The following is a 117,413-nucleotide window of genomic DNA, read 5'->3' as shown; positions in this document are numbered from 1 at the left end:
TAGAAAACAGTAAAACTCTTGCTTGGAGTGGATATCAGTGGGAGCTAAGCTGATATTGTATTTTGGTCTTGTTAACTACTTAACTTGTTCATGCGTGCTTCATGTTGCTATTTTTTGTATTTAACGATGTAAAAATGAAAAGTAAAATAAAAAATCAGGAAATGATTAGTTTCCGTATGTCATAGTGATATGAATGCTCAACTAATATATATAGTTAAACAATCAAGAGAAACGTCAACTTTGAACAAGAACAAGCAAAGATCTGAAATAAGAACAAGTAACAAGGATATTTCTTTGTGGATGAACACTCCTAAACACTCACCAAGAATATTAATATCACTCAAACAACTCTTATAATTAAGTAGATTAAACACTAAGTTAATTAACACTCCTGAAAGTTAGCTTAATGGCCAAAAGTAATTGAAAGCACAATTAAATTCGATAACAACGTTTTAGTCTTAATCATTCATGCTCTTGTATGGTATCATGACATACTATTTATATTTTTCATGACAAGAATTAACTTCTACGAATAGTAATTTAGGAAAGTTTTCCCCCTTAATTCTAGCCTAGAATCTAGCAAGAACTTAAGGAAACGAAAGCTTAAGGAAAGATGGCAAATCAGTCAAGTACTTAGTTCTTTCCTTAAGCCAGATTATCACTTGTAGTCGTGACATATGCTCTGCTCGGAGGACAAGTTAATTCTTGTCATGAATAATATAATAGTCATGTCATGCTACCATACAAGAGCATGAATGATTAAGACGAAAACCATGTTATTGAATTTAATTGTGCTTTCAATTACTTTCGGCCATTAAGCTAATTTTCAAGAGTTTTAATTATACCTAATTCCAGGAATGGGTTGAGTGAGATTAATATTCTTGATGGTGAGTGTTCATGAGTGTTCATTCATCAAGAAATATCCCTTGATACTTGTTCCTATTTTCGGATTCTTCATTGTGTTTGTTCACGTTGGTGGTTTCTCTTGAGTGTTTAGCTATCCTAGTTAAGAATTCATATCAAGTGGTATCAGATTTTCCAGAAGGGTGAGGATAGAAGGGATTCTACTCTTCAGAGATCTAAGTTAATTTGGTACTTTTATTCTCAAAGTTTCAATCTTTACGTGTGGATAACTGGTGTTAGGGTTCTTTTGTGCTTCTTAGTGTGACGTGTTGTTGGTGTTTGATATGAATGCTCACACTCAAAGGAAATGTCCAACTTAGAACACAACAATGGAAATCCGAAACTAAGGCCAATAATAAGGATATTTTTATTATTGAATGATCACTCCTGAAACACTCAAAAGAATCTTAAACACACTCAAAACCACTCATGGAATTAGGTTGTTTAAACACTAATAAGATTAACACTCCTGAAAATCTGATTAGTGGTCTAGTTTGATTGAAAACACAAGTAAATCAATAATAAAGTTTTTGTCTAAATCATTCATGCTCTTGTAAGGTAGCATTACATGTGTAGATATAATATCATGACAAGAAACAACTTGTCCTCCGAGCATTCATAGCCACAGTTACAAAGTTGTATTCTAGGAAAGTATTCTCCCTTAATTTTAGCCTAGAATTTAGCAAGAACTTAAGGAAACAAAAACTTAAGGAAAGATGACAAATCTTTCCTTAAATACAAAAAGACCCTCGACCAAGCTAGCTATGCCTTGCACGCCACTTCTTCACAAAGGTAAGACAACTTTGCTAAAGTACAATCATGACCATAAGACTCTTAATTAACCGAAATCAACAAGGTATTTTGGGATTTATTGAAGCTAAACAAACCAACTAAATTAACTAATATTTTAATTAATAATGACACTAAGTTAAAATTCTAAGTAGCTTATTCCTCGAGCCAAGTAATACATGACACAAATGCATTCTTGTAAGTCATCAAAATGAATCCCATGTGTTCCATAAGAAGTGAAATTGGGTCATGTTTACTTGATGCATTTGGATCCACAACATTCTCCCCTTCTTCAAAAGAATTTGCCCTCAGATTCTCATCATCATAGTATGGAGATAAAGCACCAACAGTGAAAGTAGTACTTACCCCTCCATGATCACTAGGTAAGTCTATCTTGTAAGCTCCATCACCAATCACTCCAATAACCTCAAATGGACTATCAGCTCTAGGCATAAACTTATTCTTCCTTTTGCTTGGAACCTCTCCTTCCTCAAGTGAATCTGTTGTAGCCTAAACATCAACGGCTATAAATGTGACACATCGCTTCATCATAGTCCTACAAGTGGCACTCTCCTGCTGCTGTAAAGTATATGGACCAAAAACTTGTATGGACTAAAGTACATTTTTTAGAAAAAAAGAAAGGTGTACTAGCCCTTCTTATGGCCCAATTTGTACTTAGGCTCATTAAACACTACAAACACCTTTTTGTAAAGGGTGATGTGTACTCTCCAATCAGTGATCGCCAAGTGTCATAGCATTATTGCTTAGCCAATCAGATGCTCCCAAATTAGGGTGACATCAAGGTACAACAATCATTTCAGGCACTATAAATAGTCCTTGAAATTAGGGGAAAGAGACGTTTTTCAGAGCATAGTACTGTTATTCTGCTATAAATTCTCTCTCTCTACTTACTCTCTCTAAAAGTTCCTTTTCTACTCCTGATACCTGACTTAAGCTTCGGAGGGGGAAATACCACCCGAACCTTCAGGGTGGGTCCCTTTTTCCAGGTTAGAAGGTAGAGCTCATGATCGGGTTTTGAGTCCAGACATTGTTGCACAAGTCTCCTATTGTTGAACCTACTGTTGGGGATAGTAGTATTTATTTACGAGTCAAGCACTACGTAACATTTAGCGCCGTCTGTGGGGAGATGCAACAATGATTGATTGCCACTCATCCAATGTTGCTAGCAATAGAAGTTTTGAGATCCAAGTGGAAGATACGGTGGGCGTGAAAGGCCACCTAAAGGAAGACATAGGCCATCTGCTGCTGTTCGTCTCTTTGGACGATGCAGGGAACCTGTCATTCAAGAAAATCCTAATCGTCCAGTGACGGCTTCCCATCTGGAAACTGTCTTGAATGACATCCAGACTAGGATGACCGTTGTCATGGAGGAGCAAATCAAAAATAGCATGCTGTTTTTCCAGGTCAACCCCGACCAGGCCGCTGTAGTGCCGCCTAGGGGGCAGTCTCAAGAAGGCCGTCCAGGGACAAGCCGGCCTCCTCAGCAGGAAATTTCCAAGCGACTGTCGAAAGGGAAGCAGCCAGCAGTCAGTGAACCAAGAAGAAAGATGGACTGGAAGTCGGTGGTCCGTCCAGGAGATAATATTAATTCCTCATAGTGGTCATAAGATGGAGAAGGATGCGAGGGAGTATCTGAAGGCTAAGAAGGCATCTGCTCTTCAGCGTTCAGCCTTAGGGTTTACTTCTTACATGAAGGATCCTCCATTAAGACTCCCGTCAAGAACTTAAGGAAGAAGTCAAAGACCTTCGGTTGTTCAGCCAAGGCAAGAAAAAACGGTTTTACAACCTATGGTGTATAGGCGTCAAGCCCTAGCTAACACCTCCTCTAATCCAGTGTTAAAAGAATATCGTCGGGAGCACATACCCACTGAGGGACATGCTGGGAGACTCAAGATTAACTGGCCGATCCCATTCTCGGCCAGGATCATGGAGTCTATCCAATTCCCAAAGGTTAAGCTACCGACAATAGAACCTTTTGACGGCACCATGGATCCAGATGATCATCTTTCAGCATACAAGCATCAAATGTATGTTTAAGCGGTTGATGATGCTACCTGGTGCAAGAATTACCAGCCACTCTGAAAGGAGTAGCTCAATAGTGGTTCAATAATCTTCCCCCTAACTCAGTGAATAATTTCACTGAGCTTAGTATCTTGTTTACTAGCCACTTTGTAGCGAACCGATTGGAACAGAAGACCAGCATGCATTTGCGTAAGATCATCCAAGGACCCAAAGAAGCCCTAAGAATTTTTGTGAAGAAATTCAACCTAGAAGCATTGCAGATCCAGGATCTGAATGGAGGGTGGCCTTTGACGCCTTCATCAGGGGTCTAAGGCCAGGGAGCTTTAAGTTTGATTTGGTGAAGAAGAAGATTTACACTCTGACCGAAGCCCTTCGGGAGGCAGAGGCATTCATCTATGCTACAGAAGTTTGTGCGGAAACAATTCGGGAGGCAGAGGCAAAAAAGATCGAAGAAACAATTCAGCCAAAGAAGAGCATCCGCAAGAAAGCTGAAACTTGGGCGGTGACTTCGATGACAACCTCATCTTAAGAGAAGCAAAAGAGCTGAACCAGCAACATCGGCTGAGCCGATAGAATTCAACAAAGATCAATACTCCATTCTTATGGAGATAAAAGATAAGTATGAAATGAAGGCGCCAGCTAAGATGAAGACTCCCTACAGAAATCGGGATAAAAGCAAGTATTGCCATTTCCATAAGGATTGTGGCCACGAAACAAACGAATGCAAGCATCTAAAAAGAGCTTTGGAAGACTTGGCTCGCAAGGGTAAGATGAATTCAAGAAGGTTAGAGTGGCACCTTTCGTCTGCAAGATACGAGTGGCTAGGCGGCCATTGAAGGAGGGAGACCTTGTCCTGAGGAAAATGGAAGCGGTCGGTCGGGCCAAAGAAATGGGTAAGCTCACACCAAACAGGGAAGGGCTTTACAAGAGAGTCCAAGAAGGTTAGAGTGGCACCTTTCGTCTGCAAGATATGGACGGCCGTTCTGTTCCTCGGACATGGAACTTAGACACTTCGAAAAAATACTACATCTGATGTAATCGGAAAGTGTAATTCCCTGCTAACTAAGTGCCATAGCACATTAATGAAAAAGTAGAAATGTATACATGTATCTTGGCTCCCAGCCAAGCAAAATTCATATAATACAAATCTACTTCAATACTATGACTGTCTCTTTACTTGTTATGCCTTGCTTTTTAATTAAGGGCACACACCATCGGCCAAGCCGGTATTCAAAAAAGAATAGCAAAACAAAAACACCTTCTATTAAGAGATCGGCCAACATGTCATCCTTTAAGGATTACACATGACGAAGGCCACCAATTGATAAACTTATAAAGTTAACATGAATCTCCTAAACGAAAGCGGATGGAATTAAGAAACTTTAGTAAAATGGTCTTACCATCCAAAGGCCGCTCACTGTGATAACTACCTTAGTAAAGGAATAAGTTATTGCAAGCTTTAACAAGGATGGACGGATTGCCACAATCCTAGATTATACTTTGCATAGTATACCACCATCAAGGATGGTCATTCTCCTTCTTAGAACAAAGAAAATTACTAAAATTTCTTCGTCCAAGAAGGGAGGATACATGTTAAATATACTAATGCAAGTAGCAAAACATCCTTTTACAGAAAAAAGCCTTGGTGCAAACTTTGAGTAAAGTTTTGATGAACTCTCGCATTTCAGGCCGAACGATTTTCAAACTTGGTATTATTATTCTTATGATTGGATTAGATCGTCCATGATGAGAATGTCGGCATCTTCGTCCAAAATAATTTGCTTATAATTGGATTAGATCGTCCATGATGAGAATGTCGGCATCTTCGGCCAAAACAATTTGCTTATAATTGGGAAAGTCATTTGGGTTGAATTATTAGACTATGAGCAAAATGGAAATAAGAGACAATAAGTGAAAAAGGAGATTATTTTATAAAAGTTCAAAGAAGATTTACAAACTAGGCTAAAAAAAAATGCCACGCTAAGTACAAAAAGCCTGCGGCCAAGATCGAAAGGAAAAATAAAAACTAAGCATCTGGCTCGGGAGGATTGTTGGTATTATCCGCTTGAGCTTCTGGATCGGTCTCCTCCTCTCCATCGCCGTCCGAGGATTCTTCAAAAACTGGGAGCTCTTCTCCGGCCATGGAAGCTTTGTGAAGGCTTTCTTGAAATCCCAGACGACGCTCATATCTGGGAACGTCCTCGGATTCGGCAAGCATTTCAAAAGCCCTCACAACCCAAGTCTTAGAGGTATCTATCACCTCATTTAAAGCCTCCTTGGCCGCCTCGAAAGCATCAACGACCTCTTTCTTAAGAAAACAATTCTCTCTCTGAAGCTCAAGGGACGTCAAAAGGGCCGTGTTTCTTTCGTATGTGAGAGTCCGCTCAAGGGCAACCTTCTCGTCCAGAAGCTCCGACAGACGAACCAGGTATCTTTTGTTGGCCGACTCCATCTCGACCGAACGTTTCTCCCAAGCCTCCCTCGATTGGCGATGCAGTACTTCCTGCTCGGCCATAGAAAATTGAGCCTGGTCCGCGACTTTGGTGGCATCCCGGACGATCTGCTTGTTTTCTTTCTTGAGCAATCTTGCCCAGTCCTCGGTTATTATGCTGCGAGCAAAGAGCTGAAAAAGGGAAGATTAAAGTATGTCAGGACGATCACAAAAGTAGGCACATTTGCGTATAAAAAGAAAACGACAGGGAAATGAAGACTGTACCTCAGCAGCCAGTTGAGACATGTAGCCTACATGTCCAGATGAAGCCCCTCTTAAGCCTTTGATGTAAGGCTCAGGGAAGCATTTGATTAGCTCCTGTTTGAGCTTCTCACGATCGGTCGAAGTCAACCTCACAAAGGCCGCCGAGGAGTCATTGTCCGATAATATAGGAGAACATTCAGGAGCTACTTCAGCTGCCCTTTGCCTTTATCTGAAAGAGGAGACTTGTCAGTATTTTTGACGGGTATAACTACTGCCAGTTTGTTGGACGGACTCATCGGACGCCCGCCAACGCGCAAGGTCCTAACAACGTTAGAGTAATAAGACTCACCAGAAGATCGAGAGGCCGATCTGTAAGCCTGGAGCATGTGTGCAACAAGTCCCACTACGGGCCCGGAAAAGGCTGAGCCGTCCTTAGCGGCCCTTAGCCGCGTCCGACTGAGAAATGTTCTGTTCGGCCCCCTCAACTTCGTCCAAATCAGCAACCGCGTCCGGTTGTTCCGTAATAATAGGGGGTGCCAAACCCATTGGACCGATATATGGAACCATGGCCTTCTCTTCGGCTGAGGAGGGAACTTCCTCCGTTGAAGGAGTAATCTCGAATTTAGGCACAGAAGGCCGGTAGGTTTTCTTTTTCTTGGCCGTGAATCCTTTAGATTTTTTGGGAGGAGGGGCATCCCCCATTGTGGCCGGTCTTTTCTTTGAAGCCGCCTTCTCCGCCAACGCCTTGGACGACGGAGCATTTTTTCTGAAAAAAGTCGAGTTAAATATAAAAGCGTCAAGATAAAAAGTAATCATTATAATAGCAAAATCCTAACTTGGACAGGGCTTGCCCAAAGAAGGAGGTCGACAAGACCCAACTAAATTGGTCCTTGGACAAGGTCCTGCCAGAGAAGGAGACCGTCATCACAAATTCTCTAGCTGGGTGGGAGTTCGTCCAAGAAAGTGAAAAGAGAAAACGGCGTTGTGGACGACACTTCACCTAGGAAGGTTGGCCGCCTTCCTCTTTTAAGCAGGGGGTATCCAGGTGTGTAACTCGTCAATAAGATACCATGTCGATCCCCTGGACAAGCCTCATGGGTCAAAGAAGATCAGCCTGATGCTTCTTGGACGCCTTTCGTTCTGAAGAAGGGTTCGTCCGAAAAAAAAAGAAAAAAATATTTTCTTACCAAGGTGTCCGTCCTCTTTTCAGAGCTGGACTTGCTGTATTCTTTCCACAGCGTGCTAGTGAATTTAGACATACTTATGTCTCCTAGCTAAGACTTTTTCAGGACGGCTTTGGCTGCAGATGAAAAAGAAAAAATGCAGTAAGGTTAAGATACAATTGTAAGACGAAGCTATTTATTAGCAAAATCTGAGCATGTACCTCTGTTCTCAGCCTGCCGCAAGCCTGCAACAACCAGAAGGTTTTCATTATAAAACATCTCCATAAAGGGAATCTAGTTGGACGGACCCTTGCAGGACGAATTATTAGGGGTAGAGTACTCCGCAATTCGGAAGTACTCCATCATTTCCTCGACGGAATCATCTTCAAGCTCCAGAAATGAAGCCGCTCGACCAATATTAGTAGGGGCTCGGCTGAAATAGCGGCAACGTCTGGCAACTGCTTCAGAGGGAGCTTGGACGAATAAAAACTCGACCTTCCAAGCATGCATCTTAGATGTTTTATCCCAAGACGTCAGGAAGCCATGACACTTGCAGACGCTGAAACAAGCTACATTTATTGTTCTGGGGACTTTAGATACGTAATGTATCTGGGTAAAGGTAGCCAAAGAGGGATCAACTCCCTTTAACTCACGGACGGCCAAGAAAGTCAGAATATTCTGCCATGAGTTAGGAGCAAGCTGCTTGTGGCCAATGTTGTAATGGTGAAGTAGGCGGCTTATGAATGGGTGTAAGGGAAATCGCAACCCTGCGTCCAAGGCCAGGCAATAAATGCCAAAGTGGCCAGCCGACGCACTTACTATGGTATCCTCCCTACCTGGTAGTACGAAGGAGAACCCCATCATTGGTATTGCGGGGGAGAAATTTCTAAGGTCCGTACCTACTCGTCCAAGCTAACTATTGTCGGCCAGGATAAATCTAGGGTCTAATAGGGGACCTAAACGCCGTATAATTTCAGAAGACGTGGTGGACGACTCCTCTGAGTCATATGATGGTTTTGAGGAGACTTCCACTTCATTAGACTCGTCCATCGCCGCAACTTGTCCGGATGGGCTGGCCTCGGAGGTCCTTTTGGGGATCCTTTCTTCCTGGACGATCTCAGGAGAGGGAGTTCGGTTGGCTGGCCGAGCACTTTGAATCTCACGTTCCCCTTCTTCAGGGACTCGGCCTGTTGATGCGTCCATTTTTGAGCTAGAGGTCGGGAGATTCACCCGTTGTCTAATACGAGTTATTTGCTTGATGCGCGCCAGATTACCCTACACAAGTAAAGACTGGGTCGTCTGACTTTGCCGTCCATGTCCATAAAAATAAAATGCATGGTCGGCCATAATAGGCCCAACGTACTCTAGAATGTGCCGAGGAAGAAAGACTTTCTGTTCTAGGGTCAAGACTAACCCTTAAGCGGTCGGGAATATTCGATGAAGAAGACGAATGCATTTTTTCTTAAAAAAATGTGAAAGAGAAGTGCAAAATAAGAATTAAACAGAGGAAAGGGATACCTGTTGAATTACTCGGACGGATGGAGAGAACGAACTAAACTTAACCTTGGACGAATTGAGGAAACTTAGTAAGATCTTGGACGAATGCTCTTTCTCTCTCTAAAAGTTTAGTAAAAATGGGGGAGAGTCTCTCTCTCTAGAAATTCTCTCAAGGATGTAAAAGTGATTTCAGAAACGACAAAGGAGCATATTTATAGAGAGGTGAATTGACCTCCCCCTCCGGTTATATGACCGTTGCATGCCAAAAATTCCGTAAGGATTGACCTGTTGAGACCGGCAAAATGGCGCCCATTTCATCTTGAAAAAGAATGGGCAGTTCCCGTCGGTTAAAAGAGAATTCCAACCGTCTTGGCGCCTGTACGATAAAAATCCTCTTTTAAGGGGCAAATGTTGTAGCCTAAAAATCAACGGCTACAAATGTGACACGTGGCTTCATCACAACCCTACAAGTGGCACTCTACTGCTATTGTAAAGTACATGGACCAAAAGCTTGTATGGACTAAAGTACATTTCTCTGAAATAAAGAAAGGTGTACTTGCCCTTCTTATGGCCCAATTTGTACTTAGGCCCAGTAAACACTACAAACACCTTTTTGTAAAGGGTGATGTGTACTCTCCAATCAATGATCGCCACGTGTCATAGCATTATTGCTTAGCCAATCAGATGCTCCCAAATTAGGGTGACATCAAGGTACATGAGTCATTTCAGGCACTATAAATAGTCCTTGAAATCAGGGGAAACAGAAGTTTTTCGGAGCATAGTACTGTTATTCTGCCATAAATTCTCTCTCTCTACTTACTCTCTCTAAAAGTTCCTTTTCTACTCCTGATACCTAACTTAAGCTTCGGTGGGGAAAATATCACCCAAACCTCCAGGGTGGGTCCTTTTTTGCAGGTTAGAAGGTAGAGCTGAGGATCGGGTTTTGAGTCCAGGCATTGTTGCACAAGTCTCCGATTGTTGAACATACTATTGGGGATAATAGTATTTATTTACGCGTCAAGCACTACGTAACAGGACCCACACCAATTCAGCTTCCTTGAATCTATGTTGGTACCTATGATTGTTAGCTCTCTTCTTGTATTGTGCATTTATCTTCTCAATTTGAGCTTTCAGTTGTGCACAAGTTTTTTTAAAAGCTTCCAACCTCTTCTTTGAATCTGCATAAATCTCATTTTTTAGGAGGAGAAACAAGAACAATAGGAAGGAAGGGATTAACACCATAAACTACCTCAAATCGAGAACGTAAGGTAGTGGATGAATGAGAACGATTATAAACAAACTCTGCATGTGCAAGTTTAACATCTCAATCCTTTTGATTCTTACTCACAAGGCCTCGCAACAATGGACCAAGGGTGCGATTTGTAACTTCCGTTTGGCCATTAGTTTGAGGATGATGACTAGTGCTGAATAGAAGCTTTGTTCCCACCATTTTTTTTACAAACACCTCCAAAAGTGGCTAAGGAACTTCGAGTCCCTATTCGAGACAATGCTCCTGGAATACCATGGAGCCTAATTATCTCCTTGAAGTACGAATCAACAACATGAGAAGCATCATCCGTCTTGTGCATGGGAATAAAATGAGCCATATTCAAAACTCTGTCCACCACCACCATAATAATCCAACAATTAAGTCCATGCTCACACTATCCCAAGGAAGATCCGGAAGAGGTAAGGGGTATTGTAATACCCCGTATTTTTAGGCATTTATTGAGATTATTTAAAACAATTTTAAATCTTCAAAACTCATTTTAAACTATTTTAAAATCACATTGGAGGGAATCATTTGGAGGGAAATATAGTTTGAATTTTAAAGGTTATTTTAGTAATTTTAACAATAGTTGCTCTTGTCATTATCTTATTTATTTATTTAGTTATCTAAACAAATATTTGATAAATAATTTTATAAAATCCAAAATTCATTTTTGGGTTTTTTTGAGTTTTTATAAGTGTTGTTTTGAAAAACCGATTCTTTTAAATAAAATCGAAAACTTTAAATATTTAAAAGATTTTGTTAAATCTTATAAAATCATATTTTTATGTGATTTATATTGAGATTGAAAGTATGGGATTTTAATTGATTTGGGAAGATTTAACAATCTCTTTAAAATCAAACAAAATTGATTTTTGGAAAGAATTTTTACAAATAAAGGGAAGAGTTCTTTTTTAAATAAAAAAAGAAAAAGAAAAAAAAAATTCTGCATTCCACAGCTGCTGCCGGCAGCTTGTAATGTTGCAAAATTTTTTATTTTTATTTTTTTAAAATTCTTTTGCCCTAATTTTAATAATTTAGGAAAGTTTTGACTCTTTTCTACCCCAGTTTACACTATAAATACCCCTCTAACCCTTCACTTTCTCTTCACCAAAAAAATATTGAGAGTTCTTCATAAAGTTTTTCCTAAAGTGAGTGGTCTCTTTGAGTAGTTTTAGTTTTTCACCGAGGAGTTTTAGCGGAGGTTTTGTAAGTACTCTATTTTTTTTAAATTGTTTTAATTCCTAGTTTTTGATCTTTTTGATTTTATAAAAACATGTTTTAATTGTTTGAGCATGAATCATGTTATAATTAGTTAGTTTAGCATAATTTTTTTTAGAGTTCATATATTGTTCATCGTTTTGATTAGAACTAGTTTATAATTAATAGGAGGATTTCGTTCGTGAACATTCCCTTACTAGTTGATTTTCTTGTTTCGTGAATTATCAAGGTACGTTTATGGCTTGATCTTTAATTATTATGTATACATTAGTTATGTGTGTTTGAGTATAAATTATATGAATTGGTATATGCAATTGGTTTAATCAAATCTTCTTATCATTTAGGCTAGATTAAATTAAAGCTTGTCTTTTCTCTTGCTTTGTTGACTCGTAGATATGCTAAACCAACCAAATATTGTTTTGTTTGTTTTAGAAAAGTAAATAAAAAATTCAGTTTGCATGTATAATTCATTTTTTTTATGAAGGAATCCACTTTTGCAAATCAGTGGCTTTAAGTAACTCAAAAATATTAGCATGGGTTTTAGTTTTAAAAGTTTTAATTTTTTTTAATTCCCTATAATTAAGTTTGTTTATCATAATTCTTTATTTGAATTAAAGGAAAGGTTACCCCTATGTTATTCTTATTACAATTACCACTTGGCTTTGTTCAAGAAGGGTTCTTCCAAGTCCACTAGTTGGCATCAAGGTTACTCCAACGTCTTTGTATTCATAAAGGGATACTAACTTGGGGGGGGGGTGCATACTTAGGATCTACGGATCAGGGAAAGGGGTTTAAGTTAAGTTCTTATATTATAATTTTCCACTTTTAATGGAATTATTAAAGAAGATATATTCTTTGGTGTTAACGTAAATTTAATAATGGATTGATCTTATCTTTTGTTATCAGTAGAATCGTGAAATAAAGCATGTTTATGAAAGTATGTGAATTATATATTTACAAGTTTACAAGTCTTGCACGTAATTGTACTCAGTATTTCAACTGACTCGTATTTCCTATTTGTTTTGACTTTGCCCTACTTTCCTTATGGGGACTAGTTTGCATGTCTATTGATGATTCATGATGCATGGGAGGAACCTTTTGGGATCATTAGAACTAGATCACTATTTTAGTAGTCTTTAGACTTTTCGTATTAGTATTGTGGTTTTTGGATAATAATATTATTTTTTTATAAATAAAGTTAGAAGTTTCCGCTGCATATTTTGTGTATTAAGTTATAGTATTGCTAAAATATATTTATATTTGGTGGTAATACCCTTATGTTTCTCCAAGTATTTCACAAAAGTATAAGTTTTTAAAGTGGAGAAATTTGGGGGTGTTACAGGTATAAAGCTCTTTATGGAAAGTGCTTTTAGAATATTGGCAAGTTTCACACTTTCTCACCACCATATGAACATCCTTTACCTTGCTAGGCCAATAAAAATGCTCACTCAAAGTATCAAGTGTTTTTTGAATTACAAGTGACCTGCAATGCCTCCACTATGCACTTCACGCACCAAAAGCTCTCTTACTCCATACTTTATAACACACAACTTGTTTCCTTCAAAAAGGAACCCTTCTTGAACCACAAACAAACCTGTACGAGCAGCAAACATGGAACTAAGCTCATCATGAACTTTGTGAAGCTCCTTAATATGTTCGAATCCCATCACCCTTGCATCCACCATAGCCAACAAGTAAGATATTCTTGAAAGTGCATCTGCCACCACATTATTCTTACCTTCTTTGTACTTGGATGAGAAAGTGAAGGATTGGAGAAATTCAACCCATTTTGCGTGCCTATGATTGAGTTTTTGTTGCCCATGAATGTGTTTGAGCACCTCATGATCCGAATGTAGAATGAAAGGTTTAGGCCTCAAATAATGTGACCAATGGTCCAAAGCTCGAACAATAGCATAATACTCTCGGTCATAGTTGGAGTAGTTCAACTTAGCTCCATTAAGCTTCTCACTAAAATAGGAAATAAGCCTCTTCTCTTGAATTAGAACAACACAAATTCCCAAACCACTTGCATCACACTCCACTTCAAAGAGCTTGTTGAAATCCGGCAAAGCAAGTATATGAGTACTACACAAATTCTCTTTCACTTCTTCAAACGTCTTTTAATATGCTAAAGGAGACCACTTAAACTCTCCTTTCTTCAACAAAGCAGTGATAGGATCCATTATAGAAGAGAAGTTTCGAATGAATCTTCTATAGAATGAAGACAAACCATGGAAGCTTCGACATTCATGTGCATTAGTAGGGGCCAACCATGAAGATATTGCTTGTACTTTAGAAGGTTCAACATGTACTCCGTCCTTTGAGAGAATATAGCCAAGAAATGCAATGCTTGAAATAAGGAACTCATACTTCTTCATTTTTCCATACAACTTTTGTTCCATAAGATTCTCAAACAAACTTCTTAAGTGCATCAAATGATTATCAACATTTTTGCTATAAATAAGAATATCACCCAAATAAACAACAAACTTATTTAAAAAGGAACGAAGTACCTCATTCATAAGTCTCATGAAAGAGATAGGGGGGTTGCATAAGCCAAATGGTATCACCATCCAGTCATAAAGACCTTGCTTAGTCTTAAATGCTATTTTCCACTCATCCCCTCCTCTAATTCTCTATTGATGATAACCACTTCTAAGATCAATTTTGAGAAAATCGAAGCTCCATTGAGCTCATCAAGCATGTCCTCAGATCTAGGCATGGGAAACCTATCCTTCATAGTTATGTTATTCCCGACCCTACTATCAATGCACATCCTCCATGTTCCATCTTTCTTAGGCACAAGCAAAGCTGGAACCGCACAAGGACTCATGCTTTCTCTAACATATCCCTTCTCAATCAACTCTTGAATTTGTCGTCGTAACTTCTTTGAAGCACTTGGATCACACCTATAAGTTGGTTTGTTAGGCAAAGGCGATGCCGTAACTAAGTCAATCGCATGCTCAATTCCCCTCAAAGGTGGCAGCCCTTGTGGAAGCTCTTTCTGAAATACATCTCCAAATTCCTACACCAGTGCATCAAGTTTCGAATTATTTTTCTTCTTCTAACAAGTAATAGCATGTCTCACAAACAAGGCATAACACATGCCCTCTTCTTCAACCTCTTTTTCGAATTCTTTACATGAAAGCAACACATTAGACTTCTTTTCTTCCTTCTTGTGAACCACAACACTAGGAGGCAAAGGGTGCAACCTAATCCTCCTTTAACCAACTAAAACAGAAAACACGTTTGAATCTCCTTAATGAATCACTTTCCTGTCAAGTTGCCATGCTCACCCTAGGAAAACATGACAAGCACTTATAGGAAGTACATCACACCATATCTCGTCCTTGTAGGACAAAGAAAGTAGCGCACTACTACAAATATGTGCAAAAGTATCACTTATGAGAGACCTCAATGAAATAAGTGATTGTTCAGCAAAAAAACCCTAATTTCCTCGAAAGGTGGTCTGTTATAACATGATAAAGGAGACCTGTTCTTTGAAAAGGTGGTTTTTTTTAACCTTATCAAAAGTTTCCAATATTAAAGAAATCACTTATTCCTATTAACTGATGATTTTAATTTTATATCTTTTTTCTACAACCATATTAAAAAGAGATAAGTTTCTTACTGTAGCTTAGAAAAAGTAAGTTGATGATTTTGCCCCTTTAAATTCCTGAAATTGCCTACTTGCTCTTCCTTCTTTCTTCCACGTTTTCCTCCCTTCTTTAGCCTGTGCAACAGTGCAAGGGCTCGTCTCTCCATTCCTCTTTATCTCCCTTATTTTTTCCATTACTATGGGGTCTTTTTCCTCTCTCCTTTAAATTCCTGAAATTGCCTACTTGCTCTTCCTTCTTTCTTCCACGTTTTCCTCCCTTCTTTAGCCTGTGCAACAGTGCAAGGGCTCGTCTCTCCAGATTTTCCTCTTTATCTCCCTTATTTTTTCCATTACTATGGGGTCTTTTTCCTCTCTCCTTTTCGATTCCTTTCTAATAATTCTTCATCGACTCTCTCTCGTGATTTTGATTCTTCTCCCGTTATTTTATTTTTTTTGACATTTTTTCCTTTTGTTTTGTTAGGGAGATTATTGATGGTTTAATTAATTGCCGATAGTACTAAATTATCGAAGGAAAAGGATATTACTACTCGAGATTATGCGGTTTTTGATGAAGGGAGTGATGATATTAACCCTAATTTTTCTAGATTTGCACATGTTGAGTTCCCTCTTGGTATGTACATTTGTATTTCTAAATTTTAGTAAAAAATTGAATTTCGTATGGCTGTTTTCTTTCGAGTGAAATTGAATAGAAGTTCACAAACCAAACCCACCTTTGGTCCAATCTCTCTTTCTTTCTTTAGGTATTCTTTTCATTTTTAGGTTAAGTAATTTTTAGTAAAACATTTGTGATCATATTAAGTGTGAAAAGATATTAGAGTTGGGTTTTATTTGAATAAATTAAAGGAAAATGATGAGAGCTTAAGCTTAAAACAAGCATCGAAATTCTATCATGTGTTTAGCTTGCATTGTCGTTTGTTTCTATCTTTTTGTCTTCTTCATTCAATCTTCCATCTTCACTGGTTAGAATTTTTTTGTTTATTTTTGTCTAATTTGGCTTTTTTAAGTTAAAGTGGGTTTTTGTTTTGATGAATCATAGTTTTTATTTGATTGATTTTGGTTCAGGTAGTGGAAAGCTAGATCTTTCAACTAAATTGGAAGAGAAAGCAAGCAGTTGTTATTCTAGGGCTTTCGACCTCACCCTAAACTCTAAACTGATATTTCCTATATTCAAACTTCTACTCCCATAAATCACTTACACTCTTCTGAGTGCTTTCTCTCTTTTTTTGCAAGAATGGGGTTCAATTTACAATCATATGGTATGAAGTCCGTGCTAAAAGAAGGGTACAACCATCTTTCTGACCTGGAAGAAGCCGTGATTAAAAATCAAAGAGCTTGCTGACATGACCCAAACTTCTCTTGGTCCGAATGGTATCTTTTTCTCTCTCTGATTTCTGGGTTTTGTTCTTTGACATCTCTTTTCAACGGGGTTGTTCATTTTTGGACCCTCATTTTGTATTTATTGATGTTGTTTTTGTTGATTTAGTTTAAAGTAAGGTATTTTCTGCTTTTATTAGTGCGTTTTTTCATGCTTTTTATTTTGGTTTTTTGTTTATGAGTTTCCATCGTCGAGTTGTGTTAGTGTAAGGTTTTTTAGGTTTCAAGATTTTAGGAATGGGGTTTACTTTTAATGGATTGAAATGAACTTGCTACTTGGAATGAATGAGATTGAAAAGCAAAAATAGGAAAAGGGGTAACGAGATCTTGATTATAGGGTTAGTTGATTATAGGCTCTCTATTATTGCAATGGTTAGTTGCATATTATCGTATTAAACAAGAGACGAGATGCTTTAGAGGCATGGGGTCATTGCAAAACTGAGGCTATATATCTGCTCGGGCGGAGCTTCGTTAGAGGCATTGGGGTTATGTTGTTACTATTATAATGTGGAAAGGTTTTGATTACTAATTTGCTTTGACTATATTCCTGACTATATCTAAATTAAAATTTAATAGATAGATATCCATAGAGCCAACACCAAAAAAACATATTAAAAAAAAGGAATAAGGGGTAATGAGAACTTGGTTGTAAGGTTAGTTGATTATAGGATCTCAATTATTGCAATGATTAGGCTTCATATCAGCATATCGAACATGAGACGGGGATGCTTTAGAGGCATTGGGGTTATTGAAAAACTGAGGTTGTATATCTGGTAGGGCGGAGCTTCGTTAGAGGCATCGGGGTTATGTTGTTACTGTTACAATGTGGTAAGATTTTGATTGTTAATTTGCTCTGACTATATTCCTTACTATATCATAATTGAGATTTAATAGATAGATATATCCATAGAGCTAACACTAAAAAAAAATATTAAAAGCACTAATATATACCAACCCGACCATATACATGAACCAAGTCGATCAAGGAGAAATGCATTCATATAATTTGAGCCCAGACTCATATTAGACTTCCCATATGACTAACATCATTAAGCTTACCAATATTCTATTCTAGGGTACTAACAAGTTTAGAGGAATGGGCAAAACAATTAAGGAAACAAGCCAACGTTCGAAAAACACTAGAATTGACTCTACAAATCTCTTAATTGAAAATTATGAGTATTATATTAAAGATACTGATGTGAGACAAATAATTCCATATGTGAGAAGGCACAAATCAGCACAATAAAGGATAACATTTAAGTGATTAGTGAATAGAAACTTGCAAATTTGAGTTGTTTCATTTGGTTATTCGTTTAGGTGCAACATATGGATGGTATCTTTTTTCTTTTCTTTATTAGTGAATAGAAACTTGCAAATTGTACTTTCATTTACGTTTTAAAAAGTCAAAGGTTGATGTATTTGGTGTTACAGGGGAATAATTCTTGAGATTTTGAACAACTAGCCTGAAAAGAATATTCAAGTTATAATGGTTACCGATGGTGAGCATATCATTTGGACTAGGAGACCTTGGCTCTCAGGTATTTGAGCATGTTTTTTTTTTAAAAAAAAATTCTAAGTGTGAGAGATTCAAAGAACAAGAAAGTGGAAAACAAAGGAACTTTTCGTCTTAATTGACCTTTCTTTCTTTGGTTGAATTCAATATTAATATGATGGATTTAATTGAGATGTTTAGGGAATGGGTATACATATTGGAAAACTGTCTTTGAACATAGCAGTTGGTGGAGTTCGTCCTTCAGTAGTAAGCATTTGGATTCTTCGCTCTTTATTAATTTCTGTCAAATCGATCGACTTTGTTTGATTTAGATCTATAATTGGCTGATTCCGTTGGTTTGATAGTGTTTTTAATTGTTTTAGAGGTATTGAAGCCGAGGGTTCAACCCCAAAAAGTTGAGAAGACTTTTAATTGGTTGATCTATAATCGGCCTTCAGTACCGCTAATCCTAATTCCTAGTAACTGGGTATCAATTTCTTCTCTAAACTTTTATTGGTTTTTTTTTTTTTTTTGGTGAAGTTCAAAGTGTTTTTCTTTGGTGATTTTGTTTTTGTGCTGAATTAGGGTGTTGATTTTTTATTGTGTTTTCCTAAATTTGTTGAAGATTTTGTTTCCTAAATTTTTTTATAGTCAGTAACCTTAAATCCTATGTTCTTGTTACTTGGTGAATTCAAGCTTAGTGACCTTGAATTTTATGTTCTTGTTACTTTGTTTTTATGACCGAAATCTCGCATGATTTATGATCACCATAACTCTTCCTCAACTCCAACTAAATCTCTCATGATTTATGATCACCATAACTTGTCCTCAACTCCAACTATCATTGCTATTATCGTCCCTTTGTTCTCACCTTTTTATGATGTAAATTCTACAAAGTTGAATCAATTTGAGTTTAATTTCTTGTGAAATCAAGGTATCGTATTTGTTGGTGCTATTTCGCTACACAACTAGAATTTTTCGTGCCTTTTAGTGCTTCCATTTAGGTAGATCCATAGATGTCTTTGGCATTTAGGTAGAATCCTTCGGTTGTTAAACATGGACTTTTCTTCTGCTTAAAGAAGCAACACACATAATCATGGCTCTATCCCTCTAACTACATTTTTTATTATGGCTATCTAATCTTTCTTAAGGCTAACCCTCTTAATCAAACTGTGGCAGGATGAGCATGTTTCAATGAAAAGATCTTCAGTAGTAAGATTTCTGAGGCCTCCAGTTCATTCTACTATATTTTGGTTTAGCTTTAGCCAACTCATTGTCCTTGTAACAACCCTGAATTTTCACTTTCTTTAGAAAACATATTAAAATACAAAGCATGGACAATTCAAGAGTTGTTATGCCGTGGTTATTAAACATATAATAGCAGCAAGGCGAAAGGTACTACTACTAATACATAAATTAATTATTAACTACTACAACTAAAAGAAAATGTAATTAATTAATACACTCCTATAACAAACCATAAGTCTAAACTATTGCAGCATAAGTCTTAACTTTAATAAATCTACATCTAGGTGATGTCACCGCTCTCACCTCAATATAAGCTAGTCACCATCAAACCCTGCACATTGAAGACATATAATATCAGCCAAAAGGCTGAGCAAGATTTCATACCAATAACAACTTTGAACTATCCAATATGTAGGTGGAATACATATATAAGATTTCACATGAATCATTTCACTTGTACAACATTCAACTTGAATATAATAGATAACCTTTAATAATTCAGATCCACTTTACTTTCTTTCCAAACCATTCTGTAAAGCTTTCAAATATAACTCCTTTGAAATATATGAGCATGAAGTAATAAAAATCCAATGAGCTAGCTAGGCTCACTAGATATGGTAAACACCAAAGTCCCTAGTATGCATACCCCTAACTCGATAACGTATCAAGAAGGAGGACGAATGGCAAGAGTATTGATCAATATACTCCCAACTACTAAAATAAACTGTTGAGACACTATTAACTCAACATACTCCCATACTCGAGGAATACCGTTTACTGGCAACCCCACAATTTATACAAACTTAATAACCATGAGGAACTTCGTCCTTTTAATAATCTCAAACTTGTCTCACGAGGAACTTCCTCCTTTTAACAAACTCAAACTTGTCTCACGAGGAACTTCCTCCTTTTAATAATATCTTAAATAATCTCATAAATTATTTTGATATAAACATCGTGAAAAAAATTAAAAGCTCCATAAATAGCATCGTAAAAACGATTCCAAACTCAATATAAATCACAAATCAATATAATACTTTCTGTAATAATAATTTGTACAAGCTTAGTATGCAATCTTACCCGATTAGCAAACCACTGTCAACCAATCTCAATTACAAGTCAAAAGGGTTGTTCTACGAACCTGCGATCTACAATATCATATAATATGGTATAAATCACTTTACTATACTTTACATAGTTTACACATAAACGACATAACCTAGTTAATGAGCCTTGACTGCCTTTAAAAACAACTCACTTTAAATTTAATCCAAAAAGAATACATCAAAGTCAACAAAAGTCAAATTGGTCAACAAAAGTCAAACTGGTCAACAAAAGTCAAACTGTAAATACTACTAACTACATGAAAATAACATTCAATATATTTAATTCCAGTAGAAACTGCCTAGGATGTCTTGACCTAGTGGTTAAGATTGAGGTGCTGTAAATGATAGGTCACAGGTTCAAATCCCCCTTCCCTTTTTTGTACTTTGTACCGCCTTTGTGGCTCATATGGATAAAAAAAATTCAGCAGAAACTTAAAATAGAGATAACTTTCTCCTATGCAGTACAAATGAAATGTTTCTTGAGCCTATCCTGGGTGAAATTTCAATATGAACAACGTTTAAGAAATAGTATTTTGGCTAAAAACGCCCATAAACTGACGAAAAACACAAATATCGAAAGACCTGTAATTCCTACGAGTTATAGTTCTTGTTGATAAACTTATTATTAATAAGCAAAATTCCTTTCAATCAAGCTACACCCAACACTCATAAAAAAACCCCCAATTCAATTTAACTCAAGAACCCTAAACTAACAAAACTCCAATTTGAAATTAAGCCAAAACTGAAATTAAAACATGACAAGGAATCTTACTTTATTAGGGGATGTAATTAGAGCAAAATTATCCGACTTTCTCGACCCAAAACGCAAGCCCAAGAACACAATTTTTCTTCTTAAAAAACAAATCCACAAATCGAGAGATGATGATCGAGGTTGATTTAATGATGGTTGGTGTATGATGATGATTGATGGATTTTTTGTAGATTTAATTTGATGGAGCCATGGAGGCAAGAAATTGGAGAAGAAAATGAAAGAAGGAAGGAGTACCGAGGAAAAGAAACAAAATCGTGGGTTGTGAGTTTCAAGTTCTAATTTTTTTTTCTTTTTTCCTTTTTTTTGTTTTCTTTCTTTTGCTTTCTTTCTTTTATATTTCTAATTTTATTTCTCCCCATAATACTAATATGATAGGTTTGGGGTTCTAACTTAATCTAGTAAACTTAGGATTTTGTTTTGACCACTTCTAAGACAAAGTCATATGAAAAACAAAAATATATACTTGATAAAAATATATTTTAAATTATTTTAAACTAAAATAATATAAATAATTACTAAACAGTATAAAAATACGGGATGTTACAGTCCTGGCTGCTACCTTTTCATCCTCAAAAGACATCACTTTGTTTCACCTAGATGACCAGATTAATCAATTACCACCTGTTGTAAGGTTGATTCTCTTCAATTCTCACGGCCAAGGTCAGGCAGGCTATGCCAAGTAGTTGTAGGTTCTTCCTACTTCTAAACATTCTCTTACTCAGAAATCAATCAAGGAGACGCACACTAAGAAACATGCTTTCATTCTGGAGATCCTTTTTCCCGGACAACTATCCGTTCAAAGAATAGATTGCAGTCAATGAACCATAAAAAGTCATGCAAGCCAAAGAGACAAATCAGACAACAAGAAGATAATTTTTTTATAGCAACAACTATAAGTGACTTACTATAGCCAACTAATATGAGGCACAAGTGTAAGGATAATTTTTTTTTATAGCTAAGTAACATGAAAATATTTTTTTTGTAGCTAAGTAACACAAAGATAAATTTTTTTATAGCAACAACTATATGTGAGTGCATCATGTGAAATGCTGCGAATTTATTAGCTTGTAGTCATTATCTGTGAATTTATTAGCTTGTAGTCATTATCTGTGAATTTATTAGCTTGTAGTCATTATCTGTGAATTTATTAGCTTGTAGTCATATCTGAATGTATCTGAATTTATTACCCCATATGTGAAGATCATGTGAATTGGTTCCATGATCTAGTTTTCAAAGCTCATGCTCTGAATGTGCATATCCTTGTGAAGTATGAAAAATTCCTTCTTTTTAGTTTAAATTTATCGTTCTCCTCTTTATTTATGTCAGGTTTCTTCTCTATGTCTTGTATCTACTCCATTATTCTAGAATAAACTCACTTAGTTTGCTTCTAAATCTCCCTCCTTAGTCGTGGAATGATCTAGGTGTTTTCTTTACTCAATTTTGTCTCGAGGATATGAGTAAGCTATGGTATAAGAGTTGGCATAATTGGCTGGCACTTCTAAAGCCTACTTCTAGGGCTATATTGCAGTGTCTGTTTTCTACTATTAGTCATTATTTTTTGAGCCTTCGCTATCGTCTTTCCTAAATAATCATATGTGATATATTTAATCTACTAAAGACTAAATTAGGGTACGGAAATTAACTGAAATAAAGGATAATACTTAGTTGATTTCCGATAAAGAATTTCATCCCCACGCATATCAAACTAAGGGTTGGATAGGCTTTTATGTGAATTCTGTAAAGAATTTAATCAATAAGAATAACATAAAAGGTTCGAATTGTTTGATTAGCATAAAGGCAAAGCCACCAACTAAATAAGATAAAACTGGATAGTGCTTAGGTGAATCACGAAAGGCAACGCCACCAGAAAACAAACCACGGGTCTTGATGCGTAAAGTCTAAGCCACCAACAATCAAAGGTTTTTGTGTTTGCACACTTAAGTTTTAACAAAACTCAAATAATTCACTCTCATTAATCTGTATTGTTAATGATCGAAAATAGCCTTTAGATAGGCATTACAAAAACCTAATTATACTAGGACTAGAAACATAAAAGATAACTAATAATCAAAATAGATAAACTAACTAACCAAAACTCCTAACTAGCTTAAAATAAGTAAAACCTATTCTAATTAGGATAGTAAAATTCTGTAAGCAAAAGACTACTACTACTACTAGAATTTCAACGAACCTATAATTCTAATCCAATTACGAATCCTAATCCAACTACCATTTGGACTACTAATCCAACTAGAATTAGGATTACAACTTATACTCCTAATACAACTAGGAGTTGCAATCCTACTAGAACTAGGATTTCACAAATCCTATCCCTTTTTGAACCCCATTTATGCTGTGCACATGTGAGTTGGCCCATTTTCAGTCATATCAAATTTATCATGGTATCAGAGCCCAAGGTTATTGGGCCTTTCATATTTGGCATTTGTCATGCAACCGAATAAGTCCCTATATTGGATTGCCTTACCAGTATGCTATAATTCTAAGGACTCTCACATGTAAGGGGTAGTGTTAAACCCCATGTATGTTGTGCACATGTGAGTAATCCCACATTGGAAAAAGAGGAGAGTAAGTACCACAATAGAAGCTAGAGGAGCTAATCCTACTATTGCCAATTGGTTTTAGTATGGACCCTCCTTCGGGCTTGTATTTGGAACGAACTCTCCTCCTCCATATTGGGTTGCCCAGGCCCATTTTCAGTCATATCAAATTTATCAAGACTAGACGGATCACAACACAATGATCTTAATAGAACTAGAAATTACGAAGAGTCATAATGGAACTTGAACTCCATGAAAACCTTCAAGAAGCTTCTAAAATCACCATGACTCTTCCATCCATGAGTATCCAAGAACAAGGATCCACATTGTCTCATGCATCAATATGTTGTTGCAATTCTTATCTTATCAACCTAATATGTAATTTTCTCGTCATATACATTTGAACAACTCAAGAATTGGAAAAGGATCTTTTATTTTAAAGAAGTGATCTCTTCTATGAAATTAAGAAACCACCCGCAATAAGTGGTTATTTCTCGTGAGAGACCTACAATATGAAGACCACCTCTCATGTGGTCTCTAAATGAGATTTTAGCGGTCTCTTTAGGCTTTTTTGTAGTAGTGTGTCTATTTCATTTTAGGTGGGTCAAACTTTAAAATCTTTGACCAAATATTATCACTAATATATACAAGAAAAAATATTCATGTAGGATCTTGTTAGATTTGTTTCAATATATAGTCTCATAATATCAAAGTTTTATATTTTTTATTAATAAGGTATTGAAAAAATCAAAGATCAAAGGTCCGTCTTAGAGACCGTGTACAAAAGAAACAAGCACTATATTATGGGACGGAGGGAGTATTAATTATATTGGTATAGTTCTAATGACCTTAAATAGTACTCCCTCCATCCCATAATATAATGCTCACTTTCCTTTTAGGATATCCCAAAATGTTGTGCCTGATTTGTTATTTATTAATTTATTTGGAATGAATTATCATTCATTTCTACATAAACTTCTCAAAATACCCTACATTTCTTTAAAATATGTGCCTTTATTTATTGTTTTACACCATTCCAATGAACATTTATTGCTTTTTTATTTTGATTTAAATGAAAAAAAATTAAAGAGTTAGTTCCAAGACAAAAGTACCAAGAAAGCACTTACTCTTGCCATTTTCTTTAATTCTCGTGAAAATGAGAAGTAAGCACCATATTATGGGATCGAAAGGAGTATTATACTACTAAGACTAAAAGCATCTTTGAACTGATGGTAGGTAGGCATAGTTGATAAGCTGAAGAAGCGGGCCAAGAAAGTGTTGGAGAAAATAAACCAGAGGACCCTATTTGCACCATCAACCATTGTAGCGGTATAAACTTGTTCTTATTATAAATTCAAAAGGTTGAATATTAAATCACCTCAAAGTTGAAATTCTCGCTAAGCAAGATTAAAGTATTCCTGCTTGACATGTTGTAGGGTAATTGAGGAAAGTATGCGATACAAATATAATATGATCTAACTAGTCTTATATGCACGCGATGCGTGGATGAATATGAAAACTTGTTATTATATTATATACTTCATTCGTACTATAGTCATGATTAAACTTAAAATGTGAAGGATTAATAGTTAGATGAATTTAGATATATTAATTCTAGTGGAAAAAACCTTATATGTCACTTAATATCTGGTGCGTTTTTTGTAAAATCTCATCTCAAAAGCAACAAAAAAAAAGCGAAGGAAATTTGGCAAACAAAATCTGATGCGGTCCTCAAAAACCCGCATCACATTTAAAAAACTGATACGTTTTTTCAAAATCTGATACGGTTCCTAAGACCGCATCAGATTTTTTTTTCTAAAATAAAAAATGAAACTCCAGCTCAATTCACATGACCCAGCGCTCCTTTTCCTTATCACCCAAGCCTATTATGTTTCCCTTATAATCCCAAACCCTAAAAACCTCATCCTTCTCCTCTCTCTCTCATGCATCTCTCCACTTACATAGTCTAACAACCCTCTCTCTCTCCCATGCTCCGCGCCTCTCAACTCTCTAACCCTAACACCACTCTCTAACCCTAACACCTCTCTCTCTCTCCCATGCTTAGCGCCTCTCCATTCTCTAACGCTAACACCACTTTCTAACCCTAAAACGCCTCTCTCTCTCTCATCATGGCGCCTACCCCCCTCTCCTTTCCCCCTCTCATCAACTCCCTCATCAAAAATTCGTCAACACCGTCGGTTTCATCATCAACTCCCATCAAAAATTCGTCCGTTCGATCGTCTCCGTCGCTCCTCACTCGTCTCCATCGCTCGCCGCTCGTCTGTACTTTGCTTGTCAAAAATTCGTCAATTTGTCACCACTGTCGCTCGTCAACACCATCGTTTTCATCATCAACAACTCATCAAAAATTCGACATCAATAATTTCTAGATCTGGGTTTTTTTTTTTTTGTTTTTTATTTTCATTTTTGTAATTAGCTTAGTTTTAATTTTATAATTTCATTTCTGGATTTCTATTTTCATTGTTATTTTCACCGTCGTTTTTATTTTCATTGTCATTGCTGAGTTTAAATCTACACTGTCGTTCCATCAATTTTTTTAGTTTTATTTTATAATTTCATTTTTTTTTTGTATTTTATTCCTAGATTATGTTTTTATTGATGATAGTTTATTTGGTAAATAACTTGTATAATGTATTTGTTCATATTATTGTATAATGAATTCCTGGGTTGGATAATGTTTTGGTTACTTGCTATATTTTGTGTTTAAAATACATACAATCACCTGATTCTGCATACAAAGCACTGTTTGCTTTGTATGCAGTATTTTTTTTAATAGTCAAAGGTGACTTTCTGATGCGGTCATGTTAAGAGCCGCATCAGATTAATCTGATGCGGTTCTTAACCGCATCAGATTTTTTTGTTAGCAGCTACAGGTCCCTCTGATCCGGACCAAAATCACATCTGTAAGCTCGATTTTGACCGCATCATATGGACTTTTTTCCACTAGTGTACCCCTGAGTTTTCACGGAATGCACCAGGTACTCTCGTTGTTCGAAAAATGCACCAGATGCCATTATGATTTGCATAAAATGCACCAAATACCCTTAATAACTAACATTGTTAAGATTCCGTTAGCTTTTAGGGTTAATTAACCCCTTTAATCCTAATTAAACCCTAATTACTCCTAATTAACTAACTAAACCCTAACTTCTAACCCAACCCTAACATTAACCCCCTTAACTTCAAACCCTTACCTAACCTTAACCCCCTAACGTCAAACCCTAATCCCACCACCACATCCCCTCCCCTGGCCCCACCACCACCACCCCCACCACACCCCACCCACATGACCTCCCCTCCCTTTGCCCCACCCTCGCAGCAATCCACCACCCCACCCACACAACTCCCCTCCCTCGTCAATTCCCCCACCCCACCCCTCGCAGCAGCCCCCCACCCCCATTGATTTCCATCAAATCCCCCCCATCCTTGTTGATTCCAGTCGAATTCCCCCCACCCTCGTCAATTTCCATCGAATTCCCCCAACCCCTGTCGATTTTCGTCGAATCCCCCACCCGCGTCGATTTCAACCAACCGACCCCACCGCTGCGTGGGGAATAGGGGTGGGGGAGGTGGGGGCTGCTGCGGGGGGTGGGGGAAGAGGGGGGTGGTGGGGGAGGGGGGCTACTACGGGGGGTTGGGAAGGAAGGTTGGGTGCTGGGGTGGGGGAGGCGAGATGAGGTGGTGGGGGAGGGTTAGAAGGGTTAATCTTAAGGTTAGGGTAGGGTTAGAGTTAAGGATTAGGGTTTAGGTTAGAGTTAAGGGTTATGGTTTAGGGTTAGGGGTTAATAATGGCAAAATGGTAAATAAAGCTAATGAAAGCTTAACGCCGTTAGTCATTAAGGGTATTTGGGGCATTTTATGCAAATCACAAGGGCATCTGGTGGATTTTTGGAACAACGAGGGAACCTGGTGAAAAAACCGTAAAATCTAACAGAGGTGTGAGTGAATTTTAACAATAATTTTTTTGTGAATGAATTTTGAACATAAAGAATATTCCTAATGAGTTGGTTTGACTGAATTATTGAGTATTAATGGTAGTGAGTGTTTCAGACATTTTAGGGGGGCGTCATGTATACCATCTTCTCTTTTCTTTTTGTTTTTTAAAACAAAGTCAACATATTTTTGTCCTTTTAATTTTTTGATTGAAATATTTGATGCATATACCATTTTTAACTTGTTTAGAATTGCAAGTAGAAATGAGAAAGGGTTTAATTGTTTTCTTTTGTAATTTTTTTCATTCCAATAGATCATTAAGGGTAATTTAGTATTTCTAGAGGGGGACACCATCTTCCTCCTCCTTCTCTTATATAATAGAGATTCATTGAACAAGTAGTTGCAATTGACCTGTTATGTGGTATACTTGTTATGTAGATTGTTGGTTTTGTAGTAGGACTAGTCCCTGCAATGCGAAGATTAATGATTGGTGAAGGTGCACTTGTTCATGTGATACAAGACGCTGCATTGTTGATTGGGTATGCAAATGTTTGACCTTTCTAGTTCTCCCATATATGTATCATCTGATCCCGTTTCTCATTAATTATTATAAAAAATAAGGTACATTAAGGGGTGACAATGATGCGAGTCGAGTTCGAGTTTGAGCTAGCTCAACTCGACTCGTTAGCATTTCGAGTCGAGTTTGAGTTGAGTCGAGCTCACTCGAGTCGAGTTTTGACAGAGTTTTGACTGAGGATCGACCGAGTCGACCTTTGACCGAGTCGACCTTTTTTTTGACCGAGTAGATTTTGAGTAACTTGCAAGTGTCTCATGTTACAAGCAACAAAAGGTAGAAAAATGTTGAATTTAGGTATTTTGTAATTAGTAGTTGGGTATTCGAGTTTCTCACGTGTTCTCGAGCCGAGTATCGAGTTGCTTAACTCGACTCACCAACACCTCGATTCGAGCTCGAGTTCGATTTGAGCTCACTCGAGTCGAGCTTTGACCGAGTCGATCTTGAGTAGTTCGCGAGTTGTCTTATCTCATTTCCATTCATCATGGTATATCCATATTAAACTAATTGCTTACCTGATCATAGTGATGGGTCCATTCCCTCTGTAACACTTGTCATAGGAGGAAATCTCCTCAAAGGTAGATTTATGGGTCATGTCGATTTTTTATCAGTTAGCCGGATAAATCTCAAAAGTGATTTCATGGTGTTTACTCCATGAAAGATTACAAAGGTCAGAGATTTAGAAGCCACTTGTTTTTGGTGTTATTGTTGCTCGATATGTAGCACTACCTATGATAGGCACTGCTATTGTAAAAGGGGCCATACATATTTCCCTTACTCCTCAACATCCATTGTATCAATCTGTACTTTTGCTTCAATACGTAGTTCTACCAGCAATGAATATCTGTAAGGGTACTCAACCAAGATCTTCCTTATCTTGAAGCCCTTTCTTAACCTGATCTTGTTTTTCGCCTTTCAGAATCTCTACTCATGACTTTTGTTTTCCTATCATATCTTTCTTCACATACACTTCTACTCGTTAAGATTTATAACTTTAGAGAGCGGAAAGTTATTGTTCTCATGAGTACAAGAAGAGAACACTTGAACTAAAAGTTTACTTATGCCTTTGTGTTGTCATTGTGTATCATCCCGATAATTCTCCCATTTCGGAAATACCTTTATAATATAAAACTGGAGAATTACCCAAGTATTATCGCCCGTGTGATAACGTATCGGCTTATTCAGAATTTTGCAGCGGAAAATATATAACTAACCTTAACCTTTTATTATAAATAAGTAAATAAATAAACAAGTATTTAAAAATCAACAATCTAAATGAGTCTTATCCAAACCAACTTAATAATGTATATTCCTACTAATGCAGTAAAATAAAATAAACTAGTTACACATTGTCTCCATTCCAGATTTCCAATAATGCACATCTGCGAACCTGTAATGTCAATGCTATACTGAATCTGCTCACCAAAATAGATCATCACAGGATCAATAAGGCAAAGCCATGATCACACACACAAACAAAGCATGTAATCAGCAAAGCTGAGTAGTGCATACTAAAATATAAGCATTCCTAACATGATACTAAAAAAATAACATGCATGGATAAATAATAATATAATCACATAACATTCTGGAGATAACTTTTACTGAACTAACTCTCTAAACATCTTTTTATTACTCAAATGGAATAGTTACTGGACCGAGATGTCCTACCACCAATGCCTTCACTAAGAAGACGAAATACGGGCGCGACTCCATATTCTAGAATGACCTGCGATATCGAGGAACCTTTGAAAATAAAAGAAGGATGGTAATTAATCCATCTCCTATAAAAAGCCATGAGCTATCACCATGTACTCCAACTCCCATTGTCCAACTCTAGACGTGCACCAGTCTAAAGTCTACAACTGTTCTCGTTACACTTTACATTAATTACCAATTATCACTTGTTATGACACATATACAAGCAAATACAGAAATAACAACCAAATAATCACAACTGAACTTTTTTTATCTAAGGATTTAATAAGTGATCACAACTTACAACCCAAGATTATTTTCTTTAATCCCAATCCATCTTATTTGTTGAACCTAGCCAACAATCCAACTTATCTTTACAAAAGCATAATTTATCAACTTACCAAATAAGGCCCACAGTCCTCATAAAGTACTGAAAATAATATATAAGGGAACATATGAATAACATGATTCAAACCCTATAACAAATATTAATTCCTCATGTGAATTAATAAATAAAATTCCCTTCTACGTGCTTGCATCAATTGTTCCGATCCATACAAACGTGAAAATCTTTATTCATAATAAATCTCAAAAGCACATGCTTGCACACAGGCATAAAACATGTAACAATGAATAATACCAGAAATCACATATGAACTTAATAAGTTCCTATACATGATATTAAAATTCTTTCTCCTTAAATCATGATACTAATCACATAGCACACAGGTATGTACGTACCTTGTGTAAACTAGTCGGTAGGCCACGCTTAACCTTTAAAAAGTCTCCTACAGAATATTCTCCCTAGAAATCAATATAAACTAAAATCAATACTCTTAAATAAAAATACAACAACTCTAAAATATTTAAAATCCCCTTTAAACATCTTCAAAAGTTGATTTTGCTATCAAAACTTTCATTACTTTTAATTCCTAGCATAGTACTACCATACTAGTAATTAAAACTCTTCAAACTTCACTAATAAATTCTTTCTGAAATTCCAGCAACTTTAAAAATCATAAAACCTTCTTTAAACATATGTAAACATGTTTAAAATCATAATCTAAATCAATCTCATAGTATATAACATGCTATTATGGTTTTCTAGTAATTAAAACTCTAAAAATCAATGCTTTAATGATTAAAACTTCAATCTAACCATAATAAACAAATCTGAATTTTTATTCTTATAATATATAATATATATGAATCAGGATTATTTATTAAAATATTAAATTAAAACCTATAATCATGATTAACATTAAAATAAAGCATAGTCTTTAATGAAATCTTGAGGAATAAGAAAAGAAAACAACCAACAAGAAGAAGAATAAAGGAGTTGTCGGAAATAGAAGACCATGGCAGCAGCAGCGGCGCATGACTCTCTAAGGCTTTGTTACTTTTCTTGTTTAAGAAGAAACATTACTTAAAGGATTTGAGAGAGAGAATTCGAAAATCAGTGAGGAGAGAGAAGGAATGTGCTGGCCGAAAACTTAGAGAGAGAGGAGAGAGAAAATATTCTTTGTGTGGGGTAAAACAATTGGATATTTGACATCTTTATGCTCGCATGATAACTATTGTTATAGGAAAACTCAATCAAATCTAATTGGTCCTCCCACATACCTTGAAAGTCAATCGCACATGTTCTCAACATGTCCTCCATAGTTTGGTTAGTCATCTCAGTCTGACCATCAGTTGCAGGGTGGAAGGCGGTACTCATTTTCAATGTTGTCCCAAGATTTAATTGCAACTTTTTTCAAAATTTCGAAAGAAACATAAAGTCACGGTTAGAAATGATATCCTTTGGAACTCCATGTAGTCTCACCACATGCTTAATGTAAGTTTTAGCGAGCTGTTTCCTTTTCCATGTCTCCTTAATAGGTATGAAGACAGCGAATTTGGTCAATCTATCCACAATAATCCAAACAGTGTCATTTCCATTCCTTGTCCTAGGTAAGGCAGTCACAAAGTCCATGGAAATAAAATCCCACTTCCATCCAGGAACCTCTAAAGGTTGAACCTTCCCCATAGGTCTCTTATGGTCTATCTTCACCTTCTGACAGGTTAGGCACTTAGACACATACTCAGCTACCTCTCGCTTCATATTTGGCCACCAATAGATAACCTTAAGGTCCTTATACAATTTATTACCTCTAGAGTGCATAGAATATGGAGTATTATGCCCCTCATCCATCAGGCGTCTCTTAAGGTCATTACACTTTTGTGGTACACATCACCTCCCTTTAAACCTTAGACTCCCATCATCATAAATCTTAAAGTCAGCTTCCTTACCTTGTTTTATTTTCTCCTTGGTCTTATCTAGGTGCTCATACCCAACTTGACCCTCTAGGATCTCATCGAAAACTGACAAACCCAAATATAGAGTACTAAGTCTTGCCTCACTCTCCCCAGGATTTAAAACTTCTAAGCTCAGCCTTTGCATATCTCTACAAAACTCCTCAAGGACTATCAAGGCACTCAAACTATGACTCGATTTTCTACTCAAGGCATCAACAACCAAATTGGCTTTTCCTTCATGATACTGGATGTCTAGGTCCTAATCCTTAATCAACTCTAGCCATCTTCTTTGCCTCATATTTAGGTCTTTTTGGGTGAAAATGTACTTCAAGCTCTTATGGTCTGTGAATATCTTACAAGTTGCTCCATAAAGGTAATGTCTCCAAATTTTCAATATGAACACTATGACAGCTAACCCTAGGTCAGGGGTAGGGTAATTAGCCTCATAAGATTTCAATTGACGTGATGCATACGCAATTACCTTCCCATTCGGCTGTAGCACACATCCTAGACCATTTTTCGAAGCATCACTGTACACCTCAAATCCCTCATTCCCATCAGGCAGCGCTAAAATAGGTGCAGAGGTTAAACGATCCTTCAAATCTGAAAGGCTTTTTCACACTTTTCACTCCACTCAAATTTGGACTCCTTGGTCATCAAGTTGGTCGTAGGTCTTGCTATCTTCGAGAAATCTCTCACAAATCTTCTATAATAACCAACTAGACGTAAGAAACTTCTTATATCTGACACGCTCTTTGGAGTTGGCCACTCACTCACAGCTTGAATCTTAGCAGGATCTACTGAGACTCCTTCCTTAGACACATAGTGAGCCAAAAACGCTATTTTCTCTAAACGAAACTCACACTTAGAGAACTTGGCATATAATTGGTTTCCTCAATGTCTCCAAAATGATCCTCAAGTGCTCATCATGCTCAGCTTCACTCCTCGAAGATATGAGTATGTCATCAATGAAAACTACCACAAACTTATTTAAAAACTCATAAAAGATCCTATTCATTGAATTCATAAATATAGCAGGAGCATTGGTCAACCCAAATGGCATTAAAGTGAACTAATAGTGACCATAATGCGTTTTAAAGGCAGTCTTAGGTACATCCTTATCGGCTACCCTCAATAGATGATATCCTGAACGTAAGTCAATCTTTGAGAACACACTCACTCCATTCAATTGGTCGAATAGGTCATCTATTCTAGGCAAAGGATATTTGTTTTTTATGGTTACACTATTCAACTCCCTATAATCAATACATAGCCTCATACTTCCATCCTTTTTCCTCACAAATAACACAAGAGCTCCCCAAGGTGATGCACTAGGCCAAATATAACCTTTATCTAGTAGCTCTTGCAATTGCATTTTCAGCTCACTTATCTCAGGAGGTGCCATTCTATAGGGTGCTTTAGATATAGGTGCAGTTCCAGGAACTAAGTCTATGGTGAACTCTATAACTTTAGCAGGTGCCATACCTGAAATCTCACTTGGAAATACATCCATAAACTCGTTCACAATTGGGACATCCACAAGCTTTACTTCAACTTCGTTACTCACATCCTGCACACTACAGAAAAATAATTCACACCCTTTTCTCATCAAGTTCCTCACTTTCATAGCAGAGATAACTCCAAACTTCTTGGGTTTCCCAAAACGTTCTATAGGAGGTCAATTTCCCCAAAGGATTTCTCAGCTCTACCTTTTGAATCTCACAATCGATATTGGCCTTGTAAAGACTTAACCAATTCATTCCAAGAACTACATCTAGGTCTCCCAAATTGAATTCTATTAAGTTAGACGAAAAGAAACGGCGTCCTATTTTCAAAGGTAGATCTCTAAACAACTTGGTACACCTTATGATTTCTCCAGTAGGAATACTAATAGACAAGTCAATTGCTTCATAATCTACTAACCCCAGACTGTTTAGGATAGATGATGATATAAAAGAATAAGTTTCCGCTGAATCAAATAACGTTTAACAAGGACCGATTAAATAGAAAAATTACCAGTAACTACGTCGGCAGTTTCTCAGCTTCCTTTCGACTCATCACATACATCTTTCCCGCAGGCTTACTCTGGTTGGGGTTCTCACTTGCAGGTTTACTATAGTTCCCCTGATTATTATGCTGTCCTGCAGGCTTAGGACCTTGGTTTCCTAACTGGTTGGACCCTGATCTAACCTGATTACCACTCTCTTGACTCTTCTGATCTTTACCATGCTTAGAATAACACTCATACTCCCTATGACCCTTCTTCTGGCAGTAGTTACAAACCACTAGGTCTCCCTTACAGTCTTTCCTAGGATGGTTTTTGTTACACTTTCTACAATGATAAAATATTTCAGGTCTACCCTGATTATAGTTATCCTGGTTGTTTCCCTCTTGGAAATTCCCATTGTCATTTCGGTTTCTCTTGAAATTCCCTTGGTTTCCCCCAGCATTGAAATCTTTCCTCTTTTCACCTACTGCCCCATTTTTCTTATCTATCCTTGAATGTATACCATAGATATGAGATGCTCTCCCATACACAACATTGAGGGACGTAAAGGTCTCACCTCCTAATCCTAATCGTATCTCATCTGTTATTTCAATAGGAACACTACAAGCGGGGAGGGGGGGTTGAATTGTATGTGTAGAAATAAACATAACTTTTTGCGGAATTTCAAACTTAAACAAATAAACAAGCTAAAGGAACACAAGGGATTTTTACGAGGAAAAACTTCTTGGGCCCAACAAGAAGAAACAACCTCCTCCAATGCTGCTCCGGTACCAAATAGAGAAACATCTTCACTTAGTCATCAAAATCCAAACTTGATTTCTTCCTTGACTTAGTATTCTCTTTGTTCCTTCCAATGATATCTTGAAATTCACTCACTTAAATAACTTTTTAGTCCAGTACTTAGTTTGCATCTTTGTTCCTTTGTCATCATCAAAATTAGGGTTCAATAATTTCTCCCTTTTTGATGATGGCAACTAAGGTACAAACTAAGGAGATAACAAATAACATAAGAGAATGAAAAAGACAAAATAATAAAATAAGAAATGAAAAACCAGGAGTAAGTATCTTAATTTTGATTTTTCATTTACCTCTTGAATTAAGAAACTTAATTTTGATTTTTCATTTACCTCTTGAACTAAGAAATTAAGAAACTTAATTTTGATTTTTCATTTACCTCTTGAATTAAGAAACTTAATTTTGATTTTTCATTTACCTCTTTATGTAAATTTTTATTTTTATTCAATAGTTTGTTCCGTAATCTTTTTCCCCCTTTGTCACCGTCAAAAAGATCAAACTCTTCGAGTTTCATGAATAGTGAGCAATACCTTGAGATTATTAACAAGTACCATAAAAATGGTTAAGTTAGGATATGAAAAGGTTAGACTAGGTCAAACATCAATCACAGAATACTAGCCATTCCAAGCAAGAAATTATGCACATAAATCATAAACGTGGGAAAATATAGCAAAAGTCGTGTATTTATGGCACTTGTTCCTTAACGTACAATAAGAGACAAAGAAATAAAAGAAACAAAAATTAAGTAGTCTTAGACTTCAGGAAGGGAAGGAGAATGGTGTTCCTCAACAACTTCTTCAACCACATCTTCCAACTTCTTCATCACCTCTCCATGGTGCTCATCAAGTTGCTGCTTCAAACTCGTAATGGCTTGGGCCATTGTCTCCATGTTCTTTTGTTGTTCAATCACGGTATCACTAAGGACTATCATAAATCCCATCATCATATCAGTTTTAGCATTTAAAGTCCAGTGAATGTGATTATAGAACTTAATCATATGTTGAGCAGGGACACATACTTCGTTAACCTAGCCAAACTCATCTGAAGGAACATGTTCCTTTCCCTTAGAACCAAAAACATAAGTTGGTTTAGGTGGAGGAACTGGGGTATTTTCATGTGAAGTACCACCTGTTCCTGGAAGAGAAACAAATGGAGAGGTGGTAGTGTAAATGGGAGGAAGAAAAGGTGGTGGTGGTCAAAGATCAGTAGAAGTGGAGGAGAAAGGGTTGGGGGCAGTCATCTCATCCTTTAACTGTTCAAAGCTAAAAGGAACAGAGAAGGATGAGGGAGAGATGGAAGAGAGATTAGTGAGAGGAACAAAGATTTTTGGTGAGGGTGGAGGAGTTTGTTCCTTAGGTGAGTTATGTTCCCGTTCCTCTGCATCAGATAGGACTAAAGGAGAGCCCTTATTGGAAGGAACAGGGACGGTTTGCAACCATTTGCAACCAAATGTTCTGAAGTAAATGATATTGGGTTTATTTCCAAAGTATAGCACATAAGGAGTTTTGCTAATGATAGGTCTAATCATGGTACTATTAATTATGTGACAAGCAGTATTAACAGCTTCAACCCAAAAGTTCCTTGGAAGTTCACTAGCAATTAGCATGGTTCTAGACATTTCTTCCAAAGTTCTATTTTTCCTTTCCGCAACCCCATTTTGTTGTGGTGTCCTAGGGGCGGAAAAATTATGATCCAGGCCATGATCTCTGCTTAAGTCATCAAATTTATAATTTCAAATTCTTTATCATGATCGGATCTATATGGATTACTTTGTGACCACTCAGATGTTGAACTCTTTTAGCAAAGACAAGGAACTCATCATAAGTCTCATCTTTACTAGAGAGGAAAATAACCTATGTATACCTAGAGTAATCATCAACAATAACTAATACATACCTCTTTCCACTTCTACATTGAATTCTCACAGGGCCACACAAGTCCATATGAATTAGGAAAAATTGACAATAGAGGTCTGAACTTTGGGTGATAATTATTAAAAGGTCTGAACTATTGATTAACCTGTGTAGGTCCCAACTTTAGGGGGTCTTAACTTTTAACGGGCCTCGACGACTTAAAACTGGAGATTTTTTTTAAAATCTCACCTAGTTCCTACATCCCTCTCTCAATTAACCCTTCTGATGTGACACAAGTTTTACAAGTGATGACCTATTAAGCTAGTTTTAAGTTACTAAGGCCCGCTAAAAGTTAAGACCCCCTAAAGTTGGGACCTACACAGGTTAATCAATAGTTCAGACCTTTTAAAAATTATCACCCAAAGTTCAGACCTCTATTGTCAATTTTTCCTATGAATTAATTCTAATGGTTTTGTGGTGCTTACTACAGTTTCACATTTGAAAGAGGATCTAACATGCTTTCCTCGGGCACATGCATCACAAACTTGATCAATATGAAATTTTATAGATGGTAACCCTAAGACGAGATCTTTTGATCAAAATTTGTTAAGTAATGAAAAGCTAGCATGTCCTAGACGCTTATGCCAAAGGAATGAATCATCTTCAATTACACTAAGACACATCAGATTGGTTTTAGGAACAAGATCAAGATCCACAATATATGTGTTCCCTTTCCTTGTTCCTTCCAAAATAACCTTATTAGTTTAATGGTAATGATCAAGCATTTTTCATTATTAAATTCGACAACATTTCCCTTGTCACATAATTGGGAAATACTCAATACATTATGTTTTAATCCTTCAAATAAAAACACATTTTCAATGGAGTGTGATGGTGACTTACTAATCTTACCCATGGCAACTATGTTACCTTTCTTATTGTCACCAAATGTCACACTTCCACCTTCGTAGGTTGAGAGTGAGAGAAGCTTAGATTTGTCTCAGTCATGATGCTTGGAACAACCATTATCAAGATACCATGTGTTGTTCCGCCTCACTCCAACCTGCAAAAATCAACTAATTGTTAGTTGTAGGAACCCCTTGTTTCGTGGGTTTCTGTTCTTGACTAGGACTTGATTTGACGACCCATTTCTTGTTACTTATTTTCACATTTTTTGCCAATCATTTCAGTTTTTAGTTGACATTGATTAATGTAATGACCTACCTTTCCACAATACATACAAAAATTATCATTAGGTAGGTCAACATATTTCTTGTTCTTCTTCCTTTTCTTGTAGTTTTCAAAATCAAGACCTTCTTTTCTTTTAGTCTGCGGTCTCTCAATCCACTTAGGAACGGCCATCGTTTTGCCTCTGTTCCTTGCAACAACCGGTTCCTTCTTAAGATTACAGATTTGTTCCTTCAAAACAATTTTCTCTTTATTTAAATTTTCGATTTCAGATTTGTATCCTTTCAAAGGGGTTGATCTAATATCAAAGGAACTTAGAACAAGGACAAATTCCCTTAAGTGTGAAATTTCTAAATTTATTAGATAATTTTCATTTTTCACACTTTCATAATATTCTTTGATTTTTAAAGTTTTATCAAACAAATTTAAGAATCTAGTTTCAACATCTGCTATCATTTTCTTGAGCCATTCTATATGTTCTTTGCAAACTTTAAGAGCTTGTTTAGTTTGTTCATGTTTTTCACGTTCATCTCTACATTCAAGAATTGCATCATAAAGAAGATCATATATTTCAGGCCTAGTTTTGCAATCTAAGTCTGACTCAAGTCCATGTTGGCTTACCTCAACATTTTCTTCATCTTCTTTTTCATCAATGTTTGCCATGAGGCAATGAAATTCACTTACGAACATTTTCCTTAGAGAAGAGTGCCTTGGATTCCTTGTTTCTTTTAGCGAAGCGTTCCTTGTTCCTTTCTTTGGTTTTATCATTTTCCCAAAGTGAACATTCCTTGATAAAGTGATCTGTACTCCCACATTTATGAGAAGCAGCTTTGTTAGAAAACATTTTAGTTTTACCTTCTCGCTCTTCATGTTCCTATACATCTTTTGAAATTTTCGAACCATAAGAGTTGCTTCCTCTTCTTCAGAGTTAGAGTCATCTTCATCATCTGCTTTGAGAGCAATGGATTTTGATTTGGAGCTTTCATTATACTCAGTGTCAAGGTGAAGCTCATGAGTCATAAGTGAACCAGCCAGTTGTTCCAAGTTGAACTTAGTGAAATATTTTGTTTCTTGTAAAGCAGTGACCTTATCCATCCATCTGTCCTTATGGAGACTCCTAAGAAGTTTTTGAACCTGTTCCTCTAATGAAATAAACTTTCCAAGAGAAGCTAACTCATTAATAATGTTAGTAAAACGAGTAAACATCTCTTGAATGCTTTCCTTAGTCTTCATGGAGAACAGTTCATATCGATTCATTAGTAAATCAATTTTAGATCTTTTGACTTCATTAGTTCCTTCGTGAGTTACTTCTAGTATATCCCATATTTGCTTTGCGAATTTGCATCCCATGATCCTATTATGTTCATGAGGTCCAAGTCCACAATGCAACAGTTTAACAGTCATGGCATTTCCTTCCATTTTTTCAAAATCAGCTTTGTCATATTTAGAGAAGGGTTTTAGAATTACCTCATTTTTGTCATTAGTAGTTATGACCTCGAAATCACCAACTTCAATGACTCTCCATACCTGGTAGTTTTCAGCCTTGATGAATATCTCCATTCGGTTCTTCTAGTAGGAATAGAACTTCCCATTGAACATGGGAGGCCTTTGCGTGGAGTAACCTTCCTCAAGTTTCTCGGTGGTATTCATTGTTCCTTGGATCTTTTTTCTCACTAGGGTTTCCTATCTTTTGTGAGTTCTAACTCTGATACCAATTGTTATTTCACTAGAAACACTACAAGAGGGGGGGTGAATTATATGTGTATAAAAAATTGTAACTTTTTGCGGAATTTCAAACTTAAACAAATAAACAAGCTAAAGGAACACAAAGGATTTTTACGAAGATAAACTTCTTGGGCCCAACAAGAAGAAACAACCTCGACCACTAGGGATTTTAAACTCAACCCTTTCACTAATTAGGCCAAACAACTTTGTTACAACCTAATTCTACTCACGAGCCACACTTTGAGTTCCTAAACTCAAAGTTCCTGAACCACTGTTCCCTTAACAGTTGTTCCTCTCAACTTCACTTGAAGTTTTCTCACTTTTACTTGCTTTACTCCAAGCTTCTCCCTTAATGAACTTCACTCAAAGTCCCCTTACTCCGAAAATCAAAATACAATTGATCAAATAAACTTAGTGGATGTAATCCCCCATATTTTAAAGATATTTATTTAAATATTTTTAATCATTTTTGAATTATTAAACCTATTCAATTTTAGTATTTGAGAGTAGAAGGGTATTTTGGTCATTTTAGCAAAAGAGTAGTTGAGTATTTTCACAAAGAAGTATTTTAGTATTTTCAAGAAAGTATTTTATTAATACTAGTAGGAATATTATTTTGGAAATTGATAATTAAATGTATTTTGGCAATTTGATGGGTAAGGGCATTTTGGTCTTTTATCCAAATTAACTACCACTATAAAAAGGAAACCCTAAGTTTCCCATCATTCTCCATCTTTTTTCACTAGCCACCATTTCTAGAAAAAGGAGTAAGTTTGGATTCTCTCTCAAACACTAGTTCTTCTTCTTGCAATTTCTTTAAAGATTCAAGTCCTAATCTAGTTTTGTTTTTCAAAATTATAGGAAGATCTTACAAATAGCAAAAGGGAAGCAAAAACGTAATTATTTTTCTGAAATTTTTGGGGTTTTCTTCCCTTAGTTTCTCTCACCTTCTCGCCCCTCTTTGCTCGCGATTCCGGCCACCACGGTGGTGGTTCACCGGCGAGCTTCGACAAGGTCCATCGGGACCACTGTCGAGACTGCAGTGGTGGCAGCCGACTGGGCACGAGCACCGCCCTGCCACTGCCGCGTTGCTGGTGGTGGTGGTGGTGCTCGTGGTGGTGCCGGTGGATGTGGTGTCTCAGATTTGTGGTATTTGAACCACTTGTAAAAAAAATCTGTTATTATTATTTTAATAATTTACAGCAGTAATTTATTAAGTACATTAGTAGTTTTTATGAAGTTTTAAGTAGTAGTTTATAGTGGGGTTTGCCTACTAGTAAAGGTTTTCAAGATTTTGACCCAAAATAGTTCTTAAAGCATTTTTAAGGAAAAAAAAAATCAGCTTTATTATTATTTTTAAAATGCTGACTTTTATTTATTAGTAGCCTTGAATTGTTGTTGGTAAGTACTAATTCATTACTTAATTGTTGGTAGGTTTCAAGCATAATAAAAGCAAGTCAAACTTTTGACTGTTGATTTTTGTGCTATCAAGGTACATACACTTTGACCTTGACTTTAGTGGTTTCAAAAGTTGATTTAATTTATTAAGTCTAAGAAGTAAGGAGAGGCTTATGCCTTATAATTGTTTGAGTACATGTTGAGAACTTAGAAAGGAGCTTAGGAATGGAACTTTTGAGTTATTCCTATATTTAAAAAGGCATGTGATTATGTTAATTGTTTTTTAGCATGATTAAAGATATTTAAAGATATTCTTGAAGCTAGGGCTTGCCTGAGAATATTTTATTGAGCATGGTCTCATTTGGGATTATATATTTTATTGAGCATGGTCTCATTTGGGATTATATATTTTATTGAGCATGGTCTCATTTGGGGTTATATATTTTATTGAGCAAGGTCTCATCATAAGTTATGTATTTTTATTGAGCAAGGTCTCATCATAAGTTATTATTTTATTGAGCAGGTCTCATTATAAGTATATATTTTATTGAGCATGGTCTCATTAGAAGTTATATATATATTGAGCAAGGTCTCATGAGAAGTTATATTTTGTTGAGCAAGGTCTCACAAGTTTTAAAGTTATTGAGCAAGGTCTCCAAGTTTAAAGTTATTGAGCAAAGTCTCACAAGTAGTTTAATCATTGAGCAAGGACTCAATTGATTGAATCATGGATCCTTAAGAAAGTCAGAAGGACTCATGGAGTCATAAAAGTAATAAGGTGAGCAAGGTCTCAAAGAATTTAGAATTGATTTATTTATGGTGTGTGTTACATTCACTGTTAAAGAAAGATAAGAAATTAATTTATTTGCTAGATGTATATTATTGTGATTGTGTCTCACATAATGGGCTTTGGCAATAAAACTCTTGGGATGGATCCCCCATAAGTATTGAACATAAGGGGGAGTTAGTGTGAAACTATACTCCTGCATATAGCTTAGCATGACGATGCTAATAATGCTTTTATTTTATCAAGCAAGTTATGGAATTCCAATTATCAAGATATTTGAGTGGATTAGGTGTCACTCGTATTCTTTATCTCTGAGATGTTGAGTCTAAAGGCTCACTTTCACCCTCGTTCATTACTAACAAGGTTAAATTTCTCGAGTCAAGTTATTTAAAGTTCATGGAACTTTAGTAAGAGGTTTGGGATCTCTTACACATGGAATAGTAGCCCGTATGATTCCAAGAGGAGGACGATGCCCGTTCATTTCCAAATAATGATAAAAGAAAGTATTTAGCAAATTCAGTTATATGCCTGTCACATGTAGAGTCGTAAGAACAGCAAGCCGAAGTGGTTAAGGATTGCATGCATTATTATTTGCATCAGTTTAGTAGTGTTATGTACTCAGTGTTGCTGATGTATGTGTTTCTTTGTTTTCTTTTGGTTGTTGTTTATCCTCAACGATCCTGTGATGACCCATTTGGCGAGCAGAGCTGAGAGAAGTTTAGGTACAAGTTCTTGATGTGCATGGAATCATAAGCATCTGGATGGGAATTTAGTACAGAGTACTTCTTAATAAGTTTTTTTGAATTTTATGTTTTACTTTATTGACCATTGGGGTCAAGGTTTGACTCGTTTTGAAAGAGGACTAGTATGGGATAGTCTCGAGTGTTGTAATCATTACATACTTTCTTATTTCAGTTGTATTAAAGTATTTTCAATTTATTTAAAAAAAGACTTCTGTTGTATTCTCTGATTAGCCTTACGTATTATCATGCGTGGTATAACAACTCCCGCAATTTCTCCTAGTTTATAAAAGGAGGAGTCGTGGGGTGTTACAAAGTGGTATCAGAGCAAAAGGGTATTTTCAGTCGTAATTTCTCGAAGGGTTATATTACCTTTATTTCAAAGTCGAATTGCAAAAAGGGAAGGGAATTGCATACGCATATGTACATTGCATCGCATTAGTCACTAAGGCTTTATGTGCCTTAGATTAGTAAGTGTTCTAAGGCTAGTATCATTTTGATGTGTTTTATGTGACTAAGTGCTTGATTGCAACGTCGTGATTGGCATATTCTACTTGCATGGGGTCCTGTTTCGACTGAAAGGTGTAGTATGACTACAAAGTAGTGCTACTTTTTCTTTAATCTACTACTCTAGCAAGAGAGTTAGTATAAAAGTTCCTTAGAGAGGAAATTGCGAATTAAATGTCAGCGTGGCATTTGCTTAGTAGTTTGACCTATATTGAGGGTCAATAAGCGATTTTTAAGTCGGTTTTTTTTCTTGGCAGATCAATGGCCGATAGAAATGCTAGAGTTGATGCTCAGCTGAGGAATTTAGTCCGAGTGACTACGAATCTAGCTAGAAGAGGTCCTTCAAAGAAGAAGTTTGTTGATTGGTTTAAGAGGGTTAGTGATAGTAAATCGCCTTCTTATGATGGGAAAGGTGATCCTGTCAAGCTTGAGAACTGGTTTAGGGATTTTGAGAAGCTATTTGATGCTATCCAATGTCCAGATAATAAGAAGGTAGATATAGCTGCATATTACCTCAAGGAGGAAGCCGATTTTTAGTGGTCGCAACATAAGGAGACGTTAATGGTGAGGCCTGACTTTGATTGGAAGGCTTTCAGAGTAGCTATGAAGGAGAAATTTTATCCCAATTTCTTGAGGAGGCAAAAGGCCACTGAGTTTGATGAGTTGAAGCAAGGTGACATCACTGTTGAGCAGTACTATGAGAAGTTTGTAGGATTGATGAAGTTTGCTCCAGAGTTAGTACCACTGAGGAAAGAAAGGCATTAGGTTCGAGACTGGACTTAGTCTTGAGGTGAAGCTTGGGCTAGGAGGTTCAATTTCAGGACCTTAGAGGAAGTGTATGATAGAGCTGCTCATTTAGGTTCCTATTTGAAACAAGCTGGAGTTGAGAGCTCAAACAACAAGAGGAAGGAAATCCTAGTCAGAATTTCCAGAGGAACGACAAGAAGTTCAAGCCTCAACATAACTTTCACCAAGGAGGACATTCTAATGGCCAAAGGAATAGAGGCCAGTATCAACAACAAAAGGGTGGAAATGGTCCTAATAAGGGAAAGAAAGGAGACGAACGCGTGTATTTCTGCAAAAGGTATCCCTACAATCATCCTGGAAAGGATTGTGAAGGAAAGCTAGTGGAGTGTAACTACTGCCACAAATTGGGTCACCGAGAGTACAAGTGCTTCCCCAAGAAACCTGAGTTGAATGATAGGCGTGTCGCGCACCTAACAAAAATAAATAACCTAACTAATGCTCCATCCTAAATATGTAGTAGGGCAAGTCAGAGTCGATCCCACAGAGAGAAAGTTGTTCTATAATTAGTCCTTATATATTGGTAAGACTAACGGAGGTTAATATCAAGAATAATGGTGGAATTGAACTATTCTAATCAATATAAAAATATAAGACTCTACAGTTAAGTATCCCCACTAGCACGAAGTAATACAAAATAATTCCTACCCCAAACTAATCGATTAAATGTTCACAAGGAAAAGTCCACCCTATAAAGTACCATACACCTCTCCCGAGTATATATGGCTTCTCTAATATGCATTCAAGCCTACTCCCGTGGAATCATGCAAATTAAAGACATTAAACACGACACTTTAACTTCATAACAATCCATTCTACCTACTCCCGTGGAGAACCTCATGTCCTTAATTGAAATACTCAAATCTGTCAAAATCCAACTCCCGTTGTGATCAAGACAATGGAATTATAACAATACTAATTATCCCTAATCTAGTATTGGAATATACACAATAAATTAAGCAAGAACAATTAACAATTAATATGAGAATTTAAAGAAACAATCATTAATTAAATCATACTAGGGTTCAACTTAACCATAGATAAAAGAAACTACTCTATCATGAAATAAATAATGAAATCTAAAACTATAAAAGAAAACATAATTAAAAAAATCAATGAAAGAAACTAATGAAACTCATGAATTAAAGAAAAAGAATAAAAACTAGGGTTTACACAAAAAACTAGAGAGAAAAGAGAGGATAGAAAACTAAAACCTAAAACCTAAAACCTAAAACCTAAAACCTAAAAAATAACATGAGAGGGAGGAGGAGAGAAAAAAAATGAAAACGTATCTAAATAAATATTCAATAACCTAATATGACTTGGAAAGTAATTTACAAGATAAGGAAAGTATTAAATAAATCCTTAATAGGCGGATTAGTGATCCGCGTGTACGCGTGGCAGATTCCAGCAGAAATAGTGCAATCTTCCGAAAGGCATAACTCCTTGACTAGAAGTCTTCTCGGGGCGTGCCACCTATCGTTGGAAAGATCTTCAAGTCTAGTTTCCAAATCTGTGAATTACTCGATTCTAAGAATCATCAAAAGTTATGATCAGAAGATAGACGTACTCTTTTTCACATTTCTTCTAATGATTTTCCCTTCGTTTTTGCTCAAACTCGTACTATGACATATCCATACGATCTTATGCATTGTAGCTTCTTTCCAAGTGCTCCTAATCTTAAGCTTAGCTAATCATACTCCAAATAGTCTTCAATGCCTGAAATTCATCAAAAAGAAAACATACCGAATAGGAATAGAAAAGCATAACTTAAGAATATAATGCAAAATGAACCTAAATATGAAACTAAATGCTCTAAAATGCAACCTAAATGCACCTAAAAACTATATATAATATGACTTATCAAACTCCCCAAGCTAAACCATTGCTTGCCCAAGCAATAAGACATAGCATCGGAAAAGTTAGACAACCTACAATATAGGACTACAACAGGGCTAAACACTCAATTGAAAACACAAGAGATATAATCACTACATAAACAAGCATCGAAACAATCTCGAACAAAGCCGCATAGCATATCATGTATCGTAATATCGACTCTCCAATCATACCACAAACCATCTCTCCCAAACTGGATTTAACAAACTGAGACCTCACTATAGTTATGTGCACTCAAATCTCTCATGTGTTTAAGGGTTAAATAATGACTCTCAACCTAAATCAGTCGACTCAGATGAAGCAAATACTCTTTAACTTTGACTTTTTGACTCACTTAATACTAAATACAATACAAATATCAAGAGGACTTTTAAGGGTTGTAATGGGGCTGAGGTTAAAGGTATGGAAATAATTTGGGAATGTGGTGGAAAAAACCAAGAAGGGGGAGCATCATATAACTAAAACATGACCAAGAAAGTCAAACAACTCCTACAACAACCAACAATCTCCAAATATAATCAACAACTTTTTCACTCAAGAAATTCAATCATAACCCTTTTTATTTCACTTTATTCACAACTCTTTTTCACTTCTTTTTCATTTCATTTTTCACCTTTTTTTTTGTGTTTTTTTTCACAACTTATTTCAATTTCCAAGCTCACTAAACATATTTTCATCCTTCAAACCAAATAGAGCACTTCAATTCAATACAAACTAAACCAAAAATAATACTCGCTCCCCCGAGCTAGGCTTGGGACAAGAATCAAATAAGGTCAAGGCTTGTAATGTAGGTAACAATCGAATAACGTCAGAAAAGGCTCAGCGGGGCTAAAAGGAAGGATAATATGAAACAAGAATAACTCTGGAGCTAAGATCATCAAATGAAACGCTCAATCATATCAAAATATATGCACTATCAAATATCAAGGAGTACAAGTCAAAGTCAAGATCAATGCAACAACGAGGAACTAATCACACATGAAAGAACAGAACTGACACAGATACGTCAGTTTATAGGCACAAAAGCTCACTTAGGTTAAGGTGTCTGCATAGTAATGTTAAATCGAGCCAGAGAGAGATCAATCAATCTTACCACAAACAATCAGTTGCGAAACAATCGTGCTATGAAGTATCATGAAAAGTGAGTGACACTTAACAATGTAGTAAAATATCAACAAGGTTCTCAAAAAGTTTAGCAGTAGTCCATAGATGCAACTAAAATGAATAGAAATTAATGAGATAATATATGCAATGCAACTAAGAAAGCAGTACAATTTTTTTGGTTACACGTAAACTCCCACTCCTAATAAGCAGTACAAACCATGCAACATCCTATGAAAACAATAAAATCTACACTAAAAAGCACTAAAAGATAGAATATTCCTCCCCCAAGCTAAAATTTGCAGTGTCCTCACTGCAAAAACCAGCTTAGACAAGGAACGAAAACCAACCCCGGGATCACCAAATCACCAAAGTTGCCCACCAAAAGCCACAACACCACAAAAAACCACAAAAAGTCCACAATCTAAAAATTCAATCAATGTGTTGAAAAGATTCTCAACAAGAGGGCATCAAAAGAAAAATCCAAGCAAAAATTTTAAAGTCATATCAAGAATATTAACAATACAAAATATAAAAGCTTACTACCCAATTGAAGTATCGAATAAGCTTAAAAATCACATTGCAAGACTTCTTGAAGACTAACTTGAACTTTTTGCTGCCATTTACACAAATCCTACAACAATCATCAATTAAAGAAAGAAAAAAAACTAGATGATAATAGGAAAAGGTAATAATAAAAGAAAAAAAATGAAAAGAAAAAAATTAGACTGATTCAAATGAAAAGAAAAAGAAGGAAAGAAAAAGGAAAGGGAGGGAAAAGAAAAGCAAGAAAGAAAGAGAAAAAAAAAATCAAAGGGGAATCGTGTCTTGGCCGAAGAAGCAAGGTGGGAGGATGGTGGTGGTACGGTGGAATCCGGCGAGAGTGGATGGCGCACAGGGGCGAAGGGCAGGGGGAGAAGAAGATGCAGGTGATCGGGTTCGCTGCTGTGTGGTGCGATACTAGGCGACAGGTGTGGGCTCAAGAGGAGGGAGGTGCGCGCAGAATGACGCCGACGATAAGTCCGGTGGTAGTGCGCCGGTGTTGGTGCTCCAGTGAGGAGGGCAGTTCGTCGGAGAAGGGAAGGTTGTGAGGCAGGCTGTCGCTCCTCTTTCTCTCTCAACGTACTGCTGCGACTTTTCCTCAATTTTTTTTTTTTCTTTAAAATTTCTTTTCAATTTGAATTTCCACCTACAATCACAAGAATCAACAACACACCAATAATCACACACAAAGAATGAAAAAAAAAATAAAAAGGAAAGAAAAGAAGAAATAAACTAAGTTAAAACTCGGGTTGCCTCCCGAAAAGCGCAATTTTAAGGTCTTGCATGATCGTTTAAGATTAGTAGACCACTCATAATAGTTCAATGCTCGAAGAAGCTTACTATATATTCCCGCAAACATCTCAGAGCATATTATGTAACAGTGAAAAGGAAAAATGAAAAATGTTAGTCCTAAAAAATTACTAAAACTACAAAAAGAAAAATCAAACGAAACGTTATATTTACAAGAAGAAAAATAAAAATTGTTAGTCTTTTTACATGACTCAAAAGAAGGAAAAGAAACGAATTGTACATTATTTACATTATCATGAAAGTCATTCAAAAGGGGTGAAAGAAGGAACGATGGAGCATATAATATAGGGGAAGAAGATATAATATCAAGTTTCTCAAAGAATGGAACAAGAGACTCAAAAACAATAGGTGTTACCGATGAAGACTCATAAATCACCTCACGCTCAACTTGACTTTCCTCCAAAGAGGAAATTTCAACTATGAATTCTTCCTCCTGCAAAACATCCATCACATTAGTCGTTCTTTCAATCATTTCATCATCACAATAGCTCTCATTTATTATCCACCCCTCATTATCATCATAAATATACGGATTGGGGCTAGAATTCTGAGCAGATTGGCATTCAAACTAGGAAGAGAGGTCAAAACCACCTACTAATGGTGGTGTCATGTAAGTTTGGGGTAAATAAGCAGAGAAAGACATCTCCCACTCATAAGTATCCCTAGCCAACCACACAATTAAATCCCAACAATAATCAGGTGATTGGAATAGAATCCTCCATTATACATAGATTCTATCAGCATCCTAGTTTCTTCATTTAACCCCTCATAAATCACTAGACACATATCCCACAGTTCAATTCCATGATTAGGACCAATAAAATCACCGAGTCTATGATAATACTTCCAAAACACTTCATTCTCATACTGAGGAAAAAGAAAAATTGCTCTAGAATTACTAACATGTATATGGGGTTCACAGAACATATGAGGTAATTCAAGAGAACTCATGCAAAAATTGGGAGGATTTTGATATGATGCATCAAAACTGTAAACATGAGAATTCCAAAAATTATTACTATGTTGCCTTGTAAAATAATTATCCCTATCATCACAATAGCATGACTCCATGATACAAAAAAAATATATAAAAATATAAAAATTCACAAAAAGGGAAAAAAAAATACAATTTAGTCTCACCAACAAAAAAACTAAATACCGTCTCCCCGGCAACGGCGCCAAAATTTGATAGGCGTGTCGCGCACCTAACAAAAATAAATAACCTAACTAATCCTCCTAAATATGTAGTAGGGCAAGTCAGAGTCGATCCCACAAAGAGAAAGTTGTTCTATGATTAGTCCTTATATATTGGTAAGACTAACGGAGATTAATATCAAGAATAATGGTGGAATTAAACTATGCTAATCAATATATAAATAAAAGACTCTATAGTTAAGTATCCCCACTAGCACGAAGTAATACAAAATAATTCCTACCCCAAACTAATCGATTAAATGTTCACAAGGAAAAGTCCACCCTACAAAGTACCATAAACCACTCCCGAGTATCTATGACTTCTCTAATATGCATTCAAGCCTACTCCCGCGGAATCATGCAAATTAAAGACATTAAACACGGCACTTTAACTTCCTAACAATCCATTTTACCTACTCCCGTGGAGAACTTCATGTCCTTAATTGAAATACTCAAATCCGTCAAAATCCAACTCCCGTTGTGATCAAGACAATGGAATTCAACAATACTAGTTATCCCTAATCTAGTATTGGAATATACACAATCAATTAAGCAAGAACAATTAACAATTAATATGAGAATTTAAAGAAACAATCATGAATTAAATCATACTAGGGTTCAACTTAACCATAGATAAAAGAAACTACTCTATCATGAAATAAATAATGAAATCTAAAACTATAAAAGAAAACATAATTAAAGAAATCAATGAAAGAAACTAATGAAACTCCTGAATTAATGAAAAAGAATAAAACTAGGGTTTACACTAAAAACTAGAGAGAAAAGAGAGGAGAGAAAACTAAAACCTAAAACCTAAAACCTAAAAAATAACGTGAGAGGGAGGATGAGAGAAAAAGAATGAAAACCTATCTAAATAAATATTCAATAACCTAATATGACTTGGAAAGTAATTTACAAGATAAGGAAAGTATTAAATAAATCATTAATAGGCGGATTAGTGATCCGCGCGTACGCGTGGCAGATTCCAGCACAAACAGTGCAATCTTCCGAAAGGCATAACTTCTTGACTAGAAGTCTCCTCGGGGTGTGCCACCTATCGTTGGAAATATCTTCAAGTCTAGTTTCTAAATCTGGTGAAATTACTCGATTATAAGAATCACATCAAAAATTATGATCAGAAGAGTAGACGTGACTCTTTTTCATATTTCTTCTAATGATTTTCCACTTCGTTTTTGCTCAAACTCGTACTATGACATATCCATACGATCATTATTCATTGTAGCTTCTTTACAAGTGCTCCTAATCCTTTATCTTAGCTAATCATACTTCAAATAAGTATTCAATGCCTGAAATTCATCAAAAACAAGAAAACATACCGAATAGGAATAGAAAAGCATAACTTAAGAATATAATGCAACAATGAACCTAAATATGAAACTAAATGCTCTAAAATGCAACCTAAATGCACCTAAAAACTATATATAAATATGACTTATCATTGAAGACTGACAAGGGCAAGAGCGGAAACTAGTTTGGTCAGGGTAATCGAAACCATTCAGGAGGCAACAACTATCAAGGTGGGAACAAGCAGAATGGGAACAACAAGACCGTTTCGAGTGGAGCTGGCCCTAGTGTGCCTGCAGTGGCATGATTGAATTTCATAAGTGCTAGAGAAGCTGAGACGTCCAAGGACGTAGTTACGGGTAATGTTTCTATTAATTCCACTTTTGTTAAAGCATTATTTTCAGGAGCCGAGCGTGCATTTGTTTCAAAGTTAGTTGTGTCGAAATATGGCTTAGAAAACCCTAGGGATGTTGAAATTCCTATTATGTTACCATCTGGAGAAGTAGAAACTTGCTCAGGAGTATATGAGAACGTCCTTGTGAGAATTAGGGATGTAGACTTTGAAACCAACCTCATAGAGTTTCCATTGGAAGACTTGGAGATCATCTTAGGAATGGATTGGCTTAAGGAGTATAAAACCGAGATTCTTTGTGGAGAACAAAAAGTAAGATTGAGGAATAAGAATGGGAAAAAGGTGACTTTCAAGACTAAACCACAAGAAGGTAGAATTAAGATCATTTCAGCCTTAAGTTTGGTAAAGCAAGTGAGTAAAGGAGCTCCATTATTCTTGTGTAGTGTGCAAAGGATGGAAGAAGAGAAGCTTAAGATAGAGCATCTGAAAGTAGTGAATGAGTTTCCAGACGTATTTTCGGAAGATATACCGGGAATGCCACCTCAATGGGAGTTAGAATTCACCATAGACTTAGTACCTGGAAATGCCCCTATATCAAAGGCACCCTATAGGATGGCTCCAGCAGAGATGAAGGAGCTCAACAAGCAACTAGAGGAATTACTCGAGAAAGGGTACATTAGACCTGGCTATTCCCCATGGGGAGCGCCTGTTTTATTCGTAAAAAAGAAGGATGGGAGCTTGAGGCTATGTATCGATTATAGAGATCACAACAAGGTGATTATTAAGAATAAGTATCCGTTACCGAGGATTGACAACCTATTCGATCAATTCAGAGGAGCTGGAATATTTTCGAAGATAGACTTAAGGTCAGGGTATCACCAATTGCAGATTGGGGAGGACATACCAAAGACTGCCTTTAGGACAAGGTATGGTCAGTTGGTCACTATGAGTTCACCGGGATGCCATTTGGTTTAACCAATGCACCAACGTTGTTTATGGACCTCATGAATAGAGTATTTCGAGAGTATTTGGTCAAATTTGTAGTTGTATTCATCGATGATATCCTTATCTACTCAAAGAACAAGGAGGAGCATGAAGAGCACTTGAGATTGGTATTATCCACACTTAGGGAGAATCAGCTTTACGCAAAGTTCTCGAAGTGCGAATTTTGGATGGAAGAAGTGGTGTTTCTTGGCCACATTGTGTCAAAGAAGGGAATTTTCGTAGATCCGTCGAAGATAACCGCAGTGAGAGAATGGCCTACACCTACGAATGTTACTGATATAAGGAGTTTCTTGGGTTTAGCTGGCTACTATAGACGTTTTGTGAAGGATTTTCGAGGGTAGCTAAACCAATGACTAGTCTTATGAAGAAGGATACGAAGCTCATATGGACTGAGTGTGAGAAAGCCTTTAAGAAGCTTAAGGAGTTATTGACTACAGCTCCAATTTTGACGTTACTAGAGGAGAATTCTGAGTTGGAGGTATACAGTGACGCTTCGAAAAATGGTTTAGGGTGTGTGTTGATGTAAAATCGAAAGGTTATAGCCTACGCTTCTAGGCAACTGAAACCGTACGAAGTGAATTACCCAACCCATGATTTAGAGTTAGCCGCAATAGTGTTTGCTTTGAAGATTTGGCGACACTACTTATATGGAGTGAAGGTGAAGTTGTATACAGATCACAAGAGCCTGAAGTATTTATATACTCAGAAAGATTTGAATATGAGGCAGAGAAGATGGTTAGAGTTGGTGAATGACTACGATATATCTTATACCATGAAGGAAAGGCAAACGTCATTGCCGATGCGTTAAGTCGCAAGTCTAGATAGTTTAAGTACCTTGGTACTTCCAGATAAGTTGTGTGACGAGTTTAGGAAATTCAACATTGAAGTTGTTGGGAGTTGTGGAGTGGAAGCATGCTTAAATGCTATTGCGATCCAGTCAGCATTGAATAAAGAATTTTTAAATGCACAAGAAGGGAATGAGAAAATGGAGAAGATAAAGAAGCTGATCGAGGAAAAGAAGACAAAGGAGTTTAACATCCATGACGATGTAAGTGTCCGATTCAATGGAAGGTGGTGCATACCCTCGAGTTGTACCGACTTAAAAGAGAAAGTGATGAAGGAAGGGCACAACACGACTTATTCTATCCATCCTGGATGAGATAAGTTGTATAAGGACTTGAAGCTAATGTTCCGGTGGAATAATATGAAGAGAGAAGTAGCTGAATTTGTTGTTAGGTGTTTGACTTGCCAGAAGGTGAAGAGCGAACACAAGAGACCTCAAGGGACGATTCAACCATTACTAGTGCCTGAATGGAAATGGGATGACATAGCGATGGATTTCGTTGTAGTTCTTCCCAAGACAGCGAAAGGATTCACCAAGGTGTAGGTGATCGTAGATAGACTAACTAAGGTAGCAAAATTTTGTTCCGATGAAGGACAATTGGTCGATGGAACAGTGTGGTAAAGTATATGTGGACCAAGTGGTAAGGCACCTTGGAGTTCCTTCCACTATTGTGTCTGATAGGGATTCAAGATTCTTATCTCATTTTTGTGAAGCATTACAGAAAGCTTTTGAGACCGATGTCCTTAAAAGTACAGCTTTTCATCCAGCAACTGATGGTCAATCGGAGAGAACCATTCAGACTCTCAAGGATATGTTGAGGGCATGTGCCTTAGATTACCCTAAGATTTGGGATGAGATGTTGGCTTTAATAGAATTCTCGTACAATATTACAATTCTAGCATTAAGATAGCTCCTTTCGAAGCCTTATACGGTCGGAAACGTCGCAGTCCATTGTGCTGAAACGATATTAGCGAGACGGTTACCTTGGCACCGCAACTGATTGAAGAAATCGTGAATCAAGTGAGATATATCCGTGAAAAGATGAGGGCGGCCCAAGATCGTCAAAAGGCCTATGCAAATCAGAATAGAAGAGATAGCGAATATCAAGTAGGCGAGAAAGTCTTACTGATGGTGTCACCTATGAAAAGAGTGATGAGTTTTGGGCAAAAAGGAAAGCTTAGCCCGAAGTTTATAGGTCCCTATTACATTATTGAAAGAATTGGAAGATTGGATTATCGTTTGGATTTGCCAAATAACTTGGGAAAGGTGCATAATGTGTTCCATGTATCCCAACTAAAGAGATATGTGCCCGATAAGTCTCACGTATTAGATCCCGAGATTATAGAAGTGGATGAGACGCTTTCTTTCGAAGAGAGACCAGTAAAGATCTTGGACTCTAAGGTGAGGAGTACAAGAAATAAAGATATAAAGATACTCAAGGTTTTGTAGTCTAACCAGCGTACCGAAGAGGCTACTTGGGAGGCTGAAGACGAGATGAGAAAGAAGTATCCTGAGCTCTTCGACTAGGTGAGTTGAGTTCCGGGACGTAACTCCTTTAAGGGGGGTAGAGTGCATGCGCGCATTTTGCTAGAAATTAGTAAGAATTTGTTGCATTTGTGCACGATTTTTAGAGTTTTCAAGGAAAACTTTTCAAGCAAAGTAAGCATTGCATAGTTTGAACATTCAAGGCAAAAGTTTTATTCAGTAGCGTATTATTTGGCTACTTGTCTTACTTAGTAGCATATTATTTGGCTACTTGTTTTACTCAGTAGCGTATTATTTGGCTACTTGTTTTACTTAGTAGCGTATTATTTGGCTACTTCTTAAGAAAGAATTATACTAGGGCGTAATGCTCATAAGTTTTCAAAGTTGAAAGTTGGATAACAGAGGAGGGTTTTGTTTTAAGTTTTGCGACGAAACTTCTTTTAAGGAGGGTAGACTGTAATCCCCCATATTTCAAAGATATTTAATTAAATAGTTTTAATCATTTTTGAATTATTAAAGCTATTCAATTTTAGTATTTGAGAGCAGAAGGGTATTTTGGTTATTTTACCAAAAGAGTAGTTGAGTATTTTAACAAAGAAATATTTTAGTATTTTCAAGAAAGTATTTTATTAATACTAATAGGAAGATTATTTTGGAAATTGATCATCAAATGTATTTTGGCAATTTGATGAGTAAGGGCATTTTGGTCTTTTACCCAAATTAACTACCACTATAAAAAGAGAAACCCTAAGTTTCCCATCATTCTCCATCTTTTTTCACTAGCCACCTTTTCTCAAAAGAGGAGTAAATTTGGTTTTCTCTCTCAAACACTAGTTCTTCTTCTTGCAATTTCTTCAAAGATTCAAGTCCTAACGTAGTTTTGTTTTTGAAAATTATAGGAAGATCTTACAAATAGCAAAAGGGAAGCAAAAAGGTAATTATTTTTCTGAAATTTTTGGGGTTTACTTCCCTTAGTTTCTCTCTCCTTCTCGCCCCTCTTTGCTCGCGATTCCGGCCACCACGGTGGTGGTTCACCGGCGAGCTTCGACGATGTCCGACGGGACCGACCATTGTCAGGAATATAGTAGTGGCAACCGACTGGGCACGAGCGCCGCCCTGCCATTCTGCGCTGCTAGTGGTGGTGGTGGTGCTCGTGGTGGCGCCGGTGGATGTGGTGTCTCAGATCTGTGGTGTTTGAACCACTTGTAAAAAATATATATATGTTATTATTATTTTAATAATTTACAACAGTAATGTATTAAGTTAATTAGTAGTTTTTATGAAGTTTTAAGTAGTAGTTTATAGTGGGGTTTTGCCTAATAGTAAAGGTTTTCAAGATTTTGACCAAAAATAGTTCTTAAAGCATTTTTAAGGAAAAAAAAAAAATCAGCTTTATTATTATTTTTTAAAATGCTGACTTTTATTTATTAGTAGCCTTGAATTGTTGTTGGTAAGTACTAATTGATAGTACTTTATTGTTGGTAGGTTTCAAGCATAATAAAAGCAAGTCAAACTTTTGACAATTGATTTTTGTGCTATCAAGGTACATACACTTTGACCTTGACTTTAGTGGTTTCAAAGGTTGACATGAATAATCCCAACTTTCATCATTCCTTGCAAAATAATCCCAACTTTGAATTATTTTAGATTAATACCAACTTTAGGGTGTACCTTCTCAAAATAATCCGAACTATTAATTTTCAACATATTATAGACCTAAAATGGATTAATGCGGGCAAGGAAAAAAATAGTTTGGCTTACTTTGAGAAGGTCCTCTTAAAAGTTGGGATTATTTTGGAATAATCTAAAATTGGGATTATTCTGATAAGACGGGTAAACATTGGGATTATTGATGTGATTCTTATTAAGCATGAGAAGTAAGGAGAGGCTTATGCCTTATAATTGTTTGAGTACATGTTGAGAACATAAAAAGGAGGTTAGGAATGGAACTTTTGAGTTATTCTTATATTTAAAAAGGCATGTGATTTAAAAAGATATTTAAAGGTATTCTTTAAACTAGGACTTACCTAAAAATATTTTATTGAGCATTCTCATTTGGGGATATATATTTTATTGAGCATGGTCTCATTTGGGGTTATATATTTTATTGAGAAAGGTCTCATCATAAGTTATGTATTTTTATTGAGCAAGGTCTCATCATAAGTTATGTATTTTATTGAGCAAGGTCTCATTATAAGTTAAATATTTTATTGAGCATGGTCTCATTAGAAGTTAAATATACTATTGAGCAAGGTCTCATGAGAAGTTATATTTTGTTGAGCAAGGTCTCACAAGTTTTAAAGTTATTGAGCAAGATCTCACAAGTTTAAAGTTATTGAGCAAGGTCTCACAAGTAGTTTAATCATTGAGCAAGGACTGAATTGATTGGATCATGGATCCTTAAGAAAGTCAGCAAGGACTCATGGAGTCATTAAAGTAATAAGGTGATCAAGGTCTCAAAGAATTTAGAATTGAGTTATTTATGGTGTGTGTTACATTCACATGTTAAAGAAAGATAAAAAATTAATTTATTTGCTAGATGTATATTATTGTGATTGTGTCTCACATAATGGGCTTTGGCAATAAAACTCTTTGGATGGATCCCCCATGAGTATTGAACATAAGGGGGGAGTTAGTGTGAAACTATACTCCTGCATATAACTTAGCATGACGATGCTAATGCTTTTATTTTATCAAGCAAGTTATGGAATTCTAATTATCAAGATCTTTGAGTGGACTAGGTGTCACTCGTATTCTTTATCTCTGAGATGTTGAGTCTAGAGGCTCACTCTCACCCTCGTTCATTACTAACAAGCTTAAATTTCTCGAGTCAAGTTATTCAAAGTTCATGGAACTTTAGTAAGAGGTGTGGGATCTCTTACACAAGGAATAGTAGCCCGTATGATTCCAAGAGGAGGACGGTGCCCGTTCATTGCCAAATAATAATAAAAGAAAGTATTTAGCAAGTTCAGTTATATGCTTGTCGCATGTAGAGTCGTAAGAAGAGCAAGCCGAAGTGGTTGAGGATTGCGTGCATTAGTATTTCTATCAGTTTAGTAGTGTTATGTACTCAGCCTTGCTGATGTATGTGTTTCTTTGTTTTCTTTTGGTTGTTGTTTATCCTCAACGACCCTGTGATGACCTATTTAGCGAGCAGAACTGGGAGGAAAAGTTTCAGGTACAAGTTCTTGATGTGCATGGGAATCATAAGCATCCGGATGGGAATTATCACTACAAAAAAAATTACATATAGAGGCAATCCAAAATTGCATCTAAATATATATTTGTAGCCTCTAATGGTGTTTAGAAACAATTTTTTGGTTGCCTCTAATTCGTCCGTTGCTAATTATAGGTTGTCCCTAATGCCACGTTTTAGAGGCAGACAAGTTATGGTGCTGCTAAAGACTCTTATGTTTAGAGACAACCATATGCCTGTTGCTAATTATAGGTTGCCCCTAATGCCACGTTTTAGAGGCAGACAAATTATGGTATCTGCTAAAGACTCTTAAGTTTAGAGGCAAACATATGACTGTCGCTAATTATAGGTTGCCCCTAATGCGTCATTTAGAGGCAGACAAGTTATGGTGCGGCTAAAGACTGATATGTTTAGAGGCAACCATATGTCTATCGCTAATAATAGGTTGCCCCTAATGCCACCTTTTGAGGCACACAAGTTATAGTTCTGCTAAAGCCTCTTACATTTAGAGGCAACCATATGTCTGTCGCTAATTATAGGTTGCCCCTAATGCCACCTTTTTGGGGCACACAAGTTATATTGCTGATAAGACCACTTATATTTAGAGGCACCATAAATCCATCTCTAATTATATGTTGCCTCTAATGAGACCATAAGTTAGTCGCTAAAGGATTTTTTAGGTGCAACTTTTGACATTTTTATTAAAACTATTAGGGGCAACTACACATTTTACAGTTTAAGATTTATGAATTAATACATATATATGCTATATTAATATTAAAAGTAAACAAACAAAACAATTTAATGAATCAATAAAAAGCTATATAGATAAAAAATAATTGTCATTTATATAAACACCTTAATCAACTAACATGTCTAGTTGGTTGTTCACAATTGTTACAATGAAAAGAAATTGGAAACTACAAGAGAGGAAGAAAAAAAAGATATCTAATAGTTTGAATAGTGTCATTCTATTTTTCAATTGCCTCAGTCTTTGTTAGTGTCATGCTATTTTCTTCCTCATATTATTCTTCAATTGTTTGAATAGTTGGATTCCGCAAGCACCTGCAACACATGCATATAGTAAATATTAGTTTAATAACAAATATTAGTTTAACAAAGTTGTAATAACTTGTACAATAATTGGCTTAGCCGGTAGTAGTAGCACGCAATGGCACGACAACTTGCACCGGAAACAACTAAAAAGCATAGCAACCGCTGCAATAACACAAGATTAAGTACATGAACAACAATGATCGTGCAAAAACAAACATGAGCAAGTCAGCAGCACAAACCTTTCCAGATTGACTAAAAATACTTATTTAACAGCATCAAAGCCACAACTAGAAGGATTCAGTTAGCAATTTTATTCACCATTATTTACAACTGTTATAGTAACTATAAATATCTATTCATGATATCTTGAATTTTGAACTTCATTAAAAAAATTAGAAACTTACATGAAAACCACCTTATTTTCCTTAATTTGACAGCTCCAATATGACACCATGAACAAATATCTGCACCAAAAGATTGAAAAAAAGAAAAGACATTTGTTACCCAAAGATAAGATCAAAAAAATTTAACATCATAAATGCATATAAGATAAGCATAACTCTATACCACTTAATCTAACAGTGGAAACCTGTTTTATACTCTATACCAAAATCACACAGCAAAATTAGAGAACTAAAGTCAACTGAGAGGTACTAACCTTAACAATTTGCAGCTGCGCGAAAATTAATCATCTAAACAGCTTCGATGGGCTAAATCGATAATCTAAACAAAAGGATAGCGTTTAAGAAGGGACAAAGAGCTGAATGTGACTGCAGGATCAAATAAATAAGCAAAAAAATAGAAGCATAAATGAGCACCCTTAGCTTTGAAACAATTGTTTCCAAGTGATCTCTTACTTATAGGATTATGCCCAAAAAAAATAGGTGATACTGAAGTCAAATGTGATATGTGATGATTGGAAGCTGGAGCAGAACAAATGTAGTAAATTTTCCTACTTATGGATATGGATGCAACAGGATTCATAGCACTCCCCTTAGGCCTGTGGCTCCTGATGATCTCCTTTGGCTCTTTACAGAAGGTTATGTTTTTCCCCTCGATGCGTTTACCCCGCCCTAGCTTACATCATCTGAAGAGAACGCCTTCGTTTCCACAGTGGTAGATGGAATTATCCTATCCATCCATTCTTTCGATGTAATTAGACTGTGTAGTGTGTAGTATATAGTACATTCTGTTGATTTGATTAGTAGGTAGATGGAATTATCCTACCTATGAATTGCTGCAGAATCTAAAATGTGTCACATATGGAATGTTAGAAAATATTTCTTATATTTCCTAGAATATAAATGGTAGAAGATGATTTCATTTTATTATTATATAGTAGTAATATGTCCTCACATCATTTGCATAAAGGGAGCACAAAGCTTTCTCACCTAGTATTTGATTACAAAGACATTCTTGAATTTAGATTTCTAGTAGAGTTGGCTAGATTTCCTACATGTTATACATTTAATTCAACTCCGCGAAACAAAACAAAGGAAATCAAGATACTAACCAAATTTGCTTGCGACAAGAATATGCAAGAAGCTACAAGGCCAGAGATTATATGTTTTGGAATGGCATTCTCTGAAGCTGGGCGCTCAATGGAGCATCTTACAACTGAATTTACAGGCTTACCCCTAAAAACACAGGAAAATAATACTCGATTTCAGCAAGTTAAACAAACAAGATTTGTCTCTTCACTCACTAAATAAGGTATGCAAGTTTCAATTAAGTGATCAAACCAAAAAATCAATAAATATAAACAAAATACTAATTTTCTGTGAAAAATTCATCGTACACTAAAAAAGACAAAACTTTTAAGACAATCAAGCCATCAACCAACATTCCTAAAGAAAGAACTTCAGTAACAAACATAAAACCAAAAAAGAGCCAAATTTTCAATAGAATTTTAAAGTTCCCAACAAATAACTACAGAAAAAGGAAAGTAAATAAACAAAAAAAAAGCAGCAAACAAAAAGATGGGTACTTTAAGTGATCAACCTTTCTCGTGTAGATTTCCAAACACTCTTGCTCAATTTCCAAAAGCATGGTGTCCCTTCCACTCTCAGAATCACCCACTTTGTCCCATATTTCCTAATTTATAAGGAAGTCAACAATAGAAAGACCAACAAAGAAGGTGATTGCAGAGACAAGTTTATGCTTATTTCTGTATTCAAAACCACCTCGATACAGAAAAGCTCCTTATCCAACAATTCGATCGATTCACCTATAAACACGAGAAATTGGTGAGGGAAATGAAGGATTAGGGTTTTGAATTTGGGGGAAATAAAGGAGAGAGAAAGAATACCTTGAGTTTTTGCGTTAGTGACGAGATTTACGTCGGTGATAAAGTGATGTTGAAGACCGATGTGAAAACGGCGTTGCTGAGCAAAGCTGAGAGTCAGAGAGAGAGAATGAGGGACAATTGAGAAGACGGCTGGGCTGGGAATTGGGGGGAAATGAAATGAGGGACTAGGGTTTTTCTTTCAATTCTCAAACGAAGTGTTTTTGAAATTTCCTTTTTTTTTCAAAAGTGTTTTTGAAATTTCAGTTGTACAGCAATAATCTAAATTTGAATTTATTTGGGACTCTTCCTTATTATTATTATTACTTATAATAATTATTATTATTATTTATTATCATCATTATTATTATGTAATAATAATATTATTATTATTGTTATAAAAGAAAAATGTACAAGTTGTTATTATTAAGTTGAACAAACGCAACCTAAGGGTGCATTCTTTTCAACGTATATAAGCACTATAATGCTTATTTTGAAAATGATTAGATTAAAATTGATCAAACTAGCTAAGATTAGAAAATTTGAAATTATATGCTCCCTCTATTCCATAAATTTTTTGTGCATTTCACTGTTCATACGCTTCTCAACGCACATTTTATGTCATAAATATCTGTGATTACATATTTGTAAAAATTATTGCAATTGGATATTAATATTGTACTCATTAAGACAATTCAAATAAGACCCCACATGACTATATTTACTTTTATATGCTGATCAATATATAGAAGATTATCTCTGCATGTGAATAGTGTAAATAACTCAAATGCACTAAAAATTATGGAACGGAGAGAGTAATAATATTCAGTTTAGATAAGAAAAATCAAATCGAATCACATCGAATTCGACTAATTATAACCTTAAAACCAACGAAGTATAATAAGAAGAATTCATATTAGATCAGGAAAATTTATATCATATAAGAAAATTTACACCAACCCAATTGTTAGTTGCAGATGATCGCCACTGTCAATAGCGAATCGTAAACAGATCAGATTATCCAAATAAAACTCAAATATGAACCCACATCCTGTATAACATAATGTAAATTGAATATAATCCAGAAAATTTGAAGTAGTCAAAGCCAAAATTCGAACTAACTCGAAGCAGAATTTTACCCCAAAACCCCTCAAAATTCAAAGCCCCAAACCCACATAATTTAAGATCCCAAATTTCGAACTTAATCCAGAAAATTCGAAGAAAAAAAAAAGTTGAGATGCACCAAATTGGAGAAAAAGAACTTACCGAAATCGCAATGAAGGAGACGGTGAAGTGAGAGAGATGAAGGGCAACGAAGGGAGGAGTGAAGGTGAGGTGAGAGAAAGATATTGAAAGAGAGAATAGTGTCGGTGTGAGGGTGAGTATTTTGTGATGTATGTGAGGTGAGAGAAAGAGAGTGAAAATGTGAGGTAATAATGAGGTGTATCCCGCTATGAGTGTCGTAGATTTAGAGGTTTCAATTCAAATCAATCAAGTATGGACTTCTAGATTCACAATCCCTTGCTAAACCTAGTAGTCATAATCCAATTTAGACCTAATTTTAGGTTGATTACTCCTATCCTTATGAATATTGGAAATCAAATGTCACAATCAATCAATTAACTCTTATCAAGTACTCATCATGCAATCATTGCAATACTTTGACTTCTTTTACTTCCTCTAGCAAAGGAAGCTACTCACTCATGGCTAAAATTCATATTCAAAAGAGAATATCCTAGGATTAACCTAGAAATTGAGATGAACAAGCAAAAGAACGATTAAACTAGCAATTAATGGAAATTGAAAGCTAGAGCATGAAATTGAAACTAAATCTAACATGAATTGAGGAAACTAAAAGCAAAACATGAATTAAAAGACAAGTAATTGAAAGAACAAAGAAAAATTGAATTAAAGCATGAAATCAAAGGGAAAGCTTTAAAAGATGAGACAAGAGTGAGAAATTCTTATTAAAAGGGAATAAGGGAAATAAAAGAATAAAAACAAAAATAAAATGAAAAAGAGAAATAAGAAGTAAAAGAAAAAGAAATTACGGAAAACAAAGCCACGTCATTCAGCTTGCTCTCTATTAGAGATGGTTGTTTACCCTGGACCTTGTCCAAACCCTACCCTACCCTACCCTACCTTACCCTAATTTAAGGGTATGAGTCTTGATTTCTTTTACCCTATGGGTATGAGTTATGACTATGGGTAGGGTATGGGTCAAATAGCTATCGGGTAGAGTAAGGGTAAGGGTCCACTCCTCTCATACCCCGACCCTACCAAAACCTTACCCACATACTCAGTTCAAAAATTATATATGTATTTTTTTAAAATTTTGAATATATAGGAAGAAGATCATGTGAAAATCGTGAAAACTATGAAAAGCAAATTAAAAGGTGTACATATGATGTTCAAAGGGGAATTTGTTTTTCATTAATGATTTTGTCGTAAATATTAACAACTTTATTTCGAAAAGATACACCTTCAATTGTAACATTTACCCATTTAATTTGAAAATATATCATTTTTAGTTCTAATATAAACTAATATATGAAAAACTCTAAACTTCTAATCTTTTATATACTTTCGTAGAAACAAAATTTGCCGCTCTACTTTCTCAATTCTCAATCTAACTCTCACTTTTCGATCGTAGTTTTGCAAAAAAATCAATATAGAAATGATATTTTGCGATGTATATTGAAGGTTTATTATATTTCGGAAAAAAATTACACTATACTCATTAAGGACCTTAGACCCTACCCATACCCTATCGAACCCTATGGGTACGGGTAATGATGATTGCATAAATTTTGAATGAGTTATTTAAATATATCTTTAGTAATGATTGCATAAAGTTTCTTAGAAACATATATCGAACATATGTGGGTCAAAAACTATGGATACGTTCTCTTTGCCTGATCTAATCTGATAAGATCTGATAAGAGCTGAAATTATTAGAGACCTTTAATAATATTTAACCGTCATTTAAATAAATTTTTAAAAAAATAAGTGGGAGTTTTTTTTTTTTTTGGTGAAAAGAGTTTAAGCGCGCTTTTTTTTTGGTGAAAAGAGTTTAAGCGCTGTTTTTTTTGGTGAAAAGAGTTTAAGCGCTTTATTTTCACTAACTTTCTAGAACTCGTTTCTTTCCCTCATCATCCACTCTCAGCTCATCCGGTTCCCCTCTCTCTCCTCTCTGTTCCTCGTCTCTCTCAATCTCTATCTCAACTCACCTCCTTTTTTCTCTCATCTCCAATCAGCGACGAACGTCGTTCCTCCTGTAAGTTTTTTAATTTTGTAATGAATTCACCGGTCATTTCCTTCGCCAGTCTGCTCGTCTTCGTGCGGATTCCGTCGCTATTCAAGCAACTTTATTTTATCACCACCAGGCCACTGCCTATCACCATCACGCCATGTCATCGCCAATCGAACATCATTCCGGTAATTATTGATTCATCTCGAACTCTTACTTGTTTGTTAGGGTAATTAAATTACCATATTTCTTTTATTGGAATTCATGTTTTTTGTATATATTCATTGTAATTGAACTATTTGCCATGATTATTGTGCAGCAAATGAAGCTACAATTGGACTTAATTTAGGTATGTTTGTCTTCTTCGATGTCTGTAAGTCCAACACTCTCTTATGAAATGGTCATTCAAAGAAAATGGTTCTTGCTTGCAATCCTTATTACTATCTTGACATTTACACTTCAGAGGCAAAATTGCTGCTTGTGCTATCAATCGTATATTGTAGTTGGGGAGACTATTATTTAAGTCTTTAAGATAAGCATTTAGATCCATTATTCTATGCTATGGAAAGGATCCGTTGCCATGTGTGTCTCACCTGACTTTCATATTTAGAGGAAAAAGTGGTGTTTGGAGCTAAATTTATTTTGTGTTATTAATGTCAATCAGGCATATGAATTTTGTCTATGTACTCATAACCTGTAATTTTATATGTTCCTCCAGTCATTGATGATTTGGTACGTACACAAAGGCTTTGGGATATGAAAAACAAAGAGGTGAAAATTTTCTATATGTGGAATTCGCAAGGACTTCACAATCGACGCAACTTTCAAGGGGAATGCGTCTTGTTTCTTGAATCATAGTTGTGATCCAAACTGCAAATTGGAGAAATGGTGAGTTTTTCAGATTGTTCTATTATAACTACTAAAGACGAGCTTATATGAATGGAGGTGTTGACGTGTAGTGTCTACTATTAATGCTATTTTGAGATCTGTTTTTTCTTATATGATAAACAAAGCCTTGATCATAATATTCGTGCTCTGCTGCAATTTGGCTATAGACCCCTGCAGACTGCAGAGTCTTTCATGAATTGGTCTCCTTTGCACCCAGATCACTTGAATATGATTCTCCAATTCATCTGAAAGGAATTAAGACAATAATTGGTTATACTAGATAAGCTTGGTGATTGCTTGGTTGATTCACTAAGTTGTCCTTATTCAAAAGATTTTGCTTGCCAATAATATCTACCAAACTGATGAGTAAGATTCTCTTGTAATGCTCATCACCTTGTCTCTTTGGCTTTTTCCCTGGTTACTGGACATGATGTTATACCATTTCATGAGTTCTAAATGGCATTGTTTGACATGACTATTTGATGCTAATATCATACTTTCGTTGCAATTGGAGTATCTCTGGAGGCAGATGGGGTGATGGGGACTGCTTTCCTATGCTGATATTAGCCTGCAGATTGTAATGTCGTGTTAGTGTTTGAACATATTGGTCTGTTTTTTACTAAGTCTAAGTCATTGTGAATATTGCTGCAATGGACCATGTGCTCTGACTTCTTTCATGCTCTTAACTGCTATAGTTTCTCAATGTTCTAGTGGATGAATGTGTATTAGGTTATAGAATAAATCAATAAAGGAAGATGGCTTACTTTTAGTTGACTTTGATGCTAGATTTTCCTCCTCTGCCTCCCCCACCCCCAATAAAAAAAAGATGAAAAAAATAGAAGATGAATGTAAGTAGAATGGAGAGATTCATTTCTCATTGGTAACCTTGATAGGTCAAAATTACATGGGTACTTATTTTAACACTTCATGTAAATAAATACTAAACTAGAATTTGATAGAGCATATTGTTTAGGTGGTAATAAATGGATGTGAAACAGGATAGTTTGTCCCCTCAGTTTATTATAATGCCAGAGTTATGGAGCAGTATCTTATTTGAAGAGGAAGGAAGAGAAGGGGGGGTGTGCAAGTAGCTTTATATGGAGTTAGGGTAGTACTTTCTCCTACTCATATTTGGTTACTGGACATGATGTTATATGGAAATTTAACCCCGCCCATCCGTGCCATTTGGACGCCTCATCAACTCTCTCTCTCTCTTTCTCTTCGTATCACGTGTCCTGTGGAGCAAATGACCAACCATTTAACCTATTTCTTTGTCTGGCGATTGTTTTTGGTGGTCAATGGTACATAAGTGTTCCCCTGTTACAATGTTAAATGACTGTTATAGTTGGACTGCAGGAGTATTTTATATTGGTTGGGAGTGTTGCTAATAGCAGGATTCAAGTGGGGGTTCTAATAGGATATTGGAGATCTAGAAGCCAAATATGTTAACTGAGCTTGCGTTACCCCTTTGTTAATTTCTTGTTTTTTTTGCCCACCAAGCTATTGACTACTTCTTAACTGTCTTTTCTTGCTTCTCTAGCATCAATACACTATTTTCTCCCAAGTTCTCACTAGTGTGATGATATCAATGCATTTTAGCTAATGTTATTTTGACTTGTTCAGCATAAAGCTCCTTACATAGAGGAACTTGAATAACATATGCAACAACTCCACAAAAAACGTGCTTTGGTCGTCTTTGAAAGGTGAGCTGCTGATGATGACGAGGAGATGGCAGAAGTACAAGCAGCTGTATGAAGCTATGTCAGTTTTGGGAAGAGGTGGTGGCAATGCTCCTATAATTACCACCGCCACTAGTGCAGCTCAGGCAGCAGCTGCTACCATCAAGCAACAAAAAGTTGTCCTGTGAAGCTTCATTAATTTGGTAGAGATAAAAATCTTCAGAAACTTATGGATATGGCTAGGAGGTCTGATGCTAGACAACGTAAAAGATCTCCTTTGGATGCTAAGAGAATGTCGTATGTTGGAAATGACTACTCCTATCCGAGGATGGAAGGTGAATCTAGCACTAATGAGAGTGAAGCTTATGAGTGAAATTGTGATTTGTTACTTCAGACAGCTGTAGAATTCTTCAGCGATGCAGCTGAGGAACCAGTCTAGGTGCTCTATTTTTTTTATAACTTAGTTGAATTTTTGGAATCTTCTAACGTTATATTGATATGTATATGATTTTGTAGTGAATGATATTGAATGAAAGGTATTGAAATTATAAAGTCATCTGAATTATCTCAATACAAGTGCCTAGCTTTTCTATATAAATGTAAATTACTTGTAGATTATGAAAGACACGCATGGAGGAGGTGAAACAGAATGGAGAAGCGTATAATAATATTGAAATATTGCTTTTTTTTAAAAAAAAAAAGGTTAAAGAGACCACCTTTTTCTTTTAGGTGGTGTTTTCAGAAATGATTAAAAAGACCACCTACATATTAAAAATGATTTCTTTGTAAGATAAAAAAGACCATTTATCTGTAAAATGTGGTGCCTTATCCTTCTTTCTTTTTTTCCCTATTTAAATTCATAAATAACCTTTATTTTAAGGAAGTGGTCTCTTCTATCAAATTAAGAAACCACCCTCAATGAGTGGTTATTTATCCTGAGAGACCTATGAGCTGAAGACCACCTCTCATGTGGTCTCTAAATGAGATTTTAGGGGGTCTCTTTAGGCTTTTTTGTAGTAGTGTCAAATTAAAGTATGTGTAAACTACAAAATTGAAATTTATAAACTTATAGTAGTGAAATTAGTCATTACCTAACCTTGAATTTTTATGGAAGATTCAACTTTCTTCAATTTCTTATCTCTGACTTTTGTAGTAGTGAAATTGTGAAAATTGTCTTTTATGAAAATTCAGTTTATCAGTTCTCAATTTTCTGTTCTCATAAACAATTATTTTCAACTCAATTTAGTTCAATTCAATTTAATTGATCAGTTCAGTTATTTTAATCTGAAACCAATCTTATTCAACTTGATATAATTCGAATAGTACCTACACCCGACATCTGATATAATCCGAATCCGCCACAATCCGATATTGAAAGATCCGAAATCCGAGTTGCCAGAAAAAGACTATCCGAAATCAAAATAATATCAACCCGTAACAATCGTCTATGCAATAAGATCCGTAATGTAAATGAGTGAATTTAACATGTTTTTTTTAACCTTACATTATTAAATTTTTAATAACAAAAATAGTAGATTATTATTGGAATTTTAATATCTAGAATAATCTATTGTTCATTTGTGGACCTTGTGAGTGTGTCGCTATGAAATATTATATGACACTAAATACATGGGTTTAGAGACAACTAACTAAATTTGATGCTAAAATAATTGGCTATAGAGACAACTAAATTCATGTGACGTTAAATACATCGCTTTAGAGACAACTAACTACAGTTGATGCTGAAAAAATGGCTTTAGAGACAACTAAATTCATGTGACGCTAAATACATTGTTTTAGAGACAACTAACTACAGTTGATGCTGAAAAAAATGGCTTTAGAGACAACTAAAGTCATGTGACGCTAAATACATAGCTTTAGAGACAACTAACTATAGTTGATGCTAAAAAAAATGGTTTTAGAGACAATTAAATTCATGTGATGCTAAAAATATGAATTTAGAGACAACCAATATTCATGTGATGCTAAAAACATGGTTTCAGAGGCAACCAACATTCGTTTGATGCTGAAATGTATCTTTAGAGGCACCAGAATATACTTGACACTAAAAACCATATAATTAGAGGCAACCATGTTTATGTGATGGTAAAAGGGGGTTTTAGAGGCAAGTCGGCCAAATGACGTGCCTCTATAGCCAAATTTTTTTGTAGTCTATAGTACAGGTTTACTTTCTTAATAAAGTTATTTTGAATTTATGTTTGACTTTACTTGACCATTGGAGTCAAGGTTTGACTCGTTTTGAAGATGGGACTAGTATGGAATAGTCTCCGAGTTTGTAACTCAATTATACTTTCTATTTCAGTTGTATCAAAATATTTCCAGTTTATTTAATAAAAAAAGACTTCCGCTGTATTCTCTGATTAGCCTTAGCTTACATATTATCATGCGTGGCATAACAACTCCCGCAATTTCTCCTAGTTTATAAAAGGAGGAGTCGTGGGGGTGTTACAGTGGAATTAGAGTAATAAGGCAAAGAACAAATGGCTTTTATGAGAAAATGGAGGCACTGACACTTTACTTAATTAAACTCACTAAATCACTTAGTCAGACACAGTTTGGAACTTAATTAGACATTAGTATTTATAGTGGTAGTAACTTAGAACGTGGGATTAAAACGTATATTAGTGAAAAACCATTATCCCAAGATGTTCCTTACTCTGAGGAACACGTTCCTTAAACATTATCCCTTGATCTCCATGATCAGTGTTAAACGTGGGAGTGTTTTTAGTTACTACTTCTTAATTTTAGCAACTACATTAAGCATTACTTAAAAATCCGATTTAATTAAAAACATATTAATTAATAAACCCAAAATAAAATCCTTTTAATAAAAATATTATCTTTAAATTATTTTCGTAAAAACCGAAACATACTTTTATTATCTTTGGAAAAATAAAATCTTTTCCTCAAAAAGATTTTTCATAAAATCATATTTTTCCTTAAATAAAACGGTTACCTAAATTCTAGGCATAATTGCTCAACTGTCATAATTGTACCGTTGTGATACTTCATCCTAAGTCTAGTTCCTTTTAATTGTTAGTTCCTTTAACTTATAAATTTAGCGCTAATTCGTCTGTTCCTTACCAAAGAACAAACGATCATTCTCATTCTAATTTAAATTTCATAGTTCCTTACCATTCTTACTCGTTCCTTTACAATGAAACTAGAAACAAAAAGTCTCGCTTTAGTCTTCTTGCTCCAATGCTGCTCCAGTACCAAATAGAGAAACATCTTCACTTAGTCTTCAAAATCCAAACTTGATTTCTTCCTTGACTTAGTATTCTCTTTGTTCCTTTTAATAATACCTTGAAATTCAATCACTTAAACAACTTGTTAGTCCAGTACTTAGTTTGCATCTTTGTTCCTTTGTCATCATCAAAACTAGAATTCAACATCATCAGTTAAACCTTGCTCAAACTTCTGGGCCTTAAGCTCCTCAGTGGCTACAACCTCATGTGCAAATCTAGACAGGGCTATGAATTTCTCGTAGTACTGAGAGATGGTCATATTACCCATCCTAAGGTTAATGAATTCTTGGGCTTTTTGCTTCCTCATAAAGGCAGGGTAAAACTTCCTCCTTAAGGCAATCACAAATGCTTCTCAATTGAATCCTTCGACAGCACTCAGTCTAGCTCCACTCTCTGTCCACCATAAATTAGCCTCATCTTTCAGATATAGCACAACCTGACCCACTCTCATATTTTCAAGACAGTTCACAACCTCAAATAGCTTCTCAAACTCCCTAATCCAATTCTCTAAGAAGGTCGGGTCAGATTGCCCGTTATAGTATGGTGGCTTAACCTTAGCTAACCTTTCAAACATTTCCCCAGTAGTCTCAGGACGCTCAGCTCTCTCCTGAGTCAATTTCTCCGCCAAGAGGCGAATAGCAGAAGTTAGGTCGGTGTTGTTAGTCATTCTACTTCGGGACTTGAAAGTAATATAACTCTACTTTAGGCTCCAGCATAACTTACATGTCCATCTAAGAAGGCAACATTTGATTTGATCATTAAAGATCGCATCAACAAACAACTTCTCAACTAGTTTCAAGTTCACATGAATTGTTCTCTAATAAACACATAATCATTCATGTAACATATATTCACAACGACATGGAAGTAGAAACAAGCAAACAAAAATATAATCACATAATGAAAAATTAAATAATAAAATTATTCCCATTACGTGCCCAAAATAAATTCTTACTCACTCAAGAAATTAAATAATGGCTTTTATTCTTCCCTAAAGGTTATTTAATATGATGAATGTTACTATAATATTATACTTTCCTAAAACAATGATTCTATAAAACTACTATATCACTGTTAGTCAAATATCCAACATTATTTTTATAATACTAATATACTATGTATTTTAATCAGAGACATATAATGATCTAAGGTACTACATTGTTAGTCTTATCCTTAGCTTCCTAGTATTTTTCGGGTATGAATGTCTCATCATCGGTTTCTTCTTCCACATCCTCATTATAGTAGATATACTTCCTCTGCCGCTTGGATCTTCTAATAGGTCGAGTATCTTCATCTTCATCAGGTCCAGTATCAGTTTCATACCTGAAACATGCATGATAGATATCCTCTCTAGTGTTGCCTCTAGCATGGTCAAGTTCCATGGTGACGAATCACTAGGCATTCCTGACCTCAGAACTCTACGCATGGTCCATTCTAGGTCAGTATATTCCCTATCATCGATGGGTGCAATGTCTTCATTAATTTTGTCGTCACTCAGGACAATGGGGTTATCGTAGCTTCCTATTCGATCTGGCAGACATGTTTAGGGAGCTACAACACATATAGACCATAATATTTTATTACTCTCCCTAACGCAATCCCAACAAGAAATAATAAGAAGTAAGCACCACATCATAGACATGAAAATATAACATTAGCAGGCAAGAAATATAAACAGCTAGCAGGGAAGAAAAAATAATCATGCATCATTTGCAGGAAAGAAAAATAATAATGGATCATTAGCAGGGAAGAAAAATGATAATGCATCATTAGCAGGGAAGAAAAAATAATAATGATGCTGAACTAACTGTTCAATATAGACATACAATATTTCCTATTCGATATGCCCTTCCTATATTACCCATTCTCACAATGCAACAATTTAAACTTTAAAGGTATCAAAAATAATGCAGACACCCTTTATAAAATGATAATAATTAAGTGTCTTAAAAAATTCAACCTATAAAAAAAATTCAAACTTAAATCGAAAAAAGAAAAAAAAAATCGATCCTTTAAAAAAATCGGAACATCGAATTTTCGAACTACAACCAAAATTCGAAATAATTAAAAAATATTTTCGAACAATTATTATCCTTTTTTTCGGAAAAAATATATCGGTATTCCTTTAAAAAATCCGGACCTCTAAAAATTGTATAATAATATATTCGTATAAGTTTTTCAAAATGAATAAGTAGGAGCAATTCTAAGAGTTTTTTCAAATAACTAGTAAGCTAGTTAGTTAATTAGGCGCCTAAAAGTTTTGACATTAACCTAAAGCTCCCAGATACCACTTTGTAACACCCCGATAATTCTCCCTTTTCAGAACTACCTTTATAATATAAAAGTGGAGAATCACCCAAGTATTATCGCCCGTGTGATAACGTATCGGCTTATTCAGAATTTTGCAACGGAAAACATATAACTAACCTTAACCTTTAGTTATAAATAAGTAAATAAATAAACAAGTATTTTAAAATCAACAATCTAAATGAGTCTTATTCAAACCAACTTAATAATGTATATTCCTACTAATGCAGTAAAATAAAATAAACTAGTTACACATTCTCTCCATTCCAGATTCCCAATGATGTATATTTGTGAACCTGTAATGTCAATGCTATACTGAATCTGCTCACCAAAATGGATCATCACAGGATCAATAAGGCAAAGCCTTGATCACACACACAAACAAAACACGTAATCAGCAAAGCTGAGTACTACATACTAAAACATAAGCATTCCTAACATGATACTAAATATATAACATGCAGGGATGAATAATAATATAATCACATAACATTCTGTAGATAACTTTTATTAAACTAACTCTAAATATCTTTTTATTACTCAGATGGAATAGTTATTGGGCCGAGCTGTCCTACCACCAATGCCTTCACTAAGAAGACGAAATACGGGCGCGACTCCGTATTCCAGAATGACCTGCAATATCGAGGAACCTTCAAAAATAAAAGAAGGATGGTAATCAATCCATCTCCTAGAAAAAGTCATGAGCTACCACCATGTACTCCAACTCCCAGTGTTCAACTCTAGACGTGCACCAGTCTAAAGTATACAACTATTCTCATTACACTTTACGTTAATTACCAATTATCACTTGTTATGACACATATACAAGCAATCACATAAATAACAACCAAATAATCACAACTGAACTTCTTTTATCTGAGGATTTAATAAGTGATCACAACTTACAACCCAATATTATTTTCCTTTAATCCCAATCCATCTTATTTGTTGAACCTAGCCAACAATCCCACTTACCTTTACAAAGGCATAATTTATCAACTTACCAAATAAGGCCCACAATCCTCATAAAGCAGTGAAAATAATATATAAGGGAACATATGAATAACATGATTCAAACCCTATAACAAATATTAATTCCTCATGTGAATTAATAAATAAAATTCCCTTTCACATGCTTGCATCAATTGTTCCATACAAACATGAAAATATTTACTCATAATAAATCTCAAAATCACATGCTTGCACACAGACATAAACACATGCAACAATCAATAATACAAGAAATCACATATGAACTTAATAAGTTCCTATACATGATACTAAAATTCTTTCTCATTAAATCATGATACTAATCACATAACACACAGGTATGTACGTACCTTCTGTAAACTAGTCGCCAGGCCACTTTTAACCTCTTAAAAGTCTCCTACAGAATATTCTCCGCCTAGAAATCAATATAAACTAAAATCAATACTCTTAAATAAAAATACAGAAACTCTAAAATATTTCAAATTCCCTTTAAACATCTTCAAAAGTTGGTTTTACTATCAAAACTTCCATTACATTGAATTCCTAGCACAGTACTACCATACTAATAATTAAAACTCTTAAAACTCCATTAAAAAAATTCTTTCTGAAATTCCAGCAATTTTAAAAATCATAAAACCTTCTTTAAACATATGTAAACATGTTTAAAATCATAATCTAAATCAATCTCATAGTATATAACATGCTACTATGGTTTTCTAGTAATTAAAACTCTAAAAATCCATGCTTTAATGATTAAAACTTCAAACTAACCATAATAAACAAATCTGAATTTTTATTCTTATAATATATATATATGAATCAAGATTATTTATTAAAACAGTAAATTAAAACCAATAATCATGATTAACATTAAAAGAAAGCATAAAAACATAGTCTTTAATGGAATCTTGAGGAAGAAGAAAAGAAAACAACCAACAAGAAGAAGAACAAAGGAGTCGCCAAAAATAGAAGACCACGACAGCAGCAGCGGCGCACGACCCTTGGTGGTTTTGAAGGCTTTGTGACATTTCTTGTTGAAGAAGAAACGTTACTTAAAGGATTTGAGAGAGATAATTCGAAAATCGGTGAGGAGAGAGAAGGAATGTGTTGGCCGAAAACTTAGAGAGAGAGGAGAGAGAAAATATTCTTTGTGTGGGGTACAATAATTGGGTATTAGGATATTTATAATAAGGCTTCCCTTTTGGGCTTAGGAAACGGAGACTGGGCTCAACTAAAATTGATGATGAATAGGATAAACAAATTAGGACTTTTATCATCAATATGACTCCTTTCCTTATCCATTTAGGATTTTGGGATCCTCAAGTCCATTAGATTTCTTTTCCAATATAAATTAGTATTTAAAACTTTTGTTAAAGCATGCTTAATTAATATATTTTACATTTCGTAAATCCTCAAAATAATTATATTTGACTTTATAATAGTCAACTTTTTTAAATAGTCAAATCATTTTAAAACTATATTATATTTGAATATAAATATATTAATACTAAAGTATATTTATAAAATCCTTTAAAATTATGGGGGATTACACATTTTGCTAATGTCATTTTTTTGTTTCATCCCTTCGTAGCTACAATGACCCAATTGTTTGGAGCTGGGAAGAACGAATGTTCAGTAATTCTGTTGTGGGCCTATATTTTAGCTTCGTTTGCACTCACTTTTTGGTTGACATTTTTCATGTGGCTGGTCACTTGAACTCAAGAATTCTCTTGTTTTTTTTTTTTGACAATGGATAAAACAAATATATAAAAGGGAGGAAAGAAATTAGATTTTCCTTGCCTTAACAGCTAGGTTATGTGCTAATTTAACTTCCTCTCTACTTACCTTAATACAAGAAACAAACATGAAGCTATTAGCTAGTCGCTTTATGTCTTTTATTATGTTATCTATGTTCTTATTGGTTCCATTCTGATTACTTAGCGCAAGAATGACTTCCTTATTATCTGTTTTGATGAGCAAACCCGAGCATCTCCACTCCATGTCTGATAGCGCTTTCAATATCGCGTAAGCTTCCGTTTGTTCTGCATAGTTGGCATAAATTTTTATTGCTGACTCTTCTCTTGGGTCTTTGTTCAAATTCTTCCATGCTATTGTTGCTTGCCACTGATTTGTCAGTACATTCTTTTTCCATGCTCCATCGACAACTAGAGTTTGCACATTGTTTGTATTTTTATCTCCTACTGTCCATTCTAGTTGTGTGACCCCTGTCTTCTTCTATAATGTTACCCTGTGATCTTGTTTTCTCCTTGAAGCCTCTTTTTCCTTTTCTGGATCTGTAGGTGGAATCCTTGATTATTTCAATTATTCTTTCAGGGTTTCTTTTGATACCCCTTAAAATAATTTCATTTCGACGGATCCAGATGCCCTAGATAGTAGAGATAAAATCCATTTCCATGTCTATGCCCTCCTCTTGTTTCCTCTTTTTGAAAAGATTCAAAAAATTCTTTATCCACTCTTGAATCGTTAGTTGTGATCCGTGAGCTGCTACAATTCCCAGAGATGAACTCCAAATTCTTTGGGTAATTTGGCAATCCCTAAAGAGATAGGCTAGTGATTCTTTCTGCGTTTTGCACAAACAGTAGTTCGGGTTGATCTCTTTGATGTGCCGCTTGATTAAGCTGTCCGTTTTTGGCATAGCATTGATCAAAATTTTCCATAAGAAGTGTTTCCTCTTCGGGAAAATATCTGACTTCCCGAGTTGTTTCCAGAAGGTTGTTTTTTCCTCATGGTTATTCATTTCTCTATTCAGAAACCAATAACCTGATTTTGCTGTAAAATTTCCTGACTTGGTTAGACTTCACTCAATTTCGTCCTCCACATCCTCCTGTGGAATATGCATAGCAAAGATTTATTTTGCTTCTTCTGTAGATTAAATTTTCCAAATAGCAGACGATTTCCACAATTTATTTGAGCCAATCAAATCTGAGACCATTGTGAAATTTGCCCTTGCTTCATGATTCTCCATGAATTTTAGTTTGAGAAGATTGTTGGGATGCCACTTGTCTTTGTCTATTCTGATTGTTTTGCCATTTCCTAGCTTCTTATACAACCCATCTTTGAAAGCCTTACATGCTCTAAAGAGGCTGCGAAATGCATACGAGCCATTTTTTGGGGCTTCATTGTCCATAACCATCTGGATCGGATCTTTTTTGTACCTGGCTACGTACAGCTGGTTAATAAGGGACTCCTTGTTCTTGTGTATTCGCCAAGCTTGATTGAACAATAGAGCCTTGTTTGCGTGGGCTATATTTCTGAAGCTCAACCCCCCTTGGGACTTATGTTTTTCTAGAAGCTCCCTCTTTCTCCAATATATTGGAGTTTTTCCCATTGAAAATGACCACCAGAATTTGAGTAGCATTGAGGAAATATTTTTTGTGATTTTTTGTGGGAGCAGATCAATGGAAATGATGTTCGAGCCTAGAGTGGTTAAAATGGTATTGGTGAGCATTAACTTGCCTGGTTGCGATAGATTGCTGAACTTCCACGTCATAATTTTATTTGCTATTTTAGAAACTATATTGTTGAATAGTGACGTAGTTCTTCCATCCACCTCCATTGGACATCCCAGGTAATTACCTATCTTATCTTTATTCGTCACTCCCAGTGGTTTCCTCATGATCTTCATGAACTTTTTTGGAGTGTTTGGGCTGAAAATAACGTGTGATTTTTCGAAGTTGATCATTTCTCCAGATTTTTCACAGAAAATTGATAGGACGTTTTTAATTGCTCAACAGTTTTTGGGCTGAGCTTTGAAGAAAAACAATGATCTGCGAAGAATAGATGTGAGATTTTTGGGGCACTCCTCGCTATCTTGAGCCCTTCCAACTCTTTTATGTCTTGCAAGTGCGACAGATTTCTCGAGAGGACTTCCATGCAAAGTATGAAAATATAAGAGGATAGGGGATCACCTTGTCGGAGACCCGCAGAGGGGGAGAAAACAGTGAATGGTTCTCCATTTACCAGAACTGAGTATGATACCGTTGTTATGCATTGCATAACCCAGTTAACCCAAATCTCTGGAAACTTCATTTTTTTGAGCATAGCTTCCACAAAGTCCCACTTTATTCTATCGTATGCTTTGCTTAGGTCAACTTTCAGAATTCCTGCGAAGCAATTCCCACTCTTCCTCTTCCTCACCCAATTATTGATTTCGTGCGAGATAAAGCAGTTGTCTGTCATTTGTCTTCCTGGGAGGAAAGCATTTTGGTACTTATCTACTAGATCTCCCATAATGGTTTTTAGTCTGTTAACCAATGTCTTCGAAATGATCTTGTATGAAGAGTTGCAAAGACTTATTGGTCCGAAATCCTTAGTTTCTTGCGGTCTATCCTTCTCTGGAATAAGGGTGATGAAAGTCCTATTTTGCTCTCTAAGCATAAAACTCTAGTTCAGGAATGAATTGACACTTCTAATCACATCAGTTCCCACTATGTTCCAATTTTTCTGAAAGAATATTGGAGGTGTGCCATCTGGCCTGGGGATTTAAGAGGATTAGAGCTGAAGCACGCGTCCTTTATTTCCTTGTTTGAGAAAGGGATGTTTAAGAGGTCAATGTGGTTTTGGGACAGGGTAGTGATTAGGGAAAGAAAAGGATCATCATGTTGTATCCTATCTCCAACATTTGTTTCGCTTTGGTAGAGATCCTTAAAACTTTCTAGGAAAAGCCTCTTCATTTGCGACTGATCTATGATCCAATTTCCTTCTAAGTCTTTTAGGGCTTTGATCTCATTTCTCGCAGACCTTCCTTTAACGCTTTTGTAGAAGTAGGTCGACGTCTTGTCCTCGAATTCATCCCATCTTGATTTTGCTCTTTGCTTCCAGTAATCTGTTTTCACATCTAGAGAACTTAAAATTGTATTCCTACTTTCTTGATCTTTCTCTGCTTGATTTATGCCTGTTATTCCCTTTTGATGATCCATTAGGTTATTGTTGATTTCCTTCCAGTCTATTTTGTGATTAGTTTTGAAGCTCAAGCACCATCCTCTTATTTTTCTTAGGCTATTTTGTAGTTTCCTTTGAAGCACAAAGGATGGAGATCCTTCATGAATCAATTCCCATTCCTCCTTGATGATGTCACGCACTTCTTCGTGATTTAAACTCCAGGCATCTAATCTGTGTGGTCTCTTCCTCCGATCTTTATGTTGATCTTGCAGATGGAGTATTATAGGGCTATGATCAGACAAAAGGATTGGAAGGTTCCAAATGTCGGCGTCCGGAAATTTGTCTTTCCACTCAAAGTTGCAAAACGCTTTGTCGATTCTCTCATATATTGCTTCGTTGTTGGATCTATTATTTGTCCATGTGAAATTTACTCCTTGATATGGCAAATTCATCAAGTTATTATAGAGTTTCCATTCAATGAACTTTGATGCTCCTTTTAAAAGTCTTGACCCTCTTAATTTTTTATCTTTGTTCTCAACTTGGTTAAAGTCCCCTATCAACAACCATCTTCCTTTGTTATTTTCCATTATTTTGGAGAAATTGTCCCAGATTTCAGAGCGGTGAGAAAAATAAGGCGAACCGTAAACAAACGCAATGAAATACTCATTACCAGCCGCATCGGCTGTTTTACAACATACATAATTCTTAGTTGTTAGGATGATGGAAACAGCTACATTCCTAGTCCAGCAGAGGAATAAACCTCCTTTGCTATTATTCGAATTTGACCTCGTACAACCTTGAAACCCCAGTCTAATGAAAATTGGCTCTAAACTAGAGACCTGACTTTTGGTTTTGTAAAGGAAAATAAAATCTAAATTATTCGAACTTGTTATGTCGAAGATAAACCCTAAGATTTGGGAGCTAAGGTTTTTAAGCCCCCTACAATTCCAACTAAGAAGACTCATATTTTAACCAGAGAATGTTGGTCAGCCGCACCTTGAGTCATCTTCTTCAGCATATCTTTTCCTTGGGTCTGAGAATCATTGTATGTTGTAGAGTGAGAGCTTTCGGCCTCTGATTTCCCCGCTTATGATTTTTCCTCGTCGCTGAGTCCAAACTTGAGAATGCCTTTTCCTTTTATATTCTTTTGGAATTTCATTCTTTTTGCCTTCCCTGATTCTACTGGGTTTGATTCTTTTTTTGGTGGGAGATTGAGATCAAAGATCTTCTGGGCACTGAGTTTTTTTTGCTTCTTCTTCGAATTTTCTCAGATGTTGAGATAAAAAAAACCAGAAGGCCTCCATTCTCTTCTCCTTCTACGCTTTATGAGTTTTTGTGAAGGGGAAATCTTTTTCTTTGATGAAGCAATAGGGTCCGAAGGAAAGATGGGGATATTAAGATCCATATAGTCAATGGCAAAATCCCACTCCTCTAGTGGGAAATCAGATTGAGCAGAGGTGAAAGAGCTGTGAGAGGTTGGGGTATTTGGTGGCATTTGAGAGAGAGATTGTGAATCAGTAGAGGAGTTTGTGGAGATCGAACAGTTCTCAAGGGTTTCATAGATGATTTTTTGGGCTTGGTTTGATTGGATTTCTTGGGATGTAGTTTCCTGGTCAGTAGAGGCACAAGGGGCTTGCTTGACTATCTTACCTAGCTCATCTCAGTTAGAAAAAGAAAAGGAAGTGGTCCTGTTTTTTCTTCTTTGGGAGGTAGTTGAGCTTTTGAGGCCCATTTCTTCAGAGTTGGTGATATGTGGGCCTGTACTAGAAAAAATGGGTTGGGTCTGCTGATGACGAAATAAGTCTCTTTCCTCCTGGTCACCCTGGGAAACTTTTGTATTTTTTTGAGTTTGGATTTCTCGAGGAATATCTAGCAACAGAGGGTCGAAGGAGTTGTGGCATGGCAAGGAGAAGTCAAAAGAGGGAGAATTTGGTGGGTTTTTCAAGAACATTTCTTCTTCTTCGAGTGTCTCAGCTTCAAAGGGGGATGAGTTGAAAATGTTATTGGCTTCGAGATAGGTGAGAGATCCGAAGGGGATGAAGAAATCGCTAAATGGGTCCGATGGGACAAACAATCGGTCGTTTTCAGTGATTTACACATTGGTGAAAAGATTTGCCAGGTTTAGTTCCTCATAAGGTGGGAAGAAGGCAATTTGGTGGTCCTGGGTACTTGTTTCCTGAAGTGGGTGAGAGGGAGTAGGGTGGACTTTTGTTTAGAATGCCATTTTTGTTTGCTTTGAGAATCTTCTTGAAGGGGATGACTGGTGTACGAATCTTTTGAGGAAGGTTAGGTATAAATAGTTAAGATGGTGGGAGTGGAAGTGAACTGAAAGTAAGAGAATTTTCAGTAGGATTCTCCTTTCTTGCTAGGTATGTCAGAACATAAGCTCTAAAAACTCTTTGAAAGAAAAACTCTGGAGACTCTTTTGAAAATTTACTATAAAAATTTATGCTACTACCCTTTTGATGTGAGAGGGGGGTAGTATCGTAATCTCTTATAAGAGCTAAAATTGCAGCCAAAGAAATTAACTTACCTGTGTACTGGTGGCGCGAATCTCCAGCTTGGTAGTTGAGTCTCCCCTTTGTATTAAACTCCCTTCGCCTTTTCTTCTCCCGCATTAAATCGCTTATTACTTCATTAATCACATTTTAAGCTGTGGGTGATTTTCTTTTGGTTAGGTGGGATACCAATGAATGCTTGGTTTTTTGATTTTCTAAGTGGACACTTTCTTGGTCTTCGGTTTTCTTAGTCATCTCTGCTACAGTGCTCAGGATAGTTTTGCGAACCTTTCCCTTGTAAATTTTTGATTTAATTCGACTCTGCTTGAAGCTATTATCTTGTTGTTTCTTTCGAACTCCATTTCTTGGAGATTCATGGAGCTGGTTACAGTGCCTAAATGTCTGTGGTCTTTTATTTTGATTAGAGCTAGGATAATTATCTTCCCTTTTCCTTTTGGACGAGACGGATTCATTAAGCTTGCTCTTGTTCGTTTCTTCAGACTGGGAATGATGATTCTCTCTATCATGATGAGAGTCATCCTGATCTCTACTGTCTTGATTTGGTGGTCCATCCGACTCTGAGGAGTCACTTGAATTCGTGTTGTCGTCGTTGTTCTCATCTTCCGGTAGCGTTTGCTCTAAAAGACTATCCCCTTCATTATCCCTTTCCCAAGAGTAATCGACTAGGTTAACAAATGTTGTTCTATTTCTTTCAACTCTTTTTAAACCTATGATTTTATTTGTGAAGAATGGAATGAAGTTTTGAGCCACTATTGGGAGATAAACCCCTTGCCCTATGTCTTCTAAGACCATCTCAAAATGCCTTTGAGCATCTTGGTCTCCTGTGCCCTGTTCTACCACATTTGGTGCAATACACAAAAACTCCCTCGTACCTGAAATCTATACATTCCCTAGGCCCCTCTTCTGTTAAAGTACATGCTTGGTACCAGTGGATTGTTTATAGGGATAACTACTTTGGCTCTAAGGAAATCTTGAATCCCTCCCTTGTGGACTAATTGTCAAAGTATAAAACTCTTCCAATTTTTTCTAGGGCTCTTCTCGCTATATTAACTTTGTTGTAAAGTAGCGGAAGTCCTTCCACTTTGATCCAGATAGGAATTCTTTGAAAGAAGTGTGATCTAAAGGAAGCATGGGGGATGCATTTTGTGAAAAGGAAGAGGGCTCCTTGATAGTTTGTAGTTCCTAGTTCTATTAAGCTTGCTCTATCCCTAGCATCTGAACATAGGAAGAAAAAAACTTTCCCAACTTTTGTAACCTAGATTTCGTCATGAGTTGTCCAAGCTGTTGTAACCCAGGTCGCTATCTGGTTTTCAGTAAACTCTCTTAAATCTTTAGCCTTCCCTAGCACCGAATTGTATAGAATATAATCCTCTTGAGTAATATCGTGCTCGTCGGAATCTATTTGTATGCTCATCCTGCGAAGGTTTCTTGTTTCATGATCTTCGTTAAGATTGAGGTTTATGTTTTGAGTGTTTGGATTGACCATTGTAGGAAGGTTTTACGGTTTTGTTTGATTGAAAAAGTTGTGGGTAAGAGGAATGATAGTTTGGAACGTATGTATTTTCTAAAGGATTTTTTCACTCTCTTTTTTTGAGAGAGATGGTCTCTTTTTTAGAAAGAGAAAAATTGGTGAAAGATTCCAAGACTTCTCTTACTATTGCTTAATTTGACTTGTAGAAGACAGATGTTATTTTTGCTAAAGTATCTGGCTAAAATAAATTCTACAGCAAAAATCCTTTGTCCCTTTTTTCAAAACAGTTTATTTTCAATACGTTGTCAAAGTTTAGTATGGTGCATAAATTCAATATTCAATTCAACTTGTGTGGATTTGGTTCACAATAAAATTAGTGTGCATCAGGCTCACGCACGTGAATGGAGACACACACTACTACAATACACATAAATCCGCTATATAACAAAGAGATACACTATATAAGAGAGAAATACACTATATCACAAACAACTACACTATAACAAAAAGAAACACTATCACAGATAAACAATACCTCTTGCAAAAACAAAAAAAAGACACTATAGTACAGAGAAACATACTATATTACAAACAGATACACTATATCATACAGAAATACATTATATCACAAACAAACATACTATAGCACAAAGAAACACTATCACAAATAAACATAATATAGCATAAAGAAACGTACTATATCACACACAAACACACTATATCAAAACTGACAATATAGTCCTCATCTTCTATAACAGGTTCAATTGTACAATCAACTACTTCCTCCGTCTATAAACAGTTGCACCATTTGCATAGTCTTTACTATTCTCATGTTATATTTTAATTGTCTTTGGTGATTTATATTTTAGATAAAAACTTAGTCATAAGGGATCTTGTAAGATTCGTCTCAATGTATATATTTTTAATGTCAACTTTCTATAATTGTCACTTATTAATAATTAAAGATATTAATGTTTGAAAATATGCATTGCTAGCCTGAAAACATGAAATGGTGCAACTATTTCTAAACAGAGAAAGTATATCATAAAAACTAAAAGATTAAGAACTTGAAGAGAGAGAAAATTAAATAGATATGAGAGAGAAACTGAAAAGGAAAGAAATATATAGAGAAAGAACGACAAAATAGTAGAAGTTGTAATCATTACAACCTAACTAATTTAATTAGGTGCACACTAATTAGTGTACACTAAATGGTGCACACTAATTAGTGTACACTAAATGGCAGATACTTTTCTTTTTTTTGACCAGCACATACCACAAAGAAAGTCTTATATAGTAAATACCCGTCACGTCATTTGGGTATGAGACAAGCTCGTTTCATGAGATTAGAGCAACTCCAATGGTTGGGTATATGGACTTGCTAGCAATTAAAAAAAAAATGGGGCAACTAGCTTAACCATTAGAGCATGTTGCTGAAAATTTTTTTGCTTAGCAAGTTGGCTGAAGTTAGCTAATTTGCCCAAGCAAAAAATGTGGGGCCATGTAAATATTGTGGAGAGAGAATACAAAGCTGCGTGAATATCACTACACTGTAGAGGGAAGGAAATTGTGTTTTGTTGGGTTTCCACGCACCTTTGGTGCAATGTTCAATGAAAGCATGTAAGTGGGATGGCCCACATGCAAAAGAAATATCAACTCCAACATGAATTTGATGATTCCAACTAGGGGTGAAAGTTATTCGGATAAAATCCAAAATCCAATCCAATCCAATCCGAATTAGTAATTCGGATCGGATTTGAACTGTGTTCGGATTGGATTTGGATTGAGATTTTTTGAAAATTTGGATTTTCGGATCGGATTGGATTGAGGGTAATCGGATCCAAAAATCCAATATAACCAAATAGTAATATGCCTTGTATTATGTATCTGGTTTTTTTATATATAAAAAAAACCTACTCCATAGCCCAATACACATAGTACTTCAACCCTTCCCCTAAAATACTAAGTGCACTTAATTCCTCATTTCCTAAATCTACTATGTTGTTGTTGTGCTTAATTCATTTCATCAAAAAACTATAGTTTTAAAAAATCGGATTTTCGGATTGGATCCAATCTAGAGTATGAAAATTCGGATTGGATTGGATCGGATTCAAACCCTAATTGGTTTGGATTCGGATTGAAAAATTGAAATCCAAATTTTATTCGGATCGGATTGGATTAGGCCCTAATCCAAACCGCACACCGAACTTTCACCCCTAATTCCAACGGCTAGGAATAGTAACTTTGATTACTTTTTGTACCATTTTCATTATTTTTGTACAGGTATCACACTAGTGATTTTTGTAACGGATAGTTTTGGATTTTTTTTTTTTTTTTTGTTAAACAGTAAATTTTGTGTATATATATAGTAGAAAAATTGAGTATAAATTTATCTCCAATTCTAAATTCTTCTTTCTACAAAATAATTATTTTACTTCATTTCATTAGTAAAATTCCATATTCTATATAGGACAATTCACAAGATTATTATGCTCAATACCTCCTACTTGGAAAATTCTCCCAATTTAGATAATCAAAACACCAAAAATCCAACCCAGAATGTTTCACCAAATCTCCAAACTTCTCCAATTCGTCCAACTCCTTTACATTATAATAATCAACATCACTCATTTCCTCTTGACTCGCAAATTTATTACCACCCCGGATACTATCAGCCACAAAATATTATGTCGGTAAATCCTCCAATGAGGCCAAACTACTACTCCCGTGCTCCATATCCCCATGAACCATATACAATTCATGATAATTCAAGAAGGGAAAACTTTGGAGGTAGTAGCGTACAACACCATAGCTTATATACAATTCATGATAACTTCGGCTTCAAAAACGGAAATAATTAGGAAGTGGAGTGTGCTTATTCGCACAACATATATTATAGGAAAATTTTCATGTTGCTTTCAATACATAGCTCATTTTTATGAGGCTCCAACTTCATATATACCATCTTAAATAGCAAGAGTGTTTCCTCATTGCTTTGTTGTCTACATCCTTGCATAGGAAACAAAGCAATGGGAGAAGGTGAGGGACTTGAGATATGTTCACAATTGTGTATTTGAATGAACTTCAGTGTCATGCGATGAGTATTTTCAACTTGGGCGAAGATGATGATCATCTGAACTAGTGTTTCTGTGGATGAGTATACAAAGTTGTACTCTCGTTGGGAAAGAGGCTTACCAAGCCTGTAAGTTGTTTAATTTGGAAGCAATAAAATTTGTGCGCAATGGTTCCACATATTAATTGATCTAATCGTTCAACATCATTGTAGAAGAAAAACTAAAATTTGCTACAGAGGTTTGTAAATCAAACCCCTCAGAACAGATTGTGAATATTGGTGCTTGAGAGAAGCAAATATCAAGCTTGTTACAGATCATAAGCTCCCTACAGAATAAGTTTTAAATTTGGTGCTTGAGAGAAACATGTATCAAACCCCTCAGACAGGAATATTGGTGCTTGAGAGAAGCAAATATCAAGTTTGTTACAGATCATAAGCTCCCTACAGAATAAGTTGTAAATTTGGTGTTTGAGAGAAACATATATCGAAGTTTGTTACAGATCATAAGCTCCCTACAGATAGGTCTTGTCCAGATCATCGAAGTACGGATGTTCCATAGCTTTTTTGGCAGAGATCCTCTTGGAGGGCTCATAGATCAACATTTTCTGAAGGACAAAAGGCGGAGAAGTTTTATTTTGTAAGAATCATCATCATATGGGATAAAAGACAGTGGAAAAACAGAGCTGGGATTCAACACTTACAGTTAGCAGGTCAATCCCATCTTGATCCAATCCAGGGACAGCAGACGAAACGTCTTTGGGGCTCCATTGAGGGTACTCATGCCAGTCCTTCAATTTAGTCACTCCTGGCCATATTTGCTCATTTGGGGTACCCAGTAACCTGTAATTAGAACATTATACGATGATTAGCCACAAACTTCTTCAGCTAGAGAGAGAAATATTGGATATATAAGTGAGAGTGTTTCAGACCTGAATATGTGCAGGAGTTGCTGCAGCTCAGAGTCTCCACAGAAGAGAGCTTGATTGTTCACTAGCTCAGCTGCCATATATTCCACATAGTATGGTTAGTTACCCACCAAATTTAACATATTGTAGGGGCAAGAGGAAATGAGACATGAGATCATACCGAATATACAGCCTACGGACCACATGTCAACACCACAGGAGTAATGTGTAGCGCCTAGAAGAACCTCTGGAGCTCTATACCACAACGTCAATATCTGCAATTTTAGTTAGGATATAATTGATAATCATCAGGACAAAGTCATCAAGAATGTGTAACCCTTTCAAAATCTGTAGAAATATTGTGAGGGAACATTAGATTGTGTACCTCATGAGTGTACTTCTTGATGGGAATGACGAATGCCCGAGCAAGGCCGAGATCAGCTATCTTAAGAACCATCGTCTTACGATCCATCAGAAGATTGTGTGGCTTGAGATCTCTGCACAACATGAAAGAAATAAAATGAGGATCATAGAAATGGACAAACATATACACTCCTAGTAACAGATGGCAGTAAATGAATTTCTGTAACAAGGGAGGAAGATTTGATACCTATGAAGGACTCCATGCCCATGGCAGAAAGCAACACCTTTACACAGTTGGTACATTAAACTCTGCAATAACCCACACAACCAGCAATGAATTCTCAATTTAAAACCATCCAATTAGTTCAAAAACCATCAGTTTGTATGGGCTAATACCTTGACTATGTGAGAAGGGACATTATCTCCGGTATTACGAAATGTACGAATGTATTTCTTAAGGTCTGTGTCCATGTACTCAAACACCAGGTACAAAACAGTCTTCCCCTCTTTGTTTTGCCCTTGTTTCACATCTATCAACCTATATACCATCAACACAAAAAGCAGCAATCCCTTTAGCACCATATAATAATACCCACTTTTTCTCAAAATAGTAATGAATTTACGCCTAGACAAAAAGCAAAAAATCGCTTATACTGTGAATTTAATAGAATCACCAATCCAAGAAACATTTGCCAATCAAAGAATACAGAAAATTGATTCACAATTGAAAAGTAAGATAATTCGAATGGGTAATTTATAAAATTGATTACTGAGAATATAAAACTGAAACCCTAAAGTGAACCAAATCCGTTGAATTCGAACATTCGGGAACCAGATCGAAATGCCATGTGAGTAAATCGCAAATTTCAACAAATCAAATGAGTATTCAAGACAAGGTAATACAATTCAAAAATCAATCTATAAATCTAACGACTATTCTGTATAATAATATACTAAAAATCGAAAACTAAAACCCTAAAATGAAGTATCAGTAATAAATTAAGACAGTAATTACATAGGATCTGAATACTCAATAAAATGACATTGAAATGATGATCGAGCAAATATGAAACCCTAAGATGGCGTAACTCGAATCAGCAAAGCAGAAACCCTAAATTAATACAAGCGAAAAGTAAATCAATGAATCTAATGAGTAATATGTATAACGATTTACTAAAAATGAAACCCTAAAATGAAGCAATTACAGTCATAGGACTCTGAATATTGAATAAAATGGCATGAAAATGATGATGTAGAAAAAATGAAACCCTAAGATAACGAAATTGGAAACCCTTAAATTACGTAAAGAAGCTGAAAATAAAAAGATTGGAAACCTGACGACATGAGGATCGCGAGAAAGCATACGAAGCAACGAGACTTCGCGAAGAGTGGTAGGCGGTACGCCTTCATCGTCTTCATGAAGACGAGTTTTCTTGAGAGCGACAATCTTTCCAGTAGCTTTTTCCCTCGCTCTATAAACTTTGCCGTAAGTTCCTTCTCCTACCTTCTCAAGCTTCTCAAATGCTTCCATGGCCGACGTCGCTATTTTCTCTCCTCCTCCTGTTGCTTCCATTTTATTTTCTCTTGTCTTTTTTGCTTTCTTTCTCTCTCTTAAATATATGATTTAATCTCAAATTTCTGTGAGGAGCGGAGGTGGGAGAAGGATCAAGTATATATTGGGGAAGTGACCGTTAACCGGATTCTTTTCATTAGCATGTAACGGCTATATATTTGAAATTCAAAATGGGAAGTTTAGAACAAACAAATCTGTACTCCTCAGGCCCAAAGGGCGGCTAATGTTTGCATAACTCCTATGTCTTTTTTTTCTTTTTCTTTTTTTTACAAAGATTAACTAGTATTAAGACCCATAATAACACTGTATTTATTGTTTTATGGGAAAAGCTATATGCAACCCTAATGATTGTATATATGAAGCTAAAAATGGAAATAAGTTGCATTAATTGATCATTTATTACATCAGTTGATGAATTTTTTTCCATAAATTCACAACTTATTTTCATTTTAAGTAGTGCATTTATGTCTCATATGCAACCCTAAGGGCTGCATATAGTATAACCCTTGTTTTATTACAGATTTAAAAGAAGTCATATAATAACATTGACTTAACTTCCCATACACAAAATCATAAAACATAATCAATTTATATGTTTGTGAACACTTCCTTGTAAACTACATTTTGCGTATTTACACGCAAACAATGTTCTTCATCCAACAAAAGGATCTTGAGACCTTTTTTGCTCGTAACTCTGGAAACGACAACATAAAATTGTCCATGGCTAAAAACAGGTATTGGAAGATACATACCTACATGAGACAAAGTTTGTCCTTGACTTTTCATAGTCACAACAAAACAGATCATTAATTAAGGTAAATTATCGTCTTTGAAATCTGATAGAAAATTTAGTGATGTCAAACAGGATTAGTGTCATTCTTGGAGTAATTTTTTTTTTCTCCAACATTGCTTTCGAAAATAACAGTAACTTCTTGTGCATCGTGCATATGCACGGGAAATGTTTTGTCTTATAAATTGTAGATTTTAAGAAGTTTGTCCTAGAAATCATGGTGTTGAATATTATTAACTTGTGATTTAAGATTTCATAATCATGTATTGAGATTATTTTAGAAACTGATTTATAACCCGTGTGTTCAGTAGCTGATGTAGTTAATGTCATGGTGGATGACATGACCCACCTATATTTGTAAAAAAAGTTGACAGAAATCGTATTTGCTCTGTATATTGCTTTCCATAGAGTCTCTGATAAAATCACAATTCGCACCACCAATAACACTCAGTCATACGCCGGTTTCAACAACCACTTATGGAAGTCTAATTCTACCTTCTTGCACCATCGATGCATCATATTTTGCCATCCAGTGGTTGCTGCCCACTTAGTCATGATTTTAAATTTATACCGATGCAACTGCATGGGGAGTTTTTTCTTTTATAAATTTAAGATTTTATGTTATTTCTCCTAAAATCAGGGTGAAAATATTTAACCCGTTCATCTATCAAATAGATAATATAAAAGTTAGGAATAAAAAAATAAGTATATACATAAATGTAAATTTTAATTTGCCATTAGACCCGTGCAAATTGCACTGAAAATTTTGTTCCATAAATTTAAGATTTTATGTTGTTTTTCCTAAATCATTGTACATATAGTGTAATCCCCCACATTTTTAAAGGATTTTTCATAAATATATTAAGTTATTTATGTAATTATATTAAATCCAAAGGAGTTTGGAAAATGATTTGACTTTTAAAAAGGGTTGACTATTTTAAAAGTCAACTAAAATATTTTTCTAAGCTTAATAAAGTTTGTAAAATTTTAATTAAGCGAGTTTTAAATAAGAGTTTAATTATTAAAAGTATATTCGAAAAGAACTTAATGGAATCAAAAGCCCAAAAGAAATAAAAAGGGAAAGGAATTTGATGACTAAAGTCCTAACAAGCCCATCTTGTTAGTCATCAAAGTTTAATTGTTGAAATCCTTTTCCTAAGCCCAATAGAATTAGCCTATTTAAATATCCTAAAACCCAAATATTTTTGCCCTACACTTTATTTTCTCTCTCCTCCCTTGCACGTGATTTCCGAACTCTCTCTCTCACTCGACATTTTCTTTTCTTCCCTTCACTCGTTTTTTTCTCTCACCCGAATCTGATTGGCCAGATTTCTCATAGTTCCGTTTATTTTTAGCCAAAACTTCCTTCTTGAAAGTTGTAGATATCGAAAAGTTATTGAAGTTAGGCTCAAGAATCGCTCAATTCCGATTCTTATTCTGTTAGTTATGGCCTCTGCAAGTTTCGCAATTCTGCTGCCATATTTCACTCGCGATTTCGGTATATTACTCTTTTTCTTCCTTTTTCTTTTGATTCTTTTCCTCGTTTTCTTATATATTGACTTCATATATATTATATATTGAATATTAATATTTTCGATTTGTTATTATTTTTAGATTGAATTTTTAATCATTAAAACATGGATTTTTAGAGTTTTAATTACTATAAAACCATAGTAGCATATTAGATACTATGAGATTGATTTAGATTATGATTTTAAACATGTTTATATACGTTTAAAGAAGGTTTTATGATTTTAAAAGTTGCTGAATTTTAGAAAGAGTTTTATTAATGGAGTTTTAAGATTTTTAATTACTAGTATGGTAGTACTATGCTAGGAATTAAAAGTTATTGAAGTTTTGATATTAAAATAAGCTTTTGAATATATTTAAAGGGGATTTTAAATATTTTAAAGTTGCTGTATTTTTAATTAAGAGTATTGATTTTAGTTTATATTAATTTTTAGGCGGAGGATCTTTCGTAGGAGACTTTTAACGTTTTAAAAGTGGCCTACAGGCTAGTATATAAATGTACGTACATAGTCTACGTGCTGAATGGTTTAGAACATGCCTTAGGGATGATTTTTACTTATTAGTATCATGTATAGGACCTTGTTGTCATGTATATGATTTACTATAATTACTTTACATGTTACTTGCCTGTGTGCTACATGTAAATTGAGAATATGTATGAGTATGACTTGTTTGTATGGAAGTTTGATGCAAGCAATAAGTTCAGTTTGGTATTAATTCGTAAGTGGATTAATTTAAGTAAGTTGGAATCATGTGTTACATAGATTCTTGGAAATTATTTATTTATCTTATAAGAACTGTGGGTCTTATTCGGTAAGTATGGATTATACCTATGTAAAGGTACGGATTTCTGTTGGCTGGGTTCAACAAAGGATAAAAAGAAATAAAAGGAGTCTTGATTGATAAGTGGTGAACACTTGTTAATCTAAAGATAAAAGAATTTTGTTGTGATTATGTGATTGTGAATTGTGTGTTATTTGGTTGTTGTGGTGTCATCACAAGTATTAAAAGGAATGCAACGTAAAGTGAAACGAGAATAAGTTATAGACTTTAGACTAGTGCACGTCTAGAGTTGGACATAAGGGTTGGGGTTATGTGAGCGTGCCATAGCTTTTCTAGGATGGGTTGATCACCATCCCTTTTTATTCAAAGGTTCCTCGATATCGCAGGTCACTCTGAAATGCGGAGTCGCGCCCCATTTATTTTTTATTGGCAGGACAACTCGTCTAATAACTATTCCATTAAAGTGATAAAAGCTAATTTAAGTTTAGTTCAGTAAAAGTCGTCTGCAGAGTATTACTTATTTATGTTATTATTTTCCCAAATTTATGTGTAGTATCATGTTTAGGATTATTTTTGTCTGATATGTAGTACTCAGCTTTGCTGATTACGTGCTTGTCTGTGTTTGTGATCATGGCTTTGCCTATTGATCCTGTGGTGATCCTTCGGGGGAGCAGAGTCAATAAAGCATTGACATTACAGGTTCGAAGATGCATACATTTGGGAATCTGGAATGGAGAGCTTTTATGATAGTAGTATTTAAGTTGTTTCTAGGAGTTTATATTTTCAGACTTTAGCTTTGAGTTGGTGTGTTTCAGTTCAAGCATTGTTTGACTCTTATTTCATAAGTTAATAAAGTTGGTTTTGTTTTAGTAAGTTTTCCGCTGCAAAATTCTGAGTAAGCCGAAACGTTTTCACACGGGCGATAATGCCTGGGTAATTCTCTAAGTTTTATATTATAAAGTATTTTCTAGAAAGAGAGAATTATCGGGGTGTTACAAAGTGGTATCTGGGAGCTTTAGGTTAGTTTAAGACTTATAGGCGCCTAACTAACTAGCTTATTAAGTGACTTTAGCTTCTTAAGTTACCTAGCTTATTGATTATTTGAAGGAAACCTTAGTATCGCTCCTACGTTTCATTTCGAAAGATGAACACAAATATTTTGAGGATCAAAATTTTTTTTTAAAACCGAAATTTTTTTCGGAAATTAGGTTCGGAAATTTCGTTTTCCGAAAGTCGAGGAGTTCGAAATTCTTTCGTTTTCGTTTTCGTTTTTTCGGAAAATTTTTTTTTTTTTTTTTTAGAGCCGAATAAAAAAAAAAAAAAAAAAAAATTGTCGAGTAAAATTTTTTTTTTTCCGAATGTATTCGAGTTCGAAATTTTTCTTTTTTTTAGAAAATTTATTAGGCACAAAAGTAATGTTATTTATAAAAAGTGTCTGCATTATTTTCATGCCTTTAAAGGTTTATAGCATGACATTGTGAGAATGGGTAGTATAGAAGGGCATATAGGATAGAAATATTATATGCCTGCATTGAAAGTTAGTTCAGCATATCATTATTTTCTTCCCTGCAAATAAGTGCATTATTATTTTTCTTCCCTACTAACGATGCATGAATGTTTTTTCCTGCTAATGTTATATCCTTTTGCCTATTAAGTGTTATATTTTACATGCCTTTGTTTTTGTTTACCTTTGATTTTTGTGGGAACGCGTTAGAGAGAGTTCTAAGACATTATAGGTTTATTTGTTGTAGATCCCTAACCATGTCTGCCAGACAAGTTAATAGAATTGTCAGACAAAGTTAATAGAGTAGGAAGCTATCATAACCCAATTATATTGAGTGATGATGAGAATGTTCGATGTCATGAGCCTCAAAGTTATGGTTACATTAGCCTGGAGATCATTATGCATTATGGGTTAAAAGTAGGTATCCCTGTTAGTGATATATGAAGAGTTTGATTGTACTAGAGTGCAAACTTGAAAGGACATCTACAATGTTATTTGGAGACTTTATCTGAGCGATGTGAGTGTTTTAGAGATGGATGAAATGGACATCAATCCAAAAGTATTTGAAGATCTACTAGATCTAGGAACTCAAGTTATTATTATTATTATAGTGAAGACTTTGGAGACTTTGGAGATGAAATGTTTACTCCGTATAAAGGAAATAAGGATATGAATGAAATGTAACTCTATAGAGTATTTATTTATGCTTTAAGATTAGTGTTGGAAAGTAGTCAAGCTATAATGGTTTAAATTTTCCTTATTAGTATTCTTTATATTATTGAGGAATAAGTTGGTTATTTTGGATTGGGAAAATATTCTTATTATCGATTGAGGAATAGAAGTTATTATTTCTTTATATGAGTGAGTAAGAATTTATTCTGGGCACGTGATGGGAATATTTTTTTTTATTATTCTTTTGATCATGTGATTATATTCTTGCTTGCTTGTTTCTACTTGCACGTTGATGTGAATATATTTTACATGAATGATTATGTGATTATTAGAGAACACTCATGTTGGAATTAGTGAAATTGTTTGTTGATGCGATCTTAATGATCAAATCAAATGTTGCCTTACAGGAAATGGCAAGTAAGTCTGAATCGAAACCAAAGTAGAGTTACGTTAAGTTTCGGTTGCGAAGTAGCGTGTCAAACAATAATGATGCCTTAGCATCTGCTATTCGCCTGTTGGCAAAGAATTTGACTCGAAAAAGTTGAGAGTCCCGATTTTAATGGGGACATGTTTGAGAGAGTAGCTAAGATTAAACCACCGTACCTTAAGGGGCAAGCTGACCTATCCTTTAGAGAGTCGGATTAGGGCGTTTGAAAAGATTTTTGGGCTGTGAACTGTCCTGAGAGTGTGAAAGTAGGTCAAGTTTATTGTATCTGAAAGATGAGATTGACTTATAGTAGGAAGAGAATGAGACTAGACTAGGTATTATGAAAGAGTTTATTTGGGAATCTTTTATTGCTGCTTTAAGAGAAAAGTTTTACCCTGCTTTTATGAGGAAACTAAAAGTCCAGAAGTTTACAAACCTTAGGATGAGAAGTATGACTATCTCTAAGTATTATAGCAAGTTTATAGCATCGTCTAGATTTGCATTTGAGGTAATAGCCATTGAGGAGTTAAAGGCTCAGTTATTTGAGCAAGGCTTTGAGGAAATTCAATTGGGTTTAGTAGATTTTGAAGTGTTGATTTGCCTATTAGCATACCTATTGGAGAAATCATAAGGTTACGCAAGTTTTTAAGAAATTGCCTTTAAAGATAGGAGACTTTGTATTTCCGTCTGACTTAATAGAATTCAATTTGGGAGACCTAGATGTGATTCTTGGGATGAACTGGTTGAGTCATTACAAGGCCAGGATCGATTGTGAAGTCCAGAAAGTAGTGTTGAGAAACCCTTCGGGAAAATTTACCTCATATAGACGATTTGGGAAACCTAAGAACTTTGGGGTGATCTCTGCTCTGCAAGTGCAGAAGTTGATGAGAAAGGGGTGTAGCTGTTTTTCTGTAGCGTGCAAGATGTGAGTAAAGAAGTGAGTTAAAACTTGAGGATGTTCCAATAGTGAATGAGTTTATGGACGTATTTCCGAGTGAAATTTCAGGATGCCGCCTGCAAGAGCTGTTGAGTTTACCATAGACTTAGTTCCTGGAACTGCACCTATATCTAAGGCACCTTATAGAATGGCACCTCCTGAGATGAGTGAGTTAAAGACGCAATTGCAAGAACTTTTGGATAAGGGTTATATCAGACCTAGTGCATCGCCTTGGGGAGCTCCTGTTTGTTCGTGAAGAAAAAGGATGGGAGTATGAGGTTATGTATGACTATAGGGAGTTGAATAATGTTACCAATAAAAAAGTACCCTTTGCCTAGAATAGATGACCTATTCGATCAATTGAATGGAGCTAGTGTGTTCTCGAAGATTGACTTACGTTCAGGATATCACCAATTGAGGGTAGCTGATAAGGATGTACCTAAGACTGCCTTTAGAACGCGTTATGGTCACTACGAGTTCACTGTAATGCCATTTGGGTTAACCAATGCTCCTGCTATATTTATGGATTTGATGAATAGAATCTTTCATGAGTTTTTAGATAAGTTCGTAGTGGTTTTCATTGATGACATTTTGATTTATTCGAGGAATGAAACCGAACAGATGAACATTTGAGGGTTATTTTGGAAACCTTGAGGAAGAACCAACTATATGCCAAGTTCTCTAAGTGTGAGTTTCGTTTGGAGAAAGTAGCATTCTTGGGTCATTTTGTGTCTAAGGAAGGAGTCTCTGTAGATCCTGCTAAGATTCAAGCTGTGAGTGAGTGGCCAACTCCAAAGAGTGTGACTGACATTAGAAGTTTCTTGGGTTTAGCTGGCTATTATAGGAGATTTGTGAGATTTCTCGAAGATAGCAAGACCTATGACTAATTTGATGAAAAAGGAGTCCAAGTTTGAGTGGAATGAGAAGTGTGAGGAAGCTTTCCAGATCTTGAAGATCGTTTAACCACTGCACCTGTCTTAACCCTACCTGATGGGAATGAGGGATTTGAGGTCTATAGTGATGCTTCGAAAGAATGGTTTGGGTTGTGTTTTGCAACAGAATGGAAGGTAATAGCTTATGCATCGCGTCAATGAAACCTTATGAGGCTAATTACCCTACCCATGATCTAGAGTTAGCTGCCATATGTATTTGCATTGAAGATTTGGAGACATTATCTTTATGGGGCAACTTGCAAGATATTCACAGACCATAAGAGCTTGAAATACATATTTACCCAAAAAGACTTGAATATGAGACAAAGGAGATGGCTAGAGTTGATTAAGGATTACGATCTAGACATCCAGTATCATGAGGGAAAGCAATGTGGTGGTGACGCCTTGAGTAGGAAATCGAGTCATAGCTTGAGTGCTTTGATAGTCCCTGAGGAGTTGTGTAGAGATATGCAAAGGTTGAACCTAGAAATTTTAAATCCTGGGGAAAGTGAGGCTAGACTCAGTAATCTTTCTTTGGGAGTGTCATTTTCGATGAGATCATTGAGGGTCAAGTTGGGGATGAGCATCTAGATAAGATAAAAGAGAAAATGAAGCAAGGTAAGAGTAGACTTCAAGATTCATGAGATGGGAGTCTAAGGTTTAAGGGACGGTGGTGTGTACCACAGAAGTGTAACGACTAAGAGACGTCTTATGGATGAGGGACATATACATCCTATTCTGTGCACCCTGGGGGTGACAAGTTGTATAAGGATCTTAAGGTGATATATTGGTGGCCGAACATGAAACGAGAGGTAGCCGAGTATGTGTCTAAGTGTCTAACCTGTCAGAAAGTGAAGATAGACCATAAGAGGCCCATGGGGAACGTCCAACCACTAGAGGTTCCTGGATGGAAGTGGGATTCGATTTCTATGGACTTTGTGACTGCCTTACCCAAGTCGAGGAGTGGAAATGATACCATTTGGGTTATAGTGGATAGACTGACCAAGTCCGCTATTTTCATACCTATTAAGGAGACATGGAAGAAGAAGCAACTCGCTACAACCTATATCAAGCATGTAGTGAGATTGCACGGAGTCCCAAAGGACATTATTTCAGACCGTGACTCTAGATTTCTATCTAAGTTTTGGAAGAAGGTCAAGCAAACCTTGGGACAACATTAAAGATGAGTACCGCCTTTCACCCTGCGACCGATGGTCAGACTGAGGGACTAACCAAACTATGGAAGACATGTTGCGAGCTTGTGCTATAGATTTTCAAGGAAGTTGGGAGGACCAATTAGATTTATTGAGTTCTCTTACAATAATAGTTACCATGCGAGTATCAAGATGGCACCTTTTGAGGCGTTATATGGCGGAAGTGTAGAAGTCCCATTTGCTGGAACGACTATAGTGAGAATGTAGTTTTGGGGACAGAATTCATTGAGGAGACCGTCAAAAGTTAGATTGATTCAGGCTAGAATTCAAGCTGCGCAAGATAGGCAGAAGAGTTACGCAGACTTAAAGCGGCGCGAAGATGAGTTCGCTGTAGGTGATAAAGTATTCCTGAAAGTATCACCCACCAAAGGCGTTATGCGATTTGGGAAAAAGGGCAAGCTGAGTGCTAAATATGTAGGCCCATATGAAATTTTGGAGCGCATTGGGAAAGTAGCTTATAGATTGGCATTGCCAATGGAGTTTGAAAAGATGCACGATGTGTTTCACATATCCCAATTGAAGCGCTATATCCCTGATGAGCGCCATGTGTTAGAGCCTGAACGAGTGCAGATAGATAGTAGCCTCACTTATGAGGAAAGACCTGTCAAGATTCTCGACAGGAAAGTGCGTAGTACGCGTAACAAGGATGTGCATATTGTCAAAGTTCTTTGGTCTAACCACGAGTCAGAAGAGGCAACGTGGGAAGCCGAAGAGGATATGAAGAAAAAGTATCCAGACCTATTCCTTGAGGTGAGTTACGAGGGCGTAACTCGTTTTCTTTAAGGGGGTAGAATGCGATAAATTTCGCGCTTTTTGTCTATTTTTATGACATTTTCATGTATATGTATGCCTATGTTGGGCAATTTGCACATGTTAGTGCAAAAGAAGTAGAGTCTCCGCATAAGAAAAGTGTTCGTACGTAACACAAGTGTTTAAAAATGGGAAAGTGCACTAGAGGCACTACTTTTCTCCAAAGATTTTCGAAATGATGAGTTAAACTTTCGAAAACAGAGAGGTTTTGTGTTAAGTTTCGGGACGAAACTTCTTTTAAGGGGGGTAGACTGTAATCCCCCACATTTTTAAAGGATTTTCATAAATATATTAAGTTATTTATGTAATTATATTAAATCCAAAGAGGTTTGGAAAATGATTTGACTTTTAAAAAGGGTTGACTATTTTAAAATCAACTAAAAATATTTTTCTAAGCTTAATAAAGTTTGTAAAATTTTAATTAAGCGAGTTTTAAATAAGAGTTAATTATTAAAAGTATTTGAAAAGAAACTTAATGGAATCAAAAGCCCAAAAGAAATAAAAAGGGAAAGGAATTTGATGACTAAAGTCCTAACAAGCCCATCTTGTTAGTCATCAAAGTTTAATTGTTGAAATCCTTTTCCTAAGCCCAATAGAATTAGCCTATTTAAATATCCTAAAACCCAAATATTTTGCCCTACACTTTTTTCTCTCTCCTCCCTTGCACGTGATTTCCGAACTCTCTCTCTCATCGACATTTTCTTTTCTTCCCTTCACTCGTTTTTTTCTCTCACCCGAATCTGATTGGCCAGATTTCTCATAGTTCCGTTTATTTTTAGCCAAAACTTCCTTCTTGAAAGTTGTAGATATCGAAAAGTTATTGAAGTTAGGCTCAAGAATCGCTCAATTCCGATTCTTATTCTGTTAGTTATGGCTCTGCAAGTTTCGCAATTCTGCTGCCATATTTCACTCGCGATTTCGGTATATTACTCTTTTTCTTCCTTTTTCTTTTGATTCTTTTCCTCGTTTTCTTATATATTGACTTCATATATATTATACTAGTCTTTATATGCACGCGATGCGTGCGTTAATTTCAAAATTTGTTATTCTATTAGATACTCCATTCGTACTTTATTTATGATTAAACTTAAATGTGAAAAATTCAACAGTTAGATGAATTTAGATATACTAATTCGCTAATGTAAAAAAATAAAAAGGTTGTGAGTGATTGTTAACATTGTTTTTTGTGAATGAATATTAAACAGAAAGAACAAAAAAAATGAGTTAGTTTAACTTAAAGAGTATCAAAAGTAGTGAATGTTCAGACTTTTCATGTGCACGTTATGTATGCCATCTTTTTTATAATGTATAAATATCTTGTCCATTTAATTTTTGATTAGTTTTGATGCATATACCATTTTAAACTTGTTTTAAATGGCAAGTTGGAATGAGAATTAAATGATTTGCTTTTGTAATTTTTTTCATTCCATTAATTAGATCATTAAGGGTATTTTAGTCACTTCAAAAGAGGACACCACACCTCCTCTCTTAGCTTATATAATAGAGATATTGAATATTAATATTTTCGATTTGTTATTATTTTTAGATTGAATTTTTAATCATTAAAACATGGATTTTTAGAGTTTTAATTACTATAACCATAGTAGCATATTAGATATACTATGAGATTGATTTAGATTATGATTTTAAAACATGTATTTATACGTTTAAAGAAGGTTTTATGATTTTAAAAGTTGCTGAAAATTTTAGAAAGAGTTTATATAATGAGTTTTAAGATTTTTAATTACTAGTATGGATAGTACTATGCTAGGAATTAAAAGTTATGAAGTTTTGATATTAAAATAAGCTTTTGAATATATTTAAAGGGGATTTAAATATTTTAAAGTTGCTGTATTTTTAATTAAGAGTATTGATTTTAGTTTATATTAATTTTTAGGCGGAGGATCTTTCGTAGGAGACTTTTAACGTTTAAAAGTGGCCTACAGGCTAGTATATAAAGGTACGTACATATCTACGTGCTGAATGGTTTGAACATGCCTTAGGGATGATTTTTACTTATTAGTATCATGTATAGGACCTTGTTGTCATGTATATGATTTACTATAATTACTTTACATGTTACTTGCCTGTGTGCTACATGTAAATTGAGAATATGTATGAGTATGACTTGTTTGTATGGAAGTTTGATGCAAGCAATAAGTTCAGTTTGGTATTAATTCGTAAGTGGTTAATTTAAGTAAGTTGGAATCATGTGTTACATAGATTCTTGGAAATTATTTTTTATCTTATAAGAACTGTGGTTTATTCGTAAGTATGGATTATACCTATGTAAAGGTACGGATTTCTGTGGCTGGGTTCAACAAAGGATAAAAAGAAATAAAAGGAGTCTTGATTGATAAGTTGTGAACACTTGTTAATAAAGATAAAAGAATTTTTGTTTGATTATGTGATTGTGATTGTGTGTTATTTGGTTGTTGTGTGTCATCACAAGTATTAAAAGGAATGCAACGTAAAGTGAAACGAGAATAAGTTATAGACTTTAGACTAGTGCACGTCTAGAGTTGGACATAAGGTTGGGTTATGGTGAGCGTGCCATAGCTTTTCTAGGATGGGTTGATCACCATCCCTTTTTATTCAAAGGTTCCTCGATATCGCAGGTCACTCTGAAATGCGGAGTCGCGCCCCCATTTCATTTTTTATTGGCAGGACAACTCGTCTAATAACTATTCCATTAAAGTGATAAAAAGCTAATTTAAGTTTAGTTCAGTAAAAGTCGTCTGCAGAGTATTACTTATTTATGTTATTATTTATCCCTGCAAATTTATGTGTAGTATCATGTTTAGGATTATTTTTCTGATATGTAGTACTCAGCTTTGCTGATTACGTGCTTGTCTGTGTTTGTGATCATGGCTTTGCCTATTGATCCTGTGGTGATCCTTCGGGGGAGCAGAGTCAATAAAGCATTGACATTACAGGTTCGAAGATGCATACATTTGGGAATCTGGAATGGAGAGCTTTTATGATAGTAGTATTTAAGTTGTTTCTAGGAGTTTATATTTTCAGACTTTAGCTTTGAGTTGGTGGGTTTCAGTTCAAACATTGTTTGACTCTTATTTCATAAGTTCAATAAAGTTGGTTTTGTTTTAGTAAGTTTTCCGCTGCAAAATTCTGAGTAAGCCGAAACGTTTTCACACGGGCGATAATGCCTGGGTAATTCTCTAAGTTTTATATTATAAAGTATTTTCTAGAAAGAGAGAATTATCGGGGTGTTACATATAGTATCTTGCAATTTAATGTTTTATAGTCATGTATCTATTTACTTTGAGAATTGCTTATGACCCGTGTGGTTAACAGTTGATGTAGTTAATATCACTGTGGATCACGTGACCCATTATTAATCTTTTACAAAAAATTGATTGAATTTTTATCGCTTTGCCTACTACTTCATTTAATTTAAAGGATTAGATTAAATCATACATGTTGACCATATCTCGTACTCAGTCATTGAGCCACTTTTGCTCCCGCTACCTACAGTCCCTCTCACCTCCCTATCTTGCTGTCTTCCATTGCATTAGGCCACCTAGTGAACACCATTGTTTGCGATAATCTACATGTACCTTTTTTTGCCATTCACTTTACATAATTTTTTCTGTTGATGGGTTTTTGTTAATTTGCAAGGAGGTATGTATCTTACTGAGTTTTGATTGATAAAATTAGAAAAGTTTAGATGGGTGTGGTCAATAACTTCAAATTGTGGTACCAATGTACCGATTGGCTTGAAATTAGCTAATCTTTAGTTTTATATTTGAAAACTCATGTTTTAAGTATCTTGTATTAGTTCGTCAATAATTTTATTATGGTTTTTTTTTAATGAAAATACATTTTTTTTATGAATATGATTTAAATCTCGGAAAATTGGATCGGAGTATTACTTCTAGAGTGAAACGTTTTATGAAGTTTTAAATTCATGCATTGATTATTGATTGACATTTTGTTGTGGACGGTGGTGACTCATCAGCAGTAAAATCCTGGATCCGCCACTAAATATGTTATACGATTTTGATTTATGACTTATTTCGAATAATAAGTATAATACTCTCGCATATTATTTTTCTTAATATATACTTAATTATTTGACTGATCACCTAATTAACTCCTAAGTTTATTTAACTTAATAGTTGCCTATTTTTTCTCTTGTTGAGACTCAAAGAATTCCCTAGTAATATTGTTTAACTGATATGGCATATATGTGGCAAAGAAACCAAGCTGCATGAAAAATGTCTTATGTTTTTTTATTGCAAAATGGCCCGTGATCATGCATTAACAGATGATAGATCCTTATAATTTTTTAATTATGATAAATGAATTATTCAGAAAAAAAGTTATATTTTCAAAAATAAATGTTGATTTGTAAACCACAACTCCCTAAAACACATACATAAATTATATTCTCTTACCGATTGTTTGCTTTTTAGTCAATAAGCAATACGCCAATTACATCATGTATGCAAATTATTTCCTTGATTGACGGAAACTACATAAGCAAGTTATGATTTATTGCTTTTTGCATAATTTGGAACTTGGCTTTGCTCAATAAACGAAGTTCAATAAATATGATGATACATCCTTCCATGGCTTTGCTCATTATAGCTTATAGATTGAACTTCATATACACATCCTTCCAGAGTTGAATTCTCCCATTAAGTAGTACATTTTGATTTTCAAACATTATAGTCTAATTTATTATTAACTAATATGCTACATCCCAATCATCATTATAAATTATAACATAATTTTGGGTAATATAAAATCCTTGATACTAAAAAGGCAAGATCGCGTGTATAATAATATAATTACTTTTTTTTCGATTTAGTTTAATATCTCATTAGTAGGAAGCTATATGCTTTCCTAATGCCTCATATAGATAAAGGCCAATTTATTATCAATTTTGCTCCTAATTTTAAAATCTTATTATAGTTTATTTATGAAAATATGATAAATATCATAGAATATCGTATAGAATGTACCGATTAAATTATACTCGATTATTTGACATTATTCTACCACGACTTCAAAATAATTACTTGAGTTCATATGTAATATAAAAAATTTACCCAAATGATCTCCTTATGTCTCTCCTACTTTATCTACAGTTTCTGTCAATCTCTATAATTATATGAAACATATAGAATATATGTAGGAAAACTGACATATATGTGGTAAATTGTTCCTTCCTTGCTAGTTATCAAAGGAATCTGAAAACCTTTCACGTTATTTTCTCAATATAAACTTCCTTTTTTCTTAGTATGACGTTAAGATATTTATTTTGACAATAGCTCATTTAGTATTCCACATAATGCTGCAAGAAGAGAAAAGTTCATGGTTAATATGTCGAACCATTTATTAGATTCTCTAACACTATAGTTCAACCTATCTAATGAAAAAATATTGGCTTAACCCATTGCTTCATTAAGAGTTGAGATTCAGATAACATGACAACTTGCACTATTACTTGCACTCGTTAATGCAACCATTACCGCTTCCGAATTTCGTAATCTTTCTCAACCCTCTCTTTTGTGATATAGTAACAATCAACCCATATGATGTCCATGTACACTTTATTGACTGAACATCGCGCATGTTATATAAAATAAAAAATATTTGTGACAACTAATTGTTGGTGAACTAAAACTGATAGCTTTTGCAATCTTTGTTGTATTATAACTTTGTAAATCTAAATATTATATCTAAGAAAATTCTACAAATTAAGTTTGGATTTATGAATGTTTTAACTTATATAGTATGATTAATAGGATTACTCAAATGCCTCAATAATATAATCATCGATTTTGTTACTTTTGAAATAAACCTACCTTTTTGAACTTATTAATCATTATAACACCTTAATCGAATTTATGTGAACAAAATTATCCGAATTGATAAAACCTTATTTCATGAGTACGTCGAACTTTATTAGTTACTTATTTTTGCTAAACTGACTTTTTTGAACTTACCCAGACTTATTAATTTTTATTAGATTTTAATTGAACTTATATGAATTTGACTTAATTTATTAATTTTTTTTGTTTTTGATACGGAATAAAAAAAATAAACAAAATGGTATTGTATCATACTGTGTACCACTTTGGTTGTTCTTTTATTTATGTTTGGCGAACCATTTATTAGATTATCTAACACTCTAGTTCAACCTATCTAATGAAAAAATATTTGCTTAACCCACTATTTCGTTAAGAGATTCAGATAAAATGACAATTTCCACTATTACTGGCACTCGTTAATCCAGCCATTACCGCTCTCGAATTTCTTAGTCTTGCTTAACCCCTCTCTTTTGTGATATAGTATCAACTAATCCATTTGATATTGGTGTACACATCATTGACTGAACATCACGCATGTTATCTAAAATAAAAGATATTTGTGACAATTAATTATTGTTGAACGAACACTTATAGCTTTTGCAATCCTTGACACATTTAACTGTTACAAATTTCAATAATATTAGTCTCTTTTTACTTGATACATTTCTTTATTAAGTAATTATGACCCACCAAAAATTATCAATACTGCCTCTTATTTTTTTCATATATCTTCTTACTATAACTCCCAAAAGAGGAGAAAGTTTGATGCAACATGTTATCAAGAATTAAAAATGCAACAATGTTATATTAAAAAGAAAGATATCAAAAAGTAAAGTGTGTAGAATAAAAAAAAATGGAGGGAGTATTAGAACTATCGGTATTATAATTGTTGTAGCCTAATAATCAACGGCTATCAAGCTGACACGTGGCCTCATCAGAGCCCTACATGTGGCATGCGCTCATGAAGGCAAAGTACAAAGGGCCAACAGTTTGCAGGGCTAAAAGTACGTTTCCCTGAAGGAAGAGTACTAAAAGTCCCCTTAATGGCACAAAAGTTGTACTTAGGCCCAGCAAAAGTAGTTTGCACCTTTATATGAAAGTGAGGTGTACTGACCAATCAATCACTGCCACATGTCACCATTTTATTGATTAGCCAATCAGATGCTCCCAAATTAGGGTGACATCAAGGTACAGCAGTCATTTCAAACAGTATAAATAGTCCTTGATTTCAGGGAGAAAGGTACTTTTTCAGAGCATAGTACTGTTATTCTGCCATATATTCTTATCTCTCTCTCTACTTTCCCTCTCTAAAAGTTCCTTCACATCCCTGACATCTGACTTAAGCATCGGAGGGGGAAATACCACCCAAACCTCCAGGGTGGGTCCCTTTTTGCAGGTTGCTGGTCAGGAGTTAGCATTGGGATTCGAGCCAATCATTGCTGCACAAGTCTCCAGTTTTAAGAACCTATCTTTAGGAGTTGTGATATTAGATTACTAGTTTTACACTACGTAACATTTGGCGCCGTCTGTGGGGAGACGCAGCAATGACGGACTGTCATTCATCGAATGTCGCAAGGAATAGAAGTTTTAGAATTCAGGTAGAAGACACTGTGGTTGAGGAGAGGCCGCCTCGTGGACGAGACCATGGCCATGATGCCGTCCATCTGGAGGGTAGGACTGTAACTCCAGTTATCCAGGAGAATCTTGACCGTCCAGTGACAGCTGGTCACTTGGAGAATGTCTTAAATGACTTCCAAGCAAGAATGGCCGCTGTCATGGAGGAGCAGATCAAGAACAATATGTTGTTTTTTCAGCTGAGTCCAAGAGGAGAGACGGCTGCACAGCTCAAAGGGCGATCCCAAGAGGGTCGTCCAGGACCTAGTCGGCCACCTCGGCCTGAGTTGACTAGGCCGCCTTCAAAAGGAAAGCAGCCAGCTGTTAGTGATTCTAGGAGGAAGATGGACTGGAGGCTGGTAGTCCGTCCAGCAGATAATATTCCTCCTACTGGTCACATGATGGAGACTGATGCTAGGGAGTATTTGGAGGCTAAGAGGGCGGCAACTCAGCAGCGTTCAGCCTCTGGTTCCACGCCGTACATGAAGGATCCGTCCTTAAGACTCCCGTCCAGAACAGTGGCACGAAGCCGTGGACAATCAGCTTTTCAGCCAAGGCAGGAAAAGACAGTTTTGCAGCCAATGGTGTACAGGCGTCAAGCCTTAGCTAACACCTCATCTAATCCGGTACTAAAGGAGTACCGTCAGGAGCACATACCCATTGAGGGTCAGGTTGCGGCACTCCAGATCAATTGGCCAACTCCTTTCTCGGTCAGGATTATGGAGTCCCCTCCTTTCCCAAAGGTTAAGCTCCCGACCATTGAACCTTTCGACGGAGCTACTGATCCAGACGATCACCTATCAGCTTACAAGCATCAGATGTATGTCCAAGGAGTGGACGATGCTACTTGGTGTAAGAATTTCCCAGCTACTTTGAAGGGGGTAGCGCAAAAATGGTTTAACAACTTGCCGCCTAACTCAGTGAATAATTTTACGGAACTTAGCATTCTATTTACCAGTCACTTTGTGGCTAATCGTCAGGAACAAAAGACAAGTATGCACTTGGGTAAAGTCATCGAAGGTCCTAAGGAGGCATTGAGAGGTTATGTGAAGAGATTCAATCTAGAAGCATTGCAGATCCAAGATCTAAATGCAGGTATGGCGTTTGACGCCTTTATCAGAGGTTTAAGACCAGGAAGTTTTAAGTTTGATTTGGTAAAGAAGAAAATCACTACTTTGACGGAAGCTTTGAAGGAAGCTGAGGCATTCATTCATGCCACAGAGGTTTGTGCTGAGGCAAAACAGCCAGAAGTGAAGAAAGCTGAGGAAGCTGTTCAGCCAAAGAAGAATCCCCCCAAAAAGGCTGAGACTTGGGGAATGACTTCTATGACCACCTCGTCCAAAAGAAGTAGGCGATCCGAGCCGGCGGCCTTAGTTGAACCAATAGAGTTCAACAAAGATCAATATTCCATTTTGATGGAAATAAAGGATCAGCATGAGCTAAAGGCGCCGGCCGAAATTAAGACGCCTTACCGTAACAGGGATAAAAGCAAGTATTGTCACTTCCACAAAGATTGTGGGCATGAAACCAATGAATGCAAACACTTGAAGAGAGCACTAGAAGAGTTGGCTCGAAAAGGTAAGATGAACAATTACCTGCCTTCGTCAGGAAGGAAGTTCCAGAAAAGAGATAACCGTCAAGGAAGGAAGATGGACGGAGATAGCATGGATGATGATGTAGTAATGGTCATCTCAGGAGGATTTGCGGCTGGAGGTCCAACAAATCGGGGCCACAAAAACTATTACAAATCTAATACGAAAATAAAAAAGCTAATACATATTTAATACGAAAATTCAAATCTAAGCGTGGATTAAATAAAAGTACGAATTACCTTTATACATGATTCGTTTTGCAAACTGTAAGATGCCTATAATTGCACCATTAGCTCCCTCAACATTTATGTAATTTATCATCTCATCAGCAGATGTACCCCATAGAACACATGTTAGGTTGTCATTCCTAATTAGAAATACGAATGAAAAATTTCATAAGTTGTTATATTAAAGTTTAAATAAAATAAAAAAAATTGTCCCAAAAAAGATGGTCAATAAATAATAATGTATATACACATATTTTGTGTCCATCAGCTCAATAGTCATGCACCTCGATTTAGCGGTCTTGGTTAGTTCACCATACGCAGTCACTTGCCCAATTATATCTATATGCTGTTTAAAAAAAAACTTATAACTTAAGGTGTACGTTTCAAAATAAACTAAAAATCATAGAAATAAAGGAAATGATTATAGAACAAATTAAACATACCAATGAGATAAACATCAGAACCTTTTTTGGCCAAAATATCACCAAATGGAACAAATTCAAAACCATATAGTGGGATATCCAAAGGATTGCAGTCTACTATAGACGATCCATAATTCATTGATATGGTGGATTTATGTTGCGTAGTTAGCTCATATCCAGCATTCTCATGTAGCAAAAAATTTGAAATATGTCTAAATCCTCCTTCCTCAATCTTAGGCCAAAAAGCAACAATTAGGTTCCTTCGAATACTGGTATGTATTTTTGTACCCTATAAACACATATATAATATAATTGACTATTAGTAAAAGAAACGAATACAAATATCTATATATATAATATAATTACAGATCACTTACATGTACATCCATCAAAATCATTTCAATGCTACCAACTTCCAGATTGTTCATAAAGTTTGGCTTCTCATAAACCCGTATTATCCGGACTTCAATAGTGATATATTTTGTTCCCTTAACCAAATCAGAAACGTTAATTATTTTTTTAACAGGTGCATCATTTCGGGATGCCATTTGTGTAGGAAAATATTATAGTGAAAGATGGAATAAACGGGTTTTCGTAAAAATATGAATTAAGATTAGGAGTAAGAGCTCAGTGTGTATTTATATAAAGTGAAGTAAAAGATATTTATGAATTAGTATTCACGTTAATATGAAGCTGTTTAAGGAAATGATTTGGTCAAAATCTAAGACCCAATTCGGTTAGAAAATTGAAAATATGAATATCTAATAATCAATGACAATTTTAATCACCGATTATAAAATTGATTACAGTCAATTGTTACCTTAATTTAAATCATTAAATCACTCAAAATCATATCATAAACTACATCAAGTAATAAGATATCTAGCCTATTTTAACATCGAGTAACCCATATATTTCTGAAATACAATTATTAGGAAAATTTGTATTATTATAAACTTTTTAAAAAAAAAGAATAGTATCATGATTCCTTCTGAATTAACGTTTAGATCTAAATTATCTAGATATAATCGTACAGTGATTGTAGGAATTACTTACCTAACATTTGAATATCTCATAATCAATGACAATCTTAATCACCAATTATAAGACTGCTTACAATAAGTTATTACCTTCATTTAAATCATTAAATCACTCAAAATTATATCATAAACTACATCGATTAATAATATTTCTAGCCTATTTTAACTTCGAGTAACCCATATATTCCTGAAATACAACTATTACGAATAATTGTATCATTATTACTTTATTTTTTAAAAAATAATAGTATGATGATTCCTTCTGAATTAACTAAAAATCAACTAAAGAAGATTTGAATATATTCGTACAGTGATTTTAGAAATTACTTACCTAAAATATGAATATCTCGTAATCATTGACAATCTTAATAACCGATTTGATAATCAATTTTTTTTTTAAATATGACAATCTTAATCACCGATTTCTTAATTCCTTATAATAAGTTGTTACATTCATTTAAATCATTAAATCACTCAAAATCATATCATAAACTGCCTTAATTAATAACATATATAGCCTATTTTAACTTCAAGTAACCCATATCTTCCTGAAATAGAAATACTAGCAAAAAATAGTAGTATCATGATTCCTTCTGAATTAACGTTAAGATTCAAAAAATATAGGACACATATTCGCAAATCTATGCATATATTCCTAAAATCAGATAATCAACTAATCAATTACTAATATATTTAGCCTATTTATACTTTGAATAAACCATATATTCATATAATACAATTATTACGAAAAATGGTATCATTGGTGACATAAGTATAGCTCTTGTAAAATCATTGCCCACAAATCGTAATTTTTTTTTTGTATAGATAAAAAAAATATAAGACATATAATGCACAACCTTTACCTAAATTGGCGTAACAATAATATTTGATTACATTACTTACAAATTAATTATTCACTCCATATATAGGTAAGTATATATTTGAATCTTAAATAAGCCAACTACTTAAATTAACGTTATTTAGACTTAAACAGTTATAAGTGTGCCTTAATAAACAACAAAATCTGAAATTTAAATCAACCATTTATAAGTTTTTGATTATTAGTGTTTAATCTAAATATATATAGATTGCTTTGATATGTGGTCAAACTGAATATAAGTTCATCATAACTTAACAAAAATGATTGTCATTTACTATGGAAAATATATAAGATTAATAAAAACTTATCTTATTGAAATTAAAACTCTTATTATGAAAAGAACCTTAATACAATTGAAAATTAAACTACAAATCTATATAAAGCAAAAACTTAAAATTACTATTTCATATCTAAGAAAATCTAGTGGAGCAAGCGTAGAAAAAAGGCTGCTTCGCGATTATATAAGTATGCATCACATAAATTATTGAGATCATCAGGACCCCATGCGAAGTAATCCCATTTGTCCACAATGTTGTCATATGCATGAAGGTGCCCTTGATCACACTTTACCAATTCATCTGACTCACGAACAATGCTATTATTTAACCAAAGGGACACCATCATATCTCGTAAAGTTCCTCTTAATTGAACCACTTCATCTATTGGATGCTGGTGAAAAACACTTAGTAATAACGATACACCCCTCTTTTTGCGTTCTTCATCTACATTGCATATAAGCAAAAGTCCCAATAAATATGTGGCCAACACATTGCCCTTTGAATGTGCCAAGTCGATGTTTTTCAACCCTTCATCTAACAACACATATGTAAAATATTGTACCTATAGAAAAATAGTTAGTTATGTTCATAATTTAAATAAATAAAAAATTATACATGCATTAAAATTTCGTTAATCAAAAGTAAACAACTTTACCATGCCATAACGCAAAAAGTGCTTCTGGGTTCTTGTATTGCAAGCACAAATCAAAAACCTTTGCTTTATTTCCATCATTACGCAACGAATGCATGTACAGGTGTTCGAAAGAAACCTTCTTATATATCTTCTCATCGTATGACATTTTATTAATAGCCTTGCAACTGAAAAACAAATTAATTTCATAAGATGATAAATTGTAAATTTATATCCCGTCAAAACAAAAGAAATTATAAATATAAAACTCACGTCAATCTGCATGCAAATAAATCAGGAGCACTTGCAGTACCAACGCGTGAAAGAATTTCAATAATAATTTCAGTAGGAAGGGCATGCTTGAGAGTGTGAGAATGAAAAAAATCGAAATTTTAATTTGGAGGGTGTATTTTGGTTGAATAAATTGTAAAAACTATGCATGTATATTTAGATATATATAACATTTATAAAAAAGGCATGCTTAGAGAAAATGAAAAGATGTGTCTTTTGGCAATAATATTTGAGACAATGGAAAGTCACTAATTAAGGGCAAATCATACCAACATTTCGTAACTGCCAAATATATATATATATATATATATATATATATATATATATCCCAATTATTGCTATTTTAATATAGGAATTAGTAGGAAATTCATTAAAAAAAAAGACGGCAATTTATATATTTTTTTTAAAAACGTGACTAATGATTGTATATAGTTATTTGAAATATACATAAATTTACAGCCATTAATGCAATAATTTACTTTATTAATGTAAGTGTTTGGTAATAAATCAATTTTCTAACTGGCATATATAAATCTGTTTATATATTATATATATTTACATTGTTATAAATGGTTGTGTCTTTTGGCAATAATATTTGAAAAAAGGAAATTAAAGTCACTACTTATTGGCAACACATACCAAAATTTCGTAACTGTCAAATCTAAAAATATCCCAATTAGTGCACTATTTAATATAGGAAATTTCTACTAAATTCAATAAAAAAAATGACGCCAGTTACTATATTTTTTTTATTAAAAACGTGACTAATAATTGTATATGGTTGTTTTATATATACGTCGAATATTAATTATTGCACTAATTTAGTTTATTATTTTAAGTGTTTGGTAATAAATCAATTTTCTAACCGGAATATATAAATACGATTATATATGATATATATATATTTATTTATTGGTATTAAATTTTCATTCTATTATGATTTAAGACATAAACGAAGTGGTGGAATTATATAATTAATAACGCATAACAAAAAGTAGTAAACTTACATTTAATTGAAACACTTTGTAATTAAGAAAATTTAAATAACAAATAAAATACATAAAAATTATAATTTGTGATCCATTTGTTTGCTATAAGTAGGCAACTTGCAAGTAAATTGATAAGCACACTCTTCCGCCCAGTAAACGTGTGTAACATCCACAACTTATGAACTTTAGATTTAAAACATAGCAATGTCGCTTCAAGTACGAAAACATATGCTCTCCAATTAGAGAGAACAGTTTGGTCCGTAGTTGTCCATGTATTTAACCTACAAAAAACAATCATTAGCGATAATGCGAAATTTATATTACAAAGTTGTAGTTGTATCTAGAAGTTCTAATATTAACATACATACCTCTTCAGTTCGTTTTGGTAGATCAAGAGTGGACAATTGTAATATAAAACATATTTGCTTGTGAGATAGTCCAACACTTAATGACCCACTTATATCCTTAATTTTGTATTATGAATAGGAATTCGAACTATTTACTTTATAATATCATCTATTCTCCCAACAACCCTACACTTGCATCCCTACAATGAAATAATGAATTTAATTTACATATTATATAAATATAAACGAAATATAAGATATTATAAAGTAAATATCAGATAGGACATACTCCGTTGTATTTGTGAAACTCAGAAATGGATAAACGCATTGAATTGAGATGCATAGTAATCTATTGAGCGGAAGAGAAGTCTTATTTATCCATTGTCTTGTGTCGGACAAATTGATCGTTACGAAACCTAATTAACCCAATAAAACATGTATTTAAGGAACACGTTAAGTTGCGCATATTGTAAAAATGATCAAATCGCATGTAAGTATACATAGTAGCTTACCATTGTTTTAGTTGCTTGCAATCTTTGTCCTAGGATTGATCATGATTTGTGTGTTTTCAACGATTGCAAATAAATGCCTATGAAATGTAGTAAAAGACAAAAGTAATTTAAATCAGATTGTAACATATGTTACCTAAATAATACAATTTCATGCTTACCGTCGTCATTTTTCAAAACCAATCCTCTTGCTAAAACAACCATAGCTCTTGTAATATGTCAGAACTTAATTGTTCTAAATGGTCAAAAAATTGTCGACAACGCATAGTTTCATAGCAGTATATGATATAAGTAGAAACAACGAATCAATATATTGATTATGGCAAAAAAAAATGAACTACAATTACATGTAATATAAATCACAAAATTATAAAACTACCTTTGTCAATTAGTATGATATATTGTTTGTTGCTTTGTCGATTAATTTTTGATTGAACACGTCCCATATAGATGAGTACTCCAACAACACCTAACATGTCATTTTTTAAGAATTACACATTTACGAAGATTGTGTATTTCACATGCATATATATTTATGATACAAATAATTCTAAATGTGGACAAAAATAAAGAAAAACCCAAATAGAACAAAGAGGCGAAAATTGATAGTTCTATATTGTTGTGATATCGAATATAACTTTATATGGATAACTACATTTCTCACATGAATGTAACCAAAAATATTAAAAATAATCTATAACATTATTAATATCTATATATCTAAAATAATATATATATATATATATATATATATATATATATAATATATATAATATAATATATTATTATTGTAAAAAATAAAAAGAGAATTATCATAATTCAGATATAAGTTATAGATTTCGTATTTACATAGCATGCATGGAACGAATTTATGTTTTTTTAAAAAACTATACTGTGATTAAAAATCGAAAAAGGATTTATTTTTGTTAGAATGTTTTATAAGAATGTAAAAAATTAAGTTTAAAAAAAAAACAAAGAAACGTGTGGAAAAAAAAAATGCAGTATATATATATATACCTATTTCCTTATTTTCAACGTGAACTTGCCTCTTCAAAGAATTTAGCAATGTAAATTCATTTTTTCGCACCTTATTGACATGAGGATCCATTTCACAAAAAAGAATAAAACAACTTGATCTTGGAAAAAAATATCACAATAGAACTAACTTTTGTATGTTCAATATATATAAGACAAACAATACCGCAAATAAAAGTATGTGTCTCTTGAAATCATTTAATTTCGGAATCAATCAATAAAAAATTCACTGGAATATTTCGTTTCTAAACTGCTAAATATTAACGTTTTTATTAGTGTTTTAATGCATATGTTTGGTAACGAATCAATATATTAAAAGGTAAATCAAATCAAAATCTTTAACACACATAAGAGTATTCCATGGTGATATGTTCAATGTTAGATCGAAATATACAAAATAATTATGTTAGATATAAATTGTAGTGGAGTTTTTATTATAGATCCGAAAAAAAAATTATGCATTATATTTTACTTTTTCTTGATTAAACTTAATTCATGACCATGATAACTAAAGAGATATACATTTTTTTTTTGAGGGGAAAAATAGCAAATATATTACTATGAAATTCCACTTAAGCAATTTAGTCATGTACTGCAAGACTTTTTCTTTATTAAACAAGATTCATGACCATGAAAAATAAATAGAGATATGTAATACATATTTAATACGAAAATGCAAAACAATACATAAGAAAATTTGAATACTTCATTCTTCAAGACATCATCTCATCTTTTCATCCCCAATGGTTACACACGTTTAATTACATTAATCATTTATTAGGGAATCCAAATACGGAACTCTTTCCTTTGCTTCTATTGTTGCAAGTTCAATCTTATTACGAAAGGTGATAATCATACCAACATAACCCATGGTTTCCATATCTTCTTCTTCTAATTTCTCTAGTGCTTTTAGAGAATTCGCAATCTGTTCATCAATGGCAGACCATGCTTCAAAAAATTCCATCATAGACTCATCAATATCATTGACATGTTCAGCAATTTTAGGATCAATTTAATGAAATAAGTTGTTTTTTCAGAAATTAGAAGGATATTTAGCTTGGAAATTTAAAAACAGATTTTGATGTATTGGAAGCAAGAGGGTTAATGAAAACCGGATTCTTCAAGTCTATTTTATAGACAAAAAAAACATCATTTAATGTATTGCATGCATTAGGTGGTAGATAATATTTAATGGCTTGCATGCATTGGTTGGTATTTAAAAGCTTGAATTTATTGCATGTAGTAATCACCAACCGTGAGTTATAATAGCAAACACGTTTTTTTTTTATATTAAGATTGACAAATAAATAGTACAACTCTAATTGCACTTATTTTGTAATTCAATTAAGAAAATTAACACACTACATTAATATAAAGGAGTATGTAAGACAACTTGCTAATCATTCTTTGCAATATAATACAACAAAGTTTTATTTCTAAAATGAAGAGGATTTCCGTCGACCAAATTCAATTCTTCGAAACACTCATGGCACACTTTATGAATCCTTGGAGGTAAAGTGTGTAGGTAGTACAACATCATGTTATCACAATCCAAGTAGACCTAAACCCAGATTTTGATGAACAAACGTCTTCAATAGTATCCCATATAGGCGAATCATAACATATATCGTGCGTGAATTCAGTTGATACTTTATGACACAAAAGACGACCCGAACGAAATAGTGTTAAAACCATTGCATTAACATCAAAGAAATTAGAGTGTGCCAATTTCGGATGCCATGTATCTTCACACGTTTTTCGTTTACACGCAGAATCTTCAATTGAGGCGCATTGTGCTTCACATAGGACTTCATGAAATACATCTTCAATTACGGACATATCACGTTTATGGTTATTAGATTGGTTTTGATTTAGTATTTTTTTGAAACTAATCTCATACAAGCGCATGAATAAGAAACGAAAAAATGTTTTATGGTGTGCCATGACCATCCAAAAAACGTCATTTGGACTCTCTTTTAATTGTAAAAATTACGAAAGTTTGGGTTATGGTGTGGTGTGGTGAGACAAAGGCCAAATAACCATTGACATTTATACTACATATGGCCGAGTATAATTACCACCATATAAAATTCTTTCCTTAATATTAGCATGGTGGTTGGGTTAGTATCAATTACAATCGTGATTGATATTCAAATTTCCTTAATTGATTCCTAATTGATTCGAATATTTAATTCCGAAATCTATCTTCTAATATCCTCCCTAATTGTGAGAGTATAATTACCACTTTAATGTTTTTAATTTATTTGTAATTATAATAATGTAAAATTATTTCCTTATTATTAGCATGGTTGGTTGGTTTAGTATCAATTACAACCGTGATTGATATTGAGATTTCCTTAATTGATTCCTTAATTGATTCGAAAATGTATCAATTAATATCGTGATTCATATTCAATTTTTTTTTTTTATTTTCACGTGCAATTTGGTTCACATAGATTTCAAAGATTACGTTATTCCAATAAACGTTTCCTTAATTATGTAGATCACATATCAATTAAAATCCTTAATTGACGTTAATTATATATGCTTTGATTCGTGTGACACGTGGAGACTCTCATTGAGCTTCGAGAAATACTGAGCAAAGGAGCATGCCACGTCATGCCACGTGGGATTGAAATCGCTAACTGAACGACACGTGGCCTGAAGGATTTTACTTTAGATATATATATAGATATAGATAGATACCTCTTCACCATTCCCATACTTAATGAGTTTCGTTGACTGAACATGCTATAGTAACTAAGAACCAAAAGAAGTCCAAAAATGCACAATTTAAAACTAATGTATGACATATCCAACATACCTCACCTCCATCATCATCATCATCCTCATCTAGTGTATCTGCTCATCTTCTAACTCCAGCTCAAAGATGCCTTTATGAGGGTCATCACATCCAATCTCCACCTACAAGCACATATATTACTTACGTCATTTTAAAACGTCAAAAGGACAAGCACTTAAAAGTTAAGAAAATACAAATAAGAAACAATTGATAATGCTTATAGGACATTAGTGGGTAATGTAAATGTGTTGTCACTACTACAACATGTTAATTAGAGCATACTCACATAAAATTCTATCAGCAGGTCTATGACAGCCATGATAAGCATTTTACTGCCAACAAGCTCCCCAATTGCACCGCTTTCCAACTTGAACATGTTTTCTACAAACATCACCACCATTTAGAAGACAAAACACTTCACACATTGACAGCTGAACATTTTAAAGAGCTTGTGAAGAAAACATGCAGTATCATAGCATCCCACCTACTGCAGAGGAAATCAATACCATTTTTCTGGACAATGCATATAGACAAAAGAAGAAAGGACAAGGGAGGGAGACTGATAACAATCTTCCCATCAAAAAAATCATCCCTTCTTCCCCTTTTTTTCTGCCAGCGTCATGGCAAGTGCCGCATCAAGGGCCTGATCAGCTTCAAACTATGCGAAGTATTGGTGCTACCTAGCTAGCAACTAACAAATGAAACTAAAATCAAGGCCAAAATCACAAACACCATACCAAAATCCCTCAAAACACCACCAATCAAGTCTCATCAAGTAGAACACTCGAGAATTTTTATCTAACCTGTTTTTCAGATTAAAAAAACATCGAACTTCAAGCACTACAGAAAGATCAAAGCAATAAAAGTTCACAATCAGGTGCCCTTTTCTTGCTCAAAGAAAAACTCAAAGCAATAAAAATTCAATGGAAAAATTTCAAAAAATTATAATTTGAGCTCGACCCTGGTGAGTA

General features: G+C 35.0%; 2 protein-coding genes and 2 long non-coding RNA genes across 4 annotated transcripts; 2 read left to right on the top strand and 2 right to left on the bottom strand.

Annotated features, from left to right (window-relative positions):
* Window positions 1-23,594: 23,594 nt before the first annotated feature.
* Window positions 23,595-75,622, top strand: LOC125493425 (protein PIN-LIKES 3-like). The gene is made up of 6 exons (XM_048636766.2): window positions 23,595-23,612; window positions 24,990-25,082; window positions 28,146-28,246; window positions 28,807-28,876; window positions 28,965-29,127; window positions 75,131-75,622. The coding sequence occupies exons 1-6, from the start codon at window positions 23,595-23,597 to the stop codon at window positions 75,253-75,255; spliced, it is 570 nt and encodes a 189-aa protein (XP_048492723.1). The 3' UTR covers window positions 75,256-75,622.
* On the top strand, window positions 64,994-67,529 carry LOC130590406 (uncharacterized). Its single transcript, XR_008968293.1, has 2 exons — window positions 64,994-65,294; window positions 66,918-67,529. It is a non-coding gene; the product is annotated as an uncharacterized LOC130590406 (long non-coding RNA).
* On the bottom strand, window positions 65,222-66,077 carry LOC130590405 (uncharacterized). Its single transcript, XR_008968292.1, has 3 exons — window positions 66,059-66,077; window positions 65,688-65,862; window positions 65,222-65,539 (listed from the first exon to the last, which is right to left on the bottom strand). It is a non-coding gene; the product is annotated as an uncharacterized LOC130590405 (long non-coding RNA).
* Window positions 75,623-85,662: 10,040 nt separating the features above from the next.
* LOC104899317 (cell division control protein 2 homolog D) lies at window positions 85,663-88,557 on the bottom strand. The gene is made up of 8 exons (XM_010686490.4): window positions 88,107-88,557; window positions 87,169-87,310; window positions 87,020-87,081; window positions 86,795-86,906; window positions 86,591-86,684; window positions 86,434-86,503; window positions 86,206-86,344; window positions 85,663-86,109 (listed from the first exon to the last, which is right to left on the bottom strand). The coding sequence occupies exons 1-8, from the start codon at window positions 88,343-88,345 to the stop codon at window positions 86,017-86,019; spliced, it is 951 nt and encodes a 316-aa protein (XP_010684792.1). The 5' UTR covers window positions 88,346-88,557; the 3' UTR covers window positions 85,663-86,016.
* Window positions 88,558-117,413: the final 28,856 nt, after the last annotated feature.

This window comes from Beta vulgaris, chromosome 1 (assembly GCF_026745355.1).
Source record: "Beta vulgaris subsp. vulgaris cultivar EL10 chromosome 1, EL10.2, whole genome shotgun sequence".
NCBI classification, from domain to species: Eukaryota; Viridiplantae; Streptophyta; class Magnoliopsida; order Caryophyllales; family Amaranthaceae; genus Beta; species Beta vulgaris.
Note: the sequence above shows the minus strand (reverse complement) of the source record. Positions and strands in the feature narration are given on the sequence as shown.

Bases quoted from the DNA above. Each gene is read 5' to 3' on its own strand.
- LOC125493425 (XM_048636766.2), top strand. The intron at 25,083-28,145 runs GTATAAACTTGT...CTTGTTATGTAG, and splicing joins CACCATCAACCATTGTAGCG to ATTGTTGGTTTTGTAGTAGG. The intron at 28,877-28,964 runs GTCGATTTTTTA...TCAGAGATTTAG, and splicing joins AAGGTAGATTTATGGGTCAT to AAGCCACTTGTTTTTGGTGT.
- LOC104899317 (XM_010686490.4), bottom strand. From the start codon at position 88,345: ATGGAAGCAACAGGAGGAGGAGAGAAAATAGCGACGTCGGCCATGGAA. The intron at 87,311-88,106 runs GTTTCCAATCTT...GATGGTATATAG, and splicing joins CGCGATCCTCATGTCGTCAG to GTTGATAGATGTGAAACAAG. The intron at 87,082-87,168 runs GTATTAGCCCAT...GGGTTATTGCAG, and splicing joins TCCCTTCTCACATAGTCAAG to AGTTTAATGTACCAACTGTG.